The sequence below is a fragment of the Gastrolobium bilobum genome, unplaced genomic scaffold (assembly GCF_033153095.1).
Source record: "Gastrolobium bilobum isolate Gb01-03AN ecotype WA unplaced genomic scaffold, APGP_CSIRO_Gbil_v1 utg18003, whole genome shotgun sequence".
Classification (NCBI taxonomy): Eukaryota; Viridiplantae; Streptophyta; class Magnoliopsida; order Fabales; family Fabaceae; genus Gastrolobium; species Gastrolobium bilobum.
In genome coordinates this window covers 45,160-146,957 of record NW_026895196.1, presented here as the reverse complement: position 1 = coordinate 146,957, position 101,798 = coordinate 45,160, and the positions used below count along the sequence as shown (strand labels likewise).

General features: G+C 37.6%; 3 protein-coding genes and 1 long non-coding RNA gene across 5 annotated transcripts; 2 read left to right on the top strand and 2 right to left on the bottom strand.

Annotated features, from left to right (window-relative positions):
* Positions 1–6,126: 6,126 nt before the first annotated feature.
* On the bottom strand, positions 6,127–29,618 carry LOC133299171 (uncharacterized). Of its 2 annotated transcripts, XM_061498620.1 has the most exons (7): positions 29,532–29,618; positions 29,302–29,446; positions 28,739–28,935; positions 28,009–28,089; positions 7,231–7,470; positions 6,789–6,866; positions 6,127–6,709 (listed from the first exon to the last, which is right to left on the bottom strand). In XM_061498620.1, exons 2-7 carry the CDS (start codon positions 29,417–29,419, stop codon positions 6,272–6,274), a joined length of 1,152 nt encoding a protein of 383 aa, XP_061354604.1. In that variant the 5' UTR covers positions 29,420–29,446; positions 29,532–29,618; the 3' UTR covers positions 6,127–6,271. The 2 variants fall into 2 exon arrangements, with proteins under 2 accessions (XP_061354604.1, XP_061354599.1); XM_061498615.1 differs by having other exon boundaries at positions 29,302–29,612.
* A 2,428-nt stretch (positions 29,619–32,046) lies between these two features.
* On the top strand, positions 32,047–36,966 carry LOC133299185 (uncharacterized). The gene is made up of 3 exons (XR_009749900.1): positions 32,047–32,325; positions 35,882–35,965; positions 36,647–36,966. It is a non-coding gene; the product is annotated as an uncharacterized LOC133299185 (long non-coding RNA).
* A 1,595-nt stretch (positions 36,967–38,561) lies between these two features.
* LOC133299148 (superoxide dismutase [Fe] 3, chloroplastic) lies at positions 38,562–60,440 on the bottom strand. Its single transcript, XM_061498592.1, has 9 exons — positions 60,284–60,440; positions 59,379–59,487; positions 58,569–58,646; positions 56,797–56,988; positions 39,969–40,140; positions 39,493–39,566; positions 39,377–39,403; positions 39,213–39,236; positions 38,562–39,135 (listed from the first exon to the last, which is right to left on the bottom strand). The coding sequence occupies exons 2-9, from the start codon at positions 59,472–59,474 to the stop codon at positions 39,010–39,012; spliced, it is 789 nt and encodes a 262-aa protein (XP_061354576.1). The 5' UTR covers positions 59,475–59,487; positions 60,284–60,440; the 3' UTR covers positions 38,562–39,009.
* Positions 60,441–95,194: 34,754 nt separating this feature from the next.
* LOC133299139 (alcohol dehydrogenase-like 7) lies at positions 95,195–99,527 on the top strand. Its single transcript, XM_061498580.1, has 10 exons — positions 95,195–95,295; positions 95,427–95,563; positions 95,733–95,779; positions 96,551–96,876; positions 97,218–97,300; positions 97,397–97,472; positions 98,089–98,153; positions 98,376–98,471; positions 98,770–98,934; positions 99,113–99,527. The coding sequence occupies exons 1-10, from the start codon at positions 95,244–95,246 to the stop codon at positions 99,227–99,229; spliced, it is 1,164 nt and encodes a 387-aa protein (XP_061354564.1). The 5' UTR covers positions 95,195–95,243; the 3' UTR covers positions 99,230–99,527.
* Positions 99,528–101,798: the final 2,271 nt, after the last annotated feature.

The window sequence follows — 101,798 nt, the reverse complement described above, 5'->3', positions numbered from 1 at the left end:
ACAGTTGGTAAGGATGCTATATTCTACATTGGTAATGATATATGTGACGATGAAGATGTGGAATGTGTCATAGATGCAATTGTGGACCAAAAATTTCAAAACTTTATTGAGATATATGTTGAAATAGACTGTAGTCAATCTTTATCTGCACCTATGCATGAAAGAAGTCAAAGTCAAGAAGACAGAGTGGTCGGTTTATCTGCACCTACACCTGTATTAAGTCAGATTACACTGAGGGAAATAGACGAGGAGGATGATAATGAGGAGGATATGGACAGTGAAGACGAAGGTGAACCTGAGAGTGTTATTCTGCTGGGTGACACCTCAAATACGGACGTAGAGGGGAATTTTGACGCTGACACAAGTTCAGGAAACCTGAGTTCCCAGGTTATGCCACCACTCCGTGTTGACCCTGTTAGCAGTGGTAAGGTAGTAAATTAAAGTTTTTAAATGAATATTTCATATTTGTGTTATCATTCGTACTGACGGATAACTCCTGTAATTTGGACGTAGGTTCTGAGATTGAGCCGTTTTAGAACGAAAGCCCACATTATTCCTTCATTAATTGGGCTCACCCTAATGATGAGACGGAGATATTGTATGGCAACGATGACTTCCACGGTCGCTGGCAATTAGGGGATCCATTATATTTGTACCAGGAGTTTCGAAGTAAATCTGAAATGCAACATGCTATGGATATAACATATCTTATAGGAAGGCTTGGAAGGCTAAAATGAAGGCCATTGTGAAGTTGTTTGGCGACTGGGATAAATCATATGCCTTCTTACCTGGTTGGCTGACCTACATGACACAGATTAATCCTGGTTCTGTGTTCAAGATTGATACGGACCAGTGTTGTGACGAACGACGTGTGTACACCAATAAGGCTGTCTTTCGCATGGTATTTTGAACTTTTCACCAGTGCATTGAGGCTTTCAAATATTGTAAACCCATAATCCAAATTGATGGCACGCACCTGTACGGGAAATACAAAGGTACCTTCTTGATTGCTACGTCACAGGATGGTGATGGATACATTATGCCTATTGCGTTTGCCATTGTTCCACCGGGTGAGAGATTGGATGATTGGTTGTGGTTTCTTAGCCTCATGTGTTTCCATGTCACACAAAGGCATGGTCTATGTCTAATATCCGATCGTCACCCCAACATCATCAGGGCTGTGAAGGATCATGCCGGTTGGCAGCCTCCATTTGCGTATCACGTGTTTTGTCTTCGTCACATTGGAAGCAACTTTAACACTAAGTTTAGGGACGTGGAACTGAAGAAAACGCTGATGAAACTAGGTATACAATTTTCTTGAATGTGTACATGTTGTATGTAATGCTGTTTATGTATAACTCATTCAATTTGTCTTCATTTTTTGCAGGTTACATGTGTTCGAAGATTCATTTTGATATAAGATTTCAAGAATTTGTCGACAGTAACCCACAAGTAGCTTCACGGAAAGATCAGATTCCCAAAGAGAAATGATGCAGGTCTTATGATGAGGAGGGCCGAAGGTTTGGTCATATGACGACTAACCTATCTGAGTGTATCAATAAGGTCCTAAAGGGTGCACGTAATTTGCCAGTAACGGCATTGGTCAAGATGACGCAAAGTAGACTTGTTGAGTATTTTGTCAAGAGGCGTGAAAAGATCCAAAAAGCAAAGGAAAAAGGCTGGAGAATTGCAAAAAAGGTTGAGGACTTCTTACAAAATAATGATCAGTTTACTGTCAGTCTCCGAGTCCGTGTTTTTGATAGAGACTTGCAGTTGTTTGAAGTTGAGGATGCCTACAATCAATCTACGCATGATGTCAGCGACATTATGAGGGTTGACTTGCTAAATCGTAAATGTCAATGTGGACGGTTCACAGCTAGACGATTTCCTTGCAGTCATGTGTTAGCGGTGTGCAAGGTTGAAAAATTGAACCACTATGACTATGTCGATCCTGTGTTCTCAATTACACAAATTGAGAAGGTCTATGCTGCACATTGGTATCCAATGGGTAATGAGTTGTTGATTGCAGAAATAGATGGTCCAACAATTATCCCAAATGCATCTTTGGTTAGTGCACAAGGAAGACCGAAGTCTACAAGGAAACAGAATGAGATGGATTGGGTTGAGTCCCAACCCACAAGCAGTCAAAGTAGATGCAGCACCTGCAAGAAAATTGGTCACAATAAACGTACATGCCCTATGAGGATTAGACAGAGTTGAACCAATGTTATGCATGTATTTATGAAGTTGATGTTAGTGAGCACCATGGGAGGGAGCTAATGTGTTTATGGTTTAGTTTATGTAATTATGTTATGAAACTTTATGTTACAATGTTTACTGTATGTTACTTTTTGTTGTTTGTATGTTGATTTGTATTCAAATTAGTAATATTGGCCCATATTTATAGATTGAAACTCATAACAATTACTAATATGACCTCAAAATGAATTCACCAAGTTTCGGGGAGCGTAAAAAAACGGTTTCCATCAATACGTACCCAACAATGCATACGAATGGACCATATACTTTTTTGTACCCCAAATTATGTTCCCCAAGTCATAATATGCATGTACATTAGTGTCCAATCGGTTCCATGCCAAAACAATTCGAGGAAAACAGAATGGGGTGCCAAAACCTGATATGTAGTCGACTAAACCAGTACAGGTTGATCGACTACATATCAGGTTTTGGCACCCCATTCTGTTTTCCTCGAATTTTTTTGGCATGGAACTGATTGGACACTAATGTACACGCATATTATGACTTGGGGAACATAATTTGGGGTACAAAAAAGTATCGTGGCGATTATAAACCATATATGTACATGTATTGGCTAAATGTTGGTTTAGGGTACCCAAAACTTGGTAAAGTCATTTAACTCTCTTATGAGTGACTGTTCTGAGTTGCATTAGACATTTTAGACCTGTTGGGCTGTGATTAGACCCAAATTGAAAATTTTCATGGAAAAATACCATGATCCTTCATGTGGTAAACAATGAAAATGACATAAATAAGTAATAAGTAACAACAAAGTTGATAATATTAAATAGTTCAGCCCCTAAACATAATACCACATAAACTACAAATGTCAAATAGGAAGACCGAAGTCAATTACATAACAACATACACTACAAACGTAAAATAAAAACATAAACCCTAAATCTAATCCTCCTCCTCCTCGGACGCTGTCTCCTTGTCATCCTCATCTGACACATCAGCCCCCTGCCCTGCAACATCCTCAACCTGTTGTCCTCGTCCAAGCTCTAGACGAGCAAGCCTATCTTCAACACCCTTGAACCTTCCCTGTACGTGTCTAAACCTTTCATTCCCTTTCTGGATGTGACTCTTCCTCCATTTTTTGTGTTTCAGCGCCATTTTTCCTATTTTCTTCAGCGTGGCGATTATGCCCTTCATGACATCACGCAATGAAAACCCACCCTCAGGCTCAGCTATATCCTGCAAGTCAGTCTCATCATCATCGTCATCATCATCCTCCACCTCGGGCTCAACCATGTCTACAAGTGGAGCAACATCAAGAACCTCAACTTCAGCCGCACCTTTGAACTGCCACACACTTGTTTGTATGTTCTTTGTCATCTTGCACTGCTCCAGTAGACGCTTTCCAAACTTGCAATTATACCCTGTGGTCTTCTTCAAGGTCACATTGCCCATGGGAACACCAAAGTGACCCAATATCCTCTGAACAAGACAAGCAAATAGAAGTGCACCCTTGTGTTTAGCATTAAACATCAACCAACAGATGTAGTGCCTCCAGTTCACCGAAGTACCATGTCGGATATCCCACATGATGGGAATGTCATGTTCCAACACCCTGGAATGATTGAACGCTCGCGGAAACAGAATGTGGGTGATGACATAGTGTAGTATACGGGACTCCACAGTAAGCAACCCAACCGTATAGTGCATGTGTTGCCCACTAACTCTTATCTGCTCCTGCACGGCATCACCTTGTGTATATCCTGGAAGTGTGACGCTGCTATCTGCGTCATATTCCACAGTCTGCGCAAAATCAAAGTCATAGCCCAGTAACTCCAACCATACCGGAGCCGTCATGATGATCTCCACCCCGCAGACCCTTGACCTCAGCTCACCCTGTATGTAGCTGAGGTTATGGTAGAAGGTCCGTACATGTAGCTCTTAATATGGACACAACAGTTCAGCCAAAACCCTAAGATGTGCTCCCTCTAACCAGCTCACAATGTTAAAACCTTCCGCTTCAAAAAATGTTGTATCAAGTGATTTGGCCAGACATATGGGTCGGTTAGCATGGTCACGGACAAATGCATCATGAACCATGGGGTCATGCTCGAACAAGTATCTGAATGGGAGGTCGACAGGAGCAGGCTCTTCGTCTTGTGGCCTTGACGAAGACGGCCGGTCTTGTCGTACCTTTGTGCGTCTCTCATTTTCCACGTTATCTGATCTTCTTCGGCCAGCCATGAGAACAACGGCACCTACAATGCAAGTGGAACCAATATCAATGGACAATAACAATATCAAAAATTTTCAAAATTCAATATAAAAATCAAACCCTAACCCCAACCTTACAATAAAACAGCCAACACACCCCTAAACCCTAACATACAAACAAAACCCCTAAGCCTAAACCCTAACAAAAAACAGAAACCCTAACCCTAGCCCTAACCCTAACCTAACACATAAACCCTAGCCCTAACCCTCACATCAAACTCAACACCCTACTCCTAACATAAAGCCACAAAAAACTCAAACAACCTTCTACCATAAACAAGAAAAAAAAAAAAAACAGTAAACCAAAGCATGGAGAAAACAAAAAAAAAAACCAAAACTTAAAACCAAATGCAAGTCAGAAAACGTTACCTACAATGTCACTTTCGCAAGTTGTGAACCAATGATGGTGCAATTGGACCTTCAAGGGGATGGGATTCGAACTTGGTTGAAGATAGGGGTTCTTGGAGCCTTCTTAATCGACTAGGGTTTGAAAATAACCCCCTTTGCGAAATGGGGGGTTTTTAAAAACTAGATCTGCGACTTTTAATCGACTAAATAATGTCCTTAGTCGATTAAAAGTGCTCGAAATGTAGTCGATCAAGGTGAGGATGTAGTCGACTAAATCTCGTGATTCATGTTTTCTGAATTTTGACCATTTAGTCGATTAAAAGTGCAAGTTGATCGACTAAATGGGGACAGAATGGTAGATAGTTCTGGGGGAGGGACAAATTGGTTGTTAATTAATTAATGAGGGGAAAATGGTCAAAAAGCCTAACATAATTAATCAAAATTAATCATAGTCAAATTTTAGTTGAACTTAACGAAATGAAGTTATCTTTTTTTTTTCTTTTTTTTTTTATAACATGATGTTATCTTTTTATTAAGTTAAAAAAATGATTAATATTTGTTCACATTTTATGAATATTTTATATACTTTATATTATTATATGTAGATTTTTTTTATGACATCAGTTAATTTAACTAGTTTAAACTATGGAATCAGTTCAACTAGACGAAAAGTTTTTTCAATTTAATATCCATTTCAATTTTAACACCAGTAGTTCCTCTAAAAGATTGAGCTAAAGAAAATACATTGTAAATGATGGTTCACTCAACTGATAGAAGTAAGTTGTGTAACAAAAGATTATTTGGTTGTCAATAAAGCAATTAAGGATTTGAACTATCACTAGATAAAACTGTTGTAAAAGGACATCAACCACTTAAGGAACCTAACTTCAAAACTTAACAATTAAGGACTTGAACTTTATTTTAATTATTAAGGACTTCAACCTAATTAAAAATGTAAAAGTATATATTTATCAATTAAAAAAGTTAGGACATATATGTCATTTATTTATTTCATATTATAAAGTAATTTTATATCAAGTTAGATACGTTTTTACAGTTTTTATTAATTAAAATATATTTAAATAAAGTTAAACAGAGTGTCATGGTCAACTTTATAATAAGAGAATAATGCCATGATTGAAGAAGCATAACACTAATAAACGATCAATATCAAAGTTGAGCAAACTATTAATGCCTCTACCTCAACATGACTCTAACTTGATCCGTTAACACGAACTTACATGTTAGTATTTTGATTGCTAGTAGGTTGGCATTTCAAGCCACAGATCAATCTACAATAATAAGTGTATTGCTGATTTTGGAATAGTCACTGAAAACTAGCTAACGGCATCAGTACAAAAGTCCATTCACATATTCATTAAGTTAAGCAAAAATTGTAAAATATTAGCAGCAAAACAGCACCATTGTTGATTTACATCAGACCAGCAGAACTTCGAGTTACTCTTCTTAAAGCAGGAATAGCTGACGAGGTTTGAGATGTACTTGGTCCTCCTATATTTGCATCATTAGTTTTACATGCTCTACTCCTTTTTCGTGTCAATCCATTACCATGCTGGCTTTGCTCACCCTGATTGCTGCATCCAACTTCTTCATCCTCCACAATCCTATTGGCTCTATGCCTCTTTCCATTAGAACCAGTAGCTGGTTGTCTTCCTCTAGGTTCATTGTTATCTTCAGTCTGAACGGCTTCTCCATCCTCCACAATCCTATTGGCTCTATGCCTCTTTCCATTAGAACCAGTAGCTCGTTGTCTTCCTCTAGGTTCATTGTCATCTTCAGTCTGAACAGCTTCAGCCTTGATTACTGTATATCGCCACGAAGTGCCACAACTTGGGCAACCTTTGGCAACCTAAAAACCATAAGTAGTAGTAAGATAGACAGAAATTCTCCACATTTCTATCATGGTAAAAATGGAACAAGACTAATACCTTCTTCTGCGAGAAAAGTTGCTTCAGGCAGTGGTGATGAATTCGAACAGCACAATTTTCATTTTTGCATAACTCTGCCTGTCATACATTGACTACAGAATTATCAGATTCAGATATATAGTAGGAATATGTGCCACAAGTATAACTGATACTATCTAGATAAAATTGTGATCAATATGTAACTCCCCATAAACCCCCAACTAGTTTGGGATAAAAGTTGTTGATGTTGAACTAACTAACCATAACACTTGTTGACTTAATTAACCACCTAATTGTTTCTATTCGAAAATTTCCCTAAAATTTAAATGGTATATTGCAAAACATTTAAATCCCAACACAAAGGGTAAATAGAAACTTCAATGCTGATTCAAAATAACCACAACCAATGACGGGAAAAGAAGAAAAAGAAAGGAAAATTTTGTCCAAATGCAACAGGAACAACCTTTATTCCAGCTTCATTGCAAACTTGACAGGATGGAACATCATTATTTCGAAACCAATTGCGAAGATCAAGGAATGACTTCACACCAAGTTTAATATCACCATCCGTGGTCAAATTAAGCCACTGATCCCTCACAAGTTCATGCAGTGTTTTTTCCTTTTGAGAGAAACAGAAATTCTTCAATGCCGGTGGGACACGTGGCTGGCTTCCTTGAGATTGTGGATCTGTCACAATTGTAACCTAAACAAAGACCATGAAATTTGAGCAATACAGTCTACATTTACAATACATTAAAGAATAAAGATATTTGTAATATGAGACCATTATCATCTATGTTTAAACAAATGTCCTAAAATATTCCTCTCTCGATAAAAGGTGTAAAAGCTTTCAGAGAGCAGATCAGGTTATCTTGTTCTCTGATACAATCCCAATAAAAGTATATCAGAGGAGCAAGGACAGGAAGATTTGGGCTCCCAGACCCAACATTCAGCAAGGCCCAAACATTCAGCAAGACCCAAATGGGAACAACCAGGATGACACATCGATTAGGAAGGAAAATCACACTGATGATGATGACCTCACTACCCCTCAACAGATTATCAACGTGGCAGGAATTGTAGAAGCAAGTTAGTTATTGTTAGAATATTAGATATGATTAGATATGATTGGATTCCGTCTTATCCGTAAATATTCTGACTGTATTCTGACTGTATTAGGATTAGGTTTGGGCCTCTCACTTAAGCCCATTAGGGTCTCTATATATTGTAACTCCCTGACACAGATCAATATACAACATATTCTTTTACATTTAACTTGGTACCATAGCTATTTCGTTCTGAAAACCCTCGCTTCCGCTTAGAAATCTTGTTCTTCGCTTTAAAACCTAAGCCCACTGCTTAGGAGTCATTTTTTCTTTGCCGTGCGTCCTTCCGGCAAGACATCAAGGACTGTAAGTCCTCTCCAGGCATCTTCTGCACGTGTCCACATCCCCAAACAGTCACCGGAGCCACCATCAGCCACCGTCAGCCACTGTTCAGGCTGCCAGAGTACTTTTCCGACGAGATTTCAGTCTGGAACGAACGCGAACAGCACCCTCTCCTCCCGGCGACCTGCTCTGTGGAAGTCCGGCCACCAAAAGAGTTGTCACGCGCTCTCACGCGCCTCCAGTCTTCTCTGCGCGTGGGCTTCACGCGCCACCTTCTGCCGGCGCGTCAGCACTATTCCGGCGGCTTTTTTCCGGCCGGTCTTGGACAGAGAAGCTCGTCTTCTCCTCTTTCTGGATCTGTGGTTGGTTCTTTGTGGGTCTGACTTTTTGTGCGCACCTCTTCTTGATTGGTGATCAGGTTCGTTTCTCTTTATTCGGTTTATATCTTTGTGATTTAATACTATGGCAGCAAACTCTCCAATTCATTCGGAGGTCAAGTCTCCATCTCCTCCTGTGAGAAATTCTCCCAATATCATCTCTACCAATATTGGGTCCATTACCTCTTCAAAATTGAAGGGATCTCTTAATTACAAGAACTGGACCACCTCTGTTCGAGTTTGGTTCTTTGGACAAGGATATGGGAACCATCTCACGACTAAGTCTACTGATGTCCCTAAGGAGGGCAAGTCTGATTGGGAAAAGATTGACAACCAGCTTCTGAGTATCCTCTGGCAATCCATTGATCCGATCGTCTTGGATATCTTTTATTCCTTTCAAACTTGCACTGAAGTATGGGAGGAGCAAAAAACCTCTACACTAATGATGTTCAGCAACTCTATTTCATCATCTCTCAGTTTATGGAATTGAGCAAATCATCCGACATTCAGATGGAGACATATATTGGCAAGAGTCGCTCTTTGATGCAGGCATATTTGGATATGCTGCCTTACCCTACTGATGCTACTGCATATCGGAAACAGGTGGAACGTCTCTTTATGGTTGCCACACTTTCTGGCCTTCCCGAAGAATATGATAATGTCCGTGATACTATCTTGACTAGTGGGAAGCCTGATCTATCCATGACGTATCAGCGTCTTCTGAATTTGAATAAGAAATCTGCTCCTGCATTGTCTTCTGCTGTTGATTCTACTGCTCTAGTTTCCCGTACTGATTTTCGTGGGAATATTAGAGGTGGACGTGGTAGAGGCCCAGGAGGTCCAGTCGGACGTGGTCAGCGACCTCGTTGTCATTACTGTTAGCAACTTGGTCATTATGAGGAACGCTGCTACACAAAGTATCCTCACATGCGACCTTCTTTTGCTGCTAATATAGCTCAATCGGATACTGCTTTAAATGGTACAGTCTCTCTCCCCTCTGAAGAATATGTAGCATTCCAGGCCCTTCTCAGGAAGTCCTCTCCTTAATCTCAGGCCTCCGCTTCAGAAACTGGTAATCCTGTTGCTTGTGTTTCTCATTCTGCATCACTTGGTCCTTGGATATTTGACTCAGGTGCTACTGATCACCTCTATAGTAATAAGGAACTCTTTTCTTCCCTTACATATTCTGAAAATTTACCCTCTTTTACTCTTGCTGATGGAACTAAGGCCCCCGTTCATGGGATTGGACAAATCTGTCCAACCTCCTCATTGACCTTGACATCTGTCTATTACATTCCTCACATCCCTTATAACATAATATCTGTTAGTAAATTGATCAATTCTTTTAATTGTATTGTCACATTCTCAAACCAATCTGTTTCTGTTCAGGGCCCGGGTACGGGAAAAATGATTGGAGTGGGCCGTGAGTCACGGGGTCTGTTCTACCTTGATGTGCCGAGTCCTTCAGTTGCTTGTTCTCTCACAGAATCTCCACAACTCATCCACAGTCGTCTCGGGCATCCTAGTCTTGCGAAATTACAGAAGATGGTTCCTCTTTTATCCGGTCTTCAAACTTTAGATTGTCAGTCATGTCAGCAAGGAAAGCACATCCGCTCCTCCTTTGCTAATCGTGTCAATAAGCGAGCTGATGCTCCTTTTTCAATTATTCATTCAGATGTTTGGGGTCCTAGTCGAAGTGTGTCTGTTTTAGGTTTTCGGTATTTTGTTACCTTTATTGATGATTTCTCCCGTTGTACTTGGATTTATTTAATGAAAAACTGTTCCGAGTTGTTTTCTATTTATCAAAGATTTTCTGCTGAAATTCATACTCAATTTGGTGCTTCTATTCGTATTTTACATAGTGATAATGCTAAGGAATATGTTTCTGTTGACTTTTCTCATTTCTTAGCCACACAGGGTACTTTACACCAAACCACTTGTCCTCACACTCCACAACAAAATGGAGTAGCTGAACGTAAGAATAGACATCTCATTGAGATTGCCAGGACTCTTCTTATTCACATGCATGTTCCTCTTCACTTCTGGGCTGATGCAGTCCTTGCTTCTTGCTTTCTCATCAACCGCATGCCTTCATTTGTGCTTAATAATGATATTCCTCATAACTTATTGTTTTCGGATGTTCCTCTCTTTCCTCTATCCCCACATGTTTTTGGTTGTACCTGTTTTGTTCATGATCTCACTCCTGGTAAGGATAAGTTAACATCCAAAGCCTTTAAATGCATTTTTCTGGGTTATTCTCGTCTTCAAAAGGGTTATCGCTGTTACTCTCCTGATATCAAGCGTTACTTAGTTTCCGCTGATGTCAACTTTCTTGATCAACAACCCTTTAATTCTATCCCATCTCCATTGTCACAGGTTGATCATGTTCTTCCTGTTCCTTTTCTTGACTTGTCTTTGTCAGATGCAGGTGCTTCTACTCCAGATAAGCAATCACCTATTGCTCCAGTACCTGAGAACCGTCCACTTCTCACTTATCAGCGCCGTAACACAGTACCTCCAGTCGACTCGACCCCTGCTGACTCATTGCCCCCTGCAGTTGATTCTTCCCCTCCGGATCCTTCACCAGAGGCTCTTCCCATTGCTCAAAGAAAAGGTACACGTACTACTCGTAACCCTTATCCTCTTTATACCTTCTTGAGCTATGATCGTCTTTCTCCTCCTCATTTCACCTTTGTTTCTAGTCTTTCTTCTGTTTCTATTCCTAAGACCACAGGTGAAGCACTTTGCCATCCAGGATGGCGCCAAGCGATGCTTGATGAGATGACCGCACTTCATACCAATGGCACTTGGGACCTTGTTTCTGCTCCTCCAGAGAAGTCTATAGTTGGTTGTCGCTGGGTGTTTACTGTGAAAGCTGGACCTGATGGCCATGTTGATCGTCTCAAGGCACGCCTAGTTGCCAAAGGTTTTACTCAAATATTTGGTCTTGATTATAGCGATACATTCTCTCCAGTCGCTAAGATGGCGTCCGTCCGCCTATTTCTTGCCCTTGCTGCTGTTCGTCACTGGCCACTCCTTCAACTTGACATCAAAAATGCCTTTCTTCATGGTGATTTACAAGAAGTTTACATGGAGCAACCACCTGGTTTTGTTGCTCAGGGGGAGTCTGGGAAGGTATGTCGTCTTCGAAAATCCTTATATGGTCTCAAGCAATCTCCTCGAGCATGGTTCAGTCGCTTTAGTTCTGCTGTACAGGCGTTTGGCCTAATTCGCAGTAAAGTTGACCATTCTGTATTCTATAGGATTACATCTCCTAACAAGTGCATCTATTTGTTAGTCTATGTTGATGACATCTTCATCACCGGAAGTGATCAAGACGGAATCCGTCAGTTAAAACAACATTTATTCAGTGCATTTCAAACAAAGGACCATGGGGAGCTGCGTTACTTCTTGGGAATTGAGGTGGCGCAATCTAGACAGGGCATTTCTATCTGTCAAAGGAAGTATGCCTTGGATATCCTAGAAGAGACTGGTATGTTGGGGTGTAAACCAGTTGATACACCCATGGATCCTAATGTTAAGTTATTGCCCAGACAAGGGGAGCCGTTATCTGATCCTGGACGTTATCGAAGGCTGATTGGGAAGCTCAATTATCTTACTATGACTAGGCCAGATATTTCTTTCGCTGTCAGTACGGCTAGTCAGTTCCTTGATTCCCCTTGTGATTCACATTGTGATGCTGCTGTGAGGATCCTCCGATACATCAAAGGAGCACCAGGAAAAGGTTTGTTGTATTCGGATCAGGGAAATACAGAAATTTGTGGTTACTCAGATGCCGATTGGGCAGGATCACCCTCGGACAGACGCTCTACTTCTGGTTATTGTGTCTTCTTCGGAGGAAACTTAATCTCATGGAAAAGCAAGAAACAACCTGTTGTTTCCCGATCTAGTGCAGAAGCTGAGTATCGTGCAATGGCAAATACTACCTGTGAGTTGATCTGGTTAAAGCAGTTGATTCAAGAGCTTCATCTTTGTGAACAGAAACAACTCATGACACTCATCTGTGATAATCAAGCTGCGCTACATATATCCTCTAATCCTGTTTTTCATGAGAGGACCAAACATATAGAGATTGATTGTCACTTCATTCGGGAAAAGATTCAGTCAGGAGAAATCAAGACAGCTTTTGTCAACTCGTCTAATCAACTAGCAGATGTTTTCACTAAAGCTCTTAGAGGTCCTTGGGTTGAATACATTTGTAACAAGCTTGGTGCTCATAATATATACGCACCAGCTTGAGGGGGAGTGTTAGAATATTAGATATGATATGATTAGATATGATTAGATATGATTGGATTCCGTCTTATCCGTAAATATTCTGACTGTATTAAGATTAGGTTTGGGCCTTTCACTTAAGCCCATTAGGGTCTCTATATATTGTAACTCCCTGACACAGATCAATATACAACATATTCTTTTACATTTAACTGTTACGAAGGCACGAATAAATAGGGAAGGAAAGGCAGTAATAGGACACGCTTGGAGAATATGGCTTGTGGGTCCCTTCGGGGAATTGGGAGAGAGTGGAGCCTCTCTATGTGCTCCACACTATCTGTTCTTTACTTTGTTAATTGTTGAGACTATTTTCAATTACTTGTAATTGTTGCTTGTGTGGTTGTTGAACTGAAGCTTTTACCATATTAATAGTATATCGATTATCTTTACAAAAAAGTTGTTCATCTGTTAGCTTGATTTCTGTTATCTGATCTGAGAACCTTATCAATTGGTATCAGAGCTCCGATCTTGGAGCTCTGTGGGATGGTTTTGACAAGACAAATGGAACATCGATTAGATTTTCTGGAAGAAGGACTAAGAAGAGGATGTGCTGGACAGGAAGAGGTTTGCTTACGGTTGGACGCTAACGAAGCTAGACAAGAAGAAGTGTTACGGAGAATGGAGACCAGTGAGCAAGGCGTTGCTGAGATTATCCGGCGATTAGATGAAATGGCTAGAAATAGGAGGAGTCGTTCACGAGGAGGTGAAAATGATTCAGAGGAAACCGAAACCGAACCTCAGGTAGGAGGAAATCGTAGAAGGGGCCACCAGAATTGTCCGATGACCAGACGATTAGAGATTCCGCTGTTTTCTGGAGAGGACGCGTTTGGATGGGTGAGTAAAGTTGAGAGGTATTTCACCATTAACGGTGTAACGGAGGCTGAGAAGGTGAGTGCCGTGTTGGTGGTGTTAGAGGGTGAGGCCCTCACATGGTTCCACTGGTGGGAGGGTAACAATCCAAATGCCCCATGGTTGCGGTTCAAGCGCGAGTTGCTGAGCCGTTTCCAACCAGAGGCTTTAGATAACCCTTACCGTGCTTTGTATACACTCAAGCAATGGGGGAGTGTCGCGGAGTTCGTATGGAGTTTGAGAAAGTGGTGGGTGTCTTACGGTTTGAAGACGAAGAGCTGCTCAAGGGCGCTTGGCTCAATGGGGTAAGGAACAACATTAGAGAAGAACTTATGATGTTGCCGGCGTTGAACTTGGCAGATATGGTGAAATATTCGATGAAAGGAGAAACGCAGCCTGGGTTGAGGAAGGGATAGGCTTAGTGGGACGGAGTTGGGCTTCGAACTCTAGACGGACAGCAGTGGGCCAATGTAATGCTTTGGGCCCAATTGATCATAACAAAAATAATAGCCCCACACATGTTGGCTCAACCGGTTCTTTAAACCAAAGCCAAACAAGTCCAAAATGAACAACCCTAATCCCCAATATTCACCGACGGAGAACGCGAAGGGAGGTTCTTCGTCTACGGCCTCGACGTCTGTTGCTGGAAATCGTGCACCGGACATGTATCTAAGTCAGGGTCGACGTCTTTCACAGTCTGAGTGGCGAGATCGTCACCAAAAAGAGCTTTGCTTTAAGTGTGAAGAACGTTGGAGACCGGGTCATAGATGTCGGGTACCACAACTGCATCTGTTGTTGGTAGACGATGATGACGAGGGGGAAGAGAAGGAGGACGATGGGAACACAGAGAGGCCGAACCAAATAAGCGATGATGATGATGGGAAGGCTCTGCAATTGTCGCTGAACAGTCTATTAAGGCTCACTTCAAACCAAAGCTTAAAGGCATGAGGTGAGATCTCTGGGCAAAGGGTTGTGGTCATGGTGGATTGCGGCGCGACAAGCAATTTTGTACGACAGGCAGCGGTGGACAAGCTAGGTCTACTAGTGACAGACACATCGGAGTACAACGTTGAGCTAGGGGACGGTCACAAAGTGAAGTGCCAAGGTGTCTGTAAGGGAGTTGAACTCCAGGTCCAAGCTGCACGAATCACACAAGATTTCTACCTTTTCGAGCTAGGAGGGGCTGATGTGGTACTTGGGCTGGAATGGCTTACTCAGTTAGGGGACATAAGGGCTAACTTCAAAGAAATGACCCTTCGTTTTGGACAAGGGGAAGCAGAGGTGTTGGTTAAAGGGGATAGTGCCTTGTCAAGGTCAGTGGTGTCTTTCAAATCCATTGTCAAAGCTCTTCATGATCAAGGGGAAGGCTATTTCCTGAGTTCAGAGAAAGAAGGAGTTGCTATAGAAAGAAAGCCGTGGGATGGAATACAAAGGTTAATACAGGAATTCCATGATTTGTTTCAGGCAGCCAGTTCCCTACCACCTAAACGTACGTGTGATCATACCATCAACCTCCTACCGAGAAGTCAGATACCCAACCTCCGGCCTTTCAGGTGTCCTCATTACCAAAAAACTGAGATAGAAAAGTTGGTGTCTGAGCTGATGTCCTATGGTTGGATCCGTCACAGTACTAGTCCATATTCTAGTCCGGTGATTTTGGTAAGGAAAAAAGACGGTAGTTGGCGTGTGTGTGTCGATTACAAGGCTCTAAATAAATTCACCGTGCCAGATAAATTCCCTATTCCCGTTGTAGAGGAGCTTCTAGACGAATTAAGGGGATCAAAGGTCTTTTCTAAATCAGACCTCAAGTCTGGGTATCACCAGATACGCATGAGGGAGGAAGATATACCAAAAACTGGTTTTCGGACACACGAGGGGCACTACGAATACTTAGTAATGCCCTTCAGATTAACAAACACACCTTCAACCTTTCAAGCATTGATGAACAAAATTCTGAGGGAATTTTTACGCAAGTTTACTCTGGTTTTTCTGGATGATATACTGATATACAGTAAGTGCAGGGAGGACCATGAGGAACATTTACGCAGGGTGTTTGAAGTTCTTAGGCAGCACAAGTTAGTGGTGAATCAAAAGAAGTGTTGCTTTGGCAGTGATCATGTGGAGTATCTTGGGCATATTATTTCAGCAGAGGGCATTAGTGCTGACCCAAGCAAGCTGCAAGCAATGATGGAGTGGCCAATCCCTAAAACCATTAAGGGATTAAGGGGATTCCTGGGTCTAACGGGCTATTATAGACGTTTCGTTAAGGATTACGGAAAAATAGCCAAGCCCCTGACTAATTTACTCAAGAAGGATAGTTTCAAGTGGAGTTCGGAAGCATAGGCAGCTTTCATGACATTAAAGAGCTGTATGTGCTCGTTACCAGTGTTGGCATTGCCAAACTTCCAGCAGCCTTTCACGGTTTGTACAGATGCCTCAGGGAAGGGTATTGGGGTTGTTTTGATGCAGTCAAATCGTCCATTGGCTTACATCAGTCAGGGATTCTCCCCAAGAGCCATGACTAAATCGGTTTATGAAAAAGAATTAATGGCAATTGTTTTTGCCATACAGAAGTGGAAACATTATCTTTTGGGAAACCACTTTATTGTCAAGACAGATCAGAAAAGTCTCAAACACTTGCTGGACCAAAGGGCATTAGGGGAGGAGCAGCAGAAATGGTTGTGCAAGCTGATTGGGTTTGATTTTGAAATGCAATATCAACCAGGCAAGGAAAATCTGGTGGCTGATGCTTTGTCTCGTCAGGAGCAGTACGCAAGCTTGTCCCGTTTACAACTGCCAGATTTGGATCTGTTGGAACAGGAGATCCTGCAAGATAACAGGTTGCGGGTATTGGTACAAGACTTAGTGATCAATTCTGAGGCACATGAAGGTTTCAAGCTAGTAGGAGGACGTTTATTTTGCAAGGACAGGTTGGTATTCCCTTCCAACTCGAATTTTATTGTTCCACTTCTAGAAGAATTCCACAATTCTAGAATTGGAGGTCATTCGGGTTTCCTTCGTACCTACAAACGTATAGCTGGCCTAGTCTATTGGAAAGGCATGAAGAAGCGCATCAAGGAATTTGTGGCAGCCTGTACCATCTGTCAACAAAGTAAGACTCAAAGTCTGTCTCCAGCAGGGTTATTGCAGCCTTTACCTATCCCTAACGTATGGGTTGATATAGCTATGGATTTCATAAGGGGATTGCCCAAGGCCGCAGGTGTGGATACTATCTTTGTGGTGGTAGATCGATTCTCTAAGTATGCGCATTTTTTAAGTCTCAAGCATCCTTACTCAGCCAAAGATGTAGCTGATCTGTTTATAAAAGAAGTGGTAAGGTTACACGGGTTTCCTATCACTATAGTTTCTGACAGAGACCGCCTCTTTATGAGCTTTTTTTGGGCTGAGCTTTTTAAATGCGCGGGTACCAAACTGCATTATACTAAAACTTACCATCCTCAGGAAAATGGGCAAACGGAGGTGGTTAACAGATGCCTGGAAGTTTATCTACGGTGTATGTGTGGTCCACTTCCGAAGCAGTGGCCAAAATGGATCCCTTGGGCTGAGTATTGGTTCAATACCACGTACAAGGATTCAACTGGTTTAACGCCTTTCAAAGTTCTTTACGGTATGGACCCCCCTACATTGCTTAAAGCTAATCATTTTGTGTCTGCACTTGATGATGTTTCCAGGACTTTACATGAGCGGGATCTTATGCTTCAAGAGCTGCAACAGAATTTGTTTAAGGCCCAAAACCGCATGGTGCAACAAGCCAATAAGAGGAGACGTGATGTGCAATTTGAGGAGGGTGAGTTCGTTTAACTGAAGCTACAACCTTACAGACTCAAGTCCATTGCCAAGCGGGTGAATGAAAAATTGAGCCCAAGATTCTATGGACCATTCAAAATTCTCCAACGTATTGGGGCTGTGGCTTACAAACTTCAATTGCCTGATGGTTGTAAAGTTCACCCGGTCTTTCACGTCTCATTGTTGAAATCAGCAGGGGCTGCCGTACCCAATGTACAGCCTTTACTGGCTTGTTTATCTGAAGAGTGGGAATTACAACTGGAACCAGAGGACGTGCTCCAATGGAGACGTTCCCAGAAGCATATATTAGAAGTCCTGATTAAATGGCGAAATCTGCCCGCTTTTGAAAATACTTGGGAGGAATACCATGTGCTCAATCGGCTATTTCCTCACTCCCACCTTGAGGACAAGGTGCTTAAATTGGGGGGAGTATTGATACAATCCCAGTAAAAGTATATCAGAGGAGCAAGGACAAGAAGATTTGGGCTCCCAGACCCAACATTCAGCAAGGCCCAAACATTCAGCAAGGCCCAAATGGGACCAGCCAGGATGACACATCGATTAGGAAGGAAAATCACACTGATGATGATGACCTCACTACCCCTCAACAGATTATCAACATGGCAGGAATTGTAGAAGTAAGTTAGTTACGAAGGCACGAATAAATAGGGAAGGAAAGGCAGTAATGGGACACGCTTGGAGAATATGGCTTGTGGGTCCCTTCGGGGAATTGGGAGAGAGTGGAGCCTCTCTATGTGCTCCACACTATCTGTTCTTTACTTTGTTAATTGTTGAGACTATTTTCAATTACTTGTAATCGTTGCTTGTGTGGTTGTTGAACTGAAGCTTTTACCATATAAATAGTATATCGATTATCTTTACAGAAAAGTTGTTCATCTGTTAGCTTGATTTCTGTTATCTGATCTGAGAACCTTATCATTCTCCAATATATGTATATGGTTTGGCAGCACATGATGTGCCTCTGGCAAGTGTGTTTTTCTGTGTTAAAATTGATAAGAATTGAGTCATAAGAGAGCAATTTAAATGACATATTTGCTAATTATATTGATTCTTTCTTCTCAATTATACTTTTCACTTATTGGTTGTGATTTTACAAGAAAAAGAAGTAAAAATTATAAAAGCCTGTTGACACAAACCAGCGCCGGATTGGAAAGGTTACACAGTACAAAAGACAGAAACTTGGCGCAAGTTGGCACCAAAATGGCGCAGACCCGCGCCAGATCACGGAAACTACAGCGGAGAATTTCCAGCGGCGCATCATGGCACCAAAGTGGCACCAATTGGCGCCACATGCATTACTATTACATGGCGCCACTAGGCGCCCAACAAGAAGGATTCTTGGCGCCACTAGGCGCCCAAAGCAAAGGGAATTGGCGCCAAGTGGCGCCCAAAAGACCAAGAATGGCGCCAATTGGCGCCGAGTCATGTGCAATCAGTTCCGACTTTCGCATTCGAGGCAGCAAGTTGGCGCAAACGTGCGCCAAACCGGCGCCAACTGGCGCCGGGTTGCGAGAAAATAACACCGTCTTTCCGCGGGGATATTTTTGGAAGAAGGAAAAAAATAAAGTTTATAAATAGATCCTTGTGCTAGACCTAGGGATCTCATCTCATCCAGTCAGAGGAGGCCGACGGCAGAGCTCTGAAGGATTCTTCCACAGTTCTTCTTCTTCATCTTTTTCTCTGTAATTTTATGCTTTCGAATATTGAATTATTTTTAGCCATGAGTATGCTTGGCTAGTTTTCTTTTATTGTAGTTAGGGTCACGAGCCCTATGTGAACCCTTGTTACGATGGATTGATTTAGTTTTATTCATTTATATAATTATCTTTGTCTTTACCTTGTGCGTATTTTCTATTTTCTTTATTAGAACTGATCAATCTGATAGTTGGGAATAGTTTGAGGGTTAGAACCCTAGATAGGAATATTGGGGTTTTGATCTTGAAAGGGGGTAGGACAACAATTGGTATGCATGCTAGGAATAGATGTGTATTTAATTGCGGATGCTTAAATTATTGCGCTCATTGCTTAATTCCCATGAGGAACATTGCAAGGAATTGGGGTTCCAATTGGGGATTAAAGGGTTAACCTTGCAAGGAATTGAGGGTTAACTAATAAATATTTTTAGATAATAATTTATCTGAGTAATTATATGAATAAATATTGTGAATCAATCCAAAGTAAGAAGTGGGGATCATAAGGTGAGTGCGCTCTAGCTACAATATTTTTCTCATATTTTAAAAATCAAATCTCAGCGTTATTGTTTTATTTCTCTTAAATAAAAATATAAAAACAAGTCTTTATTTTATTTCATATTGTTACTCGAATTCAATTCACAATTTTTCAAACAACAAACCGAGTTTTCCAACTTAAGGGGACTGGTTATTGTAGTACTTGGTTTACAATCCCTGTGGAGACGATACTCTACTTACTTTCTATATTACTTGTGCGATCGGTATACTTGCCGGAGAGCATCAGCACACAACAATCAACCAGAAAAGCAGTTGAACTGTGTACATAAAAAGGACAATCTGGTGCTATAAAGCTCTCGCTATGCACCAAAACTTAACCCAAAAAGAGTTTTCAATGTTCTTCAACCAAAAAAACAGAAACTTAACCACTGAAGAGGATAATCAAGTTTACACATTTCACTGCAAAATTCTAGAAATTGAGGTAAAAGAAGTAAAGATGATGGACAATGGTAAAGTAGTTGGATCAGATGATATATATTAAAGAATGGAAGTGTTCAGGGAAGAAAGGTATAACCTGGCTTATGAGTCAATCAAGGGCTGGTGCAGGAGCTTGAATTACCTGTGACTGATACTCATGAGTATTGGATGGAGGTGGGGGATGACTGTAGGATTAGAGGTGTAGATGTGTGTGCACGAAGGTTACTGTGCAGATGCAAAACATTCAAATCATGCAAGATTTCTTCTTGTTTGGATAAGGAGGGGAAGATGTGTGGTCCTTGGGCAGGATTGGCTGGATTGGCAGAATTGGTCCTGTATTCCATGTCACATTGCTTAAGAAATCTGTTTCTGCTCCTGCAGAGAGTCAACCACTACCTGCTTTCCTATCTGACGAATGGGAACCCAAGATGTAGGATGTAGCCTATGGAGGTACTAGATTACAGAATCACTCCCGAGGGTCTCACTGAAGTCCTAATTATATGGCAGGACTTTTCAAAACTTTGAAAATTCCTGGGAATCTTCTACAAGACTGCAAGGAGTTTTCTACCTTTCACCTTGAGGACAAGGGAAGGCTTTGGGGGGAAGTATTGTTAGGAAACAACCTGTTACTAAGGTCTGTATTAGGAAGGAGGACAGAGAGGCAATCAAGGGGAATTGAATGATTAATGTAAACATATTGAATGAGGCAATCACAGGGATTGAATGATTAGTGTAACATACTTCTGGTAAGACAATAAGGGGGAACAGGGAGGAAAAGTATGACCTGTTTGGCTGGCTATAAGAAAGGAGAGTGGAGAAGATAGAGGGGAAGAAAAATAAGAGGATAGTAAGAGAGAATGCAGGGTCTATCAAATACTCTGGGTAATCTATTTTCAGTTTCAGTCTGTATCGTTCATTATAAATCTGCCACACAGGTGTTGATAGCATACTTCTATCAGTATTTGCAGAAGAATAAATAGTACAGCAGATTTACCCCAATTAAGTGTGTTTTGATTCAGTTTCAATCAGACTACAAAACTGTAGTAAGAAATAACTGATAGTAGATTAAGATAAAAGATGTGCATGTCAAAGAACTTATTTGGGTTTACGCCATGGAAACTTTATACCTATTGTAGGGTTTGATGGAAATTTATAATAGGAAGCAAGAAAACCTGTACATGGTCTGCAATGATTTGGCACCACAAGAAGGCCAAGGGAAGCCTCTACAGAAGAATGGAGTTCTTATTGCATATATTCAAGCCATAATGGATATGTATGACGGGACATCGACATGCATGCAAATTCATGGAATTGAGCAGAAAATTTTCTTAGAACAATAGGTTTGCACCAAGGGTCGATCTTGAGTCTATACCTTTTAACCTTTTAATTGGACTTAATAACAAGGCACATCTAAGGGATAGTACCTCAATGAATGCATTTTCTGGATAACATAGTCATAATTGATGAGATGAGAGAATGAGTAAATTCTAAACTTGAGTTGTAGAGAAAGGCTGTAAAATCAAAGGATCTTCGATTTAGTAGGAGCAAGATGTAGTATATGAAATCCAAGTTTAGGAAGAGGAGAACTAGCAATATTTAACAGATTACCATGCTTAAACTTTTTATTGCAAAATTCTAGAACTTAAGGTAAAAGAAGCACTAAAGATAATAGACAACAATAAGGCAATTAGACTGGAAGATATTTGTATTTAAGTATGGAAGTATTCATGTGAGAAAGGCATAACTTGACATATAAATCATAAAAAACAACTTCCCGTTAAACCCGACTAGCGAGTGTGGGTGGAGATAATCCTTGTACGTAGCCTTACCTCTGCTTAATTGCAAAGAGGCTATTTCCTGGATTCGAACCCATGACTTTTCAAACATGAAAGAGCAGCTTTACCACTGCTCCGGTTCGCCCCCTTTTGACATATAAATCATACATATTATAAAATTGTGGGAAAAAATAACTCACGGTAGATTAAGACAAGAGACTTGCATAGAAAAGAACGTAATTTAGTTTTAAAATCCATGAGACTATATCTATTGTAGGGTCTGCATTTGACAGAAAGTTACAAAAGGAAACCAAAATACCTGCTCATGGTCTTCTCAATGATTTAGAGAAGGCCTATGATATGGCTCCAAGATAAGTCCTAGAGAAGACTCTAGAGAAGAATGGAGTTTGTATCAATGTATTAAAACTAAAAGGACACGTATGATGGTAAATTGACAAGAATACAAATTTGTAGAAAATCAGAATTCAAATTCAAATATTTTTCCGTTTTTATTTATTAGCAATAATTAAGATTAATTAGGATTGATTGTTTTTTATTTCCTATTAGTTAGGATTAATTGTAATTAATTAGAATTAATTGTGATTAGGTTTAGTGAGTCATAGCTGAGTCATTCTTATGATTGTGATTAGGTTTGGTGAGTCATAGCTGAGTCATGCTTAGCTATTTTTTCTTGTATAAATACTCCTCATTCCTCATGTAATTATTCAACATCGGTAGGGATGGCAAAAATGAGCCAACCCGTCGGGTTGGCTCGTAACCCGCACAAAACGAGCCGGGTTGGGTTGGCAAAAATGAGCTGTCAGCTCGATTTAGCCCGACCCGAGCCAACCCGAGCTCAAACGAGCCAGCTCGCGGGTTGAACGAGCCAGCTCGCGAGTTACTCTTTTTTTTTTTTTTTTTTTTTAATAAAATACAATGGACTTTACTGCTGGATTCTCCACTGATGGACTTTACTATATTGGTCGCTTTTGCAGATCCTTTTTTTTCATGATTGACTTTTGATTCTAGATGCTTATTGTTGAAATATATAATGGATTTCTTTTATTTTTTATTTTTTGGCTTTACATACGTTTTATGGTTATCGTGAGTTAGAGTAATTCAGAAAATCATGATAAATGACTCCTGTGATTCGTGGAGTGGTTTGTGTTTTATTTAATGTTTTTGGATTTTGTAAACTACTCTACTTGTAGTTGGACTGCAAAATACAATAATTTTATACAGGAGAACAAACCACAAAAATTAAATTTCTTGAGCCAACCCGCGAGCCAATATTTTGAGCTAACCAACCCGCGAGCCAACCCACTAGCATCATTTCGAGCTAACTCGTGAGCTTTTTTTGAGCCAACCCGTGAGCTTTTTTACGAGCCAACCCGCGAGCTGATTATCGAGTCAACCCGCGAGCCAACCCTAACCCGGCTCGGGTCGAGCCGGGTTGGGTTTTCTGGCTCGTTTTGTTTTTCGAGCCAACCCGACCCGACCCATTTTTTTCGGGCTGAATGCGGGTTGGGCCGGGTTGGCCCGTTTTGCCAACCCTAAACATCGGTATACTGAAAACCTTTTTCAATATGTTATCAAAGCAGGTTGGTCCTGAGAAAACTCAGCCACCACAACCACCTTCAAATCGGCGGCACAACGCCGGAAAACTCAACCTCCAACCATTATTAAGGTTATTTTCCCTTCCTACAAAGTCCCAAGAGCAAAGTAAGGCTACCAATCACTGTAGAAGGCAAAATCCCAGCTTTCCACCGCCGTCAGCCACCGTCGGAAAATTTTTCCGACGACATTTCCGACCAAGATCCGCACCATTCGAAACAGAAGGAGCCGATCTACAAGTTTCAAGAAGGACCATCAGATTCTGCTGAGCCACGCCCACCACGCGCTAGAGAAAGGACGGAGCGTCCGCCCTACGCGTTACCACACGCAGCCATGTTGATTGAAAGTAAATTTCCATCCAGCAATGTTGCTCAACAAGGTATAGCGTTCCATGTTGATAATAGTAGTCGATGGATTCTTAATTCAGGGGCTTCAGATCATATGACAAGTAATGCAACCTTATTTTATTCTTATACCCCTTACTATCAACAATCACGAATAAGAACAGCAGATGGCAGCTTCTCTACTATTGCTGGAAAAGGATCCATTAAACTTTCTGAACACATTACTTTGAACTCGGTCCTTCATGTCCCATCTCTTACTTGTAACCTTATCTCTATCAGCAAACTTACGTCTGAGTTACATTGTGTTGCCAAGTTTTCTGTCAATGCTTGTGTTTTCCAGGAACAGGACTCGGGGCTGATGATTGGCAGTGCTAGAGAGGAAGAAGGACTTTATTATTTAGAAAAAGATTCTTGTGCAGGAAAAATTTTTGTGAACCACTCGGTATGTTTGTCGGATGATTGTAATGATGTTTTGTTGTGGCATCGTCGGTTAGGACACTCAAATTTCATTTATCTTCAGAAGTTGTTCCCAAGCTTATTTATCAATAAAAATCCCAGTTCTTTTTCTTGTGATATTTGTCAGCTTGCAAAACATTATCGTGTTTCTTATCCTCCTAGAGTCCATCATGATTCTTCTCCATTTACCTTGATTCATACTGATATATGGGGTCCAGCCCGTGAAAAAAATATCTCTGGTGCTCGTTGGTTTATAACTTTCATAGATGATCACTCTAGGGTATGGTGGGTATACCTTCTAAAGGATAAGTCTGACACTGCATCCATTTTTAAAAACTTTCATGCTATGGTTCAAACTCAGTTCCAGACCTCTATCCAAATTCTTCGAACTGACAATGGTACTGAATATTTTAATTCTGTTCTTGGAAACTATCTCAGCCAGCATAGTATTCTTCATCAAAGTTCTTGTCCTAACACCCCTCAACAAAATGGGATGGCTGAAAGAAAAAATAGACATCTCCTTGAAGTTGCTCGAGCTCTTATGTTTACCATGCATGTCCCTAAATATTTGTAGGGGGAAGCTGTCTTGACTGCAGGATACCTCATCAATCGGATGCCTTCTTGTGTCCTAAATTTTCAATCTCCTTTATCTTGTCTTACCCACACCTTTCCTTCTTTCCGGGCTCATTCTTCCCTTCCTCCCAAGTTGTTTGGCTGTGTGGCTTTTGTACATGTTCCTCCCCATCAAAGGTCCAAGCTCGATCCTAAGTCCATTAAATGTGTCTTCGTAGGATATCCTCCTAACCAAAAGGGCTACAAGTGTTACTCATCTTCATTTCGTAAGGTCTTTGTTTTTATGGATGTCACATTTGATGAGAGACAATCTTTTTTTCCTTCGACTTCTCTTCAGGGGGAGTCTATTGGGGTTGATGAAGATAAGTCTTGGAAACCAAATGATTTTGTTGTTTTGCCTTTGCCGTTGGAGACAGGGGGAGTCATTATGCAAAAGACAGGGGGAGTTAATGTGTCAGATAATGGAGATCCTCCCGGGAAATGAGGAAAGTTTTACAGCAGGCGAGAATCACCTCAGAAGCCTCTAGACTGCCAGGATTCTGATTCGAGTCTTAGTTCCAGCAACACTGATACAGCCAACCTAGATGTGCCTATTGCTCTTCGAAAAGGTACTAGATCTTGTACTGCTCATCCTATTTCTCATCATATCACATATGAAAAGTTGTCCCCAGGTTTTCGTGCTTTCAACACTATGTTAGACAATACAAAAATACCAAAAAATATCCAAGAAGCACTTGATGATCCAAAATGGAGGAATGCAGTCTTTGAAGAAATGGATGCACTCAACAAAAATGGAACTTGGGAGTCTATAGCATTACCCAGAGGAAAGAAAACAGTAGGTTGCAAGTGGGTGTTCACAATAAAGTTTAATGCAGATAACAACATCAACAAGTATAAGGCCAGACTGGTTGCTAAGGGATTCACTCAAACTCATGGGATAGACTATCAAGAGACATTTGCCCCTGTTGCCAAGCTTAATACTATCCGAGTTCTTTTATCACTTGCTGCAAATCTTGGTTGGCCCTTGCAACAATTAGATGTAAAGAATGCTTTCTTGAATGGTGATCTACATGAAGAAGTTTATATGGATCCACCACCTGGTTTTGAAAAAGGAGACGATTCAGTATGCAAGTTGAAAAAGTCTCTCTATGGTCTTAAACAATCTCCTAGAGAGTGGTTTGAGAAGTTTACTCAAGCTGTTAAGGGAAGAGGATTCCTCCAAGCTCAGACTGATCAAACTTTATTTTTAAAACACTCTAATGGTGGTAAAATTGTTATTCTCATTGTTTATGTTGATGACATAATTGTCACAGGTAATGATTGTGAGGAGATAAGCTCTTTGAAGAAATGTTTAGCTAATCAGTTTGAACTGAAGGATCTTGGATCTCTCAAATATTTCCTAGGCATGGAAGTTGCTCGAAGTAAGGCAGGAATTTCTTTAACTCAGAAGAAATATATTCTAGACCTGTTACAAGAAACAGGAATGCTTGGGTGCAAGCCAGCAGAGACTCCAGTTGAACCCAATATTAAATTGGGAATCGAAGATGGGAAAGAAGTTGACAAAGAGCAGTATCAGAGATTGGTGGGGAAGTTGATCTACTTATCTCACACTCGGCCTGATATTGCATTTGCAGTTAGCATGGTTAGTCAATTCATGCATTCTCCTAAGGAAAAACACCTGAGTGCAGTTTATAGAATTCTGAAGTACCTCAAAAACACCCTGGTCGAGGATTGTTCTTTAAAAGGGGACACAAGAGGATGATTGAAATATATACAGATGCAGATTGGGCTGGCTCTGTATTGGACCGAAGATCCACTTCAGGATATTGCACCTATATTTGGGGAAATCTTGTGACCTGGAGAAGTAAGAAACAAACAGTTGTTGCCCGGAGCAGTGCAGAAGCAGAATTTCGGGCTCTAGCCCATGGTATTTGTGAAGGAATTTGGTTAAGAAGACTCCTTGAGGAATTGAAGATCTCTTTTTCCCCACCTGTCAGAGTGTATTGTGATAATAAGGCTGCTGTTAGTATTGCTCAAAATCCAGTTCACCATGACAGAACAAAACATGTGGAGGTTGATCGCCACTTTATCAAAGAAAAAATAGATGATGGAAGTGTATGTATGGTGTATATTCCTACCAAAGAGCAGATTGCAGATATTCTCACTAAGGGCCTACACCGGCCAGCCTTTGAAGACTTGATTGGCAAGTTGGGAATGATCAACATTTACCTCCCAACTTGAGGGGGAGTGTAGAAAATCAGAATTCAAATTCAAATATTTTTCCGTTTTTATTTATTAGGAATAATTAAGATTAATTAGGATTGATTGTTTTTTATTTCCTATTAGTTAGGATTAATTGTAATTAATTAGAATTAATTGTGATTAGGTTTAGTGAGTCATAGCTAAGTCATTCTTATGATTGTGATTAGGTTTGGTGAGTCATGCTTAGCTATTTTTTCTTGTATAAATACTCCTCATTCCTCATGTAATTATTCAACATTGGTATACTGAAAACCTTTTTCAATAAAATTGATTGAGATGTCATAGAAGATTTTTTGATAACAATAGGTTTGCAGCACAAGTTAACTTTGAGTCCACACCTTTCTACCTTTTTATAACGAGGCACAGCTAACAGCTAGTACCTCGACGCATGCATTATGCGGATGACATAGTCCTAGTAGATGAGGGGAGAGAATGAGTAAATTCTAAACTTGAGCTGTGAAGAGAGGCTTTACGATCAAAGCGTCTCTGCTTAAGTTAGAGCAAGACAGAGTTTATAATACCAAGTTTAGTAAGTTGAGAATTAGCAATGTCAAACAGACAAAAATCAGAGACGGCATCATAACACAAGTTGCATAATTTACAATTGATTGCATCTATAAATAATTATAATATCACTAATCTGGGCTATTTAGCCCGCCTATCCACCAAAAAATAAAATATTCTCACTAATATAATTTATTGGTAAATTATGAATATTCACATTAATATGTTTGATCATACTAACACCAGTAAATTAAAAATAGATTCAACTTTTGATGAGCAGAAAAATGTAAGCAGGCAAAAATTTATAACCTGACTATCCAAATTAAGATTGAGAGCAGCAATGCTGGAAATAACACCATTTGCAGTGGCATCTTGAATTAATGCTTCAATCTGTTGTTTTCCATTGAAAGAACATAACAAGACTACTTGTCTCAGATGTCATAATATCACGCATCCAACTATTTATCTGCACATACATACGATATTACTCTGCACATATAGCAACATGCATAATCAAACCCTTCCCCATCTCTCTTCTACCTATCAAATGGTTATGCGCACACAGAAGGAGACGTCCTAGTCCAATTAAATGATTAATTCTCTCCTTTGGATCTATCCGTATGTAGGTCCCTGAATTTTAAGATTAAGTAAGAAGATAAATGAGAATTGAGAATGATGTAACGGGATTTACTCTTTTTGCCATATAACATCTGACAACACAACTATTCCATCTTCGACAAATGCTGTCCACATCCTAAACTTCATGCTTTTCACATTAATTATTTTATTGACCGAAATCATTCATATTTTTCATCATCAAATTTCAATCTTTTCATATAAATCATCCCTAAATACCAAGACATATTTGTCTCATTTCAAAGAATCACACACTGTGTCCAATGATTTTTTTATATATACACACAAGTGGGTATAGACACTGAGAACCACAAATACTGAACGCGTTATACAAAACAATTGTAGAGCCTAGTACGTGCTCCACATATGTGCACAGACACAGACAGAGTTCAGCTAGACTTACAATGGCCTTATAGAAAGCAATTTGCGGAACTGTATATTTTGTACCCAGCTTGGATTGTTCATCCGAAACAGTATTGACCACTCCATAATAAACTTGGCCATCATATTGATCTATGCAGCCACGCAACTCAAAATTAATACAAGTAAGCGCCCTGTTTATTTTCAGAACAAATCCATCGAATAGCTGGCGATCGGTGCCTTTATCAGGAAAGACAAATACAATCAAGGCCATGATAAAAAAAGCTAACAAGGACACATGAAAAACCATGACGCATTTCATTCTCAGTGCTCATCATGCCACAACATTAGACTGTATAATCAGAACATTCATAACCCATGTTTACGCAAAGATATCAATCTGACAAAAAGCTTAAATTTTGGATGTCAAAAACTACAAACTTCGTTGCAAATTAAAATAATAAAAAATTGTTATCAAAAAAATAATAATAATAATAATAATAAAAAATTAAAAAATGGTAAAAAAAAAATTGAGCAAAGAATAGAACCGTTTCACGAGAAAGTAAGATCGAAAAATATTTTCAGGGAAAAAGGGAAAAGAAAAACCTGGGTTTTTCTTGGTGAGGTCCTCGAACATGGAGTGAAAGTCCTTCTCCTTGAGCGGTCCACGTGATAACAGAGCTTGAATTATGACATGGTGCCTCCAGCTTAACTCACCCGACATGGTTCTTTCAATGGGGATATAGAAACCCTAATGCGAAACCGAAAGTGGAAAATTTAGGGATCGAAATTTGCTCCTAACGACTAGAAAAATTAGAGAAAATATAAATAGATACGCTCTAAAGTTCCAAGCTTGTAAAGGCGGGAAGATACAAGGCTCCAAAGATCGAGAAATCATTGAGTGGGGGTACGGGAGTGGATCCTATTACGTGAAACAGATCATAACTACTCATTTGAAAATTATATAATTTTCTTTATTTCATCGTCAATGAGGATGAGTGGTTGTGATTAAATAACATAACCACATGATCACTCTTTCATATGAGAGAATTCACTCCCGCGGTAGTGTTATTCTATGTTGCATTTTACTATGTGTAGTGGGTTGGGCGTTTTTATTAAATAAATATGGATTCGTTTTTTCTGTAATAAATGTAGATAAGTTATCTGCATTGAATCTAAAATGATGTTGTTTTAGGACAGAAATCAATATATTTTTATAATTTTAATTTATTTCAGGATTCTAATAGTCTTTATAATTATAATTTTTTAATATTTCAACACCAAAATGACATCGTTTTGGGAGTAAATACAGATAATTTATCTGCAGTAACTGCAGAAATATTTTTCTGAATAAATATTATCATTATGCTCTCATTTTGGAGAAAACTTTTCGGATAAATGTTGTTGGTAGGGTGTAAATAGGTTAGGTTAGGCTAGGCTAGGCTTTGGTTTAAATAGGTCAGGTCTATGTAAAAAATATTGGATTTGACTTGGCCTTTTAGCCTGTGTAGGCCCCAAATTATAAGTCTGACCTAACCAATATTTAAAAAATAAAAGCATTGACCTAGGCCTGTTAGCCTCTTCAAGCATATTAAACATTTGGGTTTGTGTTTTCTAAAGTTACTTTAGATAACTTTATCTAATGTTCACCAAAACGACGTCGTTTTGGGACGGAAATCATGGTGTTTTTGTTATATTAATTTATTTCATGGTTATAATAGTCTTTATCATTCTAATTTTTTAATTTTTCAACCCCAAAACGACGTCGTTTTGATGAACATTAGACAAAGATGTCTAAAGTAACATTAGATACTTTTTCCCTTAAAAGTATAACTAAAATAATATTACTTTATTATTTAAAATTATTAAAATCATAATTTGGTTTATTTTATTTAAAATAAATAATATGATATAGGCTCACCTGCAGGCTTGTAAGTCCAACATGTACAAAAAAGCATATGGCTTGTTTTCTAAATAGATTTTTTAAAAATTTATGCCTGTTCTATTTTACTATTTGTAATAGGCCAAGTCTGGCTTAATATAGACTAGGTTGTAGGCCCCTGTAGGCCGGTCTAGCCCATTTACACCCCTAGTTGTAGGTATATATTTATTAAAAGATAAAAGTTTTTTTGGGATTTAAACGAAATTATAAAGAAAATATTAGTTAAAATGGAATTTTTTTTTTCCATTTTTAGTAAAAGGGAGTGTCGAGTTCGACACATCCATAGTATTGAAAAATTTTCCCCTATTTTGATACTATTTAAAAAAATGTACATTTTACTAAAACATAACATCTATTTGACTATTGACTGGCCAAAGTACTGAGTATGTGATTTTCGTACTTGAGAAAGATACGATGGATGAGTTACTCTAGTACAAGGTCTTGTAGAGTAACTCATGCACAAAAGCCGTATATGAATGGGTTTCGACCTCATTTTTCATATACTCATTTTTACTCCAAAATCTCACTAGTTTCTCATCTTTAGTTCAATCCATCAAAGTGACTTTCATTCCATTAACACTATAACAACCCTAATTATCAAGTTGGGTTAAATAAGAAAATTAAGCAAGAGTTCAGCAGAGCAAGAGGTGTTTATAGAAATTGTGATCAGTTATGTAAAGTAATGATCCATTGATCAGGAAACTGTGATAATGAGATACAGAGGGATATGTTTCATGCCAAGCAAGTCATATAGTATATGAATATATGTATGAAAAGAATTCAGGACGTATATGTCATTATAGAGAAAGTTATGAATTACTTGAAAAGTAGACTAGATGTGGTCAAAACTTGAATTAGATGTTATCATTAAATTCTTTAGAGAATTTGGTTGTTTCAATATGATCTTGGATTAATCTAATAATGATTAGATTAATAATTAAAAATGGGTCAAAGTTTAAAGAAAATCAACCAATAAGAATGGAGATAAGTCAAAGTGACTTAAAAGTAAGCAAAACTAGTCTTAATCTTGAATTATATGACATAATTAAATTGTGTGATAAATTTCATTGAATCAAGATATCTTTATATTAATCTAATGATGTTTAGATTAATTGTTAAGAATGTTACAAATTATAGAATTAATTAGCCAATAGAATTAAAGATAACTAAGTTATTGTAAAAACTAACTAGTTAAATTGTTGTATAGTTAGTTAATAAAAAATCTGATTTCTCCTTGTCTTAGAAGTCTTCAAATCATAGGTGGTGAGAAGTGAGTAAAGAGAGTGTGTAAGAAAGTGGACCAATAGGAAGCCACCAAATCAAAAGAAAATAGCTTTAAAAATCAACAAAGTAGACTATATATTCTTCTCACTATACAAGTCGGTTCTTACTCCTTTTAAAGAGCAAAAATTCTGCACTTCTTCGATAGAAAAACTTTGACCACCATGGGAGTCTTGAGAGCTTGAGAACTTGCTTTTCTAGTCACTAAAATTCATAGATACTTTGAAAGAAAATCATCCTTGTAATTAGTAGAACACAACCATGACTTTTAATCCTTGAGAAGAGCTTTACATGTTCATCTTTTCTCCTCTTTTTCTTATGACCTCATAGCCATCCATGGAAAATGAGGTGTTTTCATGTCTTGTTGATGGGAAATTGAGGAAATATGCACAAAAGAGTGGTTTAAGGTAACTAACTACTTCCTTTAGCTTAATTTCATGGATTTTAATTCAAGATTTGTGAATCGGGAATGACTTTATATATGTTAAATCATGTGTATATGTTGTGTTTTGCTATGTATTCGTGGTATTTGATGAGTATGGAATTGAATGGATTAAGTTTGAATCATTGAAAATGGTTTAATTTTCGTTGAACATAAAGACCTTAAATCTGCCCTGTTTTCAAAAATTTATATCTAGAGTTGTAGAACTACAAATTGAGTGGGGTTTGTTGCAAATTAAAGGCACACATGTCTAGTTTAACATATAAAAATTTCAAAGAAATTTAATTTAAAAATGATTTTTCTTGGATTTTATAGTGCAGACTGTTCATGCTGTGGAAATTCAGCTTTTTGGACTGTTTTGTGTAATTAAATTATTTGGCGTTATTGGTTTGTATTAAGGTTAATTGACACTTAAAGTTACAAGTATTAAGATGTCGGTTATTGTGTATTGGATGTTTTTTGGATTACAGGTTTGATGTTTCTTTTCTTTTTTTTGAATAGCCAGGTTTGATGTTTCTAGTTAGTCCAATATACAGATATTATGTTGTTCGTTTTGTTAAGTATGAATTCTATGCAGTTATGAGATTGTACATTTTGTGTTAAATAAACAGTTTGTGCACATAAAAGAATAGGATTTAGTCATGTAGTTACAAGAGAGCTACGGTGACACATGTTAAGTGTTCCACTATTATTATTTTGTTTTAAGGCGAACTTGTACCATAGTATGTATAAAAGGGATGTTACATTTACGGTCTGCCCATAAGAGTTGTATCTTATCATTATCAAAGAGAAAACAAGAAAGTAAAGGATCAAGACAAAAAAAAATTTCTACTATTGAAGAGCTTCCGTAATTAAAGAATCATTATCAAACATCATAGACAAATTTTAGTATTTATATCATTCATATGGAGGCATGAATTCTCAAGATCCTCATTTGTAATTGTGTATGATGAACCCTGAGGTAGACATCACAAATTTATGTTTACAAAAGATACCCTCAAATTTCTTTTCAAATATAAAGGGAAGGGCAGATACAAAACTATAAGCTTCTGGGTCAAAGCAATTGCAGCCACAATTATGATCATATTTTTTATGTATCCTTCTCCAATACTAGAATTGATGACTATAGATCATTTATCAACTCATAATGTTGCTTTTAGGGGTGTTCGTCAACCGATCTAAATCGATTCATATCGCGATAACCGAACTGAAAAATCGACAACCGAATTAATCGAAAAATCAAAATCAAAACAAAAAATCACTAATTTTAATTGGATTGGATCAGTTTGGTTGGTGAAAATCGATCCAATACAAACCAATCCAATATATTAATTCCTCTCTATCTACTTGGGCATATTCCCTAATCATAGTCCAAAAAATTCTAAACTCAAGACTCATTAACCCATCAGCTAAACCCAAGAAAAAAACCTAGCCACACCACATCAGCAAAATTTCATTTGTGTGTAGAGCTTCATATCTCATTGCCCAAAACCAGATATGCAAGAAAAAACCTAGCCACCCCATCATCACTTTAGCAGAATCAAGGGGTTCCAACTTCCAATTTGTTGAAGACTTGAAGGTGAAGGTTCCAAATGGTTTAACTGTTATTTTTTCAATTCTACATTTCTGCTGCTATATTAGTTTCTCTATGTCGTTAATGCATTTTTGTTTAACTTTTTAAGTTTTAAGAAAGAAAGAAATTTAACTTCATTTTACACAAATGTTCTTTTATTGGTACATTCTAACAAGTTTTCGTTATTATCTGTCATTGTGATTTAAAATCTTTTGATTGGATACTACAAAAGTATGAATTTTTTGCTACATAAATATAACATTTGAATTGAATTAAGGATTTGAATTTATTTAATTTTATAATTTTCACGTGAATGTTATAACACCTCACATATTTGAAATATATTTTAATAACTAAATTGTGGGTTAGAGGGTGTATTTAGTGAAAATCATGAGTTTTAGGTCAAAATACACACGAAGGATAAAACATCAATTTGACAAATATGTAACCCTAATATGTGAAATGGTAAAATTAGACCTTATTTGATGATAATAATACTGGAAATGGATTCAGAATGGAATTTGGAACAGATAGGTACATTTTGAGAAATTTGATGAATAATGATTCTTACCAGATCAAATATTGCAGTATAATTTTACCAGGAAACCCAAAAGTGAGAATATTGTTTTAGGATTGGATATATGTTGAAAGAGGTATTTAGAAGTAAGAAAAATAATTGTTGGAATTATTCGGTGAAGTTTGATTGTTTTTGAGAAAACATGTCGCTATTGCATAACTAGGGGTAAAATCATAACTTCACCAAATTACCGAAAAAATGGAGATTCATCTATTAAAATAAATTTAATGGTCTTTGGTAAATGTTAAAATTTGGACTAATTGGATGGTTCATGAATTAATTGGTGATTAATAGTGTAAATCATTAAGTTTAAGTAGAGGTGACACTTATGGGACCCACCTCACTTAAGTACGTATTAGAGCGCATGTTCCAATTGATTTGAACTCACCTTCTTCCTTCTTTGTCCAACTGAACCCGCGGCCTCCACTAAACATAGGTCAAGGATTTTGCTTGCTTTGTTTCATCAATTCTAGCCACCAAATCACAAAACCTTAAAAATCAAAGTTCATCCAAAACACCTAGTGAACAACTTTCAAATTGTAGGTTTTCCTTGAAGAGAAGTGTGTGAAGAGATTATCCCCCACCTCTCTTGGACGGTTTTGAGGTGATTTGAGCCATTGGAGCTTGTTTTGGTTGGTTGTACACTTGAAACCTCACCCTAAGACTTCTTGGAGTTAGTTTGTAGAAAGCTTTCTCATCTTAATATGGATCGAAATTTTGTGACCTAAAGCATGTGCGTAGTTGGTTATGGTAGTTAGAAGTATTGAATGACCATGTGAGTTTGATAATTATTGCTTAGATTAATTTCTTGTGAAGAAAAATCAAATAAAATTTTAAGGCCATAGGAAATTATAAATTAGGCAAATTTTGATTGGATCAACATGGATTACTTGCAAAACAAGTTATTGAAGAATGATGTAATTGGATTGTGGATTGTTTGAATCATAAATGGTAGAGTTAGAGGAGAGACTAATGCATGCCAATTAAGTGAAAATCATTTGGGCTTTAGGTGATGCACCCTTTGGCCATAGGCCTTAAATTAGGAAAAGATTGTGCAAATTGTGTTTTGGCTTGATGAGTTGATGTTGAGAGTGTTGAATTAATTAGGGATGGACCTAAATGAGTACCCAGAATCATGGAAAGTGAGAAAAATCCCTTGGATCTTCCTTGTGTGTCCCTTGACCTTTACTTCTAAAATTGGGAGGAAATGGTTGTTAATTATAATCATGGTATGTCATGGTGTGATGACAAAGTAGGCCTTTTGGGGAGTTTAGGCCGAAAGCATGGATGAGTTGAGTGGGCTATGTTATGTTGTTGATTATAACTTGTATTACAAGTTAATTGATGATCGTGTGTGTGTGATCAATGTAGGTTTCCTCCCTCGGATCCAATCATAGTGCATTGATCTTGGAAGCTTTCTTGGATTGCCTTTGGTCCTTAATCTAAAGGATTTTGGTAAGTAATGGCTTACTTTATTATGTATTTAATTGGATAGCTAATTGGGTTATCATATGGCACCTTGTAAAGGTTGAATGGCTACATGTGGTAGGCATTTATTTTGTAAAAAGTAAAGGTTGTGAGCTTTCTTACGAAGCAAGGAAGTGAGGCATCGGAGGAACCTTTCACCAGTTAAATTTCTTGTCTAGGGTTAGTCCCCTTGTGTGCTCTATTATGCCCTTTGAGAGTAGTTGTTGGATTTGTGATCTCTGATAATGCATGTTAGAGTATGTTCATGCATATTGACATGTGTGTTGCATGTTGTGGTATTTTTACATGTATCTCTGGCCAGTAGATAGATGTTGTGGGGACTTCCACTGGATAGGTCTCCATAAGGGAGTTCTAGTTGGTTTGATACCTTACTACCTTAAAATTGTTATCTGTTGAGGAGCACTCTAGGAAATATCGGGAGTTATAGTTGGCTTCGGGCCTGACTTACATATTGGCTTCGGGCCTGATTTACATATTGGCTTCAGGCCTGATTTACGTGTTGGCTTCGGGCCATGATGTATGTTGTTCTTCAGATTTATTATCATTGCATGCACATTGAGTGAGTCATTGGGTGGAGTGATCCTCCAGGACTCGTGGTTTACTGAGTTTGTTAAATCTCATCCCGCGTTTTGGGAATTCACATTTCAGGTACACATAGTGGTGCTGTAGGAGTATTGGGCAAGAGGCCAACATAACGTTGTGGATGGGAGCATTTTGGAGTGCACTATGCATATAGTATTTGTATTTTGGGATTACTAGTTATATATTAGACTTAATGCGTGAACGTTTGACATAGCATGATTTGATGTATACCATGCATAGGGTTTGTTCATGTATTATTTTGGAGCTAAGTTTAATTATTATGGATCATTGGTATTTTGGTATAATGATGTAATATTGATGTAAAGTGATAGAATGTAATTAGATATATTGAGGACATTGGTATGTAATATTGATGTATGTGATAGAATGGCTTTAGGCCTATTGTAGATTAATATGGTATAATGTTGTTGAATGCATGAAAGTGGACAAAGTGTATGAAATGGATAATGACTTGTGATGTAAGTAACTATGGATAATACCTTAGATATCAAGTAATGATAAGCAATGTGATTGGTAATGAGGGTTGTAAGAGCACCAAGGTATGTTGAAATCTTGTGTGCCACCTTATGGTCAATTAGGTATCCTTTTGATAAATGGAACACACTTGCATAAATTGAGATTAGTTAATAAAACAAAGGAGAAGCTATCAAAATTTCTAACGATATGGCCAGATTTACATCTAACTTTGGGCGACCATATCTCTCTCCATAATGGTCCAATTGAGGCATGGCCTGCCTTATTTTAAAGATTAGGATGTCATATATACTTTCCTAAAATTTGGTGTAATTAGGAGTTCTAGAAAGCCTTGTGTGTAGAAATGAGTGAAGACTGCCCAAAATTGGCATTTTTTGCACTACTCTCGTGTTTCTCTTTAAAAAAATTGTATCTCCCTCATTTTTTAATCAAATTAGGCTTATGATATATCAAATTGAAGATCTAGGTGTCTACTATACTGTATAAAACTTTTAGAGCAATTGGATTAGTAGAACTCCTGTAGTGACAAAAATCGTGAAGGATGTTTGGTATTCTATTCTAAGAGTGTTGACAATTTTGAGGAATCAACTTACGACGAGCGTATCCGGAGTTATAGAACTCCAATTGAAACGTGTGATACCTCGTTGGAAAGCTAAAAGAGTCTAGTAGTTGAACACATAAAAAGTTGATTATTTTTAGTAAGGTGAATTATATGAAGTCTAAATAAAACCACAGGTACCTCAAGTTAGAAAAGTAGCAAATTGTGTAATTACGCTTTGTTGGTTTATAGGAACCACTTAATTACCTTAGATAGGTGTTATATGATAGTTAAGCATTTGAAATTATATTTCTGCATTTGTGTTTTAGTTACGATCACAGTTGATAAAATATTTTATAAGGATGTTTTATAAATGTAAAGATTCTTGTAAACGTTATTAATTTTTTTTTTCCGTATTTTCAAATGAACTGTTGTGATTGTAACTGCACTTAATATCATAATGGATAATAACATAACAGGATGCATACAGAGTATTACAAATATAATACTACTATAAAACTTATATGCCAAAATTTGAAATAAAAAATTGTTTTAAGATCTCTCTGCATTAGTAATTGACATTAATTTTCCTTACTTTGTTATTGTCTAATTTTCCTTCTTATCCAACACGTGATAAATACTTGAAACCGAGTTTACCCATTTTTAACTTCTTGTTGTACTATATTGAAAATTAGATTTATCGTTTAGTGATACTTTTAGATTGCACAATAATTATCATACAAACTTTACAAAGCCAATACATACAAAAGATATGTTATTTACACAATAATCATCATATAAATTTTAAGTTTCTCAAAAAACCAAAAACCGATCCAATCTAAACCGAATAAAATTGAATTGGATTTGAAAAAAAATCAAAATTGAATGAAAAATTACATGATCAAACTGAAGAGATTGGATCAGATTATTTTTGCTTCCAAAATCGATCCAATCTAGACCGCGAACACCCCTAGTTGCTTTTTAGTATGCGAAGTGTCTGAAATAATACAACTACTGGAGTTGAACATATATTTTGTGGAAGCAGATTCACAATTAGGTTAAAGTTTTGAAAATTTAATAACCTCTCCCCACAATGGTAATTACATTCGTACTTTCATACAATGACACCATCATAAGTCAAAGAACATGCTCTTTTTTATACATCGAAATCCTAGTCTCCTGCTCTAAGTTCCTATAATCCTCCATATGACATGTCCTAAATACTAGACTAACATAGCGAAAATAGACAACCAGAAAGAAGCACATGGGGCATTATGAATGTTGTACTGAAATAATGACGGAAACACACTTTTTCTGGCCATGTGAAGCCCTTGATTCTATATCAACTCCACCCATATGCCCATTTCAAGCACTAATCGTTAAGCATTTCAATATTTCATGCAATAGGAATTTTAGGTTCTCCTAAGTTCACAAAGGCCTCTGCCCATGTCAAGCGTTCGGCGGCAGCATTCCAAGACACAAGGTGGTTCATAAATACATTCACATACTTTGCCCTGTCATTCTGCCCAAAAGTTGCACAAAGATTGTTAAGTTAATATGTTCACGGAAAATAAGTGATGATCTATGATGGTCACATACCTTGTAATCCAGATAGTATGCATGCTGCAGTAAAGTAAAGAAAGTGATTATCAGTTTGTGATGACTACAGAAAAGTTTCTTGCAATGTGATTTGCATGTGCATCTACTTGTTTTGTTTTTGAGCTATAGGGAAGAGAGAGAGAGAGCGAGAGAGTCAATCATACCTCCCACAAATCCAAATTGATGATTGGCTGCATGAGAAAAGATGATCAACTCCATTTCCAATATTAAATCAATCAATTATTTTTGGAGGAAAGGGGGAAATTAAATTATAACTTACTATGTCATTCCACACAATTGGGCAAATGGCATTTGAAGTTTTGACTATGGCTAGTCGTTTCTCTTCTCTCTTCACTAAAAAAATCAACCAATGAATATTGCAAACAGTCACCAGCATTATCATAGCAAAATATCAAACAATAAGGTTACATTTCACGATAATATATATCGACATAGTTCTACCCCTACTACAATGCAAATATTCTAGAATTAAACCAGCTAATGAGGAAAGACTAGTTACTGCTACGAACTTAGAATAGTTGAATATTCTCAAAGAGAATTTAACAACCACTCCAGAAAAACAAAATTAAGGTTCTTATTTTATTTGCTTTTCATGTGGACATATATTTACACACGCACACAAAAAGGAATTCCAAGGATTTTATGGCATATTAAGAAGATAGTATGGATTTTGAATAACAAACATTATTTTAGCAGGATTGGGGAAGAGGGGAGGAATCACAGGAATGGACTTACAAACTAGCCAAACCCAACCAGAACCAAATAATGTGAGGGCAGCTTCTATAAAGTTCTCTTTAAAATTCGCAAATGATCCAAAATCCTTTTCGATTTGTTGAAGGAGACCTAGTTTTGGCATATCACCCCCTCCTGGTTGTATGGATTCCCAGTAGTAGTCATGATTCCAAACCTGTGTGAGGGGCAAAAATTAAATAGGTGACAACAATTGACGTAGACACTAATTAATATTAAAGTACATAGCAGCCACAAATGCAATTTTATCATTATTATCAATCAGATGAACATGTAAAAATAGCTTCATCATACAGATAGGACACAACTACTAATCTCATGTCAACTAGAGAAAATGCAAACCACCAAATAAAATTTTGATAAATATTTGAAGAAAGAAAAAAAAAAGTCTAGAAGATAGAGAAGGGAAAATTATTTATTGAAGACAAGTGGAAATGGAAAATGGTGCAGGAGCCACCAGAAGAAAGATTATTAGTTTATTTCAGTTTCCATTTTACATTGAGTTTGATATCTTTCATACTTTTATGGTCTTTGATGCTGCTCAACCCATAAAAGTTTACAGAAGAGACAAGAAGAGAAAGAAGTGAGCCCCAGCAGAGACACAAACTATTGACTCATGGGTTGCTGACTAAGCAATTCTGTTAGAGCCCCAAGTGACAGATGGTAATAGACGAAAATAAGATAAATAGAGCGGTGGCGACAGAAAGAGGGCATGCAAGAATCTCAGTAAAAAAGTAAAACGTAGGAGAGTAGAGGAACTCTCGAATTTCCCTGCCATTATCATTGTATCTCAAATTATTGTATTCTGTTTGTTAAGTGTTGTAACAATAGCGTAATACAAGCATCCTTTGTATCAATAATTCTTTTTTCAGAAATAAGAACGCCTTGATTGGGAATTATTTCTACCATCTTATTCTTGATTTGTTATTGATGTGGTCTATAACAATTTGGCATCAGAACTCCGATCTAGGAGCTCTGTGGGAATCGTGGCTACAAGAAGCATGGAAAGTAGATTGGAAGCAGTAGGAGAGGGGTTGTGCAGGAGTAATTTGAGGCAGGAAGAAGTAATTATATTTCTGGAGGTTAATGAAACGGGGCAGGCAGGAATCATATGTCGCTTGGATGCGTTGGCCCAAGCTTTGACAGAGAGGAGTGGTCATAGCAGATCTCGGGAGGAGTGATAATGGTGGATTAGAAACGGTTGCAAGAGAACAGCACCGCCATTCACACCAAGTCAACCACTAACACCGGAGATAGTTGGAAATACCTGTATTCATCGGAGAAGATGTGTTTGGTTGGCTGAGAAAAGTGGAAAGATATTTTGTGGTTAACAGGACTGGGTTAGAGAAGTTGGCTGCAGTATTAGCTGTGCTGGAGGACTAGGCTTTGCATTGGTATCAATGATGGGAAGTGAATAATCCGAATGCCTCTTGGGTCCAATTTTGGAGGGAGATTCTCAGTCGTTTCCAGCAAGAAGCCTCGGACAACCCGTACAAGGCTTTGTTTATACTCAAGCAAGAAGGAACAGTGGCACGTGTTTAGAGCGAATTCGAAAAGGTCATAGGTGCACTAAGATTCTAAGACGAGGAATTGTTGAAGGGATCATGGTTGAATGGGGTAAAAACAAGTATTAGGAAGGAGTTGTTGATGAGTCCAACGGTGACCTTGCCGGAGATGGTGAAGATGTCACTAAAAATAGAGAAAAGAAATATGGCTTGGTTAATGGGTTGCTAACTCAGCAATTCTGTTAGAGCCCCAAGTGAAGGATGGTAATAGTAGAAAAGAAGATAGATATTGGGGAGAGGACAGAAAGATGACATGCAAGAATCTCAGTAAAGAAGTACAGCTTAGGAGAGGAGAGGGACTCTCGAATTTCCCCGTCATTATCCTTTGTATCAAGAATTCTTTTTCCGAAAAAAAGAATGCCTTGATTGGAAATAATTTCTCCCATCTTATTCTTGATTTGTTCTTTATTGATTTGGTCAGTAACAATTTCCAGAAGTGTCTTTAAGGGCAAACTTGGAGCACTGGTAAAGCTATTTCTTTGTTTTGTAAATAATAATAATATTTTATTTATTAGTTTATTCTAGGTTTCTCTAGAATCTTTTTTGGGCTTAGCCCAATAGGTTATTTAATCTCTTTAAAAAGAGATCCTTTTGTACAATTGTAATACACATTCCAATATAATATAATCCTTCTTTTCTAGTATCAGAGCCCTCGACTCTAAGGGCTTTGCTTCCGCAACTGCCGTGTATAGAGCACCCTTTTTGTTGCCTCTCGCCGCCATTGGAAAATTTTTCGAGGACTTTTTGGCCCGAGAGGGCCACTATTTGACTCTTTTCTCTCAGATCTACCATTCTACGGATGTTTCCCAATCAACAAACGACCAAATCAGCCCAAAATAGCCCAACCCACTACTGTTCTCACCTGAAAGTACTGTTCTGGTGGCTTTTTGAACTCTGATCAGCCACAGACAGGGTAGCAACCTCCGAGCAACCCCGCTGTGAAAAGCCCTGCTCCGACCGACCATCCACGCGCTCTCACGTGCCGCCCCTCTCTCTGCGCGTGATGCCCACGTGCCAACAACCTCACCGGCACGTGATGACGTGTGACGACGAGTTTTTGCCTCGACCCACCGTTGTTCTGCTCATCCCTTCTTGCTCTATCTAGATTTGTGCTTGTCTCTCCAGTCAGACATCATTTGGTTGTTCGTCTGTGTGATTTTGTGCCTCAAGTTGCTTTTTTTTTTTTTTACCCTTTTTGCATTATGGCTGATTCTAATGGTCGTTCGACTGTTACACAGCCTCTCACACAGCCTGTTGGTACCCCGCTTGGTCACAATTATCTTCCTACTCTACATCAGAGTTATCAGCTTGATGGGTTGAATTACTTATCATTATCTCAGCTTATTCGCACCACCATCAAGAGTCGCAATAATATTGCTCATCTTGATGGCCTTGCTCGTGCCATCACTGATCCTAAGTTTGCTGTCTGGGATAATGAGAACTCCCTTATCATGGCTTAGTTATGGAACTCGATGACTCTTGAAGTGGGTCATCACTGTATGTTTTTATCTTCTACAGGAAAATTTGGGAAACTGTCCGCTCAACCTACTCTCTGAAACAAGATATGGCTGCACGCTATGAATTGCGCAATAAATTTTTTTCTACTAAACAAGACTCTTTATCTGTGACAACATATTATGGTGTTATGAAGGAGTTATGGATCGAGCTCGACCAATTTCAAAGTTTGAAGATGCAATGTACTGCGGTTGCTCATGCCTTAGCCAAGGAGGTAGAAAATGAGCGTATTTTTTATTTTCTTGCTGAGTTGAATTTCGAATATGATCCTATTCGGGTTCAGATACTTCGCAAGGAAACATTATCATCCTTCTCTGCTGTTTTCAATACTATTCAGGTTAGGAGACTCGTTGGGGAGTTATGATGCACCCTAACACATCAAATAAGTCTGTCATGCTATCATCCTCTAAGGCCATTGCTGTTTCTAAACCCATTGATGGGTCTGCTATGATCTTAACAAAAAAGGATGGCTCTTCTCAAGGGGGTCCTTCGCCAAATCTGCTGATAGTACATCTTCTAAATCCAAGAAAGATGATAGCTGGTGTTCCCATTGTAGAAGGGGAGGTTATATCAAGAATCTATACTTTCGCCTCCAAGGAAAGTAAAATGTCTTGGAAAAGATGGCAAGTATGCGTGGTCAAGCTCATTTAGTTTCGTCTGATGTGGCTGCTACACCTAATGAAGGCCAACCTGCATCTTCGGAATTTACTTCTATTCGCTGAGATGAGTTGGAGTGGATTCAGACTATACTTGATTCTCTGAGTAAGTCATCTGATACTAGTGCTTTGGCTATGACTAGTATGAGCTCCACTACTCATTCTTTTCTTACTTTTTGTACTGATTTTAAACATTCTTGGATTATCGATTCTGGTGCTACTGATCATATGGCTTGTTGTGTTGACTCATTTCTTTCTTATAACCTTACTGTTGAAACCTATACAATAGTCGTAGCTGATGGCTCACACACATCAGTTGCGGGTTTTGGTAACATATGCTTACAACCTTCCTTACATCTCCAAAATGCTTTTCATGTTCAGTGACTTGTGGGGCCCAGCACCAATAAAATCAACTTCAGGAAATTCTTATTACATATCCTTTGTTGATGCTCACACTAGATATACCTGGTTGTATCCTATTAAACAAAAATCTGATGCACTTCCTTTATTCAAACAGTTTCATATCATGGACACCACTCAATTTCAAGCTCCTATCAAAGCAATACAAACTGATTGGGGAGGGGAGTTTCGGTCTTTTACACAATATGTGAATCTTCATGCCATTATACATAGGTTAGCCTGCCCTCACACTCATTATCAAAATGGAGTTGTTGAGAGGAAACATTGACATATTGTTGAAACTGGTCTCACCTTACTTTCTCATGCCTCTTATGAAATTTTGGAACTCTGCCTTCACTTCATCCACTTATCTTCCAAACAGATTACCAACAACTTCTTTAAATTTTGAAATTCTCTACACCAAACTCTACAAACTTGTCCCTGATTATACATTTTTAAAAGTGTTTGGATGTGTTTGTTTTCCTTTTCTCAAACCTTATAACAAACATAAACTAGAGTATAGATCTCAAGAGTGTGTTTTTCTTGGCTATTCTTCAAGGCATAAGGGTTACCTTTGTCAAAACAAGGATGGCAGAATTTTTGTCTCAAAAGATGTAATATTCAATGAGTACTTGTTCCCTTATGCATCATCTTGGAATTCAGCTACTACCTTATTCACAAATGTATCTTCTCAACCTTCTTCTGTTGCTCTTGTAATACAAACACAGCATACAATTGATTCCACAAGCATAAATACTACAGCCTCTCCTGCACTTAATTGTGATAATACTAACCATCAGTCTTCCAATAATAATAATGCCAGCAGTAATTATTCCAGCAGTGATCATTCCAGTTCTGGATTCTCTATTCAGTCAGGAAATTCAGCAAACTCTCAGGTCAGTCCTCTGTCTACTGCTGTCAGTTCAGCAAGCTCTTAACCTGAAATTCAGCAGGACTGAAGCTCCCCAAACCATTCAAGTTGGAGTTCTTCTTCTCCTTCTTCTTCCTCTTCTGAGTATGTACCATCTTCCTCTGTCCATTTACAGTCACCCACTCATTCAATTCAAACTCGTTCAAAAACCTTGGCCAGATCTTTAGCTCTTCTAACTCATATTGAAGCTTCTTCTGTGAAACAGGAATAAGCCAGCCCTCCATGGCTTGAGGCAACACAATCTGAATTTAATGCATTATTGACTAACGATACTTCGATTCTTATTGACTTACCTCCTAACAGGAAAGCTATAGGTTGCAAATGGGTATTCAGAATTAAAGAGAATCCATATGGGACAGTTAACAAGTACAAAGCAAGGTTGGTTGCTAAAGGATGTCACCAACAAGTTGGATTTGATTATAATGAGACATTCAGTCCTGTGGTTCGGCCCGTTATTGTCAGAATAATGCTCACATTGGCCTTATCTAATGGCTGGGTTCTAAGGCAATTAGATGTGAACAATGCCTTTCCTAATGGAGATTTGGAAGAAGAGGTTTTCATGGTTCAACCTTCTAGTTTTGAGCATGCAATAAGCATTTCGTTTACAAGTTAAATAAAGCTCTTTATGGCCTAAAGCAGGCTCCTAGAGCTTGGTTTGACAAACTGAAACATGCCTTAATCTCCTTTGACTTTACTCCTACCTGCTGTGATCCATCTCTGTTCATCCTTAAAGCTGCCTCCAGAAGTATATATATATACTTGTGTATTTGATGACATCATAGTTACAGGGACTGATCCTTCATTTATTTAGCAGATAATTTCCCAACTCAATTCTCAGTTTTCCTTAAAAGACTTAGGAGAATTGGATTACTTTCTTGGTGTTGAAGTCAAGAAACATAGTTCAGGGGGTTTGACCTTATGTCAAACTAAATATATCAGAGATTTGTTGTCTAGAGCAGCAATGCATGAAGTCAAGAGCATCTCCTCACCAATGCCTTCAGGATGCAAACTTTCAATGTGTGGCTCAACTTATTTTTCTAATCCTCATCACTATCGGTCTATAGTTGGTGCATTGCAATATGCAACCATCACTAAACTAGAAATAAGCTATGCAATCAATAAAGTTAGTCAGTTCATGGCTCAACCCCTTGAAGATCACTAGTTGGTGGTTAAACGAATTCTTAGGTATCTTAAAGGTACTCTTTCCTTTGGTCTTTTCCTTCGGGCAGCAGATTCTTCCAGACCATTGCCTCTCACTGCCTTTTGTGATGCTAATTGGGCCAGCGATCCAGATGATAGGAGATCAACCTCCGGTGCTTGTCTTTTCCTTGGGCCAAATCTAGTGTCTTGGTGGTCAAAGAAACAAACCCTACCCTGGTGGCTAGTTCAAGTATTGAAGCTGAATATAGGAGCCTTGCTTCAACTTGTTCAGAAATACTCTGGATTCAATATTTGCTTTGTGAGCTTCAAGTTCCTTTTACCATCCCTCAGGTTCTTTGTGATAACATGAGCACAGTGGCTCTTTCTCACAATCCGGTGCTTCATGCTCGCACCAAGCATATGGAACTTGACATCTTCTTTGTCCGTGTGAGCGTTATTCCCAAAGAACTCATAGTATCTCATATACCAGCCACAAATCAGATTGCAGATACCCTCACAAAAGCTTTATCTCCTATTCGTTTTGCTGAATTGCACACCAAACTCAGAGTCTTGGATTCCCAACACTGCTGAGTTTGAGGGAGGGTATTAGAGTATATAGCTTTAGTTTGACTGATGTTTCTTGTCTATTATACTTCTGGGTGTACAGAATCCACTCTCTTTTCTATTTGTAATTAGTTAGTGATTAGTTAGTCTGTTAGAGTTTATGTTTTCGGATCTGTGTAAATCTTAAGCTCTATATGTAGAAAATCAGAATCCAAACATGTTTCCGTTTTTATTTCCTATTAATTAGGATTGATTATGATTGATTAGGATTGATTGTGATTGATTAGAATTGATTGTGATTAGGATTGATTAGTCATCGCTTAGTCATCGCTTAGTCATTCTTAGCGATTTTTTCTTGTATAAATACTCACTCATGTAAATTATTCAAAATAAATATACAGAAACTTCTTTTCAATATGGTATCAGAGCGGGTTCGTTCCTACCCTAATTCAAATCTGAAATAACCATCCAAACACTTCCATCACCGTCAAACACCTCCTAAACACCTCCTTGAATCTGTCCAACACAGAAACCTAGTCTACTGACCTCCGATCAAGAAAGTGAGGTGACCATTTGATTCAGAAGGATCCGACGAGTCGACCGCCGCTGGACCCATCGCCGTCAACCGCCGCCACGCGCCGCCACACGCGCGGCCAGTTTCCGGCGCGTGAGCTCCACGCGCCGCCTTCCCAACGTCTTTTTCCGCCGCGACTTGCACAGACCTTCTCGCCGGCTTCTCCCCCTTCCTGTTCCAGAGGTCAGATCAAAAATTTACAAAACTTGATTTTTCATCAACGGTCAACCCTTCTCTTTCTATTCATGGCTTCCTCAAAACACTCTTCCTCTTACTCTGATGGTGTCTTTCTTAGCAAGACTAAGTTTGAACAACTTCAGAGACTTTTGACTCAACCTCCTAAGGCCACTAGTCATGTGGTCCAGCAAGGTACAGCTTTCCATGTTGATAGTCAAAATCATTGGATCTTTGATTCTGGAGCCTCTGATCATATGACAGGTAATCTTGGCTTGTTTTGTTCATACACTCCATATTCTGAACCTTCTCGGGTCAAGATCGCCGATGGCAGTTTTTCCCAGATTGCGGGACACGGAACCATTAAACTTTCTGAGCTGATTACTTTGACATCAGTTCTTTATGTTCCTTCTCTGACTTGTAATCTCATTTCTATTAGCAAGCTCACCTCTGAGTTGCATTGCTTTGCTAAATTCTTTCCACATGGTTGTGTTTTTCAGGAACAGGACTCGGAGAGGATGATTGGCAGTGCTAGAGAGGATGGTGGACTTTACTACTTTGAGGAGGATGTGACTCATGAAGCTGTTTTCGTAGAAAAAAACTCTATGTTTCCTTTTGATTCATGTAATGTTGTTATGATGTGGCATCGTAGGCTAGGCCATCCAAATTTTATTTATCTTCAGAAGTTGTTGCCAAACTTATTTATTCATAAAAGTCCAAGTTTGTTTTCTTGTGATATTTGTCAACTTGCCAAGCATACTCGTGCTCATTATCCTTCTAAAGTTCACCATGACTCTTCCCCATCTTCCTTAATTCATAGTGACATATGGGGTCCAGCCCGTGTTAAAAATATTTCAGGTACTCGATGGTTCATTACCTTCATTGATGACCATTCTCGAGTCTGTTGGGTGTATCTTCTAAAGGATAAGTCCGATGCTGCATCCGTGTTTAAAAAATTCCATGCCATGGTTCAAACCCAATTCCAAGTTGCTATACAAATTCTTCGTACAGATAATGGCAAAGAGTATTTTAACTCTATTCTTGGAGAATATCTTTCCCAACATGGCATCCTTCACCAAAGCTCGTGTCCTGACACACCCTAACAAAACGGAGTTGCGGAAAGAAAAAACCGACATCTCCTTGAAGTTGCTCGGGCTCTTATGTTTACCATGAGTGTTCCTAAATATCTTTGGGGAGAGGCAGTTCTCACTGCCTCATATCTGATAAATCGAATGCCATCTCGCATTCTGAAATTTCAGTCTCCTCTTTCTAGTCTTGTTCGTATCTTCCCTTCCTTCCGAGGTGTCTCCTCCTTACCTCTCAAGTTATTTGGTTGCGTTGCATTTGTCCATATTCCCTCCCATCAACGGTCTAAGCTTGATCCTAAGTCTCTCCAGTGTGTCTTTATTGGTTATTCTCCTACTCAACGTGGCTATAAATGTTATTCACCCTCTCTTCGTAAGGTCTTTGTCTCTATGGATGTCACTTTTTCTGAAAATGACCCTTTCTTCCCCTCGACTTCTCTTCAGGGGGAGATAGGAGTAGATGAAGATCAGTCATGGGAACCTACTGATGCCACGGTATTACCTCTAATTTTGGAAACAGGGGGAGCTACAGAATCCTCACCATCAGGAGCCTCCTCAAAATGGGGACAAGTTTATAGCAGGCGAAAGCCTCCTCAAAGTGTGAATAACCCAGAGCCTCTACACTGCCAGGATTCTGAACCATGTTCTAGTTCCAGCACCCCAATACTTGAGTGTCATGGTGAAAATGATCTACACTTGCCCATTGCTCTCAGAAAAAGTACTCGATCTTGTACTACTCATCCTATTTCTAATCATATTTCATATGGAAAGTTGTCCCCAGGGTTTCGTGCTTTCAATACTATGTTGGATAGTACAAAGATACCGAGAAATATACATGAGGCTCTCAATGATCAAAAATGGAGGGATGCTGTCTTTGAAGAAATGAATGCTTTAAAAAGAAATGGAACTTGGGAGATAGTGACCCTACCCAAAGGAAAACAGGCAGTAGGATGCAAATAAGTGTTTACAATAAAATTCAATGCAGATAATAGCATCAACAGATACAAGGCAAGATTGGTTGCAAAGGGTTTCACTCAGACTCATGGGATAGATTATCATGAGACTTTTGCTCCGGTTGCTAAAGTCAATACCATCCGAGTTCTCTTATCTCTTGCTGCCAATCTAGATTGGCCTCTGCAACAGTTAGATGTGAAGAATGCATTCCTAAATGGTGACTTACATGAAGAAGTCTATATGGATCCTCCACCTGGTTTTGAAAAGGGAAATGGATCAGTGTGTAAACTAAAAAAGTCTCTATATGGATTGAAACAGTCTCCCAGAGAATGGTTCGACAAATTCACACAAGCAGTCAAAAGAAGAGGCTTCATTCAAGCACAGACTGATCATACTCTCTTCCACAAACTCTCTAAGGATGGTAAAATTGCTATTCTTATTGTATACGTAGATGATATAATTCTTACAGGTGATGATATTGAGGAATTGAACACCTTGAAGAAATTTCTAGCAGCTCAATTTGAACTCAAAGACCTTGGCACTCTCAAATATTTCTTTGGTATGGAAGTTGTTAGGAGCAAAACAGGCATCACTCTAACAAAAAAAAAATATGTTCTAGATCTTTTGTTGGAAACAGGAATGTTAGGGTGTAAACCTGCTGAGACACCTGTGGAACCTAATACCAAGTTAGGTATTGAAGATGGGAATGAGGTGGATAAAGAACAATATCAGCGATTGGTTGGTAAACTAATCTACTTATCTCATACGCGTCCTGACATTGCCTTTGCGGTGAGTATGATTAGTCAATTCATGCACTCACCCAAGGAGAAGCATCTTAGTGCAGTCTATAGGGTGCTTAGATACCTCAAGAATACTCCAGGAAGAGGATTATTCTTTAAAAAGGGGTATAAAAGGACAATTGAAATCTACACTGATGCAGATTGGGCAGGCTCATCAGTAGACAGGAGATCTAGCTCAGGCTATTGCGCCTATGTGTGGGGAAATCTTGTTACTTGGAGAAGCAAAAAGCAAACAGTGGTTGCAAGAAGTAGTGCTGAAGCAGAATTTTGAGCTTTATCTCATGGAGTTTGTGAAGGAATCTGGTTGAGAAGACTTCTTCAAGAGTTGAAGATTTCATATTCCCTACCAATAAAACTATATTGTGACAACAAGGCAGCTGTTAGCATTGCTCAAAATCCTGTGCATCATGATCGAACAAAGCACGTGGAAGTTGATCGTCACTTCATCAAAGAAAAATTAGATGATGGAAGTGTGCGTTTGATATATGTTCCAACCAAAGAGCAAACGACAGATATCCTTACCAAGGGCCTACACCGTCCAGCATTCGAAGACTTGATTGGCAAGTTGGGAATGATCAATATTTACCTCCCAACTTGAGGGGGAGTGTAGAAAATCAGAATCCAAACATGTTTCCGTTTTTATTTCCTATTAATTAGGATTGATTATGATTGATTAGGATTGATTGTGATTGATTAGAATTGATTGTGATTAGGATTGATTAGTCATCGCTTAGTCATTCTTAGCGATTTTTTCTTGTATAAATACTCACTCATGTAAATTATTCAAAATTAATATACAGAAACTTCTTTTCAATACTATAAATAGAGCTTTGCTGTATCTCTTCTGTCAGAATTTCAACAGTTCAATAGAATGGTTTTCTCATCCTCTCTCTACTCTCTCCTCAAACTTCGATAGAGAATGATTTTTTTATTATTTTTTTTATTGTCTTCAGAAGAGTCTTGGACTGGCACAAGTTTTCTGAACTTGACTGGGGAAGATGCCGAACTTCCAGCTGTTTGTTCATAAATTGTACATAACCATAAACATAACCTAGTCCACTTACAATTTAAGATGCCTAAATCTTAAGTGTCAGACAAAGATAATGGATAGATCATAGATAGATGGAGAGACAAAAAGCATCACAACACATTCTAAAAAATACGGGAAAATTTAATTTTTATCTAGGCTGGAATTCAAGAAACTCTGAACTGAGGACTTATGCCCACCCTCGAAGACGTTGATGTCTTTTTTAGCCATAACTTTCATGTTCGGCCCCTATCCTATAGGAGTGGCATGTCAACAAATTGTCGCCGATCTTAAGTTCAATCCCTCCCTGCAACCCCATAAAACATTATCCCAGTATTTCAGAAGAATGAAGTCCCCTAATACCCTTGAAGCTAAAAGATGAAACTGAGACACCCTCTTATTTCTAACTATATTTTTGGGATTTAAATAAATTATTTTTGTTATATATTTATTTATCATTTTTATGTAATTTCCCAATATTTAAAAAGAGCACCTAATTCCCAAGTTTAGGAAAATAAATTTAAATTTATTCTAATAAATATAGTTTTACCCTGACAAGGCGACAATTAAGAAAACAACATATATGCCTAAAAAATTTAATGCTAACTAGTTTGTCTATTACTACTACCTTTATTAACTAAAAATAGTAAGAGAATATTTACAATCAACATCAACTCTGCCTATGGATGTTGTTAGAAATAATATTAATTTATTATTAGAATAGTCTAGAATAGTCTAGATTGTGGGCTTGGCCCATTAGGTCATCCCATTAGGTCTTTTAGTCTCTATAAATAGAGAGCCTCCTTGTACAGACTCATATACTTGAATATACAATATATTTCAGATTCAATTTGGTATCAGAGCTCTCGATTTGAGGGCTCTGCTTCCGCATATATATCTTTCTCTTTCTTTTTACTGCCGAGCATTATACCGGCAACCATCCTTTCACACCTAACCCTTATTTAGTCACAAATTTCTTGTCCTCAACCTCGTATCATCAGGAAAAAGATCGTCAGCCTCCGTTCATCGCCGGAAACCGCCACAAAACCACCGTCCGCCACTGTTCACTGCCGTCAGACTGCTTTTCCGGCGACTTTTCCGACCAACCACCACGCGATCAGGAGCGGCTCAGGGAGGCGACCCTGTCTGTCCAAGCCGCGTGTTGATCGGAGCATCCACGCGCCGCCATGCGCCGGTGGAAGTCTCCGGCGGCCGAGCCACTGTTCCGGCGCGTGAGCCACCGTCCGGCCACCGTTCCAGGCCGGACCACCACCATCTTGCTCGCCTCCTCACCCTGTTTCCAGATCTGGTCTCCGTTCGTTGTGGGTCCCATCCGTTTGAAAGATATCAGTGAAAAACCCGTTGTTTGGACACTTTTGTGCAACGTTTTTGCGCGATTTCTTGCTTTCTTGTAGTTCTTTGCTATTTTCTGGTCATCTCCTTTTATTTTGTGATGGAGGGCTCAAATAATGCGTCCAAAAACACGACTGGCATCATCTCCGGTACTACCTCATCTCCATTCTTTTCTCGGGCCAGTGATTCCAATTGGAACAGTGGACGCAGTCGCAGACGTGGCCGCAGACAGAGGCCTCGTTGCAATTATTGCCAGAATCTTGGGCATTTTGAAGAACGCTGCTATAGGAAGTACCCTCATTTGAAGCCACCGACTGCCAACTTTGCTCAAACTGATGTTACGCCACCTTCAACTGGATTAGTAACTCTTTCAAGTGTCGACTATGAGGCACTTCTCAAGAAGGTTTCTTCTCAGCATCCTACTCAAGACACTGGTAATCATGTTGCTTGTTTTTATCAATCATCTCTTGGACCCTGGATAATAGACTCAGGTGCTACTTATCATCTTTGTGGTAATAAAGATCTCTTCACTTCACTTTCTTATTCTAATAACCTACCCCCTGTCACTCTTGCTGATGGCACTAAGGCTCCTGCTCGTGGAATTGGGGAAGCCAACCCAACTCCTCTTTTAACTTTGAGTTCTGTTTATTATATACCTGGCATTCCTTTTAATTTAATCTCTGTTAGCCAGTTGATTCATTCTCATTCATGTACTATTACCTTCTCTAAACAATCCTTTTCTATGCAGGATTCGGGTACGGGGAAGACGATTGGAGCAGGCGTTGAGTCACGAGGTCTCTACTATCTGATTGCACCACCTTCTCCAGTAGCCTGTTCTCTCACAGAGTCTCCTGAGCTAATTCACAGCCGTCTGGGTCATCCAAACCTCTCCAAGCTTCAGTATATGGTTCCCTTTTTATCCAATCTTAAGTCTTTAAACTGTCATTCTTGTCAGCAAGGAAAACACACTCGCTCCTCCATTGCTAAGAGAGTCAATAAAAGAGCTGATGCTCCTTTTACTATTGTTCATTCTGATATTTGGGGTCCGAGTCGAACGTCTGTTTTGGGTTTTCAGTATTTTGTCACCTTTATTGATGATTTCTCCCGTTGCACTTGGGTTTATTTAATGAAAAATCGTTCTGAGTTATTTTCAATTTATCAAAAGTTTTGTGCAGAAATAAAAACTCAATTTGGTGCTTCTATTCAAATCTTGCGCAGTGATAATGCAAAAGAGTATGTGTCTCTTGAATTTTCTAAATTTCTGGATACACAAGGGACGATACACCAGACTACCTGTCCCCACACTCCACAACAAAATGGAGTCGCTGAACGTAAAAATAGACATCTAGTTGAAACTGCACGTACCCTTCTCATTCATATGAACGTCCCACTCCGTTTTTGGGCAGATGCTATTATCACCTCATGTTTCCTTATCAACCGCATGCCCTCTTCTGTGCTAAATAATGATGTTCCCCACAGTATTTTGTTTTCCGGAGCACCTTCTTATCCTCTGCCTTTACATATTTTTGGCTGTACTTGTTTTGTTCATGATCTTACTCCAGGTAAAGACAAGTTGACATCCAAGGCCTTCAAATGTATTTTCCTTGGGTATACACGTTTTCAAAAAGGGTATCGTTGCTATTCTCCTGATCTCAAACGTTATATCGTTTCTGCTGATGTCACTTTCCTTGATCAGCAGCCTTTTCACTCTACTCCGTCTCCAGTGTCCCAAGTTGATCAGGTCCTTCCTGTTCCTTTTCTTGATTTGTCTTTACCAGCTGCAGGTGATCCTATTCCAGAGGAGCAACCAATTACCTCCATACCTGCAGATCGTCCTCTCCTCACATACCAGCGTCGTCAGCCTGCACCTCCTCCGACTTTGCCTCTTGATGACTCATCGCCCCTTCCCGTCGGCTCTTCTCCTCCGGATCCTCCATCAGAGACTCCTCCCATTGCCCTTCGAAAAGGTATTCGATCCACTCGAAATCCTCATCCCCTTTATTCTTTCTTGAGTTATGACAGACTTTCTTCACAACATTTTACTTTTGTTTCTAGTATCTCTTCTGTTTCCATCCCTAAAACCACAGGTGAAGCACTATCTCATCCAGGGTGGCGCCAGGCGATGCTTGATGAAATGCAGGCACTTCACTCCAATGGCACTTGGGATCTTGTTCGTGCTCCTCCCGGGAAGTCTGTTGTTGGTTGTCGATGGGTGTTCACAGTTAAAGTTGGTCCTGATGGCACTGTTGATCGCCTTAAAGCTCGCTTAGTGGCCAAGGGATACACACAGATCTTTGGTCTTGATTATGGGGATACCTTTTCTCCTGTTGCTAAGATGGCTTCTGTTCGCCTGTTTCTTGCCCTTGCCGCCATTCATCACTAGCCCCTTCTCCAACTTGATATTAAGAATGCTTTTCTACATGGTGACTTGCAGGAGGAAGTTTATATGGAGCAACCACCAGGTTTTGTTGCTCAGGGGGAGAGTTCTTGAATGATATGTAAACTTCGGAAATCTTTATATGGCCTGAAGCAATCTCCTCGGGCCTGGTTTAGCCGCTTTCGTTCAGTTGTTGAATCCTTTGGATTAATCAGAAGCAAAGCCGATCATTCTGTCTTTTACCGGCATAACTCTTCTGGCCAGTGCATTTATCTCCTGGTCTATGTTGATGACATTATCATTACAGGCAGTGATCAGACCGGGATTGATCAGTTGAAAAAGCATTTATTCAATCAATTTCAGACCAAAGATCTTGGCAGACTTCGATATTTCTTGGGGATCGAAGTTGCACAGTCTAGGCGGGGCATTTCCATCTGTCAGAGGAAGTATGCACTGGATATCCTAGATGAGACTGGCATGTTAGGTTGTAAACCCATTGATACACCTATGGACCCCAATGTTAAGTTATTACTAGGACAGGGGGAGCCACTGCCAGATCCTAGTCGCTACCGCCGACTAGTTGGAAAATTGAATTATCTTACTGTGACAAGGCCAGATATCTCCTTCGCAGTGAGTGTTGCAAGTCAATTTCTTGATTCTCCTTATGACTCCCATTGGGATGCAGTTATTAGAATTCTCCGATATATTAAAAAGTCGCCAGGAAGAGGTTTATTATATACAAATAAAGGGAGTTCAGAGATCTCTAGTTATTCAGACGCTGACTGGGCAGGTTCTCCTTCAGATAGACGATCCACCTCAGGGTATTGTGTTCTCTTCGGAGGAAATTTGATCTCTTGGAAGAGTAAGAAGCAAACTGTGGTCGCCAGATCCAGTGCGGAGGCAGAATATCGGGCAATGGCAAATGCAACCTGTGAGCTCATCTGGCTGAGTCAATTGCTGAAGGAACTCCATCTCTGTGAACAAAGGCCTATGAAGCTCATTTGTGACAACCAAGCTGCTTTGCATATATCCTCTAACCCAGTCTTTCATGAGAGGACCAAGCATATAGAAATTGATTGTCATTTTGTTAGAGAAAAGATCCAGTCAAGGGAGATCGAGACAGCATTTGTCAATTCCAATGATCAACTTGCAGATGTATTCACTAAAGCTCTTAGAGGTCCCCGAATAGATCATATTTGTAATAAGCTGGGAGCTTTTGATATATACGCACCAGCTTGAGGGGGAGTATTAGAAATAATATTAATTTATTATTAGAATAGTCTAGAATAGTCTAGATTGTGGGCTTGGCCCATTAGGTCATCCCATTAGGTCTTTTAGTCTCTATAATTAGAGAGCCTCCTTGTACAGACTCATATACTTGAATATACAATATATTTCAGATTCAATTGATGTTTACATAGTGTATCCCAAGCCAGGATGAAGGAGGAGAGTTGCTCTCGGCACGGTAGTTAAAATCAAGATCCTATCTAAGATCAGAAGGGGAGAGAAGGATTGTAAATTGCATGATCATCACAATGCTCATAAGATTCCACCTAAAATATAAAATTATAGCCAAACATGTATATATGCACATAAAATAACATAAATATAAATAGTTTTATATGAACAAGCAAGCAGCTTCAAAGTCTTGATCAAAATTAAATGATCAAAGCTAATTAGCTACCAATATAATTAGTACCTCAGCGGCGTTGTTGAATTCAGGTAACGGATTGCCATTGTTGTATGTCACTTTGACTAGTTCATCCAAGGTGTAACCATATAGGATATCATCCTTCTCCAGCTGTTTGTTCAAACCTTCTATAAAATTCCGATGATGTTCTCCCCAGTGCATGTCAATTGTCCTCTTACTCATATATGGCTCTAACGCATCCTGAGAATATTGAAGCAGCAAATAAAGTTAGAATTATGATATAAGGGCCTAACAGTGGCTGTTGTGGGTATGTAAGGTACCAAGAAGAATAGAGATGGAAATTGAATAAGAACTGATAGATGGATTTGTACTACTGATATCAACAGGATATCAGAGTCACATGTGTGCAATTGTAGAAAAGAATGAAACAAAAACAAACAAAAACAATTCAAGAGGCTTTGAATTCTCTCCCAAATTCACAAAACTAATTCGGGTGTGATCCTTAGGTTGGAAGTTTCTGTAAAGAACCTTGGGATACACCACCCCAAAAGCTAGCTCAAAGGGTGGGAGTGCCCAAGGCCTTATAAACTCCACATTAGTTGCACATACAACCAATGTGGGATTATATATCTCAACACGCCCCCTCACACGAAAGCCCTTTGGGCTTGAGGAGTGGACAATGCAACAGGCCCAGCCTACCTGTGCTAAGAAACGCCACAAGAGAAAGTGGGGGCGGCGAGGCTCTGATACCATGTAAAGAACCTTGGGATACACCACCCCAAAAGCTAGCTCAAAGGGTAGGAGTGCCCAAGGCCTTACAAACTCCACATTAGTTGCACATACAACCAATGTGGGATTATATATCTTAACAGTTTCCTTATAGGGTAATTGAGCATCCATTTAATAAGAGCCACAAAAGGATTCTAGGATTCTTGATTATCAGTTTATCATATCGGCTCTTAGTCTCATAAAATTCTAACATGGTGTTGGATTACACAATGAATGGTAACTTTGTTACTTCTAGACACTATCCCTTCCTTGGAAAGTTATAATTAGTTGTCACCTCCTCTCTCCATTTTTATCCATGATAGATAACTTTAAAAAAATTGTAGGTGTTGAAATTATAGGACTTAGGTAGGGAAGGAGGAAAAGAGAGGAGAGGAATACTAAGAACAATAAGATTATATTAATATTGGTGTATAATGATGTGATACAAAAAGACAAAACACTAACCCCTATTTATACTAGTACCAGATTCTTAATCCTAATCAAATAAGAAAATAAATCTGGAATTGTAATGAAATCTGAAAACAATTCCTAAAAGATCATTAAAGATACTCTAAAATATACGATACAATAAAGATATTATAAGATAATTTCTAAATATTCCCACAGAAGGCATAACTCTTTTCCAATTGACAAGATGGTTGAAATAAAAATAATCAGAAAAATATTTTATCTAAGAGAAATAAATTTTTAAATAGTTTTTTTTCTTTCAAAAATGTAAGTTACATTTTAGAGTTCATTGAAGGTTAGTTCATCATAAAGATAACCTTATAGACATCCCTTTAAAAATTACTAATGTTTTTCTCAATTTTAATTTCTTTCTAGATCATTATAATGGCTAAAATGGAAATAATTCTAATTAGCTTAAACAAAATTAGATATGCCATTTTAACTCAGGAATGCAATTGATGCAATCGCTTCTCTGATACGCTTATTGCTGCAGTAGCTGACTCAACTACTCCAAGCTTATAGCCACAAGCAATAATAATTGCCAAACAAAAACATGGATTCAGGTAACTAAGTGATTCACTTACAAGTTCATAAGGAGGGGTCTTCAAGCCATAAAATGAAGTAACTTTTGAAGATCTGGGTGAACCATCAAACCTCTTTTTCTGCTTAAATGCAATTGAGGGGAAACACATCAGCACAAATCAGAACGGAAGTTGCAATAGAGAAGAAATTTCCCATAAGAATCAGGAACAGGAATGATATAAAATCAATTTCATCTATAAAAAAGCAGTCAATGGCAGTTATTGAAATTCATTTAACTTGCTCAAGTGCTATAGAAGTAAAACTTCAATTACTCTCCACAATTTTCTATGTTAAGGAATGATGATATCCCAATAGCCACTCCATGTTGTCATGAACCCATTAAACAAGAAAATATAGAGAACTGACAGCACACACTTAATCTTGAAGCAACCAACACTACAGAGCCACACTATTTCCAACTTAGTGCCTATTAGTCATTTACTTTCCTTGTTAGGATCAAATCTTGTATTTTGTTTTACTTTTAAAATTGTTATGTATTTCAATACTTGAAACCCAACCAAGTCAATGGCAACTTTGCAATTCTAGGTCATAACCTTGTAAACTTATTTGTTTCCATTTCTATGAAAAAGAAATAATAGTTCAAGAATTTTTATGTAGAAGATCCAGATCGCTCAATGCAATAATATATTATGTCCTAAACAAAAATTAAATACGTTTAATAGATGCAGACAGTTTGTCTTAAGTGTAACAAATGTTAATGTTTATTGTATATTATCCTAAAATGAAGCTAAAGAAATTACCATAATTTAAAAGGGAAATCAATCAAAAATACATCAGTCCAAGAAATTTACCCTGTGAAGAAGCTTTGGAATCTTGAATTTTCTAGATAAATCTGCTGAAATGACATGACAGCTAGTAGGGATAGGATTGAAGAAACAGGATGCCATTACTACTTTTTCCCTAGCATTTACATAAGCATACCAATCCATTATTTAGCAGTTGATTGCATTACAGAAAACAACCATTATAACCCAAACAGTAGATTTGATGCAACTATGATACAATTCTCACATCTGAGTGAATTTTCCACATCCTAGATGAACAACAATGCAATGGAAAATAGAACTTGATGACAGCATCTTCACTACAAAACTGATGCCCACCTCTACCCTAAACCCAAGCACATGCCTTCTCCCACATGGGCCAACAACATATAGACAAGAGAATTCAATTGAACAGGTCATGACCAAAGGAATCACATGGCAAAGCACAGGTAACAATGTTCACAAAACAGAAAGAAATGTGGGTCTGAGATTGTAATCATTTAAGCATTTAAACAAACATTTGTCATGCTCATGAACTTAGCATCTTAACAATGCCTGTCAGATTACCCCTAACATAATGGTGAACCATAAGCCAAGTAAGTCAAAAGAAGAGTGCAAAAAGACACCAAAGATTACATCTTTGTTAAATGCTGCACAACCCATCGTCTCTATAAAGTTGTCCCATTATACTAAAATTTGAAATTGGGTAAGCAAGTTGAGGACTAATGGGTTCAAAATTGAAATGGCAAGAAAATAAAGAGAGAGACACCACTTACAAAGCCCATAAAAGGTTTAAACTATAAGAGTGATTGGTAGCAGCAAAATGAAACATGAGAAACAAAAAGACACCACCTGTGTAAAAGGTGCCAAGTTGCTGAGAAAAACAACAAACACCCATATGGGAAAATTCAGAAAGGATAAAGGAAAGTTACAAGAAATGCTGAAAATCACGCAGTTGAAACTTGAAACAACCGAGGGTGGAGTGACCCTATTCTTCCTTCAGGGTTGACAAAATGGAGCAATGTCTTCAGACAACCTCTACCTGCTTGGCACCTGCTTCTGGGACTGCAAAAACTTGTTGCTTTCTCTCTCGGTGAATAAAAGATAACGCAACTTACACAAAAGATCAAAACACTATATATAATAAAGTTTGTTGTTATTTTTAATTGGAATATACAATGATATTAAATCCGGCTCCGGTATTGACCCGGTTGGTATAATCGCATGACTCGGCAAGATATGTAAATTTATAATTTATATTAAAAAAAATAAATATACTTACTTAAATACTTGTAAAAAAATATACCAATTTTAAATATTTTAATATGAAAATAATAAATTACACATCATTGTCCAACAAAAGATCAATCAATCATATAATATTTGTGATACTAATGTTTCAGGTTCAGTAAATCAAACATATAAACGACATCTCTAACTATAAATCAAATCAAAATTTCTTGCATATTGCATAATCAAGATAATATTAGTGTTGTAGGTACATAATCTATGTAAGTTAATAAGCTACAAATCACTCAAATATTTCAAAAGAAGACATTAATTTATAAAAATAAATTAATTTTTTTATAGACCGGGTCGGGTCATCGGTTGAACCGACCGGGTCACCAATTTTTACGAAAACCGGTCAGGTCGTACCGAGTCACATCAATTCTGTAACATGACTGGTCCAATATGAAAATCGGACTGACTACATAACTAGTTCACCGATTTTCGAGTCGACCCGACCGGGCCGATCCAATTTTTATAACATTGCAAATGTATTTCTCAATGTGTATGCATGTAAAAAGAAAAAAGAAGTGAGATGCACCATCTTTTCTTCTTTTTCTTTTTTTTAATGGATTTTTATTCATTTCTTTTTTGTGTACGTATGACACGAGATAATTTTTATCTAATATAATATAAGAAATATACTCTCCATTTTTTTATGCACTAACCGTGGTTTCATTGGTTTTTATTAGTTAAAATTTACTTTTAACTAAAGTTAAAAATATATGGGTACATTATCAAAAATAAAAAATTATTGGGTATTTTTTTAATTTAAACTTATTTAAAAAATCAAATTAAAAAAAAAATACTTTGAAATTATTTTTCAAAATTTGATATACATCTTTAAAAAATTCCTCTTAAGAATTTTTTATTTTTTAATTTATTATAAAAAATTAATTTTATGATAAGAGCTTTCATAAATATATATTTGGGTAAGCTTTTATTTTAAAAAAAAAAAAAAATTAAACAACTAAAAAAAGACTTGTCAAATGGGTAAGTTGATGGTTATTGAATATTGGCTTATTAATAAATAAAGGAATTTTTTAATCTCTATTCATCGATTATGAAGTTAAATAAACTATTGTGTATGATCTTAGAAATGATTAAGTGGTCATTCAGAATTTTTTTAATTAAATTATATATTTTCACAAGTACTTTCTTACATATAAAATTTTGTAATTTATAGATCATTGATCTGATTAGTGACCAATCTACTCAGGTTGAAATCAACTAAGCACCTCAATGCATATTCTGCAAAGTGACATATGCTTCCCATAGAGTCTTGTGTCCAATGTTGTAAAAATGGGTCCGGATAGGCTAGATCAACTTGGAATTCGGTGAATTGGTTATTTGATCGGTTCGGTTATTTTATTTTATTGGTCCAATATGGACAGGCCAATGTATACTGGGCCTAATCACACACGGTTGAAGTGAAGAAGTTGTTCTGCTTCTTGGGCTGGTGGTTGTTGATGACGATGTGAGGCCTCTAGTCCTTTATTGGCGCTATAGTTGAAACCGGATGGGAGGTACCTGCAATGACACTCAGATGCTTAAGTCAGTATCAGAGGCAAGTGTATGTGTATTCTTACTAAATTAGATGATAAAACCTGTACACTCTGTTTATATAGTGGTTCTGATGCCGCCTTCTGAAGGCGGTATGGCCTCTAATTGGCCGCTTCTTGGCTGCAGGTTTGGCTAAAGCCTTAATAGCCTTATCTCTTAATGCCAAGCTACATTGATAGGATAGCGGCGAGCTGGTGTTGTCCTTTGTTTATTAGTATAAAGGCGCGGTGGGTTCGTATTAGTTCTTGAGATAACTTCCTTACTCCTGAAGTTATGCAATTGGGCGGTTTCATGCGCGATGGGTGCATCGCGTCACGTTATGCGCGATGGTGGCCATCGCGCCTAGTTCCGGGCCTTTGTGAGATTGGGCTTCGTTGTATGTCTTTGGGCCTCCAATGGGCCTACTATATTTTATCCATATCAGTTTCCCTATAGCTCGCAATTTTGATATGTGGCAAAGCTATGAGGTACATACATGTATTTGTGCGCGATAGATCTTTTGGGCGTGATTATTTGTTGCTGCAATAGCCATGTTTGAAGGATCATCATGACTTAGCCGCATAAAAATGGTTGATTAGATGTTAACTGTCAGAATCATTAAATGCTACCGTAATTACGTGGGTGTTTAATGGCAAGCGTGAGCTGTTTTTGAAGTGCAAACATTTTGCCTTCCTCCCACGTGTCCCTTTTAATCCGTTTTACTCAACACATTTTTACTTTTTGGATATCCGTTTGGTAAAGCTTTCATATTTGTACCGAGCTATTTGGTTTGGAGGGATAACATTCATTGTGACTGTAAAAGATCCTTCTTTCCTCTACATCTGTTTGCTTCCTTTGCTCTTCCGGTGTTGACATGTCCTATTCGTTGTTGATTCATCTGAAGTATAAATCTCAGGTACACCCTTCGTCCAATTTTACTTCTCATTTTTACTACTTCATCTGTTTTAATTTTTACTTTTAGCTTGAGATATGTCTGATAATCGCAAATTTGTGAATTTTATCAGATTATCCGAGCGGTCTGGCTCATCCAGTCCCCCACCTAGGTCGTTATCAAGGTCGAGGTCGTTTGGAACCGGGGAAGCATGGCTTAGTGACAAGTGTGTTGCTCCCTGGAAAAAAGTATTTGTAAATGATAATCGTACGCCTTCTGTTCGACAATTTGAAGTTGGTTCGTCTTCGCGAAAACCTAATCGCGATAACTCAAAAACTCTTTCTCAACAAAGTTCATCTCTTTTTCCCAAAGTTTCTTTTAGAATGACTAGTCCCATTTTGATTTCGAGTGACTCTGCTTCGAGTTCTGATTGTAGTCATAGGTCTGTTAATACCGTAAACCCTGAGTCTTCCTTTTCAACCTCTTCGCGCAATACTTCTCCTTCCATCGTACGAGATCATTGATATCCGTCTAACATATGGTGATTTCTAAGTAAAAGAAGCAAGGAATTAATCATAAATGTGTGAAAATAAGCTCATAAATGCAAGAAATATTGATTATTCCTTCTCAATCATTCTCTCACTCAATTTATGCATTTTGATAGCAGGAAACACCAAAAAAGAAGTGAAAGAGAGAAATTGAAATTGCATAGTCTCGCGCAAAACGCGCGAAAATGGCGCGATCCGCGTGATTTTGGCAAATTACTTTCTGTTTGTCCGCGCGGATTTGGCGCTGATCGCGCAGGTGTCATGAATGCAGTCCTTGATTTGTGGAGTCGCGAATTTGGCAATGATCGCGTGGGCGTCATGAATGCATTCCTTGATTTGTGGAGTTTGATGAAAATGGAAATTTAATCAAATTAATGAGAGGATTATGACCTAATTGATTGGTGGAATTATGAGAAAAATGGAAATTTAATCAGAATTAATTCAAGGATTATGACCTGATTGAGTTGCTGGCTATATAAAGGAAGCAGAAACTCTAAAAGAAAATCATCTTTTGGCAAGGAGAAATTGAAGAGGAAGCTCTCGGTGACTGAAGATTCAAGACTTCTTCTTCTTCCGGTTTTACATTTTCATGAACTCTTTCTCATTATTTAAATGGTAAGGGTCACAACCCTTGATGTGAACCCCTTGTAGTTTGGTTAATTTTTATATTTAATTATTTTAATTGCATTTATTTTACCTTGTTTTTCATCTTCTAATGCTTCTAGAACTGATCACTCTATTAGGATTGCGAGGGTTAGGGTTTACAATAGAAATATTGGAATTCTAATTCCTGACAAAGGGTAAAATAACAGTTCATGTATGCACTAGGGATAGGCTACATGAGCTGCAAACGTGGAAAATTCACTGGGTTAAAGGATTAACTTGAAAAAGGATTTCTAAGGGATTAGGATTCTAATAGGGTTAATAAAGTTAAGATCACTAAGGGATTAGGGCTTAACTAATTAATTATTAGATGGTGAATTGTTTGATCAATTGGGTAATTAAATATAAACATTAATCAATATTACAAGGTGGGGATCGGAAAGGTGTTGGAGTCCTCTACTGCAATAGCTTTTTACAATATTTTTCTCAAAAACCTTTTATTTTAAATTCTTCAAATTTCTCTATGAATTGTTCATAAATTATTGAATAGTTCACAATTGTTACAAACACCATTACTTTCAAACCAACTCTTGTTCATCCATTCTTAAAAGGAACAATTAATTGATATTCGACCCAATCCCTGTGGAGACGATACTTTACTTACTATTATATTACTTGTGCGATCGGTACACTTGCCAATTTTTCGCAACAATCATCCTAGTAAAAGGAGTCCAAGCCCCTTGCCCTTAAACATGATATATCCGGCGGGGTATCCCTATAAGAAATGAAATTTCGATTATTATAAATCTGCATTTGTTTTCTCTTTTTCTTTGTTTGTCTCTTTTTCTTTGTTTGTCTCTACTGATTCCTCCTCTTCTGAATCAGATTTCGTTTCGCCTAAAATTAAATAAATCATGGCAAGGCGCGGTGCTGGTGACAAGAAAAAGCAAAAGCTGAATCCTGGTACGAAGAAAAAAGCACTACAGATTAATCTTGAGGAGAAGAAAAAAGCGCTACAGGTTGATCCTGAAGAATCCCCGGTTAAGCGTAATCTTCGGGATGAAGAATCCCTGAGCTGGGTAGCGGATACTGTTCTGGATATTATCTCAATATATAGCTCTCCAGAAGATTTGGCACAATTGAAGGTTGCCATCCACATTACCCCTGAAAAGGCGTATGATGACAGGTGGGAGATCGATGTCGTCCCCTTAAATGAACGTGTTTGTTCAGTGCGCGCTGAGGGATCTTCTAGACATTTCATAATGATTTACGCCCACTTTTTCTATCATTAGAAGTACGTCTGCCGTTCTCCTCCTTTGTTTGTAGGTTGCTAGCGCATATAAACGTGGCGCCTTCACAATTGACTCCCAACGCCTGGGATTTTATACGAATGTATGAGATGGTTTGTCAGGCTTATAATCTGTTCCAATCTCCAGAATCTTTCTTGTTTTTGTTTAACGTTATGGGGCCACATTCCAGCTAGGTCTCTTTCAGAGGGAAATATAAGTGGAAATTTTGCTCTTCTTATCAAAGGAAGGTTCACAAGTGGTCTACAGACTACTTTAAGATATTCCCCATCTCGGATTCCCAACCCTTTTTCTTGAACAGAGAGGACAATTCTCCTATTTTTTCGTTATACTGGACCCAACAACCATTAGAGGGTTAAAAATTGAACTATAACTTTGATGACTTGAGTGATCTCGAACAACACACGGTGACTACTTTGTGTAACATTGTGCGGGAAACATCGGATGATTTGGGTTACTTAAGTACCTTTACTATTTTGAACGAATATACTGATGAAGATATTTGAGCCTTCTTGGGTAAATTGACTTTTATTTCTTGTGGTTTTTTCTAACGCCCTTTATTTTGTTATTGATTTTTGTATATGTCTAACGCGGAATCTTGAATCCTCTGCAGATAGTTCAATGGCTGCTTCTTTAACCAGGCTGCAGAAGATAGCGGCACTGCGAGCTGCTGGAGATGCCGGTCCTTCTGTTACTAACGCGCCTCCCACTGCTGCTACTTCAGCAGGTGCTGAATCCTGTGAGTGTGCTGTCGCGCGAATGAAGTCGCCTGGTCCTCTTTCTGCAGCTACCCATGTCGCCTCCCCTATAACGAATGAAGCAAGAAACTCCCTGCGGGGACAGAAGAGGAAATCCACCGAGGTTGATGTGGGTTTTCCGGAATTAATCTACTTTGGGGAAGGCTGGGGTTTTGACAAGGATACGTATGCCAAGGGAAGAGAGATTGGTCCCCGTATTGAAGAGCTACCGATGGACAAATGGTTGGCGACTTCTGGGAAGCTGAGTGTGGCTAATCAGTTTATCATGTCTGTGCCTGGTAACTTATTGCCATATATGTTAGGTATGCATAAAACTTGATGTCAATTATTTTTGCTGTAACATTTTCTACGTAGCAGGGTCTGTTGGTTTTTTGAAGGAGCACATTCTTGAACTAAAGGGTGAGATTGTCTGTTCAGCACACAGATTTTGAGGAAAAACTGAAGAAAGCAGAAGAGGAGATGGCGAAGGTAAAGCAGGAACTGACAGAGGTAAAAGCAACTAATAAAGAAATACAGGCGGAGAAGATTGACCTGAGCAAGCGCGTCGTGGAAATAAAAGAAGACTCATTTAAATAATGAGGTTAAGAAATTTCAAGATCTATTTGAGAAGGAGGTTGATGGGACCTATTCAAATGTTATGAAGCAAGTGCATCTCTTTAATGCAACGACCAAGTTGGACAATGTCAATTATTGTTACTATGTCAAGGATGGCCAACTGATGACCTTGAATGACAAAGATAAAGAAGTTCTGGTGGATTTAATCAGCGCAATGGATACGGAGACCATCGCATCATCCGTTCAAGAGCCAACCCCTTAAGGGTCAGCTACTGATGGTGAGGATCTGCTGGAGTGAATGAGGATCCTCAGGACATGTCTATCTAGACAATTTGAATTTTTTTACTTAATGATTTATTCAGGATCTGGTTTGTAAGAGGATTGTCCCACTTTTTTTTTTAAACAATGGCTAACATGGGAGTGTTGTGATAATCTAATTTGCCTTTGTTGTGTGTATGCCGCGATTGCTTTTTGTTTGAAATGTATGAGTTGTCTTGTTTTCTTTTATAAGGATGTTGAATGACTACATACTTTCATATGTATCATTTCGTAGGATGGTTATGGATCTATCCTTGAAGATATGCCTTCCTTCAAAGGGTATCTAATTGAAAACAAAGTTCTTGCGGCGTACTTTACCGTCATAAGATGTTTTGGCAAAATCAGAGGAAGTTTCCTTCAAAGTTGATAACATTTGAGGGTTATTACCCTCCTCGTCCTTCTTCTCTTCTTTGTTGTAGATCTCCCTTCTTCAACGTGCGTTGCGCATTGGAGGAAGTTGCATTAACTTCCTTTCAATATTGGAGAAAGTTTCATTATCTTCCTTTCATAATTGGAGGAAGCTTCATTAGCTTCCTTTCATTGTTGGATGAAGTTTCATTATCTTTCTTTTATAGTTGGAAAAAGTTTTATTATCTTCCTTTAATGCTTGGAGGAAGTTTCATTATCTTCCTTTCATAATTGGAGGAAGTTTCATTATCTTCCTTTCATCTTCATCGCGCATTGCGCATTGGAGGAAGTTTCATTATCTTCCTTTCATAATTGAAGGAAGTTTCATTAGCTTCCCTTCATAATTGGAGGAAGTTATATTAGCTTCCTTTCATTGTTGGAGGAAGTTTTATTATCTTCCTTTCATTGTTGGAGGAAGTTTCATTATCTTCCTTTCATTGTTGGAGGAAGTTTTATTATCTTCCTTTCATAATTGGAGCAAGTTTCATTATCTTCTTTTCATTTGTTTCATCGCGTTGTTGCTTGGAGGAAGTTTTAACCGTTAAGATTTTACCTTCCTTTCATTTTCTTCATCGCGCTGTTGCTTAAAGGAAGTTGTAACCGTTAAGGTTTTTCCTTCCTTTCATTTTCTTCATCGCGCTGTATTTTGGAGGCCGTTTTAACCTTCCCCTTTTTGGAAGGGATTGCGCGCTATGCGCGATGAATATATTAACCATGTATTTAATGAACATGCGCAATGAATACAGTAATCATATAGAAATCAACAGTTTTATTTGATGAACATGAAATACAAGTGTTAATACGAAGAAAGGACATAACATTAAAATATTTTAAGTTTATCCGCATTCCATGTACGTGGAATGGTGAGTCCATATAATGTCTCAATGATATGCACATTTCCCAGTTTTGCTTTGGATGCGATATGGCCCTCCCATTTTGCGGCCAATTTACCTTGTCGCGCGTTTTTATTTCCAATATCAGCTCTTCGTAGGACTAATTCTCCCACGTTGAAACTGCGTTTAATAACTTTTGAGTTATTGAGCGCTGCTATCCTTTGTTTCAATGCAACCTCCTTGACGTGGGCAATTTCGCGCATTTCATTGATTGCATCTAAGTTATGCAGTAATGCCTGCGAATTGCCTTCTTCAGTTGTGTACATCCTTCTCCAAGATGGTTCTCAACTGGAATCATGGCTTCGCTACCATAAACCATACGAAACGGGGTCTCACCAGTGGTTGAATGTGGGGTGGTTCGGTAGCCGCATAACACGTAGTCCAATTCTTCCGGCCATTCTCCTTTAGCTTCTTCTAATCTTTTTTCCAGACCTCGTTTTAAGACTCTATTGGCGGCTTCTGCCAAACTGTTTGTTAATGGATGTTCGACATATGTATATCTGTGTTTGATATGCAGATCTTGAAGTATTTGATTGAATTTTTAGTCCACAAACTGTGTACCATTATCAGTTATAATGGTATTGGAGACACCGAATCTGCATATGATTTTTCTATAGAAGAATCGTCAGAGTTTTTTTGGCTAATATTGTGGCTAAAGCCTCAGCCTCAATCCACTTGGTGAAATAATCAATCGCGACTATGAGCCATTTTACTCCTCCTTTCGCAATTGGAAATTATCCTAAGATATCCATACCCCATTGGTAGAATAGCCACGGGGATATGAGTGAAGATAATTCCTCAGGAGGAGCGTTGTGTAAATATGTGTGCTCTTGACATTTGATACAATGCCGCACGTGTTGTTTAGAGTCTTCTTCTATAGTGGGCCAAAAATACCCTTCACGAAGCAGCTTTCTAGAGAGAGATTTGCCTCCCATATGGTGACCACCAATTCCCTGATGAACTTCGGTGATGACATACTGAGCTTGTTGGGGATCTAAACACTTAAGCATTGGGGAGGAGAATCCTTTTTTATACAGCCGGTTGTTGATAATAGTATAAAACGAAGCCTTGCGCGCTAGTTTCCTCGCCGTGTGCGGTTCCGGTGACCCCCCAGTCAGGTAGTTCCAAATTAGTATCATCCAAGTTTCTTTATCGTTTGGTTGCATCTCATCATCATCGATCATGTGCCGCGCATTATGAGAGGGGCGAGCTTTGCGTTTACTTACGGCCATTACGATGCTAGGATTGGGGACACTTTGTTGGAGACTGATCTATTATTCCCAGGTCCCTTTGTGCTGGCATGTTTGGATAAAATATCTTCCCGGGAATTCAGTTCCATGGGGATGTGTTCCATTTTATAACTTTCAAAGTCAGCTAATAACAATCATACTTTATCTAAGTATTTTACCATTAGGGCCTATTTTTCTTGGTAAGTTTCTTGTACTTGTGCAACCACTAGTTGCAAATCACTTTTGAGGATTATTCTTGTCGCTCCCAAGTCTTTTGCCATTACGAGTCCAGCGAGGACTGCCTCATATTCAGCTTAATTATTAGAAGCTTTGAATCCAAAGTGGATAGAATGCTCCACTGTAACGCCTTGAGGGCTTTCAACAATGACTCCTGCCCCACTCCCTTTGATATTGGAAGAACCATCAACGAATATGGTCCAATCTTCATCAGTCCGAGCCTGTTTGAAGTGCGTCATTTCAACGAGGAAATCAGCCAATACCTGGGCTTTGATTGTTTGGCGCGGTTCGTAAATGATATCGTATTCTGATAATTCTATTGACCAGGAAATCATTTGTCTGGCCAGGTCAGGTTGCCGTAAAACCTGTCTAAGGGCTGATTAGTTCTAACCTTGATGGTGTGCCCCTGGAAGTAATGTCGCAAATGACAAGACGTTAGAATAAGCGCAAAAGCCACCTTTTCTATCTGTTGATAGCGCAATTCTGGGCCTTGAAAGGCTTCACTGACGAAATAGATTGGTTGTTGTCCCTGGGTGTCTTCGTGCAATAATACCGCGCTGATGGCCTCGTTACTAACCGAAAGGTATAAGACCAAGGTTTCATCTGGTTGAGGTCTCAGTAGGACTGGAGGTTTAGCCAGATGTTCTTTAATAGCAGCAAATCCTGCTTCACATTCTGGAGTCCAGTTAAAATCTGTTTGTTTACGCAACAGCTTGAACATTGGTAATGATTTGTGTGCTGAAGCTGGAAGAAATCGGGCTAAAGCTGTTATCCTTCCAGTCAACTGTTGCAACTCCTTAATGTTTTGAGGGCTTGTCATGTTGAGGATGGCTTTGCACTTATCAGGGTTAGCCTCTATGCCTCGGTGCATTAACATGAATCCTAAGAATTTTCTCGCAGGAACTCCAAATGCGCATTTGGCTGGGTTAAGCCGTAATCAATATTTGCGCAATTGTTGAAACACCTGCTCTAAATCTTGAGGGTGTTGTGGGGTGGTCATTGTCTTGACGATCATGTCATCAATATATACTTCAAGCATCTGGCCAATCTACTGGCTGAAGACTTTGTTCATTATACGTTGGTATGTGGCACCAGCATTCTTAAGGCCGAACGACATCATATTATAACAATAGGTAGCTTTTTCAGTAATGAAGGCTGTGGCTTCCTCGTCCTGTTTAAACATGGGTATCTGGTTGTACCCTGAATACGCATCCATAAAGGAAAGAATTTGATATCCCGCAAAATTATCTACAAGTTTGTTAATGGTGGGAAGAGGATAAAAATCCTTTGGGCAGTGCTTATTAAGGTCTGTGTAATTGGTACACATTCGCCACTTCCCATTAGCTTTCTTAACTAAGACGACGTTAGAAAGCCATGTGGAATACGTGATTTCTCTAATCACTCTTGCATCGAGCAGTTTTGTTACTTCGGTTTCAACCACCTGTTATTTTTCTGGGGATATTTTGCGCTTCTTTTACGTGATGGGTTTGACTTTTGGATCTAGGGTCAAGTGGTGGCATATTACATCAGGGTCTTTCCTGGCATATCAGTTGTTGTCCATGCAAATAGGTCTTTATTTTTTAGTAATACCGCCACCAATTCATTCTTTTCCACCTCTGGAAGGTGTCGTCCAATCTTTATAACCTTTTCAGGAAGCGGACCAAGTTGGAGGTCTTCTAATTCCCCATCAGGTTGGGGTCTTGTATCGCCCAAATCTTCTCGCATATCCAAATCAGTCATATTGACCATTGCCTTTCATTTGCCATCGCGCTGGGTTATAATCTTTGTTCGTAGACTGATGTTGTAATAGTTGCGCGCTGCTTTTTGGTAACCTCTAATGGCAACCACAACGCCAGAAGAATCACGAAATTTCATCAAAAGATGATGCATAGAAATGATTGCCTTTAAAACGGCTATTGTAGGTCTTCCTAAGATAACATTATATGCAGATGCATATTCAATGATGTAAAAGCGTACCTTAATAGTATGAGCCAGAGGCATGTTTCCAAAGGTGACCCACATTTCAATGGTGCCTTTGGGTTGCACGCATTCTCCGGAGAAACCAATTAAATCCGAACATCCAGGGATTAGATGTTCCTCTGGGATATTCATTGCACGAAACGCATCCCAGAAAATAATATCGATAGAACTGCCATTATCAATCATAATGCGTTTTACCTGGAGATTAGCCATGCAGGCGGAGATCACTAGTGGATCATCATGATCAGAAACGATGTCGCCATAGATCATCATCAAAACTTATGGCTTGCCGCATGGAACGAGATATGGAGGGCTGTGCATACTCGCGAACTGTCATCACAGATTTCAGATGCTTTTTGCGTTGTGAATTAGTCGCGCCTCCCCTCGCAGTTCCGCCAGTGATGGTGGCTAACACTCCTGCCGCATTATTGGGGAGCTGTTTCTATTACTGTTGTGCGGCATACTGTCTATTCCATGGTGGAGTTCCTTGGCGTCTATCAGTAGGATCATCATGCACGTTCCTACGGTCATTATTTCGGGCAGTGTTGTAATCTCTCCTGGGATATGCCTTTTGTTGATTAGGATTTTGGTCGCGATCGGGGCTTCTATCGCGTCTTCTTTGCGCCTTATACTCTCTGCAACTAGAAATAAATTCCTGGAGCTTTTCAGCTCTAATAAGTGTTTCAATTGTATTTTTCAAATCGTAACATTCATCAGTGGTGTACCCTGTATCATTATGAAACTCGCAAAATTTGGTCTCATTGCGCTGCCTTCCTTTTTTCAATGGTGGTGGTTTGTTAACGCGCACGTAACCCATTTGGAAGACTTCTTTCAAGATTCGTCTTTGGGATGTGTTCAAGGGAGTATAATTGTCAAACCTCTCCCACTTTCTCTTTTCGCGGAATTTTCTTTGGACATCTCTTTCAAAGTTCTCCACGTCCGTCTTAATATTGGAAGTATCCTGCGACCATTTATAATCCTCAAGATTAATGAATTTTTCTGATCGCGCTCGCAGTTCCTCTGTGGTACGCGAGCGTTGTTTGGCCAACGACGTAGAGAAAGGACCTTCCAGTAATCCTTCGATGATGAGATGTAGGGAGACTTGTGGATCCTCTCTTACTAAGAGCGCTTCGTCGAAGAATCTGTTGAGGTAATCGCGCAGTGTTTCGTATGGTCCTTGTCGTACAGTTTTCAAAGCATGCGTGGATTTGTACTACGCTTTACTTATTGCAAACCGTATAAGGAATTGGCTGGTTAAGTCTTCCCAACTTTGGACTGAATTGGGTGGTAATGCGGAGTACCACCTAAGTGCTACCTCCTTCAAGGTTGTTGGGAATAATCGACATGCTTTGAATCGGCTACATCTTGTGCCATCATGTTGGTCTGTAATTGTTTCAGATGTTTTTGCGGGTCTCCCTTCCCGTTGTACTTCTCAGTTATAATTTTTACGTCTCTAGGAAGAGGGATGTTCATGATACATGGGGTGAATGGGTGAAGGATATGCGAAACTGTTCTAGAATTCCCGTGAGAATTCTCGTTGGTGTCTTTTTCTTCCTCACCTTTTTTGTTTTCTTGACCCGAAGGTCCATGATCTCCTTTTGAATATTCCTGTACCGGCTCACTTTCGCCGAAATTTTCAAGATTTTTCTCAGTTTCTTTATGAGGCTCTTTTTCTTTTTCTTTTCCCTTTCCCTGAATTTTTTCTTTAGTCTTTTGTAATTTTTTTCAATCGAGCTAATTCTCGATTCTGTTGGGCAATCTTTTTGTTTTGCTGAGTGATAAGTTTCAGCAAGTGCTGGGTCGCGAGCGGATTATCATGGTGCACGGAGAGGGGTGCCACCGACGAGGCTGATTTTTCGGGGGAAGCAAGTATCTCCTTCTGCTTTCCTTTAGATCCGTTCTGGAATTTGCTTCTGGTGTCAACCATGTTTTTAGATTGTAAATAAATGGGTTCTAAATGATAGATCCCCACAGACGGCGCCAATGATCAGACCAAATACAATATGGACATGCCAATGTGTACTGGGCCTAATCACACACAGTTGAAGTAAAAAAGGTTGCTCTGCTTCTTGGGCTGGTGGTTGTTGATGACGATGTGAGGCCTCTAGTCTTTGGTTGGCGCTATGGTTGAAACTGGATGAGGGGTACCTGCAATGACACTCTGATGCTTAAGTCAGTATCAGAGGGAGGTGTATGTGTATTCTTACTGAATTAGATGATAATATCTGGGCATGTACCCTCTATTTATATAGTGGTTCTGATGCCGCCTTTTGAAGGCAGTATGGCCGCTTTTGGGCTGCAGGTTTGGCTAAAGCCTTAGTAGTCTTATCTCTTAATGCCAAGCTACCTTGATAGGGCAGTGGCGAGCTGGTGCTGTCCTTTGTTTATTAGTACAAAGGCACGGTGGGTTTATATTAGTTCTTGAGATAGCTTCCTTACACCTGAAGTTATGCAATTGGGCAGTTTCATGCGCGATGGGTGCGTCGCGTCGTGTTATGCATGATGGTGGCCATCACGCCTAGTTCTGGGCCTTTGTGAGATTGGGCTTCGTTGTATGTCTTTGGGCCTCCAATGGCCTTACTATATTTTATCCAGATCAAGTGCGACTCGACTGGTTTTGATGAAAACTGATGACCCGGTCAGTTAACCGGTGACCCGACCCAGTTTATTAAAAGAGAATTCCAAAAAAAATGTTTTTTAAAAAATCATAATTGATATCTTTGAGTAATCTGTTGCTTATTGACTTTCATAGATTATGTACTTACAATACTAATATTATCTCAGTTATGCATTATGCGGAGAATTTTGATTTGATTTATAGTTAGAGTTGTCGTTTACTGAACCTGAAATATCAGTATCATAAGCATTATATATTTTTTTGATCCTTTGTTGGACAATAATGTATTATTTATTATTTTTTATATTAGAATATTTATAATTTATATTATTTCTTTTAGATATTTGAGTTTGTTTATAATTTTTTTAATATAAATTATAGATTTACATATAATTACCGAATCATGCAGTTCAATCAATGACATACTGATTGAACTAGTAATCCAATAATCTGATACCTCAATCGAATTAATGACCAAGCCTGTTTTAATAACATTGGTTGTGTCTACCACTTGACACCTCGATCGTCTGCTTTGATAGTGTACAACTTTTCACTACGACAAAACTTCCTCATTTAAGTTTTTCCCATCCATCATCCCGAAAGGAAATGAAACAGCAACTTATCTCCCATATAAAGATAAGGGCCAAGCCCAGGTACACATAATCTTCATATTGAATAGGGTTTTATAGTTCTTCTATCATTGCAAAAAAAAAAAAAAAAATTACAGCAATATTATATAAAGCCAGGATCCGTCGATGGAACCTAGTGTTTTTATTTAAAAAAAATGGAATCCACTTTTATATATTTGCTGCACCAAAAAAAATGTGCAGTTACCACAGAAAAAAGGCACCCTATTGAATATTCTATCTCATTCACTTATTAATTTGAGCATCAAAGTCTTTACTCCAACCATTGCATCGAAGAACTTTAAGGAGAACCACCACAATTTTCCAACATCTCAGACAAAAAAATCTTTAATCACACAAACTAAATTAAAATGTTAACACTTCTAATTTAAGCTACATCACCATCGATCATAAAAAATTAATACAAAAGAATTGGAAAAATATTTAAAAGTTAAATATTTTAACATGTTAAGCTACTATTTGAATTTACTAATTGAACCAACTATTCTTTTATCACCCTTAAATCTTTGTCATCATGCTTAGTTACTATTTTCTTTAGCATTTGGAATAATCCCAAAGTTCTTAGATATAAAGAAATTGGGCCCAAATTGTATCATTATTATTTCTATGATGAAATTTTGTATATGTAATCCTCTAGGTGATCGTAGGATAATTTTATATTAAATTTGTTAAATGTAATCATAATGCTTGGGGAATTTTAAGATGTTTTCATATATTATATGTAACCCTTGGGGTATTTAAATTAAATTACTTTAACCTCTAGAAATTAATTGGATTAATTATTGGATTTTGGCTTTACTCTAATAGATATGAATATTTGAACTATGATTTAGAAAATTATGATACGATGATTGGATTTGGGTTTTACTATGGTAGATGTTGAATATAAAAAATATGATATTCTTGGATAATGGATTTGAAAATTATGATATTCTTGGAAGATTGAATTTGGAAATTATACTCTTAATTAAATTGATGTGGAAATTATGAAAACTATTTGAGGAAATTTTTCAATTATAAGAATTGTGACAACATTGAATTTTATTGATTGTGTGTGATTGTAATAAATTATAGTGAGAAGATAGCTTTTGAGATGGTACCTCCTGAAAGTGATGAACACAACCTTTGGGCTTTATGCCTTTGATAGTACATGATGTGACAATGATGTTTTCCATTCTTCTCAAAGTGGTATCTGGCAACAGAGTTTCCCGGGATACTAGTAGCAACTTTGGGAAGAAGTGTCCACACTAAGATTTGATATGGCCAATTTTGATTATATATGGGTAGCAACAGGGTTTCCCGAGTCACGGGATAGACTGGCAACAAGGTTTCCCGGGTCTACCATAGTTCTCTTCCCACTAAATGGATTAAATAAAAATTAATATAATTAATAACGAGTTGATACTTGATTTGAATTTTTGAGTTATATTACTTGATTTGATTATTATGAGTTATATTTTTATTTTTATTTTTGTATATTGGATTGAGATTACCAACTTTGCTGACTGTTTGTGTTTGTTTGGCTGCAATGATCCTTCGGGGGGAGCAGATTTTCAGTGAAACATGTTGCAAAGGATTAGGCTAGCTGTGGGCAGTGAGGATAACGACTCAGATATTTCTGGCTAGTTCCTAAGTTTAAAATTTTTATGAGATTTAATAAATGCATAAGACATATTTCCTTTAGTTGAACTTTAGACTTTGATTGTATTTTAATGTAATAAATTTAGCCTTGCACTTGTCCATAGTACAAGTGCGGCGGTAACATTTTCCAAATTTGGTTAATTTAAATTTCACATTATTTATGATTATAGAAATTTTATGTTATTATAAATTGTTAAAAAATTTGGGGAGTTACACAATTAACTACTACAACTCAATTTCCCAATCACACAACAATCCAATTTCACAAAGTCCTAATATCATCATTCAAAATTTGTCTAAGTTACCAATTTTTCTCAATAAATTTTATGAGCTTAATCACCATAAAACATTCTTCTAAGACACATTTATCTAATGTACAATTTCAATTTGAGGTCCCCAACTACATCAATCACACAACACATGCTTTAGGTCATCAAAATCGAATCTCAAAATTCATCAAATAATAAGTGTTGAAACTTTCCAATAATCAAGGCATAGGACTCCTCCAAGTAATACCAAAGAAATAGCTCCAACAAACAACTCCAAGAACACCAATTTTCTTCAACAAAACTGTAACAGCCTGTTGTACACTGGTATTGTTAACATTAATTATGATATTAAGCGCAGTTACAATCACAACAATTCATTTATAAAAATGCGAGTAAACTTTTTCCGTTTATTACACGAGCATTTAAAATAATAATAAAGCGTAATAAATAAAAGTTGTGACTGTAACTGTAAACTCTTCGTGTAATAATATTATAAACTACTTAAATATCATACAACACTTCTCTCACGTCACCAAGGGGTTCCCATAAACCCACTTAGCTTAAATCTCACTTTTACGTTTTCTACCTATCCGAACATGGTTCGATCTTTTAATACAGCGGAGAATCCGCATTCTACAAACCTCTCATCTTTTGATATGTTATTCTAAACTTAAATACCTTTCTAACAAGCTATCATACGAGTCATAAAGTTTTCGTTTGCTTTAGATATCGCCGTTTGAAGTTGGACAAGAAAATCTGCCAGCCAACCTCAAACCGGCTCCAAACAACCTTTATTCTATCACAAAATCCGGAAAATCCACTTAACCAATTTCTCTCAAATTTTTATACAGTAAATTAGACACCTCAAGCTTCAATTTTACATATCATACACTTAATTTGACCAAAAAAAGAAGCGGCAATAAAATTCTCAAAAACTGCCAGAAACAGCCCCTGCACAGGTGCGTTCTGGACAGTCCGAATTCAATGGCTTCTACAGGGCAGAGTGCAACCCAGAAAATTCCCAAATTTTACCACAAGGTAAAGGACATCTCAAGCTTACAAACAGCGTATGGCACGTCCCTATCAGACTTCTTTGGAGGGAGATATGCTCTCCCAAAGTTTTCCTAAATTCTGCCAATTTCTAGAAATTTCGCCAGAGTTTCCTTTGTTTTTCCAATAAATCCAATATTTGCAAATGTGTTCTCTAACCTCGATTTGTACCTAATAATCATGGGTGGTACACAAGGACCAACAATGTCTTGGTGCTCTTACAACCCTTTACAGTTTATACTCAATTTGCTCAAAATACATAATCAATGCTTACTTTTTCAAGTTATCTAATTTCAATCACAAAGGTCCAATTGCATGCATTATTTGAATCATAAATCATCATTCACATCTTAGAATAGGCCTATTTTCCTTTCATCATATTACATACTTCAATGTTACATCAATTCTCCATATTAAAATTTACAACTTCTCAAATAGACATATTACAATTTACATTGCCATAATCTTTCAAATGAAACATAATAAGCAACAACTAAACTTAGCCAAAAGAGACATGAACAAAATGATAATATGAAAGGTCCTATCTCAACATAGTGTTCATGTCCTAAGTCTAGCCTAGGCCCAATAGCCACCAAAATACAAAATAAGCAAAAGTCCTCATGCTCAACCTACGGGCTTCTTGTCCGCCACTCCATCACCACTGCTACCTCCTGAAATAAAGTCCCCAAAGCGAGGTGAGATATACGAATATATCTCAGTAACCCAGAGGTTCTGGAGAATACTCCGCCCCATGGCTCACTTCGATGCATATAAACAATATAACATAACATTCGAAAATGGGATAAAGCAAGGGATTTAGTGGAGTAGGGAAGCATAGGAAGACAAAATACGACGAAGCTGGAATGATCAATGCCAAAACCACGCAACATCCGGCCTATTGGCCTTGGCATATAGCCTACGGGTATCAAACCAAGGAGTGTTACTAGAACATCAACCAAGGCACCCTCCATCCATAACCACTCGAGACTTCCTAGTGTGCTCCTCTACGGATCACACACCACGACCCCAGGTCAACTGGAACTCCCTCACGGAGACATATCCAGTGGAAGTCCGTAACGCCCGAAGGCAACAGTCTACTGGCTAGAGACACAGTATATCCTCCGTACCACTATATATACAATATGCATGAACATGTTATACTACATTATTCACATACATTTCCTACCACTACCCTCAATGGGCATGGTGGAGCACACACGGGGATCAAACCCCAGTACCAAGGGATTACCTTACTAATCTCCTTCTCACAGCTCCAATGCAATACGTTCCCGATCTAGGTACAACAGATATGCCTACACATAAGACATTCCCAATTTAATTTCCATTCACCAAATACATACAAATTACCAAGCATAAATGCATGGTTCAAGACAATCCCTTTGGTCCGAGACCAAGGGCAACCCACCGAGCTCACGGTTCAGGGTTCAATTCCGCGGGAGGTAATCTACAATGATCACACAGGGATAATCAATACAGAGTGCAGTCAACCAAGATTACAAAATATCAAAATTCTCCCATACACAATGGTAGGTTCGGCCATTTAAGTGTTATTTTCCTAAATTTTCTTTTCATTTTTCTTTAGCATCCTAAGGCTACCACAACACCATTTTAGGTGCCACATTCCATCCTACACCATCACAATCCCATTTTTCCATTTATTTCACTCTAGGTCCAACTGCAAACTCCCCACAATCCAATTATTTTTCCTTTGATTTTCATGCATCCATTCACCTCACAACACCTCTAACTTGAAAGTAACTGGCCTTGAAGGTCGTAGCATGTGAGAGAGAAAAACAAAATTTTTCTTATGCGGAATAACACATGCAATCAAGAATCATGCTTTATGACAGTATGATGTTACCTTTGTTTGTGAGTTCAAAACTCCAAGACGATCAGTGTTAGGTTTGAAGGGTTCAAACCCTCTAACGTTGATCCACACCACCCACGTCAAGATGCAAGAACTCTTCTTGTCAAGCCACCAATTGACCACCACAAAGAGGCTTGCAATACGCTCAATAGGTGAAGACGGAGGCTAGGTAAATGTGTTTAGAAGAGTGAAATCTTCAGCATGAAAACTTCATAAGAGTGAGGAATGGATTGGAGTAGAATTTGCTAGGTCTTTTTCTGAAAACCTTAAGGAGAACTTACCCCTAGTATGCGCACAAGAGAGTTAGAGAGTTGATTCAAATTTTTCACTTTTAATCACATTAAAAGTGGCGCACAACAAGAGGAGATAAAGGTGGAGTTGTTGCAATTCAAAATTCCCAACAACCTCCACTTTGAATCCTCATGAGACTAGGTCTTTATCTAGTCAAGATTCTGACCTAATGGTCATCATATGACCATCCTATCTGTGCGCACCATTCAGCCCCAAAAGGGGTCCAGATACTTTGAGCTGTTGCATTCAAGTTTGAACCAACTAACTCACTGATTCTCTCAACAACCGAATCTGATTGGAGCTTGTTTATTTGACAAGATGACACTCATATCCAACCAAAGTGGCGTCCCAAATCAGCCTTTGGAGATCTCCATAGATCTTCTCTTGATACAAGGGATTTGTTCCAACAAGATCTCATCTTATCCTTTTGTTATGAAACAACTTTTCATAGCCAATTCAAATTCGAATTCAAACATTTAAATTCAAACATTTAAATTCAAACATTTAAATTCAAATGTTCAAACATTTAAATTCTAAATTCAAATTCAAATTTCAAATTCAAATTCAAATTTCAAATTCAAATTTCAAAATTCAAATTCAAATTTCAAGTTTCAAAATTCAAATTTCAAATTTCAAATTCAAAATTCGAATTTCAAAATTCAAATTCAAAATTCAAATTTCAAAATTCAAATTTTAAATTCAAAATTCAAAATTTAAATATTTGATAATTAATTTAACCAGTTAAATTAATTAGTAATGTCTTGGACCATCCAAGCCCATTACATGATCCATGTGCCCTTTTCCCTTTAGGTGGGCTTCTAAACTTCTTCTTGGGCTAACAACCATTATTAGGCCCAATACCTTTAATGCTAGATCATCATGACAATAAGGTGTTAGTATGTGACCCATTAGGTCCAACATAGCCACTGACATAAATGGGCTCGGGCCCAACAAGCCCACAACCTATTTAATGACAACACAGAGCACTAGCAATGCTTTGTTGCCCCAGAGCTAGTTAGATTAATGACTTGATCATCCTATTACACATATTTGGTTGCCGTATATATTTTCTTTCATCTCGGTTACCTTCCCATTAAACCTAGGGTAAGGAAACATATCAACCCTTGCGGTTTAGGGTAAGCTTTATTCGAAATAGGGAATCTTCAATTTACTGACTCTAAAGGAAGATCATCTCATGATCTCTTTTACTATGCATAGATTCCCAAGTCCTAGTAAATGTCATCCCAATTTCTCCGGTTTACAGATAACCTAATCTCTCACAGAGATTTGACGAATTCCTTCAGCTTATCACCCTAGCCCTGTGCTCTTTCAGGACAAGCCCAACAGTGTACCTATGAGTCTCCATGTTTCAGGCAGACGAGGTATACAATCAAAGCATGCCTTCTGAACCCAGTCTAGGTAATAACTTCTGGTCTAAGAAAAGACATACCCAAATATAAAGAGACTGCTCTAATGATACTATCTGTGAGATTTCCCCATAGAGTCTCTTTGTGGGTCTGTTCAATGCGAGCTATATCCTTATAGGTCCACCCACGACTTTAGCTAAGACATCTCTATATCTGTAGCACATGAGGTCTTTACCTTGTATCCAAATACAAGTAGATAAGGCGTGCTAGTCTTACCCGAGATCACTGATCCCCATTCTCAGTGTCTCGAGACTAGGAACATAAAATTAGGAATAAACGTGCGGTATCCTTGAATCTTCATTATCGTGATCTCATCACAGATACTCAAGAGATACTTGTTCTATTCCAAGGGGTTTATCCAGTTACTCATATAAAATATTAACAATAATATTGAGACAAAATATGAAACAGGATAAAGAATGCTTTTATTTATTTGCGACAATATAAAAGGTCCACATATGTCCTAATCTAATCAAAAGATTGTCTCTAGGACATCCATATACTAACAAGCTCCCACTTGGCCTAGAGCCAATCTGACCTATGTCGTATACCTAAAGCCTCATAATGACTATTATGTTTTCTCTGAGAAACAACCTTTGTCAGAGAATCGGCTAGGTTATTATCTGTGGGAACATAATCCATCTTTAAATCCTTCCTATCAATGATTACTCTAATCAGGTGATATCTGCGGAGCACGTGTTTAGATCTTTGATGAGACCTAGGTTCCTTTGACTGCGCAATGGCTCCAGTGCTTTCGCAAAGCAACTGTATGGGCTCATCTACGCTTGGAACCACCCTTAGTTTAGATATGAACTTCTTGATCCATACAGCCTCCTTAGCCGCTTCTGAAGCAGCTATGTATTTAGCTTCTGTCGTTGAATCTGTTGTTGTCTCCTACTTGTAACTCTTCCAAGATACTGCCCCACCATTTAAGGTGAATACGAACCCTGACTGTGACTTGCAGTCATCTTTGTCACTCTGAAAGCTGACATCAGTGAACCCTTTCACTGTTAGCTCATCAACCGTACCATGGACCAGAAACGTATCCTTAGTTCTTCTTAAGTACTTAAGGATGGTCTTGACTGTTGTCCAGTGACCCTCTCCAGGGTCAGACTGGTATCTGCTCGTAATGCTCAAAGCATATGAGACATCTGGTCTCGTACATATCATGGCATACATGATGGATCCAATAGCCGAAGCGTATGGAATTCCATTCATGCGATCCTTCTCAGGCTATGACTTAGGACATATAGCCTTTGAAAGATGTACCCCATGACTGACGGAAAGAAAACCCCTTTTTGACCCTTCTATGCTAAACTTCTTTAGCATCTTGTCAACATACGTGGATTGAGATAAACCCAGCAGCCTGTTGGATCTATCTCTATAGATTTTTATACCAAGTATATAGGCCGCTTCTCCCAAATCCTTCATGGTGAAATTTTCTAAAAGCCAATCTTTCGTTGTTTGTAATGTGGGGATGTCATTTCCTATAAGTAATATGTCATCTAAATAAAGCACCAGGAAGAAACCATTACTCCCACTAACCTTCCTGTAAACACAAGGTTCATCCTCGTTCTTGATGAAACCATTACTCCTAACGACTTCATCAAAACGAATATTCCAACTCCTTGATGCCTGCTACTATTGCAAGCATGATCCTAATAGATTTGATCATGGCAACAGGTGAGAAAATCTCATCATAGTCAACTCCTTGTCTTTGACGATACACTTTCGTCACCAACCTAGCTTTGTAGGTCTAAACATTGCCATCTGCATCAGTCTTTCTTTTAAAGACCCATTTATTACCGATAGGAACTATTCCTTGCGGTTTAGGAATCAAGGTCCATACCTTGTTTTGATACATCAAATCCATTTTAGATTCCATGGCTTCAAGCCATCTAGAAGAGTCAACATCCTTGACTGCCTCTTCGTAGTTACTTAGTTCATCATCCTCGACGGTTTGCTGATTCTCAATCACAAACTCATACCTCTCAGGTGGATGGATGACCCTCGTAGACCTACGGAGTTGTGTGTTTACTTCTCCTTTGGAGAACGTCGCCTGTGGAGCAGACTCGGGTTCCTCAATCTGTTCTTGTGGTCCTTGAACTTCTTCAAGATCAATCTTACTCCCACTGGCTCCTTGAGAGATCAAATCCTTCTCAAGGAACTCAGCGTTCTTGGACACAAACACCTTGTGTTTAAAGTAGTATCCCTTAGAACCTCTGGGATACCCCACAAATTGACATTTAGTACTCTCAGCACTAAGCTTGTCTGATGCCAACGCTTTGACATAAGACGGCGATCCCCATACCCTGAGGTAACTCAGGTTGGGTCTCTTACCATTCCATATCGTATATGGTGTGGTCTGAACAGATTTAGACGGTACCCTATTTAGAAGGTATGCCGCTGTGTCTAAGGCATATCCCCAAAACGATTTTGGAAGTTGAGTCTCACTCATCATAGACCTAACCATGTCTAACAAGGTCCTGTTTCTTCTTTCTGAGACACCATATTGGTGTGGTGTGTAAGGTGCAGTAAACTGCGAGAGAATTCCAATTTCTCTCAGATAATCCTGAAACTCATGGCTCAGATATTCACCATCACGATTTGATCGTAGTGACTTAACCATCTTGCCACACTGTTTCTCTACTTCATCCATAAAGGTAATGAAATAGGAGTATCCTCCTCTAGCCTTAATAGACATTAGGCCACATACATCAGAGTGAATGAGTTCTAATAACTCACTGGCCCTATGAATCTCAAGCCCTTTGGGTTTTTGACGAATCATTTTCCCAGCTAGACAAGATTCACATTGTCCATAGGATTCCAAATCCTTGGGATCTAGGCATCCATCTCTATGCATCCTAGACAATCTTGTTTCATTTTATGTGCCCTAGTCTACAGTGCCAAAGATAGGATTGATTATCTATCCTAGGTCATTTCACATCTACATTGAGCACTTCAGTTCCCATTTCCAAAATATACAAGCCATTTATTAAAGAAGCAGTACCAAAAACAATATCATTCAAAATGATAGAAAATGTACCATCCCTAATAGTGAAAGCAAAACTATCTTGTTCTAAACAAGAAATAGAAATAATGTTTCTAGAAATGCCGGGAACATAAAGACAATTATTCAAATGCAATAAGAGGCCCGTAGGCTAATGAGGTCGGTATCTCCAACAGCATGAGCAGCAACTCTTGCTCCATCACCAACGCGGAGGTCCACCTTGTTCTTCTCCAATCTTCTAGGGCTCCTAAGCATCTGCAACACATTGCAGATTATGAGAACTATTACCGGTATCCAATACCCAAGAAGTCAAATTAGCACAAGAATAATTTATCTCAATCATGTGAATACCTGAGGTAGAAGCATCATCGTTCTCCTTCACACTCTTCAGGTAGTCTGGACAATTCCTCTTCCAATGGCCATCTTTGCCACAATGGAAGCACACAACATCGCTTTGGTCCTTGGGTGCACTCTTACCCTTCTTTTTGACTTTCTTCCTTTTGGACTTTTCTTTGGGCTTAAGGGAGTTGCCTTTCACAGGCTCCTTGCCCTTACCCTTGGCCCTTTTAGGCCCACCAATCAGAAGAGCTTGTGTCTCATCCTTCTTGATAGACATTTCAGCAGTTGTTAACATACTTAGCAACTCTAGCAAGCTCACAAGAATCTCATGCATGTTATAATTCATTATGAATTCATTGAAAGAAGGAGGAAGTGATAATAGAACTAAGTCATTAATTAATTCAGCATCCATTGTGAACCCTAGACCCTCTAGCTTCTCAATGAGTGCTATCATCTTCAGTACATGGCGGTTAAAACACATGCCTTCAGTCATCTTGCATAGGAACAATTCCCTAAAGGTCTCATACCTCTCATGTCTGCCTTTAATATCATACAACTCCCTGAGATGCAGGATAATAGAGGGGGCATCCATATGCTCGTGCTATTTATGCAGCTCGTGTGACATGGATCCCAGCATGATGCAACAAGCCAACACATTATCTTCCATGTGTTGCTTGTGGGCTTCGAAATCAAATTTTGCGAACCCATCTTCCCCTTCCTTAGGTGCAATAGGTAAAGCAGTGTCTAGGACATAAGCAACTTTTTCGGCCCGCAGAACATTTCTGACGTTCCGATACCAGCCCATAAAATTAGGACCGGTCAGTTTGTTCGTATCGAGTATTGAGCACAGTGACAGTGGATTAGTCATACTAAAAACTGAAAATGTAAAGATAGATTAATTAATATATATTGTCGTGTAACAAATTATTAAAGACTTTAAATAATTTGCCCCTCCCACTATTTTATCTAAGTCAATGACCCTTCCCATTTGACTTAGGGTTAATCTACTTTTAGATTTTACCTTAGTGAGATTAAGAGTGCGATTATCTATTTTAACCCCCGTCTGTGACTGCAAGATTAGTTTAAATAATGGGTTGATCCTCATCAACAGTATCTCATACCATATCTTAACATTAGGTTGACAACTCCTTGTCACTTAGTGGTGCATCTCATGCAACCAACCTAGCATTATTACCCTAAGCACATAAGCCCGGCTGAGCCTGCAACTTATGTCTCAGTTAAGTATTAACTAGCACCCTAAGTGTCTAACACTTCTAATACTACTCTTACTCAACGAAACAGTGGGTCCCAACTGAGTTGTGGAGCACCACTATGTAGAGGAGGTTCGAGTAATATTGGTGGTGGGAGGTAATCATATGCTTAATAATTTATTCCTTTAAGGGTTCCTTTTATTTGGGGTTTATTAGGTCTCATCAAACGCATTTATATTATTATCATGCTAGTCGTTATCCTATGTCAAACATCTATCGGATTACAGTAGTCGTAATTGGACATGCATAATAATACATACAAACGCGATTTGTCCAATTCATGCATACTAGTCGTTCAAAACATAAAAGCATACATGCATATAAAATAGTTTTATTTGAGATGGTCATGGTGCTCGTGCATTTGTCCATCTTGTTTCTCAAGCATCGGCTCCTCGTCGTCTATACGCCACTAGCCTAATTCTCTAATTACATATAATTAAAGAAACTCGAAAACATCTTTGGAGGGACAAATAATTAAAATACAAAATTCAAAATTCAAATTACAACTCTAATTAAAATAGAGCAAAATTACACATTAATTTAAAATTTGAAATTCGAATTTTGGGCACCATGACCATCCCCTTCCAAATTGCACCTGAAAATTTAAACAGCTTGCAAGCACATAATATCAAATATTATATAAATATTTCCTCACATATATTTTGATAATTTAACAAATAAAATATCAAAACAAGAATCAAAATTCAAAAAATTTCCAATTTTCTCCCAATGGTCGAATTTTGCATCTTTATGCATAATTCAAATCTTTGTCAAATCTTTCTCAAAGATCACAAAGATTAAACCATTTATTCAACCATAATTCATATGGCTGAACCATACATCATCATATACAAAAAATTTTATTAAATAAAATCGTGGAGAAAATAATGCATTTGAATATTCACATCATGGCAGAATCATATTCCCTTTTTAAAAAAAAATGTTTCTTTTGAAAACTTTCACAAAGAATCAAAACAAACAAAACCATGAGGTCATGTAGATATATGAACACCATAATCATATTAAACATGTTCATAAAAACAAAATCCACATGCAAAGAATTAATCTTTAACAAAAAGACCTTTTGACTGTGAGAAAATTAATTTCACAAACAAAGTACCATCACCCGCCAATGGTAAAGCGGTCGGGCTCTGATACCACTTGAAAGTAAAATGGCCTTGAAGGCCGTAGCATGTGAGAGGAAAAAACAATTTTTCATATGCGGAATTACACATACAATCAAGAATCATGCTTTATGGCATGTGATGTTACCTTTGTTTGTGAGTTCAAAACTCCAAGACGATCAGTGTTAGATTTGAAGGGTTCAAACCCTCTAACTTTGATCCTGGTTATGATCAAGTCATTAATCTAACTAGCTCTGGGGCAACAAAGCATTGCTAGTGCTCTGTGTTGTCATTAAATGGGTTGTGGGCTTGTTGGACCCAATCCCATTTATGTCAGTGGCTATATTGGACCTAATGAGTCACACACTAACATGCATATCCACTCAATTTTTCGTTCTGAATCCATTTCTAGGGTTATTTTTATCATTTGAGACCTCTTACTCAATTTTACCTTCCTAGGGTTACGTGTTTGGCTAATTACCGTTTTACCCTTCTTTTGTATTTTGACCTAATTTTTAGGATTTTCACTAATCCTACCCTTTAATCCGTATTTACTATATTAATACATGTTTTAGAAGTGCGAGGTATTATAAAAATCGTGGGATGGGTAGGGTCTTTCTCAAGATATAGAGGGTTTCAAGAGATAATAATGGTTGGGTTGTGTTTGGAAGGTGATTTACTTAAACTTTCATGTGAAACTTTGTTGATTTTGGTGAGGATTTGTAGATGAATCAAAACATCAAAAATTTCCCCCATTTCTAGCCATGGTTTCAGGTTTGAAAGAGAGAAATAGGAGTGTTGGATAAGTGGCCTCAAACTCAAGAGGGGGGTGAATTGAGTTTTAAAAATATTTTCGCAAAATGCCTCACTTTCTTTGTTGAAAAAGATTTTCTTGGATTAATAAGATTTATACACAAGTAAGGCTAAGAGAATATAAATCAATACAAGCAAATAATATGCAAAGCGTAAATCTAAATAAGCTCAAGTAATCAAATAATGTTAATGTAATAAGATAAAGGGTTAGAGAGATTGCAAACACTATATATCCTGGTTCGGTCACCACCACCGAGACCTACGTCCAGATTGAAGCCGTTCGTTCAACTTTCCACTAATGATCAAGCTTCAAGGGTGCTGATAAACCACTACAACCTTCAAGACTTTTGGTTCTTGAAACCCTTACACTTCCACTCATTTTCTAAGGCTATGAGCAACCTTTACACTAGGGTCTCACTACTCTCAACTCAAATAAACAGAATAAGAGTGTTTAGAAATGGATTTGTACTCTTAAAGTACAGATTATACAAGTTGAAGCTTATGAGTATTGATCAATGACACAAGAATAGAGCTCAAAGGAGTTTTATGATCAAAATGAGAAAGAACAAGCAATGAATGATTTTAAATCAATGAGAATGATCAAGAATGAATGCAAAATCAATGGAACAGTAAAACTTAGCTTGTTAGTTTGTAATAGATGAGTTTATATAGGTGTTGGGACGAAACTAGCCGTTTATAGTCGTTACACTACTCACTGTCCAGTGAGTATTCAAATACTTTTCGTGAAGTATTCAAATACTTCATCTGGTATTCAAATACTTTTCTTAGGGTATTCGAATACTTTGTTCTTGTCACAAGTATTCGAATACCATCAAGAAAGTATTCGAATACTTTCTTGACAGAACATCTATAATGCAGTTTTATGAGTTGCAATGCGTTCCTTTTCGTCTCTAATCACTTTTAATGTATTTCCTTGACTTGTAAAACATGTTTTGAGGTTACGAAATATGCCAAGGGTCTTTTTCATAATAATTAAAGCTTTGAAGTGATTGATGACATGGATAATGCATGCATAGAGTAAAATATCATTTGAGCCCATTTATGCATCATTAATCAATTACCTTTACATTTAGATCTAAGCTCTCAAGAGCATGATTCAATCTTGATCGTGTGTGTTGAATAATTTGCTCTTGTTGTCTTGTTTGAATTGCTTCCTTGGACTTTTGATTGTTGCGAGTTGTATTATCTTTGATGTCGCTTCTATGCTTGTTTGTTATCATCAAAACTCTTGTATAAATGAACTCTTCATTCTAAGCGCATTGGTTTCACAGGGAGGAGGATGAGTGAATAGTGCACACGCATGTGTCTTAAGTCATTTTAAGTGGGGTGAGTCTCACTTCACACATCACTCAATTCAAATTATTTCAAATCTCCCACATAAACCACCAATATCCAAATAATTTCTAAACTATTTATAAACTCCAAAATTTAACATTCACCAAATTCCTTTAATTGCCCTTGAGCAGATGAATCTGAAGTTTTCTGTCATTCGGTGAAATAACAGTTTTAAGCTTATATGTGCACTGTTGGCACGTTTCCCCAAAAATCCTAATTTTCATCAAATTTCATCAATAATTATATATCTTAGTCCTACGTACCTTTTCCAACTTATATTCAAACCTAGAGCGCAATTTTTATTCGGCACGCTTTTCAGTGCAACTATACCACTGTATTTTCACCCGATAAAAATATTATTCATCAAATTTTTAGAAACTTGCCTAACCATTCAATTTTTTGTTCTGAATCCATTTCCAGATTAATTTTTCCATTTGAGACCTTCTACTAACGTTTTACTATTTAGGGTTACGTGTTTGTCAAATTACAGTTTCACGTATTTCGACTCAGAACTCAAGATTTTACTAATCCTACCTTTAATCATTGTTTAAACTATAATTATATGTTTTAAAACTACGAGGTGTTATAAAAATCTTGTACCAGACTAGATTGTTGTAACAACCCTCAATATCAAGTTAGGTTAAACAAAAAATCAAGCAAGTGTTCAAAAGATCTAGTCAAGTTTACAAGGAATCAAGTAGTGTATGTTCAAGAAAATTGTGACAAGTTATGTCAAGTAATGATCAAATGATCATGAAATTAACATAATAAAAGGAAAAATGATACATTGCATGCCTAACAAGTCAATTAGAACCTAGATAAGAGTATGAAATATGTGTTTAGACATAGATGTCAATTTGATGAAAGTAAGGGTTAAATTAGTAATTTGGCAAAAACGTAGTCTAAACTTTAATTAAATGATGTAATTAAATTCTATAGGAAATTCTATGGGTTTAAAGTAGTCTTAGATTAGTCTAAATATGCTTAGATAATTAATTAAAATTAGGTCAAAGTTCTATTAAAATCAACCAATAATAATCCTTATAGGTCAAAATAATGACTAAGTTAATAAAGTAAGCTTAATTACTAAGCTACCATGATATTTTCAAGAAGCAAAGTTGGTTATTCCCTTGTGTTATGCTTCTTAGCAGTGCACATTTAGAAGGAAGAAGGATTGATTAATAAGTTAGTGAATTGTATTGGTTAGAAATGAAAAAAGTCAACAAAAGTGGCTAATAAGCTTTTAAGTGTTTCTAGGTGGTTTTCCTTCTTGTTCTTCTCCTTAACCACGAAAATTTATGCTCATTTTCCTCTTCATAGACCAGCCATCATTGAAGAGCTTTGAGAGCTCATATATCTTAGAAAATCTCAAAAAAATATCATGATTATTTCATAAGAAATCAATCTTGAGACCTTAGGAATCTTTCTATGTATTTAGTTTCTTCTCTGAAGCTTTCAATCTAGTTTTTGCTCCCTAAGACCTGTGACCAGAGTACTGTTCATGGATAAAAAGTTGAGTGTTTTCATGGTTTGAAGGTTGTGGAAGGATCATTACGTGATTTGGAGAGCATTGATGTCAAGAAACTCAAGTTTAAATGGTTAATTTTCAAGTTATAGTGTTAGGTTTTTGAATGAACATGACTGAACATAGATATATTGTCTCATGTGTTTATGATGTGTATTCATGGTGTTTAATGGTTATGGAGTTGAAAGAAACAAGTAGGAATTATTTAAAGTTGTAAAAGGCTGATAAACCCCAATAGAGGTAAATCTGGCCTCTATTTTATGAAGAGTATATATGGAGTTAAAGGACTCCAAATTGAGTGTGATTTGTACCAAATTAAAGCTATACATGTCTACTATAACATATCAAAAATTCAGGGAAATATGATCAAAAATGGATTTTTCGTGTATTAATTAGTATAGACTGTTCATGTTGGAAATTCCTAGATGTTATTTCGGCCATACTTGAAATAATTGTCTAAGTTGTTTTCATGTCATGTTAATGAGGAATCATGATTAGGGTTTGGTAAGTTGATGATTGGTGTGATAAATGGCTATGTGAAGTTTGAAAAAATGCATGGTAGTCTTAATAGTACCATTCAGCCTTTATAAGATAATGTGACATAGAAATTGGTTTCAAGTCAAGTAAGTGTTTGAAATAAAATTCAAGTGTAATCATGTGTATGTCACGTAGGTTAAGGTTTGAAAACCTAGTTTAATTTAATGTTTAAGTTGATTACCTAATAAGTAAGAGTAATGGCTTATGTGAAAGTATATGGATTGACTTGTGTAGTGGCATGAATTGGCAAGTAAGTGTGTTGATATGAAATAATGACTAGTAACTCAATGTTAATACATGATTTGTGATTGACACCGATGTCATATCTGAATAGTGATCTTGGTTTGTCAAGTACATTGGTATAATTTTCTTATAATACAAGCAATGTTTTAAGGAAAACTTATATTCAGGTAAGCTCTTGGTTTAAGAGTTTTATCCAATATGTTGTTCCACCATAATCCATTTGGATGATGGTTCGTATGGGCATATGTTGTGATGAATGTAGATACTTAGTATAATTGTATTCATGTAGCTCATACATATGTTATGATATGACGTATTGAGATATGATATGTTGTGATATGATGTGAGACGATAAATTGTGACATGATGTGATGGGATCTATTTGAGATATAGACACAAAGTATACAGGGTGCACGTGTGATCTTAGTGTACATGGTGCATATTTTATAACAGTAGATATTTGGTTTATATGGGTGTTGTGATTTAAGGTATATGATATAGGCTATGCTATGTTATCTGACATTTATTGAGGAAGTGAATTCGTGAGTATAGGCTTATCTATAAACCATGAGTTTATTGAGTTCATTCTCACCCCGTGTTATTGGGATATATTTCAGGTACGTCAATAGCAGGTGAGCCCTCACAGGGCAAGGGACCCGCACAGGGTTAGACCAACCAGGATCGATGAAGATTTATGTTTTGGGATATCTGTATTTTGTGGGCATGTTATAGTATCATGCGCTATCATATAGATAGATATGTATTTTGCATGGATAATTGTATTTATAGGTTTTGTAAAATATGATATATCAAGATTATATACATGATGTGTATTAGGTTGTGAGATAATATCAGTAATGGCACAAAGACATTTTCTAGTACACATATGTTTAGGTATTTATGTGGATTTGAATTGTTTGTTATCAAGTACAAGTTGTATAGTGGGATATGATCCCTAGTTATTTAGTTTACAGCCGTTATACTATTTATGAGACTTTATTCGGAATGGTACGTGATATCATATTCAGATAGTAATATGATCATTTGTTATAGTCACAGAGTTGTCAAGTATGGATTCTGTATACGTATGAAACTGTACAATTTATTATAATTTAAGAAATTAAATAGGAATGGCCATTTACCTAGGATAAACATAAAGAAAAAAATTAAGTCTTCCTCTATTATAATCAAATTCGATGAGTTCGTATTATTGTATAGGGTTAGTTTTTCTGCAATTAATGCAGATAAGTTATCTGTATTGAGTCCGGCGGAAATTAATGTGTTTTTGTAATTTTAATTTATTTCAGGGTTATAATAATCTTTATAATTATAATTTTTTTATATTTCAACACCAAAACTACGTCGTTTTGAAAGTAAATGCAATTTTTTTTGTATTATATATTAGTTAACAATTCGATTTTTAAATTTGGGCATTATAATTAGCATTTTCTTTTTAGAGGAAAAAAAACAAGAAAAAACAGGTCGGCGTCTTCGGTTGACAATGAATGGTCGCTGTCCATTTCAGTTATGACGTCACATGTTTAGCCATAAAACTCCACCTAAAATTTGAGTGGCCTACTTTATCATGTTCTTAAAATTAATTACTGCATTTAAGGCTTTTGTACAACCGCATTCAGATGTGGACCATAGTAAATTAACGCCATTGACCGCACAGTTTTTATCAAAGAAGAATATATTTTATATTATTCTTTTTAATATCTATATACAATGAATAACAATTATTACAATTTTCTTTTTTTTTGAGTTACCCAATCCTAATTATCTCTTTGAGACGAGTTGGCTCCCTCCGGTATCCCCACGAGTTTCAACTCTTTGAGCCGGCTATGAGACTAATCCAGAGTGCGGGGAAACAGTGATGGCTAAAAGTTCAGCCCCTCCCTAAGAATGCATTCAGCGGGAATCGAACACAATTATTACAATTTTCTTTGTCTTATATTAGTCATTAAATAAATAGCAAGACAAAGTATTATTGTACATCTGATTTACTTTACTTCTAAACTTTTATTATTTTGTTATTATATATATATAAAAAATATTTATTGAATAATAATAAATTATCAATGTTAATAATTAGTCCCTCACTAAAAAAATATTTATAATAATTAATATATCTTATTATTTATAATAACACCTATAATTTTAATATTTTATTTTCTCCTCATCTCAAAAATTTCGGGTCGCCACGGATTAATTGTAATGCGTTTTCTTAAGTTTGTACTTTTCATTTCGGGCTTTTTCACTCTTTTGTCCTTCATTAATTATTTAATAACTATTTTGTCTCTTATTGCAAATTATCTATCAATCTGTCCCTCTTTAATCGATTAAATTGAATATTTAATCGATTAAATAGTCAAATAAAGATTTAATCGATTAAATCTTCAACTTAATCGATTAAATCTTCCTCTTTTTCCAAAGAACAACCCTATGCATGGGAGATTTAATCGATTAAATAAGAAGATTTAATCGACTAAATCTTCAAGTCAACGATTTTTGTCTATTTTGGCCGTTTAATCAATTAAATTTTTGGCTTAATCGATTAAAGAGGGGCAGATTGATAGATAGTTCTAAATAAGGAGCAAAATAATTATTAAATAATTAACGAGGGACAAAATGATGAGAATGCCTTTCAGTTCATCTTAAAACGCTATTAAGCCTTGAAATCCTTACTGTTAATTCAATTTATTAGTAGAAAATTTTTAAATATTTTTTAGGAATGTGAAAATAAATAACCGTTGATTGACGAAAATCAACAGTTAAGATATGATAGTGACCTTAATAATAATATTATTTGTTAGTAACAATATACTATTCCTTCGTTATATTCTGTCAAATTGTAATTCCCAAATAAAAAATAGGGAAGGATATACTTATCAATAAAAAAAATTTATCACATTTACCATCAATCTAATCACCGTTAATTCCGTCAATCTAACGGTTATAATTTACTGAAAATTATTGGGTCGAATTTATTAATTATTTATTAATTCTTAATAAATTATAACCGTTAGATTGAAGAAAATCAACGATGATTAAATTAGTTGTAAAGATGGTAATTTTTTTTTTGAAAATAAGTATATTCTTCCCCATATAAAATATATATTTCTACGTGTTTATCAAAAATAAAAAAAAAATATATTTCTACGTTACCAAACACCATCTATACTTGTCTTGTCTTTATATTATGTGTAGCTACTAGGTTCTTTCTATAGTGCCATTGACTCACAGCAACAGCATAGAGACCCAGCTTTTGTTTTTGTGAGTTCACCATGGAAGATAAATTAGCAACAACAAGTGAAGGACAACCTATAAGATGTAAAGGTGCGTCATTGCTTCATGAAAATATGTTTTTTATATTCTGTTATCATAGATCCTATATAGCCTACTAAGCCATTCTCATTTGAAGTTTGATATGAATGGTACTTGTTCTGTTTTCCATTGCAAAACTGTAGCGGCGGTTGTTAGAAGACCCGGTGAGCCTTTGGTTATTGAGGAGATCATTGTGGCGCCTCCAATGCCTCGTGAGGTTCGGATTCGTGTTATATGTACCTCTCTCTGCCACAGCGATATCACTTTTTGGAACATGCAGGTTTTTTTATCCAGTTTTTTAATTATTTCTTGATTTTAATTTGTTTTTCACTCAGTACCTTTCCAGCACTATTTTTTTTATTTACGGTTTTGTCCTTATGATTTTAAATTTTTTTACTAGTCATACCTTTTGAAGGAATTTTTAAGATTGCTTTTTCTATGTTTTGAAGGACCCTCCTGCCTATTTTCCAAGAATCCTGGGTCATGAGGCAATTGGGTGAGTTTCTGTATTTTAGTTATGGGAAATGCTTTTCTCCTCTTCTACATAAGAGAAGAATTGTCTACAAAAAAGTGGACTCAGCAATTAGAAAAATAAAATAAAAACAAAAACAAAAACTTGGCACGAAATTTGACGTATGTGTGTAGGAATCAAATCTTCTCTTAGTTAAAAGGAGAAAAACATTTCCCTTTAGTTATTCTTATTATGATTTTATTTACTGAAAGTTTCTTTCCCAATATGATCTTTTTGTATATGATCTTTTTGTATTAACATTAACTTTTTACGCTTTATGTTTACTGAAAATTTATTGTGGACCTTAAGTTGTACAAAAGGGGTTTCTGCTCCTAATTTTGGTGCCTATTTGTTTGATTACATGTAAATAGGCATTCTGGGTTACATGTAGTGAAATTTTTAAGGGTCGTCTCTATAAATTGTGTAGTAAAATTGCTTGTAATATAGCCTAATTCTCAACAATAGTTAATTATGTAAATCCAATTTTAGGGAAAGGATTGAATAAATATGAGACTGATTTTGGTGTCTAATTTATGAGCATGAGAGTCTGCAAGCATTTTGGTGATTCAACTAAAGTATTTTGAACATTGATTTATGATGTAAATTCTGTGACTGTATATGTTTCTTCATTTTTCTTATGTTAAGTTGGTTGTAAATGAATTTCCACCATATGCATAAGTTAATTTCTTCCACAAATACAAATACTGAAGACTATGGGAACTGATGATGTGTTTAACCAATTTTTCTGTAACATAGGGTTGTGGAAAGTGTAGGGAAGGATGTAACTGAAGTTACGAAAGGAGATGTGGTTATTCCAATTTTCCTACCAGATTGTGGGGAGTGTATAGATTGCAAATCAACCAAGAGCAACCGTTGTACTAATTTCCCTTTTAAGGTGTCTCCATGGATGCCTAGACATGGTAACACTAGATTCACTGACCTAAACGGAGAGATTATATACCATTTCATGTTTGTTTCAAGTTTCAGCGAATACACTGTGGTCGACATTGCCAATGTAACAAAGATTGACCCAGAAATTCCTCCTGGCAGGGCATGCCTTCTCAGTTGTGGTGTATCAACCGGTAATTTTCTTAACAATGCAAATGCTAAAACCACTTCCCATTAAACCCCGACTAGTGAGGGTGGGGTGAGGGAAATCTTTGTACATTGCCTTACACTTGCATAATTGTAAAGAAGCTGTTTCGTAGATTCAAATCCACGACCTTTCAGTTATGAAGGAATAGTTTTACCACTGCTTCAGGCTCACCCTCTAATTTAGAGGCTAACAGAAAAGAGCAACATTAATTATAAATTATGGTCAAAGTAATTGGTGGTGAATAATTCAAGGTTGTCTTGTCTTACAAGTTCACAACATTCCTCTGATTCAGTGTTTTGAAATCTTAATTAAAACTTCCATGTTCAGGGGTAGGTGCTGCTTGGAGAACAGCAGGTGTGGAGCCAGGGTCTACGGTAGCTATTTTTGGGCTGGGAACTGTTGGATTAGCAGTATGGACTCTTTGAACATGACTTTTTTTTCTTTGTGACTTTTGTGGTTATCTATATACTGAAATATGGACTCATTATATTTGATTGGTCTCCTAGGTTGCAGAGGGAGCTAGACTTTGTGGAGCAACTAGGATTATAGGTGTGGATGTCAACCCAGAAAAATTTGGAATTGGTAATGCACTGTTTATTTAATAAGACCAAGACCATGTCAACAATTAAATCAAATAAAATATTGTTAGCCACCCTCATATTACAAAGGTTTATAGTAGAAGGAGGTGGAAGGGTACTAAGGGAATTGTACCGACTACTGAGGCTGAAAAATGTGAGAGCAGAGTTGATTGCATAACCAACCTGCACACATGGCAAGAGATGTGGGGGTGTGCTTGGAATCAGTATATGAAAGAAACGAGTATGAGAGAGATTGTTCTGAATTTTATTGCAATAAAGGTGGAATGTTTCCATTCCAGGTCCCTCAAAGAATCTGTGGCATTGCCTTTTATCTTGTATCTTTTTTTATTTTCCACTATTAAAGAGAGTGAGAGTGACACATACAACCTGTAATCTTTTTTTTTTTTTTTTTTTTTGATAACATTGTAATCTTTCTTTTTGATACTGAAATCAGTCTAATATCAGTTCAGAAGAGGGAAATTCTGGATTTGTGAAGAACACTTCTGATTCTAATTTCTATCATATATGTTTTTATGATTTCTTTTGATTATTATTATTATTATTATTTTTTTGTTATGCAAGAATTCTGAATTTAATTTAATGGGTTCTCGTTTAATCAGGAAAAAAGTTTGGACTCACAGACTTTGTCCATGCTGGAGAATGTGGGAACAAACCTGTGAGCCAGGTCTACTCTCTTGAAGACTTTCAATCTTTGTTATGATTTATATGATCTGAGTCTTGAAATTCCCTTCTTGTTTCCCCGGGAAATAGATATGATAATATCTCTTTGCATGAGATCAAATGAAAAGATTAAAAGAAAATTGTAAATATTGTATGCATATTCATGAGTCCAATGTCTTTAATAAAATCATGTGCTAAACTATATTCAAATGTGGTTGCTGAGCAGGTTATCTTAGAGATGACTGGTGGGGGAGCAGATTATTGCTTTGAATGCGTTGGTATGGCATCATTGGTGCATGAAGCATTTGCTGCTTGTAGAAAGGTATATGTCACTCCCTCATACGTTCCCAAGCACATCCTTGCTTTCTCATATATAGGCAGACATTGATTATGTGATTAAAGCTATAACTAAACTATGATTTTGACCAATCACCTCCGCATAAAGCTTGAAAATACCGCTAAAAGTAGGAAAGTCTTAGTTTGTGCTAACTTAATTGAAATTCCATACACTTTATGATAATAGACTTTACAGTTAGATAGAAATAGGCTTGATTTAACTTACCAATAATGTGAGCTCAAGCTGAAAGCAATAAGTGGAAAGCTGATGATTTTGCCTTCAGGGATGGGGAAAAACAGTTGTTTTAGGAGTGGACAAGCCAGGATCCAGGCTGAGCCTCAGTTCTAGTGAGGTCCTTCATGATGGGAAGAGCCTCATGGGATCCTTATTTGGAGGACTCAAACCTAAGTCTCATGTGCCCATTCTCCTTAAACGTTACATGGACAAGGTACTTAATGGAATTTCTTTTATTTCATTTTTGGATTTTCTTCTCTCCCCCCCTCTACAGTGATATATATGTCACACATAGTAATAATAATTATTTAAAAATAATAATGACAAATAATGAAATATCAAATCATTTGGGACATTTCTAGTCTGTTAAATTTTGCCCCATTTATTAACAGGAACTGCAGTTGGATGAATTTGTCAGTCATGAGGTGGAATTTAAGGACATCAATAAAGCTTTTGATTTATTGAATAAAGGACTGTGTATTCGATGTGTGATTTGGATGGACAAATGAGAACATTCTTATGTAATCGGCCCTTGAATAATGACATACAACATTAAAAATATTGGACAGTGCTCTTTTCTTTTGTATTTGATTAAAACATATTCTATAAAACAGGTATGCTATTCTATTACACTGCAAATGCACTTGAAGCACCAGTAAAGTATTTAATAGGGAGGCTTTAGTGATCTTTGATGCTCCGAAGTGTTTTGGTATGTATACTCCAGAAATTGCATCATTTGGTATTTTCCCCATGCAGCCTCTCCAGTCCACTGCAGCAAATGTGCCTTCTGTTAGCCTTGGTGACCCTTAGTCCGCGTTGTCGTCTTGCCTAACTTAGTTATTGGAACACTTGATTTTTGTATTCATAAGCCATAAGATACAGTTCTCTGTTTTGTGATAAAGCTTGCAAAGTTGTGTTTTATTTGCCAAAATTTCAACAGCTAAGAAAACTAAATTTTTTTACCCAAGTAATATAAGTGGTCTTTAATACAAACTGATTTTGAAAACTAAGCCTTTGCTCCGTTGAGATAAAACTCATCTTTGAATTTGTTTGTCTTGCTACATCCTATTGTGATTGCTTGAGAAACAAAACGACTTGTTAACATCACATAAGATTGTGATACACAAAGGTTAAGTAACTCAACTCAACTTTTGATGATGGTACCCAAGTAAATTGTCCTTGGGTAGCAAATCAGGCAATCTGTGGTATCTTTTAAGTAAGAGAGTCATTGTCACTAAATAAATTGAAGCTTATTGAATCTGAATCTAACGTAGAGCCTTGCGTAGATTAGTTGGTCACATTTGATATCTGTTATCTAAAGTCCCATTTAAACTAATACTTGCATCGGTGTATATTGTGCGCACCTGAAATATGAGCTCCCAAACCTTGTATGTAGTTCATCTTTTATTTTATGATTTGTCAAGTGCTTATTTACATTTTTATTAGTCATGCGTATATTGTTTAGATAGTTCTCGTGCAGGGGATATTATATGGGCTCTTTGACCAATTGGGGTTTTTTGTGATTTTAATTTATCAATTTGGTATTTGGTCCAAAGAATTTACGAACGAGGGTCATTTAGTGACGCGAAAGGAACCCAGCGTCACTGAGTGCCGCTACCATCTCTCGCGTCACTCACACTTTTTTATTTTATTTTTATTTTTTTCTATTGAGTGTCGCCCCCCTCTCCTGGGGCACTCACAGAATTGTGCCAAGTGACACAATCTGGTTACTCCTGTTACCGTAAAACTTCGGAAAGGAAAGCCATAACTTTTGACTCGGGTATTCAAATCAGATTATTTTTTTTTTTATTTCACATAATTTTTCGAGATCCACGCAATGACATCTCATTTGACATATTTTATCTCTCACAAACATAATTCAAATATGTAAAAAAGTGTAATTAGTGTTGCAAATTTGAACTATATTAATGGAAGATAAAATATATCAAATGAGGTGTTATTGTGTAGATCTTGAAAAGTTATGTGAAATCAAAAAAAAAAAATCATCTGATTTGGATACCTGAGTCAAAAGTTATGGCTTTCCGAAGTTTTACGGTAATAGGAGTAACCAGATTGTGCCACTTGGCACAATTCTGTGAGTGCCCCAGGGGAGGGGGGCGGCACTCAATAGAAAAAAGAAATAAAAAAGTGTGAGTGACGCGGGGAGATGGTAGCGGCACTCAGTGACGCTAGGTCCCCTCGCGTCACTAAGAGCCTGTTTGGATCCTCTTATTTTTAATACCCGAGTCAAAAGTTATGGCTTTCCGAAGTTTTACGGTAATAGGAGTAACCAGATTGTGCCACTTGGCACAATTCTGTGAGTGCCCCAGGGGAGGGGGGCGGCACTCAATAGAAAAAAGAAAAAAGAAATAAAAAAGTGTGAGTGACGCGGGGAGATGGTAGCGGCACTCAGTGACGCTAGGTCCCCTCGCGTCACTAAGAGCCTGTTTGGATCCTCTTATTTTTAAGCTAGAAGCTACTTATAAGCTAAAGCTAAAAAAAATAGCTTAAAAAAAGAAGCTAAAAGCTGTTTGAAAATTACATGAAAATTTTAGCTTAAAATTTACTTAAAAGCACATATTTCAAGAAAATTATCTCTCTTTCTATCTTTATCACGCTTCGTTTAAAAAAAAGCACACAATTCAAGAAAAACAGATAAGAGCTTAAAAAAAGCTCCTCCTAGGAGCTTTTAATTTTCAGTTTTTTTCTTCATTATAGAAAAAAGAGCTTTTCATTATAAGAGCTTTTTCCAAAACCTGTTTGGCCTAGCTTATGCTTATAAGTAGCTTCTAGCTTAAAAAAAAGAGGATCCAAACAGGCACTAAATGACCCCATTCATAAATACTTTGAACCAAATATCAAATTGATAAATTAAAAAAATAAAAACCCCTAATAAGTGAAAGAGCCATATTATATGTGTATTCATTTTTAAAGATTTTGGACTTACTAAATAAATGATTGTTATCATATTTTTGACTTGCATTGTACATGTTCACTTATTCGATATTCATTTGTCAAGTTTATTTTTTAATATCAAAGAGACCTCAAATGAAGTTTATCCAACATGACCATTGCCAA

Coding starts and splice junctions, on each gene's coding strand:
- LOC133299139 (XM_061498580.1), top strand. CDS start 95,244: ATGGAAGATAAATTAGCAACAACAAGTGAAGGACAACCTATAAGATGT. Junction 95,296..95,426: donor ACAACCTATAAGATGTAAAG/GTGCGTCATTGC, acceptor GCAAAACTGTAG/CGGCGGTTGTTAGAAGACCC. Junction 96,877..97,217: donor CAGTTGTGGTGTATCAACCG/GTAATTTTCTTA, acceptor TTCCATGTTCAG/GGGTAGGTGCTGCTTGGAGA.
- LOC133299148 (XM_061498592.1), bottom strand. CDS start 59,474: ATGGCATCCTGTTTCTTCAATCCTATCCCTACTAGCTGTCATGTCATT. Junction 56,989..58,568: donor AGACCCCTCCTTATGAACTT/GTAAGTGAATCA, acceptor CAATATTCTCAG/GATGCGTTAGAGCCATATAT. Junction 39,567..39,968: donor TGGTTGGGTTTGGCTAGTTT/GTAAGTCCATTC, acceptor TGATTTTTTTAG/TGAAGAGAGAAGAGAAACGA.
- LOC133299171 (XM_061498620.1), bottom strand. CDS start 29,419: ATGTCGGGTGAGTTAAGCTGGAGGCACCATGTCATAATTCAAGCTCTG. Junction 28,936..29,301: donor CCTCACCAAGAAAAACCCAG/GTTTTTCTTTTC, acceptor TTCCTGATAAAG/GCACCGATCGCCAGCTATTC. Junction 7,471..28,008: donor ATCTTAATTTGGATAGTCAG/GTTATAAATTTT, acceptor GTCTTTGTTTAG/GTTACAATTGTGACAGATCC.